The sequence below is a fragment of the Grampus griseus genome, assembly GCF_964374135.1.
Source record: "Grampus griseus genome assembly, chromosome: 6".
Taxonomy (NCBI): Eukaryota; Metazoa; Chordata; class Mammalia; order Artiodactyla; family Delphinidae; genus Grampus; species Grampus griseus.
This window is the reverse complement of record NC_139000.1, coordinates 87,736,385-87,880,563: the sequence shown is the minus strand read 5'-3', so window position 1 is coordinate 87,880,563 and position 144,179 is coordinate 87,736,385. Positions and strand designations below refer to the sequence as shown.

Sequence of the window (144,179 nt, the reverse complement as noted above, 5' to 3'; positions counted from 1 at the left end):
GAGAAATGTTGAACAGCATTAAGTGCGCCATAGGCATAATGGAAATACCAGAGGAGAGGAGAGAGAGAAAGGAGCAGAAAAAGAAATTAGAAGAAATAATGGCTGACAACTTTTCAAACCTGATGAAAACATTTATGTACATATCAAGAGGCTCAATTAACTACTAGTAGGAGATCCACACTCAATAACATCATAGTAAAAATGTTGAAAGACAAAGACAAAAAGAAAAATTTGAATGTAGAAAAAAACAACAATAAAAACCCCACAGCTCATTATGTATAAGGGAACCTCAATAAGTTTAACTAGGTGACTTCTTATTAGAAAGTCATATATTTGAGGCCAGAACATATTCATGTATTCAAAGTTCTGTCATTAGAGGCTAGAACAAATTAACATAGTCAAAGTGTTGAAAGAAGAAAACCCTGTGAAACCAGAATTCTATAGTCAGCTAAACTATCTTTCAAATCAAGGGGAAATAAATATATTATCTACCATATGATACAGCAATCCCACTACTGGGCATATACCCTGAGAAAACCATAATTCAAAAAGAGTCATGTACCAAAATGTTCATTGCAGCACTATTTACAATAGCCAGGACATGGAAGCAATCTAAGTGTCCATAAACAGATGAATGGATAAAGAAGATATGGCACATATATACAATAGAATATTACCCAGCCATAAAAAGAAACAAAATTGAGTTATTTGTAGTGAGGTGGATGGACCTAGAGTGTGTCATACAGAGTGAAGTAAGTCAGAAAGAGAAAAACAAATGCAGTATGCTAACACATATATATGAAATCTAAGAAAGAAAGAAAAAAAGGTCATGAAGAACCTTTTTTCTTGACGGGAATAAAGACACAAACCTACTAGAGAATGGACTTGAAGCTATGGGGAGGGGGAAGGGTAAGCTGTGACAAAGTGAGAGAGTGGCATGGACATATATACACTACCAAACGTAAAATAGATAGCTAGTGGGAAGCAGCCGCATAGCACAGGGAAATCAGCTCGGTGTTTTTTGACCACCTAGAAGGGTGTGATAGGGAGAGTGGGAGGGAGGGAGACGCAAGAGGTAAGAGATATGGGAACATGTGTATATGTATAACTGATTCACTTTGTTATGAAGCAGAAACTAACATACCATTGTAAAGCAATTATACTCCAATAAAGATGTTAAAAAAAAAGAGTGGAGTGGAAATCAAAGAAATAGCAAATAGTAATAATACAAACCAACAACAAATGAAACCAAAAGTTGGTTCTTGAAAAGATCAACAAAATTGGCAAACATTTGACTAGATTGATCAAGAAAAAAAGAGAATACTCAAGTGATGAATCAAGAATAACAGAGGGGTTATTTCTACTGACCTTATGGAAATGAAAATGATTATAAGGGAATGCTATGAACAACAGTTTGTCAACAAATTAGAGGAAATCAACAAATTCTTAGACTAATACAAACTACTGAATGTGATTCAGGGTGAAATAGAAAATGTAAATAGGCCTATAATTTTTAAAAATAGATTAAATTAGTATCAAAACATTACCCACAAAGAAAAGTTGAGGCTCAGATACCTTTGATGGTGAATTCTACCAAACATTTAAGGATAAATGCATAGCAATGTTTCAAAAAGTTTTCCCAAAAATAGAAGACTAGAGAATGTTCTCAATTCATTCTATGAGACCAATATTACCCTAATACCAAAATCAGACAAAGACATCATAAGAAAACTCTGAACTAATACCTCTTATGAATATAGATGCAAATTCCTCTATAAAATACTAGCCTACTGAATCCAGCAACAGATTAAAAGGATATGTACCTCATCTAAGTTGTATTATCCCAGAAATGCAAGGTTGATTTAACATGCCAAAATCAATTAATGTAATGTACCCATATCAATAGAACAAAGGACTGAACCCACATGATTATTTCAATAGACTCAGAGAAAGCATTTGACAACATTTAACACATCTTCAAGATAAAAACATTCAATAAATTAGGAGGAGAAGGTAAATGCATCAACCTGGTAAAGGACATATATAAAAAAATGTAGCATTATAATAAATGTTCAAAGACTGAACATTTCCTTTCTTCTAAGATCAAGAACAGGATAAAAATATTCTCTTGCCACTTTTATTCAACATTTTCTTGGGGATTTTAGCGGGGAGAATTAGGCAAGAAAATAAAATAAAAGGCATCCAGATCACAAAGGAAGAATTAATGCTTTCTCTATTGTAATGACATAATCTTGAATATATAAATTCTTAAAGTACCCACGAAAATGTTAACAGAACTCATAGGTGAATTCCGTAGGTTTCAGGATATGAGATCAAGATACAAAAATCAATTTTATTTCCATAAAGTTTCAATTAACAATTCAAAAATGAAACAAAGAAAACAATTTCATTCACAAGAATAACTTTCTCAGGAACAAATTTAACAAAAAAAATGTAAATCTTATACTCTGTAAACTATAAAAAATTGTTGAAAGAAATAAAATTTAAACAGATGGAAAAATATCCCATATTCATGAATTGGAAGACTTAATGTTGTTGAGATGGCAATATTCCCCTAATATATCTACAGATTCAAATCAATTCCTATCAAAATCCCAGCTGGCTCCTTTGCAGAGATTGACAAACTGATCTAAAATAAATATAAAAATTCTACGAGCATAGAGTTACAAAGCAATCTTAAAAAGAAGAGGATTGCAAGATTCACACTTCCCTGTTTCAAAACTGACCAGAAAGCTACTGTATAAAGACAATGTTGTACTGGCATAAAGTAGGCAAATAGATCAATGTGATACCTTATTGTTGTTCTCTTGAGAACCCTGAGTAATACAGATTTTGGTGATGAAAGTGGTTCTGGAGGAAAAGAACCGTTTTCTTTTTTATTGAGTTAAAATATACATAAAAGTTTACCATCTTACTATTTTTAGTATATAGTTCAGTGTATTAAATATATTGTGCAGCCATCACCACCATTCATCCCATAACTCTTGTAAATTTGAAACTCCATACCTATTAAACAATAACTCTCCTTTCTCGCCTCCCTCAAGTCCCTTGAAACCACCATTTTTTACTTTCTGTCTTTCTGATTTTGACTACCCCTAAGTACTTCACATAAGTGGAATCATATAGTATTTTTCTATTTGTGACTGGCTTAGTTCTTAGCATAATGTCCTCAAGGTTCATTCATGTTGTACTGCATTGCAATTTTCCTTCCTCTTTAAGGCTAGGTAATATTTCATTGTACGTATTTACCACCTTTTGCTTATATATTCATCAGCTGATGGATAATTGTATTGCTTCTATGTTTTACCTATTGTGAATAATGCTATGAACATTGGTGAACAAATACCTGCTCAAGACACTGCTTTCATTTCTTTTGGATATATACTCAGAATTGGAATTGCTGGGTCATATGGTAATTCTGTATTTAATTTTTTTGCAACTTCCATAATGTTTTCCACAGTGCCTGTACCATTTACATTCCTATCAATGGTGCACAAAAGTTCCAATTTCTCCAAATCCTTGCCAGCACTTGTTTCCTGGTTTTTTGATAGTAGCCATCCTAATGGATATGAGGTGGTGTCTCATTGTAGCTTTGATAAGCATTTCCCTAATGATTAGTGATGTTGAGCATCTTTTCATGGGCTTATCGGCTATTCACATATCTTCTTTGGAGAAATGTCTATTCAAGTCCCATTTCCTTTTTTTTTTTTTTTTTTTTTTTTTTTTTTGTGGTACGTGGGCCTCTCACTGTTGTGGCCTCTCCCCTTGCAGAGCACAGGCTCCAGACGCACAGACTCAGAGGCCATGGCTCACGGGCCCAGCTGCTCCGCGGCATGTGGGATCTTCCCGGATCGGGGCACGAACCCGTGTCCCCTGCATCGGCAGGTGGACTCTAAACCACTGCGCCACCAGGGAAGCCCCTTTTTCCATTTTTGAATCAGGTTTTTTGTTGTTGTTGCATTTCAGGGGTTCTCTATATATCCTGGATATTAATCTCTAATCAAATATATTATTTGCAAATACTTTCTCCTATACTCTGGGTTGTCTTTTTCCTATGTCTCTCAATGTACAAATTGTTTAATTTTTCATGAAGCCCAATTTGATTTTTCTTTCACTGTCTATGCTTTTGGTGTTATATCCAAGAAATTATTAAATCCAATGTCATGAAGCTTTTGTCCTATGTTTTCTTCTAAGAGTTTTTATTGTTTTAGGTCTTATATTGAAGTCCTTGATGCATTTTGAGTTAATTTTTGTATATGGTGTTAGGTAAGGCTTCAACTTCATTCTTTTGCATGTGGGTATCCAGTTTTCTCAGCACCATTTGTTGAAAGACTGTCCTTTTCCCATTGAATGGCAACCTTGTCATAAATCATTTGACTGTATATGCAACAGTTTATTCTTGGGCTCTCTATTCTGTTCTACTGGTCTATATGTCTGTCTTTATGCCAATACCACACTATTTTGATTACTGTAGCTTTGTAGTAGGCTTGCAAATTATGAAGTGTGAATCCTCCAGTTTTTTCTAATTTTTCAAGATTATTTTGGTTATTCCAGGTCCCTCAAGATTCCATTTGAATTTTAGGATGAGTTTTCTAGTTCTGCAAAAAATGTCTTTGGGATTTTGATATGAACTGCATTGAATCTGTAGATCAGTTCGGGTAATACTGACATTTAAAAAATATTAAGTCTTCCAATCTATAAACATGGTATGATTTCTATTTACTTATGTCATTTCTTTCAGCAATATTTTGTAGTTTTCATTGTTCAAGATTTTCACCTCCTTGGTTTAGTTAATTCCTACATATTTTATTCTTTTTGGTGCTATTGTAAATGGATTGTTTTTGTAGTTTCCTTTTCAGATTGTTCATTGTTTGTGTACAAAAATGCAATGGATTTTTGTGTGTTGACTTTGTATTCTGCTACTTTGCTGAATTCAGTTATTAGTTCTAACAGCTCTTTTGTGGAGTCTTTAGAATTTTTTACATATGAGATATTTGCAAACAGAAACAATTTTACTTCTTCCTTTCCAATTTTTTTAAAAAGAGTTATTTATTATTTATCTATTTAATTTATTTATTTTTGGCTGCATTGGGTCTTGCAGCACATGAGATCTTTGTTGAAGCATGCAGGATCTTTCGTTGTGGTGCTTGGGCTTCTCTCTAGTTGTGGTGTGTGGGTTTTCTCTTCTCTAGTTGTGGTGCTCAGGCTCCAGGGCACGTGTGCTCTGTAGTTGTGGCATGTGGGCTCCAGAGCACATGGGCTCTGTAGTTTGCAGCACACGGGCTCTCTCATTGAGACATGTGAGCTCAGTAGTTGTGGTGCATGGGCTTAGTTGTCCCACGGCATGTGGAATCTTAGTTCCCTGACCAGGGATTGAACCTGTGTCCCCTGTATCATAAGGCAGATTCTTTACCACTGGACCACCAGGGAAGTCCCTTCCTTTCCAATTTGTATGACTTTTGTATCTTTTTCTTGCCTAATTGCTCTGGCTTAAATTTCCAGTACTATGTTAAATAGAAGTGGTAAAAGTGGTCATCCTTGCCTTGTTTGTGATCTTAGAGGAAAAGTTCTTAGTCTTTTACCATTTGGTATTATGTTTGCTGTGGGGTTTTCATATATGGCTTCTATTATGTGGAAGTGGTTTCCTTCTATTCCTATTTTGTTTAGTGTTTTCATCATGAAGGGGTGTTGAATTTTGTAAAATGCCTGTTCTGCATCAATTGAGATAATCATGTTTTTTTTCTTTTCACTTCATGTTGTTGATATGGATGGTACATTAATTGATTTTCATATGTTGAGCCAAACTTGCATATCAGAAATAAATTCTACTTTGTTATGGTATGTAATTTTTTAAAAATATGATGCTGAATTCTGTTTGTTAGTATTTTGTTGGCAATTTGCACATCAATGTTCATACGAAATATTGATCTGTAGTTTTCTTTTCTTGTAGTGTCTTTGCCTGGGTTTGGTATCAGGGTTATGATGGCCTTGTAAAATGAATTTGGAAGTGTTCCTTCTTCTTCAATTTTTTGGAAAAGCTTGAGAAGAATTGGTAGTAGTTCTTTAAATGTTTGATAGAATTCACCAGTGAAGCGATCAGATACAGAGCTTTAATTTGTTAGGAGATATATATTATTCATTCAATCTCCTTATTAGTTATAAGTCTATTCAGATTGTCTATTTTTTTCATGATTTAGTCTTGGGAGGTTTTGTGTTTCTAGGAATTTCATCCAAATTATCCAATTTTTTGGCATACAATTTTTCACAGTACTCTCTTATCCTTTTTATTTATGTAAAATTGATAGTAATGTCCCTACTTTTATTTCTGATTTTAGTACTCTGAGTCTTCTCTCTTTTTTTCTTAATCCATAGAGCTATAAAGTTTTGTCAATTTTGTTGATCTTTTCAAAAAATCAGCTTTTGGTCTCATTGATTATCTCTTGTTTTTTCTAGTCTCTATTTTATTTATCTATGCTCTAATCTTTATTATTTCCTTCCTTCTGCTAGCTCTGGACTTTTAGTTTTTCTTTTTTTAGCTCCTTAAGTTGTAAAGTTAGGTTGTTGATTTGAGATCTTTATTATTTTTTAATGTAAGTATTTATAGCTATACATTTCCCACTTAACACTGCTTTTGCTGCGTCCCATACGTTTTGCTATATTGTGTTTTCATTTTCATTCTTCTGTAAGTATTTTGCAATTTCCTTTGTGATTTCTTCTTTGATCCATTGATTGCTTAAAAGTGTGTTTAATTTCTGGGGAGATCAGCCAAGATGGCAGAGTAGAAAGACCCTGAGCTCACCTCCTCTCGCAGGAACATCAAAATTACAACTATTTACAGAACACCTATCAATGAAAAAGACTATAACTTACCAGAAAAGATCTACAACTGAAGATATAAAGATTGAAACACAATGAGGTGGTAGGAGAGGCAGAGCCACAATATAGTCAAGACCCCTACACTTGGGTGGGCAACTCACAAATGGTAGAATAATTACAATTGCAGAGGTTCCCCCCAAGGAGTGAGAGGTCTCAGTCCTACATTGGGCTCCCCAACCTGAGGGTCCTGCACTGAGATGAGCCCCTAGAATGTTTGTCTTTTAAGTCCAGTGGAGCTTACATTTGGGAGCACAAGAGAGCTGTGGGAAATAAAGACTCCCTTTAAGAGTGGACCTTGGACACTGCAGCCAGCTGTGTCAGGAAGTGGCCCCACCCACCATGGTCCAACAACAGCTCTTGGACCTCAAGACATGACTCTGCCTGTCAGTGGGCCAGCACTTGCCCCAGCACCTGCCTTAACACACTTGTTGGTGAGCACCAGCACCAGGATCACCTGGACCCTGACTCAAACCACCAGTGAATCAGCACTAGACCTAGGGCACCCCAGGATTCTGCAGCTAGCCTCCTCATGACCTGGCCCCACTGAGAAGCAGCCAGCAACCTCTGCACAAGGCAGGGCCTGGCAACCAATCAGACCAGGGACCAGCCAAGCTTAAGAGACTGCTGAGAGTAGTCAGCTCACCACAACAGAAGGAAACAAGCATCCCACATAGGGGGAATCCCTAGCGCCTCTAGTGACCAGAGGGGAGTGTGCTGCTGGGACTCATAGGATGTCTCCTATGAAAGGGCATTTCTCCAAGGTCAGGAAACATAACAACCTACCAGATACTTAGAAATAATAACAACAAATTAAGCAAAATGAGGCAAAGGAGGAACATGTTCCAAATGAAGGAACAAGATAAAACCCCAGAAGAAAAACTAAATGAAGTGGAGCTAGCCAACCTACCCAAGAAAGAGTTCAATGTAATAGTTGTAAAGATGATCATAGAATTCAGGAGAAGAATGGACGAACACAGTGAGAAGTTAGAAGTTTTTACAGAGTTAGAAAATATAAAGAACAGCCAAACAGAAATGAAGACTACAATAACTGTAATGAAAAATACATTAGAAGGAATCAACAGTAAACTAAATGATACAGAAGAATGGATCAATGAGTTGGAAGACAGAGTTGTGGAAATCACTGAGGATGAACAGAAAAAAGAAAAAAAAAGAAATGAGTACAGTTTCAGATCTCTGACAGCATTAAACATACTAACATTCACATTTTAGGGGTCTCAGAAGGAGAAGGGAGAGAGAAAGGTGCAGGGTACATATCTGAAGACATAACAGCTGAAAACTTCCCTACCTGGGAAACGAAACAGATATTCAAGTCCAGGGATCACAGAGAGTCCCAAACAGGATCAACCTAAAGAGGACCACACCAAAAACATTGTAATTAAGTGGCAAAAATTAAAGATAAAGAGGAAATATTAAAAGCAGCAAGGGAAAAACAAGTTATGCACAAGAGAACTCTCATAAGGCTATCAGCTGACTTTTCAGCAGAAACTCTGCATGCCAAAAAGGAGTGGCATGATACATTTAAAGTGATGAAAGGGAAAATCTGCAACCAAGAATACTCAACATGGCCAAGTTCTCATTCAGATTTGATGGAGAAATCAAAAGTTGTACAGACAAACAAAACCTAACAGAGCTCAGCACCACCAACCAGCTTTACAAGAAATGTTAAAGGGACTACTCTAAGTGAAAAAGGAAAGGCCACAACTAGAAATGAAAATCATGAAAGGAAAATGCTTATTGGTAAAGGCAAATATAGTAGAGGTAATAAATCAACCATGTACAAAGCTAGTAGAAGGGTTAAAAGACAAAAGTAGTAAAATCATCTACATCCACAATAAGCAGTTAAGGGATACACAAGAAAATTATATGTACAATATGATGTCAAAATCAGTAATCATGAAGTGAGGAGAGTAAAAATGCAGGGTTGTTAAAATGCATTTGAAATTAAGAGATTATCAACTTAAAATAATCATATATGTATTATATATATTATATATATAAAATTTTGCTATATATAAATTTCACTGTAACCACAAACCAAAAATATATAATAGATACACACAAAAAAGAAAAAGGAATCCAAACATAGCACTAAAGATAGTCATCAAATCACAAGGGAAGAGAAGAAAAGTAGAAGAAAAGTACAAAAAAGACCTACAAAACAACTCGAAAATAATTAACAAAATGGCATAAATACATATATATCGATAATTACTTTATTTTTATTTATTATTTTTAAACATCTTTATGGAGTATAATTGCTTTACAATGGTGTGTTAGTTTCTGCTTTATAACATAGTGAATCAGCTATACATATACATATATCCCCATATCTCTTCCCTCTTGTGTCTCCCTCCCTCCTACACTCCCTATCTCACCATTCTAGGTTGTCACAAAGACCAGAGCTAATCTCCCTGAGCTTTGTGGCTGTTTCCCACTAGCTATTGGTTTAACACTTGGTAGTGTATATATGTCGATGCCACTGTCACTTTGTCACAGCTTACTTTTCCCCTCCCCGTGTCCTCAAGTCCATTCTCTAGTAGGTCTGTGTCATTATTCCCTTCCTGCCCCTAGGTTCTTCATTACCATTTTTTCATAGATTCCATATATATGTGTTAGTATATGGTATATTTTTTTCTTTCTGATTTACTTCACTCTGTATGACAGACTCTAGGTCCATCCACCTCACTACAAATAACTCAATTTCATTTCATTTTATGGCTGAATAATATTCCATTGTATATATGTGCCAATTCTTTTTTTTTTTTAACATCTGTATTGGAGTATAATTGCTTTACAATGGTGTGTTAGGTTCTGCTTTACAACAAAATGAATCAGTTATATATATACATATGTTCCCATATCTCTTCCCTCTTGTGTCTCCCTCCCTCCCACCCTCCCTATCCCACCCTTCCAGGCGGTCACAAAGCACCGAGCTGATCTCCCTGTCCTATGCGGCTGCTGCCCACTAGCTATCTACTTTACGTTTGGTAGTGTATATATGTCCATGTCTCTCTCTCGCCCTGTCACAGCTCACCCTCCCCCCTCCCCATGTCTTCAAGTCTGTTCTCCATTAGGTCTGTGTCTTTATTCCTGTCTTACCCTTAGGTTCTTCATAACATTTTTTTCCTTAAATTCCATATATATGTGTTAGCATACAGTATTTGTCTTTCTCTTTCTGACATACTTACTCTATAAGACACACTCTATGTCCATCCACTTCATTACAAATAGCTCAATTTCGTTTTTTTTATGGCTGAGTAATATTCCATTGTATATATGTGCCACATCTTCTTTATCCATTCATCCGATGATGGGCACTTAGGTTGTTTCCATCTCCAGGCTATTGTAAATAGAGCTGCAATGAACATTTTGGTACATGACTCTTTTTGAATTTTGGTTTTCTCAGGGTATATGCCCAGTAGTGGGATTGCTAGGTCATATGGTAGTTCTATTTGTAATTTTTTAAGAAACCTCCATACTGTTCTCCATACGGGCTGAACCAATTCACTTTCCCACCAGGCGTGCAAGAGTGTTCCCTTTTCACCACACCCTCTCCAGCATTTATTGTTTCTAGATTTTTTGATGATGGCCATTCTGACTGGTGTGAGATGATATCTCATTGTAGTTTTGATTTGCATTTCTCTAATGATTAATGATGTTGAGCATTCTTGCATGTGTTTGTTGGCAGTCTGTATATCTTCTTTGGAGAAATGTCTATTTAGGTCTTCTGCCCATTTTTGGATTGGGTTGTTTGTTTTTTTGTTATTGAGCTACATGAGCTGCTTGTAAAGTTTGCAGATTAATCCTTTGTCTGTTGCTTCATTTGCAAATATTTTCTCCCATTCTGAGAATTGTCTTTTGGTCTTGTTTATGGTTTCCTTTGCTGTGTATAAGCTTTTAAGTTTCATTAGGTCCCATTTGTTTATTTTTATTTTTATTTACATTTCTCTAGGAGGTGGGTCAAAAAGGATCTTGCTGTGATTTATGTCATAGAGTGTTCTGCCTATGTTTTCCTCTAAGAATTTGATAGTTTCTTGCCTTACATTTAGGTCTTTAATCCATTTTGAGCTTAGTTTGTGTATGGTGTTAGGGAGTGATCTAATCTCATACTTTTACATGTACCTGTCCAGTTTTCCCAGCACCACTTATTGAAGAGGCTGTCCTTTCTCCACTGTACATTCCTGCCTCCTTATCAAAGATAAGGTGACCTTATGAGTGTGGGTTTATCTCTGGGATTTCTATCCTGTTTCATTGATCTATCTTTCTGTTTTTGTGCCAGTACCATACTGTCTTGATTACTGTAGCTTTGTAGTATAGTCTGAAGTCAGGGAGCCTGATTCCTCCAGCTCCGTTTTTCATTCTCAATATTGCTTCGGCTATTTGAGGTCTTTTTTATTTCCATACAAATTGTGAAAGTTTCTGTTCTAGTTCTGTGAAAAATGCCAGTGGTAGTTTGATAGGGATTGCATTGAATCTGTAGATTGCTTTGGGTAGTAGAGTCATTTTCACAATGTTGATTCTACCAATCCAAGAACATGGTATATCTCTCCATCTATTTGTATCATCTTTAATTTCTTTCATCAGTGTCTTCTAATTTTCTGCATACAGGTCTTTTGTCTCCTTAGGTAGGTTTATTCCTTGATATTTCATTCTTTTTGTTGCAATGGTAAATGGGAGTGTTTCCTTGATTTCACTTTCAGATTTTTCATCATTAGTGTATAGGAATGCCAGAGATTTCTGTGCATTAATTTTGTATCCTGTTACTTTACCAAATTCATTGATTAGCTCTAGTAGTTTTCTGGTAGCATCTTTAGGATTCTCTATGTATAGTATCATGTCATCTGCAACCAGTGACAGCTTTACTTCTTCTTTTCTGATTTGTATTCTTTAATTTCCTTTTCTTCTCTGATTGCTGTGGCTAAAACTTACAAATCTATGTTCAATAAGAGTGGTTGGAGTGGCCAACCTTGTCTGGTTCCTGATCTTAGTGGAAATGCTTTCAGTTTTTCACCATTGAGGATGATGTTGGCTGTGGGTTTGACATATATGGCCTTTATTATGTTGAGGAAAGTTCCCTCTATGCCTATTTTCTGCGGAGTTTTTAACATAAATGGGTGTTGAATTTTGTCAAAAGCTTTCACTGCATCTATTGAGATGATCATATGGTTCTTCTCCTTCAATTTGTTAATATGGTGTATCACATTGATTGATTTGCATATATTGAAGAGTCCTTGCATTCCTGGAATAAACCCCACTTGATCATGGTGTATGATCCATTTAACGTGCTGTTGTTTTCTGTTTGCTAGTATTTTGTTGAGGATTTTTGCATCTATGTTCATCAGTGATATTGGCCTGTACTTTTCTTTCTTTGTGACATCCTTGTCTGTTTTGGGTATCAGGGTGATGGTGGCCTCATAGAATGAGTTTGGGAGTGTTCTTCCCTCTGCTATATTTTTGGGGAGTTTGAGGATAGGTGTTAGCTCTTCTCTAAATGTTTGATAGAATTCGCCTGTGAAGACATCTGGTCCTGGGCTTCTGTTTGTTGGAAGATTTTTAATCACAGTTTCAATTTCAGTGCTTGTGATTGGTCTGCTCATATTTTCTATTTCTTCCTGATTCAGTCTTGGCAGTTTGTGCATTTCTAAGAATTTGTCCATTTCTTCCAGGTTGTCCATTTTATTGGCATAGAGTTGCTTGTAGTAATCTCTCATGATCTTTTGTATTTCTGCAGTGTCAGTTGTTACTTCTCCTTTTCCATTTCTAATTCTATTGATTTGTATCTTCTCCCTTTTTTTCTTGATGAGTCTGGCTAATGGTTTATCAATTTTGTTTATCTTCTCAAAGAACCAGCTTTATTTTTATTGATCTTTGTCATCATTTCCTTCATTTCTTTTTCATTTATTTCTCATCTGATCTTTATGATTTCTTTCCTTCTGCTAACTTTGGGGTTTTTTTGTTCTTCTTGCTCTAATTGCTTTAGGTGCAAGGTTAAGTTGTTTATTCGAGATGTTTCCTGTTTCTTAAGGTAGGACTCTATTTTTATAAACTTCCCTCTTAGAACTGCTTTTGCTGCATCCCATAGGTTTTGGGTCGTCATGTCTCCATTGTCGTTTGTTTCTAGGTATTTTTTGATTTCCTCTTTGATTTCTTCAGTGATCACCTCGTTAGTAAGTAGTGTATTGTTTAGCCTCCATGTGTTTGTATTTTTTACAGATCTTTTCCTGTAATTGATATCTAGTCTCATAACACTGTGGTCGGAAAAGATACTTGATACGCTTTCAATTTTCTTAAATTTACCAAAGCTTGATTTGTGGCCCAAGATATGATCTATCCTGGATAATGTTCCATGTGCACTCGAGAAAAATATGTATTCTGTTGTTTTTGGATGGAATGTCCTATAAATATCAATTAAGTCCACCTGGTTTAAGGTATCATTTAAAACTTGTGTTTTCTTATTTATTTTCATTTTGGATGATCTGTCCATTGGTGAAAGTGGGGTGTTAAAGTCCCCTACTGTGAATGTGTTACTGTCGATTTCCCCTTTTATGGCTGTTAGTATTTGCCTTATGTATTGAGGTGCTTCTATGTTGGGTGCATAAATATTTACAATTGTTATATCTTCTTCATGGATCGATCCCTTGATCATTATGTAGTGTCCTTCTTTGTCTCTTCTAATAGTCTTTATTTTAAAGTCCATTTTGTCTGATATGAGAATTGCTACTCCAGCTTTCTTTTGGTTTCCATTTGCATGGAATATCTTTTTCCATCCCCTTACTTTCAGTCTGTATGTGTCTCTAGATCTGAAGTGGGTCTCTTGTAGACAGAATACATGTGGGTGTTTTTTTTGTATCCATTCAGCCAGTCTGTGTCTTTTGGTGGGAGCATTTAATCCATTTCCAGTTAAGGTAATTATTGATAGGTATGTTCCTATTCCCAATTTCTTAATTCTTTTGGGTTTGTTATTGTAGGTCTTTTTTTTCTCTTATGTTTCCTGCATAGAGAAGTTCCTGTAGCATTTGTTGTAGAGCTGGTTTGGTGGTGCTGAATTCTCTTAGCTTTTGCTTATCTGTAAAGCTTTTAATTTCTCCATCGTATTTGAATGAGATCCTTGCTGGGTAAAGTAACCTTGGTTGTAGGTTTTTACCTTTCCTCACTTTAAATATGTCTTGTCACTCCCGTCTGGCTTACTGAGTTCCTGCTGAAAGATCAGGTGTTAACCTTATGGGGATTCCTTTATATGTTATTTGTTGTTTCTCCCTTGCTACTTTTAATATTTTTTCTTTGTATTTAATTTTTGAGAGTTAATATGTGTGTCTTGGCATGTTTCTCCTTGGATTTATCCTGTGTGGGACTCTCTGAGCTTCCTCGACTTGATTGACTATTTGTTTTCCCATATTAGGGAAGTTTTCAACTATAATCTCTTCAAATATTTTCTCAGTCCATTTCTTTTTCTCTTCTTCTTCTGGAACCCCTGTAATTCAAATGTTGGTGCGTTTAATGTTGTCCCAGAGTTGTCTCAGACTGTCCTCAATTCTTTTGAATGCTTTTATGTTTATTCTGCTCTCCAGTAATTTTTTCAACTATTTTATCTTCCAGGCCACTTATGCGTTCTTCTGCCTCAGTTATCATGCTATTGATTCTTCTAGAGAATTTTTTATTTCATTTATTGTGATGTTGATCATTGTTTGTTTCCTCTTTAGTTCTTCTAGGTCCTTGTTAAACGTTTCTTTTATTTTCTTCATTCTATCTCCAAGATTTTGGATCATGTTTACTATCATTACTCTGAATTATTTTTCAGGAAAACTGCCTATTTCCTCTTCATTTGTTTGGTCTGGTGGGTTTTTACCTTGCTCCTTTATCTGCTGTGTGTTTCGCTGTCTTCTCGTTTTGCTTAACTTACTGTGTTTGGGGTTTCCTTTTCGCAGGCTGCAAGTTTGTTGTTCCTGTTGTTTTTGGTGTTTGCCCCATTGGCTAAGGTTGGTTCAGTGGGTTGTGTAAGCTTCCTGGTGGAGGGGACTAGTGTCTGTGTTCTGGTGGATGAGGCTGGATCTTGTCTTTCTGGTGGGCAGGACCATGTCTGGTGGTGTGTGTTAGGTTGTCTGTGATCTTATTTTGATTTTAGACAGCCTCTCTGCTAATGAGTGGGGTTGTGTTCCTGTGTTGCTAGTTGTTAGGCATAGGGTGTCCAGCACTGTAGCTTGCTCATTGTTAAGTGGAGCTGGGTCTTAGCGTTGAAGTGGAAATCTCTGGGAGAGCTTTTGTCATTTGATATTATGTGGAGCAGGAAGTCTCTGGTGGACCAATGTCCTGAACTCAGCTCTTCCATCTCAGAGGCACAAGCCTGACACCTGGCTTGAGCACCAAGACCCTGTCAGCCACACAGCTCAGAACAAAAGGGAGAAAAAAGAAAGAAGGAAAGAAATGAAATGAAATAAAAAGAAGTAAAGTTATTAAAATAAAAAAATTTTTAAATAAAAACATTTAAAAGTAATAAAAAGAAAAAAAGAAGAGAGCAACCAATCCAAAAAAACAAATCCACCAATGATAACAAGCTCTAAAAAGTATACTAAAAAAAAAAAAAAAGAAAACCCAAAAACGGACAGACAGAACCCTAGGACAAATGGTAAAAGCAAAGCTATACAGACAAAATCACACAGAAGCATAGACATACTCACTGAGAAAAAGGAAAAAATATATATATCTATATATAAAAAGAAAAGGAAGAGAGCAACCAAATCAATAAAGAAAGCTACTAATGATAATAAAGTCTAAATACTAAACTAAGATAAACATAAAACCAGAAACCAGTCTGTCTCATACAGTAAACTCCAAGTCTACAGTTGCTCCCAAAGTACACCACCTCAATTTTGGAATGATTTGTTGTCTCTTCAGGTATTCCACAGATGCAGGGTACATCAAGTTGATTGTGGAGATTTAATCCGCTGCTCCTGAGGCTGCTGGGAGAAATTTCCCTTTGTTCGCACAGCTCCTGGGGTTCAGCTTTGGATTTGGCCCTCCCTCTGCATGTAGGTCACTGAGGGCGTCTGTTCTTGCCCAGACAGGACAGGGTTAAAGGAGCAGCTGATTAGGGTGCTCTGGCTCACTCAGGCTGAGGGGGAGGGAGGGGTTCGGAATGCGGGGCGAACCTGCAGCGGCAGAGGCTGGTGTGATGTTGCAACAGTGTGAGGCGTGCCATGTGTTCTCCTGGGGAAGTTGTCCCTGGTTCATGGGACCCTGGCAGTGGTGGGCTGCACAGGCTCTCGGGAGGGGAGGTGTGGATAGTGACCTGTGCTTGCACATGTTTCTTGGTGGCTGCAGCAGCAGCCTTACCATTTCATGCCCGTTTCTGGTGTCCACGCTGATAGCCGTGGCTCACACCCATCTCTGGAGCTCGTTTAGGTGGTGCTCTGAATCCCCTCTCCTCGTGCAACCCGAAACAATGGTCTCTTGCCTCTTAGGCGGGTCCAGACTTTTCCCCAGACTCCCTCCAAGCTAGCTGTGGTGCACTAGCCCCCTTCAGGCTGTGTTCCCAGGGAGAGATCTGACCTCCGAAGCCTGAGCCTCAGCTCCCAGCCCCCACCCGTCCTGGCAGGTGAGTAGAGAAGCCTCTCGGGCTGGTGAGTGCTGGTCGGCACTGATCATCTGTGTGGGAGTCTCTATGCTTTGCCCTCTGCAGCCCTGTTGCTGCACTCTCCTCCATGGCTCCAAAGCTTCCCCCCTGCCCACCTCTGTCTCTGCAAGTGAAGGGGCTTCCTGTGTGTGGAAACTTTTCCTCCTTCACAGCTCCCTCTCCAAGGTGCAGGTCCTGTCCCTATTCTTTTGTCTCTGTTTTTTCTTTTTTCTTTTACCCTACCCAGTACGTGGGGAGTTTCTTGCATTTTGGGAGGTTTGAGTTCTTCTGCCAGTGTTCAGTAGGTGTTCTGTAGGGGTTGTTCCACATGTAGATGTATTTCTGATGTATTTGTGGAGAGGGAGGTGATCTCCACGTCTTAGTCCTCTGCCATCTTGAAGGTCTCTCCCCCAATCTCTGGCTTTTGATTGAAGAGTTTAATCCACTTACAATTTAAAGTAATTACTAGTACTGAGGAACTTATTTCTGTCATTGTGTTATTTGTTTTCTATATGTTCTATAGCTTTTTTCCCCTCATTTCCTGCATTGCTGTCTTCTTTTGTGTTTACTTGATTTTTTTGTAGTGAGAGGTTTAAATTCCTTCTCAATTTCCTTTTGTGTATGTTCCATAGCTATTTTCTTTGTGGTTACCAGGAGAGGTTACACTTAACATCCTGAAGTTACAGTCTTCTAACTTGAATTTATAGCAGCTTAACTTCAATAACACACAAAATTCTGCTTCTTCACAGCACCATCACCATCCCTTTTAGTTGTCACAGAATTACATCTTTATATATTTTGTGCCCCCAAACCTAAACTAATAATTATTTTTAGTGTATTAGTCTCCTAAACTATGCAAAAAACTAGATTTGGAGTTCCAAACCAAAGTTATGTAATACTATCTTTTACATTAATAACAGTTTTTTCCTTTAAATGTAGTAGTCTCTTAAATCATAAAGAAAACTAAAAGTATAGTTACAAACCATTGTTACAATAATACTAGTTTTTATAACTGTATGTGTATTTACCTTTACTGATATCTTTTTTTCTCCCTATGGCTTTGAGTTACTGTCTAGTGTCCTTTTGTTTCACCTTGCTGGATTTCCTTGAGCATTTCTTGCAGGGCAGGTTCAATGGTCACAAACGCTCTCAGTTTTTGTTTATCTGGGAATGTCTTGATTTCTCCCTCACTTTTGAAGGACAGTTTTGGCAGATATAGGATTCTTTGTTGACAGTTTTTTTTCTTTAAGCACTCTGAATATAATGACTCGCTATCTTCTGACCTCCAAAACTTTTGATGAGAACTTTGCAGATAATATCATTGAATAGCCCTTGTATGTTGATGATTCACTTCTCTCTTGATCCTCTCAGGATTTGCTCTTTTTCTTTGGCTTTTGAAAGTTTGATTTAATGTGCCTCATGGTGGGTCTCTTTGACTTCGTCTTACATGGAGTTTGTTGAGCTTCTTGGATGTTTATATTCATGTCTTCAGCCAAATTTGGGGAGTTTTCAGCCATTATCTCTTCAAATATTCTCTCTGTCTCTTTCTCTCTGTCTCTTTCTCCTGGGGTTCCCACAATATATACATTGGTGCTTTTGGTGGATGGTGTCCATAAGTATCTTAGGCTCTGTACTCTTCTTCAATCTTTTTTCTTTTGCTCCTCAGCCTTGATAATTTCCCCTGTCATATCTTCAAGTTCACTGATTTTTCTTCTGCCTGCTCAAATATGCCTTTGAGTCCTTCTAGTGTATTTTTCATTTCAGTTATTGTAGTTTCAGAAATTCTTTGCGGTTTCTCTTCAGGTTTTATATCTCTTTAGTGATATTTTCAGTTTGTTAATATGTCATTTTCTTTATTCACATCTTCCTTTAGTTTTTTGACTATTCTTAAGACTGTTATTTTAAATTATTTGTCTTATATATTCCATTAAATCTTTTTCAGGACAGACTGGGTTTAATTACTTTTTTTTCCTTTGAATGGGCCATACTTTTCTGTTTCTTTCTATGCCTTAAGATTTTCTGTTCAACACTGGACATTTGAATCTAATAATGTTGTAGCTCTGGAAATCAGATTCTTTCCCTTCTCCAGGGTTTGCTCTTTTTTGTTATTATTTTTTAAATTGTTGTAGTCTCTCTTTACTGATCAACAGCCTAAGGCATCTTCTTACGTGTTTTCTGACCCTTTCATTGTGCATGCACAGTCACTTTCTAATTTTCCTCATATATGCAGTTGTTTTTGAATAGTCTAGTCTTTAATGTCTGGATCCCAAAGGAGAAAAGCAAAAAATGAAAGGGAAAAAATGGATTCTGGCCCTTTAACTCTTCTGGAAGTCACTTAACCCTTAAGGAGGAGGGGCTTCCAACAATGTGGGGGAGGTGCATCAACAACGGTTGCTTGCCTTTTTGTGTGCATCTCTGTGCTCTGTAGTGATCAGAGCACAGATCCCCAGTATTTGGGGGTCAGAATTTTATTTGCCCATGCTTGCTTACTCCCACAGGCTGTGTGCAAACTGCCCCAGGACCATGTGCACAGCTGTATGCCATGTGGCCAGTGGTGGGGGATAGGTAGCTGCTACTGTGCTGAGAGCTGAAATTGATGAAGTTGACTGCAATCTACCATTCAGGCCTTCCACTGGACTTTGCAAGCCTTCAACAGACTCCAGAGTTCCAAAGTAGTTACACTAGTTAGATTTTGCCAGTGCAATTTTTGTCTAGGTGGGGAGACAGATTTTTGGTGCTTCCTACTCCACCATCCTCCCAGAATCCTCTAGGAATAGAATCTCAAGGATGAATTTTTGGAATTTGTTCTGAAGTTTCTAGAATTGACTCTCTAAACTGATAAGATTTAAAGACACTGATGACTCTTTCTGTTAGTAAAGAGAGCATTGATAGCCCTTAGTGTGCTCTGGAAATAGAAATACATAAAATATCATCATTGAATATTTCTAATCAAACACTTATAAGAACCTAGGGTCTGAGTGACAATGTATATACTACTTTTAAACATTTTTATCAAACTAATGAGTATAATGAAATTTGCTGGTGTAACTGAACAAGTGGGCAAGTTGCTGGCTGCACAATGGAAAGACAAAATACCGAGGCAACAGTATTTTGAAGAAAGAAAAATGCTTTATTGCAGGTTGGCCAAGCAAGGAAACAGGAGGCAATGCTCAGATCTGTCTCCCTGGTCAGATTTTGGGCAGGATATTTATCTTGGATGTAGGAAGCTGAAGAGGGAGGCGGTTCAGAAATGATTAGTGGAAAGTAAGTGTAAGTTTCAATGTACATTTCAAGAGTCCTCTGTGCAGGTGCAACAATGACCCTCTTTCATGCCTCTTCATGGGTTGCATTTGCACACATATGTAACATGCAGTGGATTTTCAGCCTGTGATGTCTAAAGTTCACTATCAGTCATCCTAATCCCTCAATGCATCTGCATGCACTCTGCAAGATGCTCAGTGGAAGGGGCTATCAGCAACTTGTTTCTGTATCTGTGATTTCCCTGGTACTCTACAAAACAAGCTTGGTGTTCTCAGTGTATCATTTTGTTTCCATCTTGTTTCTATCTTAAGGGCCTTGAACATGTAAGATAAAGGATATGGTTTCACTGGTTGCTCCCAATGTCATGGACAAAGTAAGGAAAGAAAAGGATGAACTCAGGGATTTGAATTCCCAGCTCAAGTGCCACATAAGTGATCAGAAAACTTCTATGCCTGTCCTGAAAGAGAATCTTATGTCCTGTAGCCACCAGGCTAAGATTGCTGAAAATCAAACTGAGAATCTTATTTTGCAAGACTTACAGGGCAAACTGAATTTCCATCTTTGCAGGATGTCTATTGTTAAAGTAAGGGCATTGATTGGGAAGGAATGGAATCCTGAAAGTTGGAAAGGGGATGCATTGAAAGACTTTGAGGAAACGCCTAAATTCTGATGAATCTTCTTTGCCAATGGAAGCAGCTTCTCTACCCCAGTCTGAGATTAGCCCTGCCTTCCTTCAGGAAACGTTAACAGCCTCCCCTGGGGCAGTTGCCTTGCAAGACAATGCCAGTTCTCCTCAGAATCCACCCCCCACCACTCTTCTTTGCTTCTAGACCTATGGTATTGGCTAGTCGATTGCCAGTTTCCTAGAAATAGATAGAAAGCCTACTAAATTTTTACTTGACTTTATAAGCAGAAAAGTTCTAAGTCAAGTGAAAAAATGTCAAACTTGATTCATAAAACAGAGTCATAGCCCCTGAATCAATTCCCAGACTTAAGCCAGTTTACAATCCAGAACTCCTTGAATGAAGGGGAGGCTTGAGGAAGGACCCTGGTCTATTGCCAAAACTTTAATATGTTAATCATTCTCCCAGCCTTTCCCAAAGGGACCTATAGCCTATACCAAGGTTTATGTGCACTGGGGAAAATTGAATAATCAAACCTTTTGGGTACTACTGGACATTGTCTCTGAACTAACTCAGGAGACTCAAAATGTCACTGTGGTCCACCAGAGTAAGGGCTTATGGAGGTCACATGATGAATGAAGATTTAGCTCAGGTCCAGTGGGTACCAAAACCCATCCTCTGGTTATTTCCCCTGTTCTAGAATGCATAATTGGAATAGATTTACTCAATAACTGGAAGAATTCTCACACTGATTCCCTGACCTATGGAATAAGGGCTACCATCATGGGAAAGACCAAGTAGAAGCCAATTACAGCTGCCTCAACCTAGAAAAATAGTAAAGTAAAAGTAGTACTGTAAGCAAATAGGGTAGGGGTCCCCAGAGAAAGAGAACAGGCATGGCTTTCTTGACATAAGGGAAGCCATTTTTGGCCTAAGACATTTTGTGATCTAAGCAAGCTTAGACCACAATGCTTGCCCTTGAACAGGTCTCAGTAATTAATACTCTTAAAGGAACAAAAGAATGAAGGAACATTATGTTATCAGGAAGAGAATAGCAATAGCAAAGATAATATATCAGTTGTAAAGACTCCCAGTTGTGTTTCAATGGTAAACTTAGCCTGAAGCACTCAAACACCAGATCAAATGGAACCGAAGGGATGATGATGTTGATTTTTTCTGACCCTCATGACTTCAATCAACTAAAGCTTGGACTCTGCCTACTGCCTAAGCCCCTTCATGAATATACATATACCCTCAGCTTAAAACTTCCCTAGTTTTGCTGTTCAGGAACACACCACTTTGGGAAAGATCCCTGGTGTTCTCCTTACTTGCTGCAAGTAATAAATCTTTCCTTCTCCTGATCTTCAGTTTGGTGTGTCTTTTGGCTTAACATCCAACAAGAAGTGAATCCAGTTTTGGGGTAACAGTGCTACGTTCCTGGAGGGATTGGAGAGGTTAGTGCAACCATGAAGGACTGGAAAGATGCAGCGGTGGTGCTTCACACCAAATCCCCATTCAAGTGGCAAAACCTTATAGCAGTGAGACAAGGTTCTCCAGGAAGCTGTATATGCTCTGAATCAGTAACCAATATATGGTGCTGTTTCTTCCATTGTCAGGATTCATAGGTCCAGGAATTGGGTGGAATCGGGAGTGGCAGCACTCACTATTACCCCTAGCGACCCACTGTTCCCACAACCTTATTCTCTGCTGGCTTAGAGGTCTTTGTTCCAAAGGAATAAATGATTCCACCAGGAGACAGTGAAATTAAGACAGCCATTTGGCCATTTTGGACTCCTCATGCCTCTGAATCAAGAGACAAAGAAGGGAGTTACTATGCTGGCTGGCGTGATTGATCTTGACTGTCAAAAGAAATTGAACTGCTACTCCACAATGGAGGTAAGTGAGTATGTCTGGAATATAGGAGATTCCTTAGGGTCTCTTAGTATTGCCATGCCCTGTGATTAATGTCAATGGAAAACTACAACAACATCATCTAGGCAGCAGTACTACTGGCCAAACCCTCCAGGAATGAAGTTTTGGGTCACTCTACCAGGTAAAGAACCATGACCAGCTGAGGTGCTTGTGGAGAGGAAAGGGAATATGGAGTGGGTAGTGGAAGAAGGTAGTTATAAATACCAGTTGCAACCATGTGACCAGTTACAGAAACATAATTGACATGGTTATTTCTTCCTTATTTGTTATGAATATGTTGGTGTGGGGTGTGTGTGAAACAACTGATGGAGGTAAACGGAGTAGACTAATGCACAATTATTGTTGGATGCTTCACATCTATCTCTCAGCAATTGACATACAGAAAATCATCAACCAACAAGGCCTAATCATCATTTACAGAACATTCTATCCAACAGCCGAAGAATACATAAGGTAAGTCCCCTACATATGAACCTCCATGTTGTGAACTTTCAAAGATACAAACATGCATGCCATTAACGTCGGGTGTGAGTGAAATTGCAGCTTGCCCTCCGTCTCCTATTGCTGATGATCCTTCTGTTCTACCATCTCCCACCTCCTTTCCATCCTCCAGTCATTAAATCTTCTTGCCTGTTCACTTGATGCCAGCCCCTTTATGCCAGCTGTTATTACTACTGTACTTTTAATCTTACTATACTGTAAGATTTTAAATGTTTTATTTTTTGTGTTTGTTTTTTATGTATTATTTGTGTGAAAAGTATTATAAACCTATTACAGTACAGTAATATGTAGCCAGTTGTGTTAGTTGGGTACCTAGGCTAACTTTGTTGGACTTATGAATAAATTGGACTTACGAATGCACTCTCGGAATGGAACTCATTTATATGAAGGGGACTTACTGTACTTAAAAAAAGTACTCACAGAAATATACCAAGGTAGATAATATTCTAGCAAATTCAAAATAATTGAAATACAGAGTAAGTTTTCTGACTACAACTCAATCAAACTCTAAATCAATAACATAAAATAGATAATATGAACATAGTCAAATTCTTGTAAATTTCTTTAAATACTTTCTAGTCAGACTCTCTTTGGGAATTTTAATACATGAATATGAAAAAGTTCTTTTGTTTTCTTGCAGTTTCCTGAGACTGTTCTTTGCTTTAGTCTATTTTCTTCCCATTGCTCACATTGGGTAAATTCTGTTGATCTGCCCTCTATTTCACTGATTCTATCCTCTTTTACCTCTACCAGTTCTATCACTTATTTCATAACAGCTTTATGGGGCTATAATCCATATACCATACTGTATTAGTCAGGGTTCTCCAGAGAAACAGAATCAATAGGAGAGGAATCTATGTATGTATGTATGTATGTATGTATCTACCTATCTATTGAGGGAGGGGGAAAGGGAGAGGGAAATAGAGAGGGAGGAAAGGGAGAGGCGGAGGGAGGGAGGGAGGGAGAGCTATTGAGATTTATCATGAGAAATTGGCTCATGCAATTATGGAAGCTGGAAAGTCCAAAATCTGCAGTGGGAGCCAGCAGGATTAAGACCCAGGAGAGCTGATGGTGCAGATGAAGACTCTAGCAAGCTCATTCAGTCAAACATTTTCTTGTGTGTGCGTGTATTGGTTATTATATTTTTCAGTTATATAATTTTCATTTGCTTTTTAAAAATAAATTATCGCATAACTTAGATTTTCTATTTTTTCTTTTTTTTCAAAAGACTTTGTACTTGCTTGTTAAAGCATTTTTATAATCTCTGCTTTAAAATTCTTGTCATAAATTCCATTATCTGATTCATTCTGGGGTTTGGTTATCTTGCCATTTTGGGTGATTGATATTAGATTAGAGACTCTGGATACTACCTTCTTTTTCTTTTAGAAGTTGGGGTTTAGAATGAGGACCAGCTGAGTGTAGCTGTTCAGCTTCCCACTGGACCCCAGAAACACTACCCTGGTGAAAATGGAGCACTTACATTGTGCCATTGCAATGGATAGGTAAAAGTTCAGCTCCCCCTTTTCGCTGCTGACACCTTTCTAGCCAAAGGGGGTCACCAACTCATATCTACTTATTGCCTCTGAGTGAAAGTGTTAGCTCAGCTCTTGGCTGGCACCACTGACACCTGGAGAAAGGGGGGCAAGCAAAGTGCTAGTTAGTCCCACCACCTACCACCTTACTTTACTTCATTAATCCCAGGGTAAGGGAAACTCACCTTCCCACTTGGCCCCCTGGTACCAGGAGAGAAGTGAAGCAGAGTGATGACCACCTCCCCAGCACCACCTTGTTCTGCCTTAATAATGCCACCTAGGGTGATGGCTTCAGTTCCCAAGGGGTCTTCTTCATGGGAGGTTAGGGTGAGTGAATTGCTTACTAGCTGTGCTTCATTCTGCCTGTTCAATCTCATTGCTGGCAGGTGGGGGTGGAGGTTTAGCTCCCTCTTGGGCTCTGCTGACACCAGGTGGGGGTGGAGTAGAGTGGAATGCTCACTGGGCCAGAATTGCATTGCGTTGTTCAGTCTGGATGCTGGATATGGGTGTGGGCCTTGCTGATTGGGTGGAGGGTTGTTGTTGGTGGTGGTATTAGTGTAGTGTGACTAGCCTCATATTGCATCTTCTCATTAAGTTTTGTTACTGCCAGGTGGGGAGGAGGTTCAAATTTCTGTAGGACTCCACTGACACTACTCTAGGGGTAAGCGTAAGAAAGTGGGGGAAATTGGAGCATTGAGTGTTTCCACCTAGTGGAGGTTGGAAGATCAACTCTCCATCAGCCTACTGACACCACTTGGACTTGGAGGGCTACTTGCACAGTGGGAGATAATAAGGTGGAAGATCAGCTCTCTGCTTGGCTCTATGAAACTATGGAGCAGGATGAGGTTTTTTTCACTGGTGTTTGGGTAGAGTAGGGTGGGTATTGCGGAAAAGGTTATCTGATGGTAACTAAATCTTTTCCTGGTCCTTTGGCTAGGGAGAACAAAATTTTCTTGCTCTTGGAGGGTTTTTTTATCCATGCCTGTTGGGCTGTTCCTGGTTGGAGGCTTCTTCAGCACCCTGTCCAGTATATACAAGAGGCAGCAGAAACATAGAGAATCCACTACTGTATGGATCCTCAAATCCCATGGCCCATTGACAGTCTTCCTTCTTCCTTCCACATTCAGATTCTGCCTATGTTTTTTTGTTGTGTTATGTCCAGAGTTTTTTCGTGGTAAGAGGAAGAACCTGGGAGGAAGGGGGCTAATTCTATTTTGGCTGGAATTCAAGAGGCATTTTTTCATTTATTTTATTAAATCATAAATGTACAATAGCTTCCTAACTCTACATATGTATTTAAATTTTTGTTGTTGTTGTTGTTTTTTGTTTTTTGTGGTACGTGGGCCTCTCACTGCTGTGACCTCTCCCATTGTAGAGCACAGGCTCCGGACGCACAGGTTCAGTGGCCATGGCTCACGGGCCCAGCCACTCCGCGGCATGTGGGATCTTCCCGGACCGGGGCACGAACCCATGTCCCCTGCATCGGCAGGCGGACTCTCAACCACTGCACCACCAGGGAAGCCCTGTATTTAAATTTTTAAAAAGGAAAACGTGATCCTGGCTAGTAGCTTTTCAATATTTTCAGAAAATTGTTTTAACAGGTTTCACATGAAACCTAAAATTTACACATTTAACACTACCAACGAAGGAATGTTTCTATACTCTTACAAAGGCCACTAGAAAGAAACAACAATTAGGGACTTCCCGAGTGGTCCAGTGGTAAAGAATCCACCTTCCAATGCAGGGGAGGCAGGTTTGATCCCTGGTTGGAAAACTAAGATCCCACATCCTGCAACTAAGCCCATGCACCACATCTACAGAGACTGTGTGCCACAACTACAGAGCCCACGTGCTCTGGAGCCTGCACATCACAACCAGAGAGAGAAAACCCGCATGCCACAACTAGAGAGAAGCCCACGTGCCACAACTAAGACCTGATACAGAAAAAAAAGAATTAAAAAGGTAAGAAACTATCTTAGGAATGCTGAGAGACCTTCAGGAAGGTGGAGGAATAAGATGTATTCCTCCCCACAAATACATCAAAAATACATCTACATGTGGAACAACTCCTACGGAACACCTACTGAACGCTGGAAGAAGACTTCAGACTTCCCAAAAGGCAAGAAAATCCCCATGTACCTGAGTAGGGAAAAAGAAAAAAGAATAAACAGAGACAAAAGAATAGGGATGGGACCTGCACCTCTGGGATGGAGCTGTGAAGGAGGAAAAGTTTCCACACACTGTGGAGCCCCTTCACTGGCAGGGATGGGGGTTGGATGGGGGGGCGATGATTCGGAGCCATGGAGGAGAGTGCAGCAACAGGGGTGCAGAGGACAAAGCGGAGAGATTCTGGCACAGAGGATCAATGCTGACCAGCACTAACCAACCTGAGACACTTGTCTGCTCACCCGCTGGGGTGGGTGGGGGCTGGGAACTGAGGCTTGCACCTTAAGAGGTCAGACCCCAAGGAGAGGACTAGATTGGCTGTGTGAAAACAACCTGAAGGAGGCTAGCCAGGAGGGAGTCCAGAAAAAAGTCTGGACCTGCCAGAGAGGCAAGAGACCATTGTTTTGGGGTGCGTGAGGAGAGGGGATTCCTGTTTGGTGTGCCCACAGAAGACACAGCACTGCCTAAGTGAACTCCAGAGATGGGCATGATCCAGGGACAACTTCCCTGGGAAAACATACAGAGCACCTCAGGCTGTTGCAATGTCATGCCAGCCTCTGCTGCTGCAGGCTCACCCTGCATTCCAATTATGACTACCATACCCCTCCCTCTTCCCGGCCTGAGTGAGCAAGAGAGCCCTAATCAGCTGCTGCTTTAACCCCCTCCTGTCTGGGTGGGGAAAAGATGCCTGAGGGCAGCCTACACCCAGAGGCAGGGCTAAAACCAAAGCTGAACCCCAGGAGCTGTGCAAACAAAGAAGAGGAAGGGAAATTTCTTCCAGCAGCCTCAGGAGCAGCAGATTAAATCGCCACAATCAACTTGATAAACCCTGCATCTGCGCAATACTTGAATAGACAACGAATGTTCCCAAAATTGAGGTGGTAGACTTTGGGAGCAACTGTAGACTTGGGGTTTGCTTTCTGCATCTGATTTGTTTTTGGTTTTATGTTTATTTTAGTTTAGTGTTTAGTGCTTGTTATCACTGGTGGGTTTGTTTATTCGTTTGGTTGCTCTCTTCCTTATTTATTTATTTTAAAATTATTATTATTATGTTTTCCCCTTTTTCTCTTTTTGTGAGTGTGTATGTGTACGTTTCTTTGTGTGACTTTGTCTGTTTAGGTTTGCTTTTACCATTTGTCCTAGGGTTCTGTCTGGGTTTTTCTTTGTTTGTTTGTTTTTTTCTCTTTTTATGAGTGTGTTTGTGTGTTTCTTTGTGTGATTTTTGTCTGTTTAGTTTTGCTTTTACCATTTTGTTTGGGATTATACCTGTTTGTTATTTTCTTTCTTTCCTTCATTTTTCTGAGCCATGTGGCTGGCAAGGTCGTCTTGGTCCTCTGGCCAGGTGTCAGGCCTCAGCCTCTGAGGCGGGAGAGCCGAGTCCAGAACACTGGACCACCAGAGATCTCCTAGCCCCATGTAATATCAATCAGTGAGAGCTCTCACAGAGATCTCTATCTCAACACTAAGACCCAGCTCCACTCAACAGCCAGCAAGCTCTAGTGCTGTATAGCCCATGCCAAACAACTAGCAACACAGGAATACAACTTCACCTATTATCAGAGAGGCTGCTGGAAGTCATACTAAGTTCACAGACACCCCAAAACACACCACCAGACGCAGCCTTAACCACCAGAAGGACAAGATTCAGCCCAACACAACAGAGCACAGGCACCAGTCCCCTCCACCAGGAAGCCTACACAAGCCAATGAACAAACCTCACTCACTGGGGTAGACACCAAAAAAAAAAAAAAAAAAAAAAAGGGAACTATAAACTTACAGCCTTTGAAAAGGGGAACCAAACACAGCAAGTCAAACAAAATGAGAAGACAGAGAAATATGCAGCAGATGAAGGAGAAAGGTAAAAACCCACCAGACCAAACAAACGAAGAAGAAATAAGCAGTCTACCTGAAAAAGAATTCACAGTAATGATAGTAAACATGATCCAAAATCACGGAAGTAGAATGAAGAAAACTATAAGAAATGTTTAATAAGAATGTAGAAGAACTAAAGAGCAAACAAACAATGATGAACAACAGAATAAATGAAATTAAAAATTCTCTAGAAGGAATCAATAGCAGAATAACTGAGGCAGAAGAATGGATAAGTGACCTGGAAGGTAAAATAGTGAAAATAACTGCCACAGAGCAGAATAAAGGAAAAAGAATGAAAAGAATTGAGGACAGCCTCAGAGATGTCAGGGACAATATTAAATGCACCAACATTTGAATTATAGGGGTCCCGGAAGAAGAAGAGAAAAAGGAAGGGACTGAGGAATTATTTGAAGAGATTATAGTTGAAAACTTTCCTAATATGGGAAACGAAAGTTAATCAAGTCCAGGAAGCACAGAGAGTCCCATACAGGATAAATAAAAGGAGAAACACGCCAAGACACATATTAATCAAACTATCAAAACTTAAACACAAAGAAAAAATATTACAAGCAGCAAGGGAAAAGCAACAAACAACATACAAGGGAATCCCCATAAGGTTAACAGCTGACCTATCAGCAGAAACTGCAAGCCAGAGGGAGTGGCAGGCCGTATTCAAAGTCATGAAAGGGAAAAACCTACAGCCAAAATTACTCTACCCAGCAAGGATCTCATTCAGATTCGATGGAGAAGTTAAAATATTTACAGACAAGCAAACGTTAAGAGAATTCAGCACCAACAAACCAGCTTTACAACAAATGCTAAAGGAACTTCTCTAAGCAAGAAACACAAGAGAAGGAAAAGACGTACAAAAACAAAGCCAAAACAATTAAGAAAATGGTAATAGAACATACATATTGATAATTACTTTAAATGTAAATGGATTAAATGCTCCAATCAAAAGACACAGACTGGCTGAATGGATACAAAAACAAGACTTGTATATATGCTGTCTACAAGAGACCCACTTCAGACCTATGGACACATACAGACTGAAAGTGACAGGATGGAAAAACATATTCCATGCAAATGGAAATCAAAAGAAACTTGGAGTAGCAATACTCATAACAGACAAAATAGACTTTAAAATAAAGACTATAACAAGAGAGGAAGATGGCAGAAGAATGAGACGCGGAGATCACCTTCCTTCCCAAAGATACATCAGAAATACATCTACACGTGGAACTGCTCCTATAGAACATCCACTGAACTCTGGCAGAAGACCTCAGACCTCCCAAAAGGCAAGAAACTCCTCACGTACCTGGGTAGGGCAAAATAAAAAAGAAAAAACAGAGACAAAAGAATAGGGACGGGACCTGCACCAGTGGGTGGGAGCTGTGAAGGAGGAAAGGTTTCCACACACTAGGAAGCACTTTCGCGGGCGGAGACTGCGGGTGGCGGAGGGGGGATGTTTCGGAGCTGCGGAGGACAGCACAGCAACAGGGGTGTAGAGGGCAAATGAAGAGATTACTGCACGGAGGATCGGTGCCGACCTGCACTCACCAGCCCGAGAGGTTGTCTGCTCACCCACCGGGGTGGGCAGGGGCTGGAAGCTGAGGCTCGGGCTTTGGTTGGAGCACAGGGAGAGGACTGGGGTTGGTGGCGTGAACACAGCCTGAAGGGGTTAGCGCACCACAGCTAGCTGGCAGGGAGTCTGGGGAAAAGTCTGGACCTGCCGAAGAGACAAGAGAATTTTTCTTCCCTCTTTGTTTTCTGGTGCGTGAGGAGAGGGGACTAAGAGCGCTGCTTAAAGTAGCTCCAGAAATGGGCGCGACCCGCGGCTATCAGCGTGGACCCCAAAGATGGGCATGAGATGCTAAGCAAGCTGCTGCCACTACCAAGAAGCCTGTGTGCAAGCACAGGTCACTATCCTCACCTCCCCTAATGGGAGCCTGTGCAGCTCGCCACTGCCAGGGTCCCGTAATCCAGGGACAACTTCCTTGGGAGAATGCAAGGCGTGCCTCAGGGTGCTGCAACATCACACCGGCCTCTGCCGCCACAGGCTCGCCCCACATCCGTACCCCTCCTTCCCCCAGGCCTGAGAGAGCCAGAGCCCCCGAATCAGCTGCTTCTTTACCCCTGTCCTCTCTGAGCGAAGAACAGACGCCCTCAGGTGACCTACACACAGAGGTGGGGCCAAATCCAAAGGTGAACACCAGGAGCTGTGCAAACAAAGAAGGGAAAGGGAAATCCCTTCCAGCAGCCTCAGAAGCAGGGGATTAAATCTCCACAATCAACTTGATGTACCATGCATCTGCAGAATACCTGAATAGACAACGAATCATCCCAAATTGACGAGGTGGACATTGGGAGCAAGATAAATATATTTTTTCCTCTTTTTGTGAGTCTGTATGTGTATGCTTCTGTGTGAGATTTTGTCCGTATGGCTCTGCTTTCACCATTTCTCCGAGGATTCAGTCCATCTGTTTTTTTTTTTACTTTTTTAAAAAATTTCTTCTTAAAAATTATTTTTATTTTAAAAACTTTATTTTATCTTACTTTATTTTATTTCATTTTATCCTCTTTCACTCTTTCTATTTTTTCTCCCTTTTATTCTGAGCTGTGTGGATGAAAGGCTCTTGGTGCTACAGCCAGGAGTCAGTGCTGTGCCTCTGAGGTGGGAGAGCCAACTTCAGGTCACTGGTCCACAAGAGACCTCCCAGCTCCACGTAATATCAAATGGTGAAAATCCGCAAGAGATCTCCATCTCAACACCAACACCCAGATTCACTCAATGACCAGCATGCTACAGTGCTGGACACCCTATGCCAAACAACTAGCAAGATGGGAACACAGCCCCATCCATTAGTAGAAAGGTTGCCTAAAATCATAATAAGTCCACAGACACACCAAAACACACCACCAGACGTGGACTTGCCCACCAGAAGACAAGATCCAGCCTCCTCCACCGGAACACAGGCATTAGTCCCCTCCACCATGAAGCCTACACAACCCACTGAACCAACCTTAGCCACTGGGGACAGACACCAAAAACAATGGGAACTACGAACCTGCAGCCTGTTAAAAGGAGACCACAAACACAGTAAGATAAGCAAAATGAGAAGACAGAAAAACACACAGCAGATGCCGGAGCAAGGTAAAAACACACCAGACCTAACAAATGAAGAGGAAATAGGCAGTCTACCTGAAAAAGAATTCAGAATGATAGGAAAGATGATCCAAAATCTTAGAAACAGAGTAGAGAAAATACAAAAAACATTTAACAAGGACCTAGAAGAACTAAAGAGGAAACAAGCAACGATGAACAACACAATAAATGAAATTAAAAATACTCTAGAAGGGATCAGTAGCAGAATAACTGAGGCTGAAGAACAGATAAGTGACCTGGAAGATAAAATAGTGGAAATAACTACTACAGAGCAGAATAAAGAAAAAAGAATGAAAAGAACTGAGGACAGTCTCAGAGACCTCTGGGACAACATTAAAAAGACTGACATTCGAATTATAGGGGTCCTAGAAGAGGAAGAGAAAAGAAAAAGGGACTGAGACAATATTTTAAGAGATTATAGTCGAAAACTTCCCTAATATGGGAAAGGAAAGTTAATCAAGTGCAGGAAGCACAGAGAGTCCCATACAGGATACATCCAAGGAGAAACATGCCAACACACATATAAGTCAACTAATGAAAATTAAATACAAAGAAAACATATTAAAAGCAGCAAAGGAAAAACAACAAATAACACACAAAGGAATCCCCATAAGGTTAACATATGGTCCTTCAGCAGAAACTGCAAGCCAGAAAGGAGTGGAAGGACATATTTAAAGTGATGAAGGAGAAAAATCTACAACCAAGATTACTCTACCCAGCAAGGATCTCATTCAGATTTGATGGAGAAATTAAAACCTTCACAGACAAGCAAAGCCTGAGAAAGTTCAGCACCACCAAACCAGCTTTACAAAAACTGCTAAAGGAACTTCTCTAGGCAAGAAACAAAAGAGAAGGAAAAGACCTACAATAATAAACCCCAAACAATTAGAAAATGGGAATAGGAACATACATATGGATAACTACCTTAAATGTAAATGCATTAAAGGCTCCCACAAAAAGACACAGATTGGCTGAATGGATACAAAAACAAGACCCGTATATATGCTGTCTACAACAGACCCACTTCAGACCTAGGGACATACAGACTGAAAGTGAGGGGATGGAAAAAGATATTCCATGCAAATGGAAATCAAAAGAAACCAGGAGTAGCAATTCTCATTTCAGACAAAATAGACTTTAAAATAAAGACAATTACAAAACAAAGAAGGACACTACAGAATGATCAAGTGATCTATCCAAGAAGAAGATATAACAATTGTAAATATTTGTGCACCCAACATATGAGCAACTCAGTACATAAGGCAAATACTAACAACCATAAAAGGGGAAATCTAGAGTAACACAATCATAGTATGGGACATTAACAAGCCACTTTCACCAATGGACAGATCATCCAAAATGGAAGTAAATAAGGAAACACAAGCTTCAAATGATACATTAAACAAGATGGACTTAATTGAAATGTATAGGACATTCCATGCAAAAACAACAGAATACACATTTTTCTCAAGTGCTCATGGAACATTCTCCAGGATAGATCATATCTTGGGTCACAAATCAAGCCTTGGTAAATTTAAGAAAATTGAAATGGTATAAAGTATCTTTTCCAACCACAACACTATGAGACTAGATATCAATTACAGGAAAAAATCTGTAAAAAATACAAACACATGGAAGCTAAAAAATACACTACTTAATAACCAAGTGATCAGTGAAGAAATCGAAGAGGAAATAAAAAAATACCTAGAAACAAATGACAATGGAGACACGATGAGCCAAAACCTATGGGATGCAGCAAAAGCAGTTCTAAGAGGGAAGTTTATAGCAATACAATCCTACCTTAAGAAACAGGAAACATCTGAAAAAAACAACCTAACCTTGCACCTAAAGCAATTAGAGAAAGAAAAACAAAAAAAACCCAAAGTTGGCAGAAGGAAAGAAATAATAATGAACAGATCAGAAATAAGCAAAAAAGAAATAAAGGAAACAATAGCACCAATCAATAAAAATAAAAGCTGGTTCTTTGAGAAGATAAACAAAATTGATAAACCATTAGCCAGACTCATCAAGAAAAAAAGGGAGAAGATTCAAATCAATAGAATTAGAAATGGAAAAGGAGAAGTAACAACTGACACTGCAGAAATACAAAAGATCATGAGAGATTACTACAAGCAACTCTGTGCCAATAAAATGGACAACCTGGAAGAAATGGACAAATTCTTAGATATGTACAAACTGCCAAGACTGAATCAGGAAGAAATAGAAAATATGAACAGACCAATTACAAGCACTGAAATTGAAACTGTGATTAAAAATCGTCCAACAAACAGAAGCCCAGGACCAGATGGCTTCACAGGCGAATTCTATCAAACATTTAGAGAAGAGCTAACACCTATCCTTCTCAAACTCTTCCAATATATAGCAGAGGGAGGAACACTCCCAAACTCATTTTACGAGGCCATCATCACCTTGATACCAAAACCAGACAAGGATGTCACAAAGAAAGAAAAGTACAGGCCAATATCACTGATGAACATAGATGCAAAAATCCTCAACAAAATACTAGCAAACAGAATCCAACAGCAGAGTAAAAGGATCATACACCATGATCAAGTGGGGTTTATTCCAGGAATGCAAGGATTCTTCAATATACATAAATCAATCAATGTGATATACCATATTAACTAATTGAAGGAGAAAAACCATATGATCATCTCAATAGATGCAGAGAAAGCTTTCGACAAAATTCAACACCCATTTATGATAAAAACCCTGCAGAAAGTAGGGCTAGAGGCAATTTTCCTCAACATAATAAAGGCCGTATATGACAAACCCACAGCCAACATCGGCATCAATGGTGAAAAACTGAAACCATTTCCACTAAGATCAGGAACAAGACAAGGTTGCCCACTCTGACCACTCTTATTCAACACAGTTTTGGAATTGTTAGCCACAGCAATCAGAGAAGAAAAGGAAATAAAAGGAATCCAAATCGGAAAAGAAGAAGTAAAGCTGTCACTGTTTGCAGATGACATGATACTATACATAGAGAATCCTAAAGATGCCACCAGAAAACTACTAGAGCTAATCAATGAATTTGGTAAAGTAGCAGGATACAAAATTAATGCACAGAAATCTCTGACATTCCTATACACTAGTGATGAAAAATCTGAAAGTGAAATCAAGGAAACATTCCCATTTACCATTGCAACAAAATGAATAAAATATCTAGGAATAAACCTACCTAAGGAGACAAAAGACCTGTATGCAGAGAATTATAAGACACTGATGAAAGAAATTAAAGATGATACAAATAGATGGAGAGATATACCATGTTCTTGGATTGGAAGAATCAACATTGTGAAAACGACTCTACTACCCAAAGCAATCTACAGATTCAATGCAATCCCTATCAAACTACCAATGGCATTTTTCACAGAACTAGAACAAAAAAGTTCACCATTTGTATGGAAACACAAAGACCCCAAATAACCAAATCAATCTTGAGAATGAAAAACGGAGCTGGAGGAATCAGGCTCCCTGACTTCAGACTATACTACAAAGCTACAGTAATCAAGACAGTATGGTACTCGCAGAGAAACAGAAAGATAGATCAATGGAACAGTATAGAAAGCACAGAGATAAACCCATGCACATATGGTCATCTTATCTTTGATAAAGGAGGCAGGAACGTACAGTGGAAAAAGGACAGCCTCTTCAATAAGTGGTGCTGGGAGAACTGGACAGGTACATGTGAAAGTATGAGATTAGATCACTCCCTAACACCATACCAAAAAATAAGCTCAAAATGGATTAAAGACCTAAATGTAAGGCCAGAAACTATCAAACTCTTAGAGGAAAACAGAGGCAGAACACTCTGTGACATAAATCACAGCAAGATCTTTTTTGACCCACCTCCTAGAGAAACGGAAATAAAAACAAACAAATGGGACCTAATGAAACTTAAAAGCTTTTGCACAGCAAAGGAAACCATAAAAAAGAACAAAAGACAACCCTCAGAATGGGAGAAATATTTGCAAATGAAGCTACTGACAGAGGATTAATTTCCATATTTTATAAGCAGCTCATGCAGCTCAATAACAAAAAAATAAAGAACCCAATCCTTAATTGTGCAGAAGACCTAAATAGACATTTCTCCAAAGAAGATATACAGACTGCCAACAAACACGTGAAAGAATGCTCAACATCATTAATCATTAGAGAAATGCAAATCAAAAGTACAATGAGATATCATCTCCCACCAGTCAGAATGGCCATCATCAAAAAAATCTAGTAACAATAAATGCTGGAGAGGGTGTGGTGAAAAGGGAACACTCTTGCACTGCTGGTGGGAATGTGAATTGGTACAGCCACTATGCAGAACAGTATGGAGGTTCCTTAAAAAACTACAAATAGAACTACCATATGACCCAGCAATCCCACTACTGGGCATATAACCTGAGAAAACCATAATTCAAATATAGTCATGTACCAAAATGTACATTGCAGGTCTATTTACAATTGTCCGGAGATGGAAACAACCTAAGTATCCATCATCGGATGAATGGATAAAGAAGATGTGGCTCATATATACAATGGAATATTACTCAGCCATAAAAAGAAACGAAATTGAGCTATTTGTAATGAGGTAGATGGACCTAGAGTGTGTCATACAGAGTGAAGTATGTCAGAAAGAGAAAGACAAATACCATATGCTAACACATATATATGGAATTTAGGGGAAAAAATGTCATGAAGAACCTAGGGGTAAGACAGGAATAAAGACACAGACTTACTAGAGAATGGACTTGAGGATATGGGGAGGGGGAAGGGTAAGCTGTGACAAAGCGAGAGAGTGGCATGGACATATATACACTATCAAACGTAAAATAGGTAGCTAGTGGGAAGCAGCCACATAGCACAGGGAGATTAGCTCGGTGCTTTGTGACCACCTAGAGGGGTGGGATAGGGAGGGTGGAGGGAGGGAGACGCAAGAGGTAAGAGATATGGGAACATATGTATATGTATAACTGATTCACTTTGTTATAAAGCAGAAACTAACACAATACTGTAAAGCAATTATACTCCAATAAAGATGTTAAAGAAAAAAAAAGCTAAAAACAGAACTACCCTATGACCCAGCAATCCCACTACCGGGCACATACCCTGAGAAAACTGTAATTCAAAAAGAGACATGTACCACAATGTTCATTGCAGCACTATTTAGAATAGCCAGGACATGGAAGCAACCTAAGTGTCCACCGACAGATGAATGCATAAAGAAGATGTGGCACATATACACAATGGAATATTACTCAGGTATAAAAAAGAAAGGAAATTGAGTTATTTGTGAGAGGTGGATGGACCTAGAGTCTGTCATACAGAGTGAAGGATGCCAGAAAGAGAAAAACAAATATTGTATGCTAACACATATATATGGAGTCCAGAAAAAAAAAATCGCTTGAATGAATTTACAGCCAGAACCAGAATAATAACACAGACATAGATAATGGACTTGAGGACACGGGGTGGGAAGGGTACGCTGGGACAAAATGAGAGAGTAGCACTGATATAGATACACTACCAAATGTAAAACAGCTAGCTAGTGGGAAGCTGTTGCACAGCACAGGGAGTCCAGCCTAGTGCTTTGTTATCCCCTAGAGGGGTGGGATAGGGAGGGTGGGAGGGAGGCGCAAGAGGGAGGGGATATGGGGATATATATATATATACACACACATACAGCTGATTCACTTTTTTATACACCAGAAACTAACCCAACATTGTAAAACAATTATACTCCCATAAATGTTTAAAAGAAACAAAAAGAAACTATCTCAAAGGCATTTTTTTACAGTCCTTCCTTTATAGTAAGGTAATGCTATTAAATAATCCAGTCCATCCACAAACAGCTCCCCGTATCTGCTGTAGTGTCTTCTACCATATCATTCTATATTTATGCATGTGTGAGATAATAAGTGTTCTAAACATTCTTATTTTGATAACCTGAACCTGTTGTTACTTCTGGGCTCTTGTCCTCTCCAAGTTACACAGTAAAGCCCAGGGCAAATGGGAAGAAGTTGAGTGTTGGTTCCTGCCTCATATCCCTTACTGTGCCACTGCCTCTTGGACCATAGTTTCCTCCACCGTAAGTTTCTCTTATGTTCCTACTGCCACCAAAATTTCCAGTCTTCACTGGACCATAGATATAAGGTTGCTAATTATAATTTCTAAAAACATTCTAATTTCTACTTCCATAAATTTTTCCTGCATAGTTGTCATAATCACCTCTGTAGCCTCCCCACTACTCGCCTCCGGCTGCCAGATCCAGGTTCTCCACTAGTATATCTTCATCTTCCTTCTTCATAACCTGTGCTACCTCTAAAATTGCCACCTCCAGATCTTCCTCCATACCCATTATAGCTATCCCCAAATCCATGTCCTCTTCCATATCCATCAGATCCTACTCTACACTTGCCTCATGATCCTGGTCCCAAAATTCACTGCCTCTGCACGAATCCCTCAAAGTCTCCTCTGCCACTCCTAGAACTTTGGACTTCCTGTGTTTCTTGTCTAGATAAAGCCTTTCTTACTTCTGACCACCAATGGTATGGTATTGCTGCAGTACAGTTTAATCCACATGATCATGGTTATCAAAAGTAGTAAACCCAGAACTTCCCTTGTGGTCAAGTGGTTAAGGCTCTGCCCTTTCAAAGCGGGGGATGTGGGTTCAATCCCTGATGAGGGATCCCATGTGCTGCACAGCGCAGCCAAAAAAAAAAAGTAATAAACCCAATGCTTCTTTTCTTTCCAGACTGTCAATGCCTCCTTTCTTTCCACACTGACTATCAGTAATCATCTCAAATGACATCAGCTTTTCCATAGTCCTTGCAGTAATCTCTAAGCTGATGTTCTTTGGTATCTTCTTTAGTTCCACCAACAAACAGCTTTTCAGTTACATGAGTGCCAGGTTGTCCAGATTCCTCTCTGGCACATTTTGGCTCAATCATTCTTCCATCAATTGAAAGAGATTTTGCAGCCATGGCAGCATCAACCTTATCTATGGATGGAAAAGTTACAAAACCAAATACTCTTTTGAGTTTTGCTTGCAGGATCTCTCATTACCAGCGTCTGTAAGTTTTCCCCATGGCTCATAGTAGTCCCTCAAGCTTTCTTCTGTGGTTTCAAAGCTTAAGCCACCAATAATGTTTATAGAAATGTCCCTTTTCTCTCTCAATAGCAGACTCAGTCACTTCAGCTGGATTTCAACCCAGACAGATGAGAGAGAGATCCACCAATGAGCATGAGCATACTTGTCCTGACACTGTTCTCTTGAGGCATTCTTTTCTTGATGGTCTCTGCTTCAGTGTAATGCATGCAGAGACCTTCCGTACCACAAGATGGTTTTCAAAATCACTTATATTTCATGTTAGGTCTCTGATTTCTCTTTTTATATTTGTTTTGTGAGCTAGCTTAATTTCCCCAAATAACTATTTTTTCTCACTTTCCAAACTGAAGTTTTCCATCTTTCTCAATTTTCCTCCCTCTCTCCCTTCCATTGTATTGACTTTCCCTTTAGTTCCTTTCAGCTGACTTGCATTACTGTCACACTGATTATTATAGTTTTATATTAAAATGCTAATAATAGAGCAAACTGGGTTTTATTATTTATCACCATTTTTTGATAATATCATCAATATAGTCATCCAGATATATATTAGAATTACTTTGTGGTGTTGAAATATATGCAAATGCTATTTTAAGTGAATTTTATTAAATTTACTGCTCATTTTATGGGAAATCTTGAACCTAGTTTGTTCAAAATGTTTTTATATAATATGTATATTTCTGCATACACGATTCATATAAAAATGGAAGTGACTTTTAAGATTTCTGAAACATATTTGACACACTTCTCCCCTAAATTTAACATAAAGATTCTCTCAATCAGGCATTTAGGCCTAATTTTGCCCCTGTCATTGAGGCAAAATTCTTGTGAGAATTCTTTACTCCACACCATGTGAATTATGAAGATTTCCACTGTCTGGCAGGAGCAGGCACTATTCCTGGCCCTATGTGAGCTCACGGTATTTCTCTCTTTTTCAGTTTCTTTCTTGGGGGGTTGCACATGTGCACATTGGTTGGCACTCAACTGACACTTGAGGAAGAGGACCCTCCACTTGGATTTCCCTTCTCTGTCCTGTGGCCTGAAATTTCTCTCCATCTAGTGATGTTCAAAGTCTCATCTGGTTTCTTACCTCTTTCTCAGGGTTCATTGCTCTTCATTGTCTTATGTCCGATGTCTTCAAACCTGTCATTTCATATATTTTGTTTTGTTAAAGTTGATTTAGGCAAGAGGTTAAATCTGGTTCTCATTACTTCATTTTGAGTAAATAGGAAGTAATTTGAAAACACTTTCATCAAATTCCTAGAAAAAGAGTATGTCTGCTTATTAATACGTTTTTAATATAAATTATTATTTTTTATTTTGGCTGCGTTGGGTCTTCGTTGCTGCACGCAGGCTTTCTCTAGTTGTGGCAAGCGGGAGATACTCTGCTGTGCATGGGCTTCTCATTGTGGTGGAGAATGGGCTCTAGGCACACGGGCTTCAGTAGCTGTGGCACGTGGGCTCAGTAGTTGTGGCACACGGGCCCTAGAGCACAGGTTCAGTAGTTGTGGCACACAGGTTTAGTTGCTCTGTGGCATGTAGGATCTTCCCAGACCAGGGTTTGAACCTGTGTCCCCTGCATTGGCAGACAGATTCTTAACCACTGCACCACCAGGGAAGCCCTGTTTATTAATACTTTGAAATGTTTCTAAGCTTCCTATTCTGTTACATCTAATCAGCGATTTTTGTATTAGTAAAATAATTTTAATTTTAGTTACTGTAGCTTTAAATGTCTTCATGCTTAGTTTTTCCTCATTTTTTCTTCTGATTGTTATTATTTTTAATAAACTTCAGAATTTTTCCTCTTTGAAAAAGAAAAATAGGGTTTCCCTGGTGGCGCAGTGGTTGAGAGTCCGCCTGCCAATGCAGGGGACACGGGTTCGTGCCCCGCTCCGGGAAGATCCCACGTGCCGCGGAGCGGCTGGGCCCGTGAGCCATGGCCGCTGGGCCTGTGCGTCTGGAGCCTGTGCTCCGCAACGGGAGAGGCCACAACAGTGAGAGGCCCGCGTACCGCAAAAAAAAAAAAAAAAAAAAAGAGAAAGAAAATATGCCAGGACCTTTGGCATATTTTAGAAGTTCATTCATTACGCGCTGTTATTTAAATATAAAAACACTAGGGTGAATCTGCAGTATGGAGAACAAGTACACACCCAGGTGACTAAAAACTAAGGGGACCCCACAAGTTAAAAAGGAAAGATTTTAGTGCTCACCTGAACCACCCTTCTAATGCACCTGAAAGTCACTTTACTAGACTTTACTTATCTAATTTTCCACAATTTCTCCCAGAGCCCAAGTGGCTGTAATTATGTATCTTGAGCGCGGGTTCCAGCGGAGCAGAAGGGAGGCGTACTGGAGCTCAACAACTGGGTCCAGTGGGGAAATGTGCCCGCGCCCCCGGCGCATTGTGGGTAATGTAGTCCCGCGCCCACCGGTGATCTGGCGAGTACGATCTTGAGCTTCGGCGCCCTCTGAGCATTTTGGGTATTGTAGTCCCTCCCAGAGGTATTGTGGGTATCGCACTTCCGCTTCGCGCTGTTGTATTTCTGGACATTGTGACCATCTTTTAAAGCTCATGGTGAGCAAGCCCGACCATGGCCGCTGAGTCCCGGGGATAGAGGGTTGGGAAACCTTGGCGAGGGCAGGCGGGGTTGGTCTGCCTTGTCCGCGGGTTCCTTGAGGTTTGATTGTTTTCCGGACGGGGTCGGACGCAGTCCGCCTAGTAGGGGTTGTGGGCTGGGTCTCGGGTCTCGTGCTGTCCGGCGGTGCTGGGGAGCCAGCGTCCTGTCCTGGAGGGGTCTGGACTGGTGCAGGTGATTTGGAGGACATAAGTACCCCTCGCCCGGAGCAGACGTCTCCACTGCTGGGGCGCGCGGCTCGGGCATCCTTCCTGGGTCTTAATTGGGGAGCGCGGCTAGGTGGTGCCAACCATGGTGATGGAGGCGCCGCTTGGCCTCGATGTCCCGGATTTTGGGGGAAGGACTGGCCTGGGCAAACACCCAGACTTGCCTTGATTGGGGTGGGGAGGACGACTTGGGTCAGCGGCATCGGGGCCCGCAGGCTCCTGGGGGAGTTGGAAGGGCCTGGTGGGAGTCAGACATCCCCGGGTTTGTGTGGGGCGTCCTTGTGCCCAGATCTACGACTCCAGAAGTTGTCTGGCTCCTGCGGCGCTGGGGCTGTTCCAGGAGCTTGGGGTGGAGCAAGTGGAGTGCAGCCCACGGGGCAGGGAACTTTCCTCAACCCCCAGGGGACTGGTGGCTGACTCCCTGAATTACTGGGGATGGAAGAGAGGAGTGGGTGGTAAGACGTCCAGACTTAAGTTTTATTTTAAATTTTGCATTATGAAAACGTTGTAAATATACACAGAAGTAGCCGTGAGGTCTCCTGGATTCATCGCTCAGATTCACCACTTACGAATGAGAGCCCTATCTTTCTCTTCCAAATCTGCAACCTCAGGTGTGCATCTCTTTGGGCATTGCCTTTCCCTCGGGGCCTATCCCAGGCCTGCTGTGGGAGCCCCGCCCTCCATAGAGAGAGTTCAAATCCAGGTCTGCCTCTTTCTCATAGTCACTTTAAGCAAGGTACTGAACCTCCTGGGGCTGTTGGGAGTGTGGAAAGGGGAAAACGGGTGTCTGGTACATGCTAATATGACGTTCATTTCAATAGGGTTCAATAACCCCCATAGGCACATAGAAGATTAATGTCATGCTGGACATCCGCATGACATGAGAGAAGGCTTATTCTAAAACCCATACCCTGATTCTGTCCCGCGTATTGTCCTTCCCTTCCATACCTGGTTCTGATACCTTACTTTAGTGAAGCCATCTGCAGGCTTGGGGGTTTCCAGCCTGCTCTCTGTGCTGGGAGAGAATCCTGAGGCCAGAACCACTTATGTTGTACCAGGTTTGCCCTGGAGCACTCTGCTCCCTCACATCCAGAGGGGACTGCCCGTTAGGGAGGAGGGAACTCCTAGGGGCCTGGCAGCCCTGCCTCAGATGGGTACCACTTCCTTGTTGTGTTCTTGTCTTTGGTCATAATGGAGGGTGTGTCCTTGATATCCTATGCCAAAGTCATAATCCCTTTGCGGCACAGCTGCAGGTGGTCTCCCAGGAAGCCAGGCTTGTTCTTGAAGGGGCACATTCCTGTGCCCTCATTCAGGGCTTTCTATCTTCTCCGGAGTTGCTCCTGCATTGTCCTGCATTGTTTCTCTCCATATACATTCACACTGTTGTATTCTCAGGGCCTTAGAGTGCTGCCAAAACAACGATGGTGAAAAGTACTGTTTTGTTAGCAGTAGACCTGTGTTGGCAGTGTGCTTTCTATTCACTGCCATATTTTATTTTCTCAGTCACCTTGCACATTAGGTAGTTGAATTCTCATTTTCTAGAGAGGGAAATGGTGTAGTAGAGGATTAAGTAACTTTTACTTTGGAGCTATTAAAACTTTCAAAGTTTTAATGAAAATTTAAAAGGAGCTGCTCTATTTTTCACATTTGTCTCATACATCTAATGCTGATAAAGATAAAATATATGTTCATTTTCTCCTGATCATTGGTCTCAGCCCCTAACAGTAATGGTGACATTAATGACACCAGCAGAAGGCTGGAATCAGACCAGTGTTTGAAGTCCACATACCACCCACCCCTACCCCCACCCCCATAAAGTTTTTTCTCCTTTCCTTTTTTGGGGGTATAGAAGGAGATGGAGTTATCACACTTAAAGTTTATTATGAAAATTTTACAAATGCAGCCAAAAGTAGTGAGAATACTGATAGAGCATCTTTGTACCTCTCACTCAGCTTCAGCAGTTGTTAACATTCTGCTCTTCTCTTTCTTTTAGTTTTCTCTGTTGTAGTATTTTGCAGCAAATCCCAGGTATTTTACCTGTAACTACTTCAGTGTGCATCGTTTTTGAATAAGGACTTTATAGAAAATAACCTTTATACCAAATGGCACACCCAACAAAATTAACCATAATTCCTTAATGTCATCTAATATTCAGCCTGTGTTCATTTACCCCATTTGTCTCAAAATGCCTTTCTACAGTTTAAATCCTACTCTCTTAACCCAGTTAAGAGGCATGAACAGGGAAATATCTGGAATTCTGTCTTCTGAATCCCCCCTTCCCCTTTCTTTATACCCACTCTTGCCTTGCTGATCTTTGTTAATAGCAGGAGTCCACCTCTGGGCACTTGCTCCTTGACCTCAGCGTTCTTCTTGCCTCCTTGTGTTTCACAGATTTTCTCACTAATCTGATGAGCTGTTAAATCCTGTCAATTCTTCCCTTTCTCCTCTCCCCTCACCTTTGTGTTAGCTCAGCATAATTTGTCTTTCCCCATGTTCTAGTTTGTCTGTTAAAAAAGGACCCGCCCTTTGGGCTCTGAAGCTGGACTCTTAGCCTCCACCACCTATTGACTCTGTGACCTTGGATATTGCTTCTGTTCTATGTGCCTCCTTTTTCCTTATCTGTAAAATGGGGTTGATAGCAATGTCAGGGTTGTTGTGAGGTGGAAGTGCGCCTGTGCTTCTGAAGTGGTTAGGGTGCCTGGCGCACAGTGAGTGCTCAGGGAAAAGTGAGTTGTGGTGATGATTATCAATTCTGAATTGCCCCCCCAACCCACCTTTCCAGAATTATCCTTTACTCTTCACACTGATTGGACTCTGTCTTACAGTCATATGGGAATATATTCTATTCCATGCAGTTGTATTCCTTCATGCCTTTATTTTTGAATTTTATTTTATTTATTTTTTTATATAACAGGTTCTTAGTAGTTATCAATTTTAAACATATTAGTGTATATATGTCAATCCCAATCTCCCAATTCATACCACTACCACCCCCACCCCCACCACTTTCCCCCCTTGGTGTCCATACGTTTGTTCTCTACATCTGTGTCTCAATTTCTGCCCTGCTAACTGGTTCATCTGTACCATTTTTCTAGGTTCCACATATATGTGTTACTATACGATATTTGTTTTTCTCTTTCTGACTTACTTCACTCTGTATGACAGTCTCTAGATCCATCCACGTCTCTACAAATGACCCAATTTCATTCCTTTTTATGGCTGAGTAATATTCCATTGTATATATGTACTGCATATTCTTTATCCATTCGTCTGTCGATGGGCATTTAGGTTGCTTCCATGACCTGGCTATCGTAAATAGTGCTGCAATGAACATTGTGGTGCGTGTGTCTTTTTGAATTATGGTTTTCTCTGGGTATATGCCCAGTAGTGAGATTGCTGGGTCATATGGTAATTCTATTTTTAGTTTTTTAAGGAAGCTCCATACTGTTCTCCATAGTGGCTGTATCAGTTTACATTCCCGCCAACAGTGCAGGAGGGCTCCCTTTTCTCCACACCCTCTCCAGCATTTGCTATTTGTAGATTTTCTGATGATGCCCATTCTAACTGGTGTGAGGTGATACCTCACTATAGTTTTGATTTGCATTTCTCTAATAAGTGATGTTGAGCAGCTTTTCATGTGCTTCTTGGCCATCTGTATGTCTTCCTTGGAGAAATGTCTATTTAGGTCTTCTGCCCATTTTTGGATTGGGTTATTTGTTTTTTTAATATTGAGCTGCATGAGCTGTTTATATGTTTTGGAGATTAATCCTTTGTCCGTTGATTCATTTGCAAATACTTTTTCCCATTCTGAGGGTTGTCTTTTCATCTTGTTTGTAGTTTCTTTTGCTTTGAAAAAGCTTTTAAGTTTCATTAGGTCCCATTTGTTTATTTTTGTTTTTATTTCCATTACTCTAGGAGGTGGATCAAAAAATATCTTGCTGTGATTTATGTCAAAGAGTGTTCTTCCTATGTTTTCCTCTAAGAGTTTTATAGTGTCCGGTCTTACATTTAGGTCTTTAATCCATTTTGAGTTTATTTTTGTGTATGGTGTTAGGGAGTGTCCTAATTTCATTCTTTTACATGTAGCTGTCCAGTTTTCCCAGCACCACTTATTGAAGAGACTGTCTTTTCTCCATTGTATATCCTTGCCTCCTTTTTCATAGATCAGTTGGCCATAGGTGCATAAGTTTATCTCTGGGCTTTCTATCCTGTTCCATTGATCTGTATTTCTGTTTTTGTGCCAGTACCATATTGTCTTGATGACTGTAGCTTTGTAGTATAGTCTGAAGTCAGGGAGTCTGATTCCTCCAGTTCTGTTTTATTTCCCTCAAGACTGCTTTGGCTATTCGGGGTCTTTTGTGTCTCCATACAAATTTTAATATTTTTTGTTCCAGTTCTGTAAAAAATGCCATTGGTAATTTGATAGGGATTGCATTGATTCTGTAGATTGCTTTGGGTAGTAGAGTCATTTTCACAATATTGATTCTTCCAATCCAAGAACATGGTATATCTCTCCATGTGTTTGTATCGTCTTTATTTTCTTTCATCAGTGTCTTATAGTTTTCTGCATACAGGTCTTTTGTCTCCCTAGGTAGGTTTATTCCTAGGTATTTTATTCTTTTTGTTGCAGTGGCAAATGAGAGTGTTTCCTTAATTTCTCTTTAAGATTTTTCATCATTAGTGTATAGGAATGCAAGAGATTTCTGTGCATTAATTTTGTATCCTGCAACTTTACCAAATTCATTGATTAGCTCTAGTAGTTTTCTGGTAGCATCTTGAGGATTCTCTATGTATAGTATCATGTCATCTGCAAACAGTGACAGTTTTACTCCTTCTTTTCCAATTTGTATTCCTTTTATTTCCTTTTCTTCTCTGATTGCCATGGCTAGGACTTCCAAAACTATGTTGAATAATAGTGGTGACAGTGGACATCCTTGTCTTGTTCCTGATATTAGAAGAAATGCTTTCAGTTTTTCACCATTGAGAATGGTGTTTGCTGTGGGTTTGTCATATATGGGCTTTATTATGTTGAGGTAGGTTCCCTCTATGCCCACTTTCTGGAGAGTTTTTATCATAAATGGGTGTTGAATTTTGTCATAAGCTTTTTCTGAATCTATTGAGATAATCATACGGTGTTTCTTCTTCAATTTGTTAATATGGTATATCACATTGATTGATTTGCATATATTGAAGAATCCTTGCATCCCTGGGATAAATCCCACTTGATCATGGTGTATGATCCTTTTAATGTGTTGTTGGATTCTGTTTGCTAGTATTTTGTTGAGGATTTTTGCATCTATATTCATCAGTGATATTGGTCTGTAATTTTCTTTTTTTGTAGTGTCTTTGTCTCTTTTTGGTGTCACGGTGATGGTGGCCTCATAGGATGAGTTTGGGAATGTTCCTTCCTCTGCAATTTTTTTGGAAGAGTTTGAGAAGGATGGGTGTTAGCTCTTCTCTAAATGTTTGATAGAATTCACCTGTGAAGCCATCTGGTCCTGCATTTTGTTTGTTGGAAGATTTTTAATGACAGTTTCAATTTCATTACTTGTGATTGGTCTGTTCATATTTTCTAATTCTTCCTGGTTCAGTCTTGGAAGGTTGTGCTTTTTTAAGAATTTGTCCATTTCTTCCGGGTTGTCTATTTCACTGGCAGAGAGTTGCTTGTAGTAGTCTCTTAGGATGCTTTGTATTTCTGTGGTATCTGTTGTAACTTCTCCTTTTTCTTTTCTAATTTTATTGATTTGAGTCCTCTCCCTCTTTTTCTTGAAGAGTCTGGCCAATGGTTTATCAATTTTGTTTCTCTTCTCAAAGAACCAGCTTTTAGTTTTATTGATCTTTGCTATTGTTTTCTTTGTTTCTATTTATTTCTGCTCTGACCTTTATGATTTCTTCCCTTCTACTAACTTTGGGTTTTGTTTGTTCTTTCTCTAGTTCCTTTAGGTGTAAGTTTAGAACGTTTGTTGAGATTTTTCTTGTTTCTTGAGGTAGGCTTGTATCACTAAAAACTTACCTGTTAGAACTGCTTTTGCTACATCCCATAGGTTTTGGATCGTCGTGTTTTCATTGTCATTTGTCTATAGGTATTTTTTGATTTCCTCTTTGATTTCTTCAGTGATCTCTTGGTTATTTTGTAACGTATTGTTTAGCCTCCATGTATTTGTGTTTTTTACGTTTTTTTCCCTGTAACTGATTTCTAATCTCATAGTGTTGTGGTCAGAAAAGATACTTGATATGATTTCAGTTTTCTTAAATTTACTGAGGTGTGATTTGTGACCCAAGATGTGATCTGTCCTGGAGAATGTTTCGTGTGCACTTGAGAAGAAAGTGTAATCTGCAGTTTTTGGATGGAATGTCCTATAAATATTAATTAAATCTTCACTCTCATTATTCTGAATTCTTTTTCTGGATGGTTGCCTATCTCCACTTCATTCAGTTGTTTTTCTGGGGTTTTATCTTGTTCCTTCATCTGGTACATAGCCCTCTGCCTTTTCATCTTGTCTGTCTTTCTGTGAATATGGTTTTTGTTCCACAGGCTGCAGGATTGTAGTTCTTCTTGCTTCTGCTGTCTGCCCTCTGGTGGATGAGGCTATCTAAGAGGCTTGTGAAGGTTTCCTGATGGGAGGGACTGGTGGTGGGTAGAGCTGGCTGTTGCTCTGGTGGGTAGAGCTCAGTAAAACTTTAATCCACTTGTCTGCTGATGGGTGGGTCTGGGTTCCCTCCCTGTTGGTTGTTTGGCCTGAGTCAACCCAACACTGGAGCCTACCTGGGCTCTTTGGTGGGGCTAATGGCGGACTCTGGGAGGGCTCATGCCAAGCAGTACTTCCGAGAACTTCTGCTGCCAGTGTCCTTGTCCTCATGGTGAGACACAGCCACTGCCTGCCTCTGCAGGAGGCCCTCTAACACTAGCAGGTAGGTCTGGTTCATTCTCCTATGGGGTCACTGCTCCTTCCCCTGGGTCCCAATGAGCACACTGCTTTGTGTGTGCCCTGTAAGAGTGGAGTTTCTGTTTCCCCCAGCCTTGTCGAAGTCCTGCAATCAAATCCCGCTAGCCTTCAAAGTCTGATTCTCTAGGAATTCCTCCTCCTGTTGCTGGACCCCCAGCTTGGGAAACCTGACTTGGGGCTCAGAACCTTCACTCCAGTGGGTGGACTTCTGTGGCATAAGTGTTCTCCAGTTTGTGAGTTACCCACCCAGCAGTTATGGGATTTGATTTTTTTGTGATTGCGCCTCTCCTACCGTCTCATTGTGGCTTCTCCTTGTCTTTGGATGTGGGGTATCTTTTTTGGTGAGTCCCAGTGTCTTCCTGTCAATGATTGTTCAGCAGTTAGTTGTGATTCCAGTGCTCTCACAAGAGGGAGCAAGAGCATGTCCTTCTACTCTGCCATCTTGAACCAATCTCTTCCTTCATGCCTTTATGCTTCACAAATTCACTCTTGTTATCTAAGTAGCTCAGATGTTTCTCCAGTGCAAAGATTTCTGAATGTTCTCTGGCAGAATTACTCCTATTGTTCCCTTTAGCCCCAGAGCACCTTATACATGAGGACTCCAGGGCTTGCATGGTATATCCTGTTTGTCCCACTGGTTTTGAGATGGTGCTTTGAGGGACGGGCACCTTGTCTGCTCCTCATGGGTCACTGATTGGCACCCAACTGTGAGGATATGAGGGTTTGTCCTTTCTGCCTGGAAAGGTTTGTAGGAGGACTGATGGAAACTCAAGTAGAAAAGAGGGTTAGGCTATTATTGGGGTAGACCGTGGGTGCCAAGATAATAGGTGTGGACCTTTTTGTGTGGTCATTGGGACCCACTGCAGGGTTTTGAGCAGAGAAGGCTTATCATTTCCTCCTTCAGTTATTACTTCATCTCTGTGTTCTCCTTTAGAATGGAAATCATCAAGAGAGTTTTCTATGTTTGATAGTCCAGTTTTTTTCTGCCCAATCTCTAATTAATTTCCAGCTATTTGGGATTTTTTTAGATAATTTATTGTTACTGATTTCTTATTCAATTCCATTCAAGTCAAAGAACCTTCATAGTGTTTTCCACAGTGTCTATACAGTGCACTAGGGTTTCAGTTTCTCCACATCCTTGCCAAAACTTGTTATTTTGTCTGTGTGTGTGTGTTGTGTTTTTAAATAATGGCCATTTTAATGGGTAGAGGTGCTATCTCATTGTGGTATTGATTTGTATTTCCCTGATAATTTGTAATGCTTAGTGTCTTTTCATATGCTGTTGGCCATATGCTGTTTATTTAAGTCCTTAGTCCACTTTTTAATCTGGATATATGTTTTTTGTTAGTGAGCTGGAGTTCTTTATATATTCGGGATATTAACCCTTTATCTGATACATGGTTTGCATCGATTTTCTCTCATTCCATAAATTGCCTTTTCACTTTGTTGTTTGTTCCCCTTGCTGCACAGAAGTTTTTAAGTTTAATGTAGTCTCATTTGTTTATTTTTGCTTTTGTTGCTTGTGCTTTTCGTGTTATATCCAAGAAATTATTGCCTATTCCAATGTCATGAAGCTTCTCCCTTATGTTTCCTTCTAGGAGTTTTATAGTTTCAGGCCTGGGGTTTAGCAATTTTAATATTTGCAAATAATCAACCTTTGGCTTTTTAATTTTCTTTGGAGTTTCATTTATATTTCATTGATATTTTTTCCTCTTTATTATTTTCTATTTTTTTTTCCTTTTCATTTCCTAGCGTCTTAAGGTGGGAGCTGGAGTTGTTTCTTTAAATTAAAACTTTTCTGGTGTATTCATTTAAAGCTATAAGTTTCCCTTTAAGAACTGCCTTAGCTGCTGTGTTTATTGCTAGAATTGCCATAATAATGCACCACAGACTGGGTGGCTTAAACGACAGAGATTGATTTTCTCTCAATTCTGGAGGCTAGAAGTTAAAGATCAAGGTGTTGGCAGTGTTGGTTTCTTCTGAGGCCCTTCTTTGGCTTGTAGCTGGCTGTCTTCTCCCTGTTTACATGGGCTTCCCTCTGGACCTGTCTGTGTTCAAATTTCCTCTTATAAGGACACCAGTTATATTGGATTAGGGCCCACCCTAATAATGCCATTTTAACCTAATTACCTCTTTGAAGACCTATCTAAAAATACAATCACATTCTAAGGCACTGGAGGTTATGAATTCACATATGAATTTCATAGGGGACACAATACACCTGTAATAGATCTATATCACAAATTTGGTTAGTTGTCATATGTTTCGATATGTTGTGTTTATTAGAATCATTCAGTTAAAAGTATTTCTAAATGTCCCATGGAATTTTTTCTTTCATCCGTATCTCCTTTAGACCAGCGTTGCTTTACTGATTCCTACTTTAATTCCATCTTGGGCAAAGAACATACTCTTTTTAAGTTTCAGTCCTTTGAAATTGGTGACTTGTTTTATATGCCTTGGAATTTCATTTTCCTTGGTTAATATTCTTTGTGCCCCTTTTACACTTGCAGGGTTTAGCATTCTATAAATGTCAATTTGATCAATACTGCCTGATAGTATTTTTTAAACCTTCTGTTTTTCTTCTTTACTGTTAGTTTGCTTTTTCATTTACTGAGAGGTGTATCAAGTTTTTTTTAACTGTGATTATGATTGTTTTCTTTTCCACTCTGTCATTTTTTTCCTTCATGTATTTTTTCCAGTCTATGACTTGACTTTTTATTTTCTTGCCAGTATCTTTTGCGGAACAGAAGTCTTTTAATCCTAACAGAATCCACCTTATCAATATTTTTCTTTCATTGGTTGTATTTTTGGTGTTATATCTGAAGAGACACTGCCAAGTCCCTGGTCACCTAAATTTTCTCCCATGTTATTTTCTAGGAGTTTTATAGTTTCATATTTTACCTTTAGCTCTGCTATCCATTTTTAAAAAATCAATCAATTAATTAATTAATTAATGGCTGTGTTGGGTCTTCGTTGCAGTATGCAGGCTTCTTATGGTAGTGGCTTCTCTTGTTCTGGAGCACAGGCTCTAGGCACACAGGCTTCAGTAGTTGTGGCACGCAGGCTCAGTAGTTGTGGCTTGCGGGCTCTGGAGCGCAGACTCAGTAGTTGTGGTGCACGGGCTTAGTTGCTCCGCAGCATGTGGGATCTTCCTAGACCAGGGCTCAAACCTGTGTCTCCTGCATTGGCAGGAGGATTCTTAACCACTGCTCCACGAGGGAAGTCCCTACTATCCATTTTGAGTTAATTTTTGTGGAAGGTATAAGGTCTGTGTATGTGGATGTTCAATTGTTCCAGTACTGCCATTTATTGAAAAGATAGTCCTTTCTCCATTAAATTTTCCTTGCTCAGTTGACTTTATTTATGTGAGTATATTTCTATGCTCTCTATTCTGTTCCATTGATCCATTTGTCTATTTTTTAAATTTATTTTTTGCCAATACCACACTTTCTTAATTCCTGTAGCTTTATAGTAAGTTGCAAAATCTGGTCACGTCAGTCTTCTGACTTTGTTGTTCTTCAGTATTGTGTTGGCTCTTCTGGGCCCTTGCCTTTCTGTATAAACTTTAGAACCAGCTTGTTGATATCTTCAAAGTAACTTGCTGGGATTTTAATGGATTGAATGTATAGATCAAGTTGGGAAGAACTGACATCTTAACAATATCAGGTCTCCCTATCCATAATATGGACTATCCATTTTATTAGATCTTTGATTTTTTTTCAGCAGAGTTTTGTAGTTTTCCTCATATAGATCTTATATGAAAAATTTAAAAAGATTTATACCTAAGTATTTCATTTTTCTGGTTGCTAATGTTGTTGATTTCAAAATCCATCTGTTCATGGCTGGTATAGGAAAGCAGCTGATTTTTACCTTGTATCCTGCAGCTTTGATATATCACTTGCTCTCGAAATTTCTTGTTGATTCTTTGGGATTTTCTGCATAGACAATCAGGTCATCTGCGGACAAAGACAGTTTTATTTCTTCCTTCCCAATCAGTATACCTTTTATTTCCCTTTCTTATCGTCTTACATTAGCTTGGAATTCCAGCATGGTGTTGAATAGGAGTGGTGAAAGGTGACATTCTTGCCTTGTTTTTGATCTTAGTGGATAGCATCTAGTTTCTCAGCATTAAATACGATGTTAGTTGTAGATTTTGCACTTTTTATTATATAGCCACAATTATTTGCAGAGAGTATCAGCACAGCCCATTTTTAGCCTAATCCTAACAAAATTAATACTGATTCTTTAATGTCATCTAATATCTTATCAGTGTTCATATAACAAGGTTCACACATTGTATTTGATTGCTGTGTCACTTAAGTCTTCCTTTTATTCCATAAGACCTCCCTCTTTTTATGCTATTAACTTGTTGAAACCTTCATATTTTTTAAAAATTACAAATTATGTCAGTTCGCCCTCAGTACTTCAGCATCATTTCTAATTGTGACTTGTTTTTCTCTATATCCAGAATATCATGATCCTACCTAACAATATTCACAATAATTATCTAACATCATCTAATACCCAGTTCATTTGAATTGGCCTTCATAGTCCCCAGAATGTTCTTCAGTTCATTTGTGCAGACTAGTCAGTCAAGGCTAATAGATGACATCTGAAGAATGGTTTATCTCTTAAGTGGATTTGCATTAAGGACAATCTCTCCTCTTAAAAATTTTGTCATGGGGGCTTCCCTGGTGGTGCAGTGGTTGAGAGTCCGCCTGCCGATGCAGGGGACACGGGTTCGTGCCCCGGTCTGGGAAGATCCCACATGCCGCGGAGCGGCTGGGCCCGTGGGCCATGGCCACTGAGCCTGCGTGTCCGGAGCCTGTGCTCCGCAACGAGAGAGGCCACAACAGTGAGAGGCCTGCATACCGCAAAAAAAAAAAAAAAAAAAAAAAAATTTGTCATGAAATTGACTTGTTGAAGACCTAAGGTATTTTATGACCGCCCATTCTTAAATTTCAAGTCACATTTCAAATCTTAGGTATATATGTGAAGGGGAAGGTACAGCCAGGTTATGGCTTCTTCCGTGCTTCAAGTCTCCCTGTCCCCCAAATCTACATTCTGTCCTGAGCTGTAGTGGTCTTTCTGTTTTGAATTTCCTAGGCCTTGTCCTTTGGCCTCAGGGCTGATGTGGATGGGGAGCTTCTATTTTCACTATGATAGGTCACTTTATTTCTCAATGTGAATGCTTATCTGTGGGCACTATGAGGCCCTTTCCTCTTAATAGAGTCCACACAGTGACTTAATAGAGTCTCATCCAGCTGCTGGGGCTGTGGACTTCATTTCCCAGCTGGAGATTGGGACTAAACCTGTTGCTGGCCCAGCTCTGGGAGCCTTACTTACAGGACACTGGTTAAGAATGGATGGCTCTGATGCCCTCTGCAACCTGCCTTCCTTACCTCCTTCTTGCCTATGCTGAACTTGGAGGCTGGATAGAAGGGTACTTCTCCCAAGCACCCCCTCACTTCTCTTCTCTTTCCCCAGCTCTGCCTCTGCAACTTGACTCTTGTCTAGGAAGAGCACTCAGCAGACCAAGAATATGGCCCCAGGGCTCCTGACAACCAGGGATGAGGTAAGTCCTGAAATTTCTTCCTAGCTCTTGCAGGATGGACCCATTGCCTTTTCTTGTCTTGGAGCTGCCTTGTTGGTACCTAGCCCTGATCTTGGAGGTGTGGTTCATCTTACCTGGAGCCTTTTCTCAGACTCCTCTGCTCCATTCATGACCTATGCATTCATCAAGTAGTAAAGTGTTATCAATACAGTTAAAACACAATCATGCTTATGTGCCCAGTGACTCCCAAGGCCTAAAAAAGTGAAGGAAGGCTTTCAAGGAAGAAGCTACCTGAGCTGCCCCTGACAGATTTGGCAAGTTGAAGAGCTGAGGGAATGCATTCTTGTGGGAATGTGGCTGGAAGCCTAGCACGTCTCAGAGAGCAGGTGACCTGCAGACTGTCCCTCATCATATGGGAAGCTTGGAGCAGTCAGTGGCCTTTCGTCACATCATTTTTCTCTGTTTAGAGGTGAGGATGCTGATCTGCTGTCTGCTGGTGATTCGTGGGTAGATTTAGTTTGCTGACCCCATGCTTTATATTTTCCACACTTAAAAACTGGAAGATTACACCTAAGTCCTGAGTCCACACTCCTGGTGTGTATGACAAGTAGCTGGAGCCAAATGGCGTCTCCATGGTGTAGTCACACCCCCTTGTGCCCCTTAACCCCATGGCTGAGGTGCCTGATTCATTCATTACTTGCCTTGCCCCTGAAGGCTTTGCTTTCACCCCCTCTGAGCCTGGATGGAAGTAGTTCAGCCAGAATCCTGAAAGCCAGGCTGAGGAGTGTGGACTTGAGCCTGGAACAAGTTCGGTTTTGAAGGATTCTGAGAAGGAATTTGCCATAAATGGTAATCGAATGAATGTATGTCCTGAAGGGAAGATTTTCTAATCCCTGAGACTAGGCATATTGTGAACATGACGTAATCAAATGGAGTTAACATTTACTGACCACCTAAACAGATGCCAGGTGGGATGCTTATGATGATTATATCAATTACCAAAAATAGTGTCAGTTGGGCTAATTAAGTTTTGCTTTGCCTGTCCTAAAAATATGACAAGTGTAGAATTTTTTTGTAAGATCTGAACTTGATCTTAATACTGAGCTCATATAGTGGATATTTGTCTGTTACTGTATCAGTTAAAAATGATTGGTTTTGATGTTATCAGATATCGTTGAGGGTTGTATGTCCCTCAGTTGTCAAATCTTTTATACCTTTGAGAGAAAATGTTTTATGTAGTGCATGCAATTCAGAATGTTCCCGGGGTGGGGGTGGGGGGCTTTTCTTTTGTATGTTTCACTTTACCATTTCTGATGTTAATAGAGAAGCATTCTTGGCCAAAATGGAACATTACTTTTCCTGTCCCTATTCTGCCACTTCCTGTGGGATCCTTAGCACACCCTGAACCTTATCCTATCTATGACCAACATTTCTCAGTATACATTTTTTCTTTTATTCATTCATGAAAAATTGATTCCAGGGCATGAGCATCTGAGTAGGTTTGTTTTTTAAGATGAAGTTTCCGTACCTGCAAATGTAAGACACTTACAACATAGCTGTTTCATAAATGGACCCTATCTTAACTTACTTTGAAAGTACAAAAGAACAAAGGGGTTTGTTTGTTTTTATGTTTGTTATTTGAGGCATAGAAATTATATATTTTAGGGTTCTTTAAATTGCATTTTCAGGTACTTTGTTATGTGTCAGTTCTGAATTATATAGAATTTTCTGACCTATATATACATCATGACATTTAGGCATTTTTTCCTAAGGGCTTTTACCTGAGAGGAGAAATTGGAATATGCATTAGAGTTGTGACATAGAAGGGGGTTGTACCTAGAGGCTATTAACTAGTAGGAAATTAGCACTCTTTTATTTAATCTCAAAAAATTTTTTTGAATGTCTGCTGTGTGCAGGAGCCTTTGATGGTTTACAGTGTTACCTGTAGCACAGCCTCCATTCTTATAAGACTTCCAGCTTTTTTAGGGGTTTACCAATCACTGGAATTAAATATTTTGAAAAGTTTTCATTGACATATAATTCATTTCCAATAAAATTTGCCCTTTTAAAGAGTACAATTCAGTAGATTTTAATATATTCACAAAGTTGTGCAACATTCACCACTATCTAATTCCATAATGTTTTCAGACCCACCCCCACCCCAAAGAAACCCTGCCAGCATTAGGAGTCACTCCCCATTCTCCCCTCCCCCAGCTCTTTACAACCACTTATCTATTTTTATAGATTTGGTTGTTCTGGATGTTTCAAATAATTGGACTCATATAATATGTGGTCTTTTGTGTCTGTTTTCTTTCACTTAGCGTAATATTTTCAAGATTCATCCACATTGTAGCCCAAATCAGTAATATTTCATTCTGCTTTAAGGTTGAATAGTATTCCATTGTATGGCTATGAGACATTTTGTTTATTCATTTATCTATTGATAGACATTTCAATTATTCCTATCACTTGAATTTAATTAATATTTTTGGTCTGTGTGCATCTGATTTTAATGATAAAATTGTAGTGTATTAAAACTAGTGACTACCCCACTGTCATACCTTTAAAGTGAAGAAACCACAAACATTCATATTGAAATCAATGACTCTACAGGTTAAAATTATTCACAGATTTTCACTATTCCATCCCACTGTTTCTCAGTCATTGGAAATTTAACCTGTTCTCAATGTTTGAGAACCTATTTCTGTAGGAAATTTTGTTCATGAAATGAATTTTGGACTTACCACAAAATATGGCCAAGTGAAGAGACATGAGTGTTTTAAATCATATGAGCTACAACTCTATAGTAGAGTATCTGTGTTCTTTTGTCTGCTTTCAAAACCATCCACAAGATGCTCTAACACCTCTGCTCTCTGTTCTACCACTAGCTTACCTTTCCCTCCTGCCAGATGTTTTACCCTACCCATATCATAGGCTTTCTCCCTCTCCTGCTCATGGCATCTGTGTTCCCTTCCTCCCTACATGCCTCATCTTGATTCTTAGCCCTCTGCTTTTTCCTCAACTATTCTGAATCTTACTCATCTTTTAAATTTTAATTTTTTCTGATATATAGTTTACATACCATAATTCACCCTGTGGATGAAATTATCAGACAAGGACTTTAAAGTGTCTACATTAACTATGCCCAATGAGGAAAGGAAAACATAGCACTCACTATCAGCTATCAGATAAAATCAACTTCAAGACAGAGGGAAAGAAGACCATTTCGGAATGATAAAGGAGTCACTTCATCAGGAGGACATAAGAGTTATGTGTGTATATAACTGTTCAAAATAACAAAGCTTCAAAATAATTGTCAGAATTAAAGGGAGAAAAAGGCCCCCTTTTGAGTAATTGATAGAACAACTAGGTAAAAAATTAGTAAAGACATAGATGATCTGAAGAAAACTAGCAACTGTGTTATCCTGGTTGATAATTATAGAACACTGCACCCTACAACTGTAGAATACACATTCTTTTCAAGTACATTTGGTGTGCTCACCAAGACAGACTACATGAGGGGTCTATAAAGGAAGTCTTAATAAATTTAAAAAGATTTAAAGAATACAAAGTATATTCTATGACTCAAGAGAATTGTATTAGAAGTCAACAATAATATAAATTTAAAATATTGGAAATTAAACAACACACTGTTTACTAATCCTTACATCAAAGAAGAAATTGTAAGAGAAATTAGAACAGAGTGATGATGGAAATACAACATATCAAAGCTTGTGGGAGGCTAACCTGGGTAGTTCTCCCTTGCCAGCCCTCTAGCAGTGCCCTCCACCACTTCTGGGGCTAGGGTCTCTGTGCTAGCCCCACCTCTGACATCCAACTTGGAGACCCATGCAGTGTCCCCAGAGGGACTGAGAGGAAGACAGAGTATTGCTGATTGGGCCCCCATATTCTCTCTCTCACTTGACTTTCTGTTCCTTGTTGGGGAAGCTCATGGTCTGTGATTTGCTGATGAGGTTACAAGGATTAGCAGTTGGGAAGTGACTGGAATGAACACCCCAGAGCCATCACCTGCTTGCTTTCTTAGACTGGGATAGAGGCAGCTACATGTGGCCACAGTGCTAGCTCGCCAATTGGCTGATGAGCCACTCTGGACTTTATCTGAATTACTTTGGTATCAGGCACATTGCGCCCAAAAGCAAGATCTCCTTTGCCTAATCAGAAAGAACTTCAGGACAGAAACATCATAGGCTCTGCCTTCAGTGGACTAATGTTGAATAGGAGAAAATTCATGTATACAACCTAAATCAAAACAGGCAATTCTGCAATAAAGATGGAGATAAATCATCTTATTTTGTGAGAGAAGAAATCTCAGATAATGGTTCCTTCTTGGTACTGGGGATGGTCTTGAGGCATGGTCCTTGGGAGCCTGGTTTGGGGAAAGCTTGTAACATTGGCTCAGGTTAGATTCCTTCAAGACCCTCCCTGAGGAATTCTCTTGTATTTCTGGCAAGTGACCATGCCTCCCCAAATTCTGCAGGAACAAGAACCAAGGGATTTGATGAGTGTAGGAGCAACGTCAGTCTAAACTCAGACTTTCCTACACGGAGAGTGATACTTCAGGAAGAAGAACCCACAATTGTGTCATTTATGGCAGAGGCTTCAGATTCAATTATGAACTCGGGCAACATCAGAAAATTCATTTTGTTGAGAAACCCTATGTGTGTGATAATGGAAGTAAATGCTTCATTGAAAGCTCAAAACTTACTATCAGAGGATTCATACTGGAGAGAAACATTACAAGTATACTGAATATTTGAAAAGCTTCAGTCAAAATTCTAATCTTCAGCATTAGAGATTTCACACTGGAGAGAAACCCTATGGATGTAACAGTGTAGGAAAAGAAAGGATTTAAATCCATCTCAAATCTCTTTCAGCACCAGAGCATCCATTTGGGAGAGAAACTTAAAAATCTGTTAAGTGTGAGATAGACAGCCTTTAGTTAGAACTCATACCTTGTTCCACATAGGCAAACTTACAAACTCATAGGGAGAAGCCCTATGAGTGTAAGGTGTGTGGGAAATCCTTTATCTATAGCTTATATCTAACCCAACACCAAAGAATCTACTTCAGAGAGAAGCCCTACAGATGTGATAAATGTGGGAGGGGCTTCTGTTTGAACTCACAACTTGGCCAGCACCAAAGAAGTTACAGCATGGGAAAAAAGCCATACAAATGTAGTACTATAGGGAGTGCTTCAGCCAGAGCTTCTACCATCATTACCACCACAGAATCCCCACTGGTGAGAAACTCTATGGATGTGATAAGTGTGGGAAAGCCTTTTGTCAAATTGCAAATCTTATTCAGCATCAGGAAGTTTATACTGGAGAGAAACTCTCTGTATTACACTGCTAGGGCTGCCATAAAAGAGTATCACACACTAGGTGACCTAAACAACAGAAATTTTATTTTATCACAGTTCTGGGGGCTGGAAAATGTAAGATCCAGGTGCAGCCAATTCAGTTCCTGGTGAGGATTATTCCTGGCTTGTAGATGGCTGGCTTCTTGCTGTGTGTTCATATGGCAGAGACAGAGTTCTGGTATCTCTTCCTCTTATGAGGCACCATTCCTATTGGATCAGGGCCCCACCCTTATGACCTCACTTAGCCTCAATACTTCCTTAGAGGCCCCATCTCTAAATACAATCAAATTGGGGTTAAGGCTTCAACATAATTTTGTGGGACATCATTCACTCCATGGCATTCCACACCTGGCCCTTCAAAATTCATGTCCTTCTGACATGAACATACAGTATTTCATCTTAACAGCCCCCTAGATCTTAACTCATACCAGTATCAACTTTAAAGCCCAAAGTCTCATCTAAATATCTAAATCAGATACAGGTGAGACATGAGTAAAGGTACCATTTCCCTAAGGTAAAATTCCTCTCCAGTTGTGAACCTGTGAAACCAGGCAAGTTATGTACTTGCAAAATAAAATGATGGACAGGAGTAGGATACACATTCCCATTCTAAAAGGGAGAAATCAGAAGGAAGATAGGGTGAAGGATTCTAAATAAGTCCAAACCTAGCAAGGTAAATTGTATTAGATCCTAAGGCTGGAGAATAACCCTCTGGTTTGATGTTCTACTCTCCAGGCCCACTGGATTGGCAGTACCCCTTTGGCCCAGAGGGGTGACCCTGCCTCTGTGGCTTTCTGAGAGGGCCCTGCTGTAAGCAAGGAGTGGCAGCCTTGCCCTCTGGGCCTGTGGTGGGATTAGCAGCCCTGACAACTTACGACTAGCCTCTCTTTCCTTGAAGGATAATGCATATTCACACTCTTCCTGTTTCATCCCATTTTCTGTGCCTACTTTAGTGCCAGCTGCAGTGTTTTTGTGGGTATATGTCCATCTCTTCCTGGCTTCTGCTGAGATGGCTGATTAAATTCATGGTTCACACCCATACTAATTACCTTATCAAATTGTTCAGACATGCCCTCAGTGTTCTCCTCAGAACAAGTTTTCTCTCTCTTTTTTTACAATGTAGATAAGTTAAGAATTTTCCAGTCTTCAGTATGGGTTCATTTTTACTTAACAATTCCTTCTTCACTTCATCTCTCTTCTTTTACATTTTACCATAAGTAGTCAGGAGGAACCAAGCCACTCCTTAACACTGCTTTGAAATCTCGGTTAAATATCCAGTCTCATTACTCACAAGTTCAACCTTCCATAGAACACTAGAACACAGTTCACTCGAGTTCTTTGCCACTTTATAGCAAGGATCACCTTTCCTCCAGTTTCCAGTAACCTGTTCCTCATTTCCATCTGAGACATCACCAAATGTCCTTTAACATCTATATTTCTGCCGTCATTTTTTTCATGATTATTTATGTATTCTCTAAGAAGGTGGAACTTTTCTTTTCAGCTCTTCTCTTTCTGAGCCCTCATAAAAATCACCTTTAATGTCTGTATTTCTACCAACAGTCCCTTCACGTCAATCTCAGATTTTTCTAGCATGCACCACAAAATTCTTCCAATCTCTACCCATCATACAGTTTCAAAGCCATGTCCACAGTTTTAGGAATTTGTTACGGCAGCACCCCACTGTCAGTACCAAAATCTGTATTAGTCTGCTAGGGCTCCCATAACAAAATACCATCGACTGGTGACTTAAACAACAGAAATTTATTTCTCACAGTTTTCAAAGCTGGGAAGTTAAAATTAGGGTACTGGCTGATTTGGTTCCTGGTGAGGGCTCTCTTCCTGGCTTTCATACTGCTGCCTTCTTGCTGTGTGCTCACACAGCAGCATCAGAAAGAGAGTAAGCTCTGGTCTCGTCTTATAAAGTACCAACCCTATCAGGGCCCTACCTTTCTGACCTCATTTAAACTTATCCCTTGCATGCCATATCTCCACATATAGACACATTGAGAATAAGGGGTCAACATGAATTTTGAGAGGACACAGTTTAGTCCATTGCACCCCACAAATGTTATGAGTGTGGAAAAACCTTTAGTCAAAATTCACAAGCATCAGAGAGTACACAAGTAAAAATTCACAGGGGTGGAGAGAACCCTTAAATACAGTGAATGTGAAACTCTGGATTTGTTCAGTGTCAAGAAGACTGATAGAGGGAGAAAGGCCATAGATACAAGTGACATGTAGGAAGCTTCAATGTGCTAAGCCCATATGGAGCCTGACTCCACATCAGAGTGTTGACACCAGGAAGTGTAAGGAACATGAGGAAGATTCTGATGATATTCAGTGTATGTAAGATCATGAGAGCCCTGTGAATAATCTCTTTCCAATTTGTTGAAAGTATTGGTCTGGGCCATCTACTAGGATGTGGAAAGTGCCCTTGGAAACACATCTCCTCAAAAGTGACTTTAAAATTTTTTGTTGATGTGAAATTCACATAACATAAAGTTAGCCGTTTTTTTTTGTTTTGTTTTGTTTTTGTTTTTGTTTGCATTATGCAGGCCTCTCACTGTTGTGGCCTCTCCCGTTGCGGAGCAGAGGCTCCGGACGTGCAGGCTCAGCGGCCATGGCTCACGGGCCCCGCCGCTCCACGGCATGTGGGATCTTCCTGGACAGGGGCACGAACCCATGTCCCCTGCATCAGCGGGTGGACTCTCAACCACTGCACCACCAGGGAAGCCCAGTTAGCCGTTTTAATATGTACAATTCAGTGACATTTAGTACATTCACAGTGTTGTGCAACCATCACCTCTATCTAGTTCCAGCATTTTTATCATTAAGCAATCACTCCCTATTTGCTCCTCTTCCCAGATACTGACAACCACTAACCCTCTTGTGTCTCTGTGGTTTTAACTGTTGTGGATATTTCATATAAATGGAATCATACAATTAACAAAAAAACTTTGTGATATGAAAAATGACAGAGTAAGGGAAATCCATGATCGTACCTGCTCAAAAGCAACTAATGGGCTGCCAGAAACTGTCAGAATTAACTTTTGTAAAACTTTGGAATCTAGTCAAAACTGGAAGATTTGGTGAAGAAAGAAGCTCCTTAGTTTGTGGCAGGAGAGTACTGTGGCATTTTAAACTGCCTGCCTACCAACTATCCATGAGGAAGCCCCAGCACAAAGACTTTAAATCAACTATCTTAAATATGCATAAAGAGCTAAAGAAAACCATGGACATGGAACGAAAGGAACTAGGTCAACAAATATGTCAACAATGTTTGAACCAATAGAGATTATCAATAAAGAGAAATTATAGAAGGGAACCATATAGGAATCTTGGAGCTGCAAAGTACAATAACTGAAGGGAAAAATTCATTAAAGGGGTTCAACAGCATATTTAAACAGGTAAAATTAAATCTGTACACTTGGAAATATTTCAACTGAGGTTACCCATTGTGAGGAACAGAAAGAAAAGATTAGCTTGAAAAACCTGTGTGACACCATCAGGTTTACTTACATACACATAATGGGAATTGCAGAAGGAAAGGGGAGAGAGAAAATTTCAAGAAATAATATCCAGAAACTTCCCAAATTTGATAAAAGAACAAATCTATATATCCCTGACACTCAACAGACTCCAAGTAGGATAAACTCAAAAAGATCCACACCAAATTGTCAAAACCCAAAGACAGAATTTTGAAAGCAGCAAGTGAGAAGTTGTTTGTTACCTACAAGGGACCCTCAGATAGATTAACAGCCAATTTCTCACCAGAAACCATGGAGGCCACCAGTCAGAGACATAACACACTTTAAGTCTTAGAAGAAAAACTGTCAACTAAGAATTCTATATCTGGCAAATTATTCTTGAAGAATGAGGGAGAAATTAAGATGTTACCAGATAAAATCTGAGAGAGCTCATTAACAGTAGATCTGCTCTACAAAAACCCCAAAACCAAACCAAACCAAACCAAAACGTTCAAGCTGATTTGAAAAGGACACTAGATAGTAACTCTAAACCATAAGAAAGAAAAGTGAACACTAGTACAGAGGCTTGTATAAAAGCCAGTATTATTGTGCTTTTTGTTTGGTTTATAACTTCTGCTTTTTCTGTATGATTTCAGGCAAACACAAAAAATATACATCTATGTTAATGGGCATACACTGTATAAAGATGTAATCTTGGACAATTACAAAATAAGGGGAGAGGGATGGAAAAGTATAGGAGCAGAGTGTTTGTATACTATTGAAACTAAGTTAGTAGATTTTTACAAGCTTAACATGTTAACATGGTAACCACTAAGAAAATACTTAAAAATATACAGAAAATGAAAGAAATGATAAAAGTGAAAAAAATACAAGAAAAAAATCAATAAATATTTTAAAAGGCAGTAATGGAGGAACTGGGGGACAAAAGATATACACAGAAAACAAAAGGCTAAATGGCAAAAGTAGATCCTTCCTTTTCAGTAATCACATTAAATATAAATTGAATAAACTCCCCAATCAAAAGGCCTAGGTTAGCAGTTTGGATTAAAAAAAAAACCCAAGATCTATACATATACTGCCTACAAGAGACTCACTTTAGATAATATGGACATAAAGAGGTTGAAAGTAAAAGGATGGAAAAATACATTTCATACAAATAGTAATCAAAAGAGAGTTGGGATGGCTGTATCATGAGACAAAACAGATTTTAAATTAGGAAAAGATAATAAAAGAAGAAAGACATATTTATAAAAGATTCACTACAGAAATAATATATAGCAATTATAAATATAAACATAACCTAGCAATATAGTCCAAAAATATATGGAGTAAAAATGGACAGAATTGAGAGAAAAATAGGTCTGCAATAATGGTTGGTGACTTCAATACTCAGCTTTCTATACTGCATAGGGCAGCCAGACAGGAAATCAACAAGGAAATATAGAACTTGAACTACACTGTAAATCAGTTTCACCTAACATATGTACAGAACACACCACCCAACAACAGCAAAATATATATTCCACTCAAGCGCACATGGAATGTTCTCCAGGATAGACCATATGTTAGGCCACAGGTAAGTCTTCAGTTTGAAATGATTGAAATCTTACAAAGTAACTTTTCTGTTCACAATGGAATGAAACTAGAAATGAATAACAGAACTTTGGAAAATTCACAAATATGTGGAAACTAAGTAGGACACTCTTAAACAACTAATGTGTCAAGAAGAAAAATCACAAAGTAGAAAATACTTTAGGAGACATGGAAATGAAAACATGACATACCAAAACTTATGGAATATGGTGAAAACAGTGCTTAGAGGGAAATTTATAGCTGTAAATACATGTATTAAGGGAAAACTCAAATTAATAACCTAACTGTATAACCTATGTAACTAGAAAAAGAAGCACCAACTAAACTCAAGCTAGCAGAAGGCAGGAAATAATAAAAGAGCAAAGACAAAATAGAGAATAGAAAAATGATAGAGAAATCAACAAAACCTAAAGTTGGTTCCTTAAAAAGATTAACAAAATTGACAAACCTTTATCTAAATTGACTAACCAAAAAAGACTCAAGTTACTAAAATCAGAAATGAAATTGGAAACTTTATTATCAATTTTTTAAAAATATAGAGAATTATAAGGGAATACTATTAACAGCTGTATGCCAACAAATTTGCTACCCAAGGTGAAATGGACAAATTTTGAGACATGCACAGTTTATCTCAACTGACTCAGGAAAGAATAGAAATTATGGATAGATCTGTAACTAGTGAGGATATTGGAGCAGTCATTAAAAAAACCTCCCAACAGAGAAAAGCTCACAATGAGATGGCTTCACTCGTTAATTCTACTAAATATATAAAGAAGAGTTAACACAAATCTTTCTCAAACTATTCCAAAATACTGGAGAGGACACTTTCTGTCTCATTCTGTGACACATCGCTCTGACTACAGAGGTCTCAGACAAAGACACTACAAGAAAAGAAAACTACAGGCTAATATCCCTTATGAATATAGGGGCAAAAATCCTCACCAAAATGCTGTAACTCATGACCAAGTGAGATTTACAATGATGTTTCAAAATATTAAAATCCTATAATATACTTCATTCAGAGAATGAAGGATAAAAACTGCATGATCATTTCAATTGATGATGAAAAAGCACTTGACAAAATTCAGTACCCTTTCATGGTAAAAACATTCAGTAAACTAGGAATAGATGAAAACTTCTTCAACGTGATAAAGGCCTTATATGAAAAATCCACACTAATGTTGTTCTTTATGGTGAAAGACTGAAAGCTTTTCCCTGAAAAACAGTACAAGATAAGGATGTCAGCTTTTGCCACTTCTGTTCAACATAGTACTGGCAGTTCTAGCCAGAATAATTAGGCAGAAAAAGAAACAGCATCCACATTCAAACAGAAGTAAAATTATTTCTTTCCTCCAGACATTATCTCAAATCTATACAACCCTAGAATCCACAAAAAAAATTGTTAGAGCTAAAAATGAATTCAGCGAAGTTTCAGGACACAAAATCAACACACAAAAGTCAGTTGTATTTATGTACGTTTTCAAAGAACTATTCAAACAGCAAATATTTTTTAAAATCCCACTTACAATAGCATCAAAAATAATAAAATATTCAGTAATAAACCAAGCAGGCAAAAGCCTTGTTCACTGAAAAGTGCAAAACATTGCTGAAATTAAAGGAGACCTAAATAAATGGAAAGACTTCCCATGCTATGGATTGGAAGACAATATTGCTAAGATGACAGTAATATCCAAAGTGATCTATGGATTCAATACAGTCCCTATCAAAGTACCATTCATGTTTTACATAAATAGAAGAACCTATCCTAAAATTCATTTGGAATCTTATAGGACCCTGAATAGTCAAAACAATCTTGAAAAAGGAAAAGAAAGTTGGAGGACTCACTTTGCTTGATTTCAATACTTAGCTCCAAGCTACAAACAGCGGCAAAACAGTGTTATACTGCCATAAGTATATACATATAGATCATTGGAATAGAACTGAGAGCCCAGAAAAATATTCCTCTTACATATGATCAATTGATTTTTGACAAGGATGCCAAAACTATTCAATTGAAAAAGAACGGTCTATACAAGTGGTGCTTGGACAACTGGATATCCAGAACTAAAAGAACACACTTGAGAAAAATGAAAAATTAGAAAGCCTCTGCAAAGAAATAGAAGATGTAATGAATAAGCATATGGAAATTTCAGAACTGAGAAATATGTACCTGAAAGAAAAAGTTCAGAAGATGGGCTTAAGAGCAGATTGGAGTTAACAGAGAAATTATTGGACTATAAGATGGAATAATAGAAATTACCCAATCTGTGCAACAGGAAGAAAATATATGGGGAAAAAGACGAACAGAGTCTCAAGAATTGTGAGAGTATAACAAAATATCTAACATTTGTGTTACTGCAGTTCTGGAAGAAGAAGCAAAGAAGGGCAGGGTTGAAAAAGTATTAGAATAATTAATTGCTGAAAAGTTCCTAAATTTGGCAAGAGATGTAAACCTACAGATTCAAAAAGCTGAGTGTATCCCAAACATGATAAGCCCACTGAAATCCACACCAGGATACATTATAATGAAACTCCTGAACACTAAAAATGAAGAAAACATCTTGAAATCAGCTAAAAAAAATAACACATTTCTTACAGAGGAAGAAAACTATTAGAATGGTAGTGAATTTCTCATCAGAAATGAGAGGCTAGATGGAAAGTGGTGTGATGTTTTTCAGGCACTGAAGTAAAAGAATTGTAAACGCCAAATCCTGTATGAAATGAAAATATTTTTCACAAATGAAGAGGAATCATAAAAAAGAGATACATCATGCAGACATTAATCAAAGGAAAGCAAGAGTGGCTATATTAATATCAGGTAAGATAGACTTCAAAGAAAATTACCAGATACAGAGGGTGATAAATTGGTCAATTCATCAGCAAGATAGGATCCTTAATGTGTATGCATCAAATAACTGAGCTTCAAAAGATGTGAAGAGAAAACTGAAAGGAGAAATAGACAAATCAACAATTAGAGACTTCAACACCCTTCTCTCAATGTTATATAGAATAATTAGACCCCAAATCAGTAGGAGCTCAACAACGCCATCAACCAACAGAATCTAATCAACATTTACAGAACGTTCCACCTAACGATAGCAAAATGCATATTCTTACAGTCAGCCCTCCATATCCATGGGTTCCACATCTGCAGATTCAACCAACTGCAGATCAAAAATTAAAAAAAAAATTTTTTCCTGAAAGTTCCAAAAAGCAAAATTTGAATTTGCTGTGTGCCAGCAACTATTTACATAGCATTTACATTATATTTACAACTATTTACATGGCATTACATTGTATTAGGCATTATAAGTAATCTAGAGATGACTTAAAGTATACAGGAGGATGTATGAGGTTATATACAAATACCATGCCATTTAATATACAGGACTTGAGCATCTGTGGATTTTGGTATCTGAGGCGGGGTTCTGGAACCAGTCCTCTGTGGATACTGAGGGATGACTGTATGAAGATAGATGTATTCTGGGCCACAAAACAACACGTGAAACAAAAAAATTTGTTTACCTTAGTGAATTAAAAAAATTTAAATCATGCAAAGTATGTTGTCTGACCACAATGGAATCAAACTTGACATCAATAAGAGAAAGTTAACAGAAAAATCTCTAAGCACTTAGAAAATAACACACTGCTAAATAATCTGGGCATCAAAAATGACATCTCAAGGGAAATAAAAAAACCTGCATGAAAGTGAATGAAAAGGAAACTATGAGATATCAAAGTATGTGGGATGCAGTTAAAGCAGTCTTGAGAGAAAAACCTGTAGCACTAAATGTATATGTTAGAAAACAGGAAGTCTCAAGTCAATAATCCAGGCTTCTGCCTCAAGAACCTAGAAAAATAAGAGCAAAGTAAACTCAGAAGAACAAAATGGAAGGAAATAATAGTGATAAAGGCAAAAATCAATGAAATTGAAAATAAAAAGAATAGAGAAAATCAGTGAAATAGCTGATTCTTTGAAAACAATAAAATTGACTAAACTTTAGCAAGACTAAGAAAAAAAGGGTAGACACAAATTACCAGTATCAGGAATGAAACAAGGGGTATTACTACATACTCTGTAGCCATCAACAGAATATCCACCCATAAATTTGACAACTTAGATGAAACAGGACTGGTTTCCTTGAAAAACAAACTGTTGTACTTTAACTTGACCAATATGGAGTAGATAATTTGAACAGGGCTATAACTATTAGGAAAATCCAATTTATAATTTAAAAACTCCACAAAAGAAATTTATAGGCCCAGGTGATTTTACTGTGGAATTCTGCCAAATTTTTACAGGAGACTTAAACACCAATGCTACATGATTTTTGTTTCGGAAAATAGGAGGGAACACTTTCTAATTCACTTTATGGATATTACGCTGGTAATAAAACCAGACAAGGATAATAGGAAAAATGAAAACTACAGTTCAACCTCTCTCATGAATATAGACATGAAAATCCTTAAATTATTAGCAGATTGAATTCAACAATATATAAAAATAACTGTACACCATTATCAAGTGTGATTTATTCCAGGGACACAAGACTGGTTTCATATTTGAAACTCAATCAGTGTAATCCCCCATATTAACAGGCTAAAGAAGAAAGACCACATGATTATATTAATATCAGTTTATTCAGTACAAGTATTTGGCAGAATTCAATAACCATTTGTGGAGGAAAAAAACACCTTAGAACAATAGAAACAGGGGAACTCCTCTACTTGATTAGGGACATCTACAAAAACATCTATAAGTAGCATAATTCTTTTTTTTTAAAATATAAAATATACATAACAAAATTTTCACCATTTTAAAATGTCCAGTTCATTGGCATTAAGTTCATTCACACCATTGTGCAGTCATCACTTTTCTTCATTTCCAAAACTTTTTCATCTTCCTAGACTGAAACTCTATCCATTATATAATAACTCCCCATTCTCCACTCCCCCCCCAGCTCCTGGTAACCTTTATTTTACTTTGTCTCTATGAATTTGCCTATTCCAGGTACCTGCTATAAGTGGAATCAAACAATATTTGTCCTTTGTGACTGGCTTATTTCACTTAGCATAATGTTTTCAAGGCTAATCTCTGATGTAGCATGTATCAGAATTTCCTTCCTTTTTAAGGCTGAATAATGTACAGTTTTTTGTATATATGTACTACATTTTCTTATCTATTTATCTGTTGATGGACATTTGGGTTGTTGCCACCTTTGAGCTATTGTGCATAATGCCGTTATGGGCATTGGTGTATGAGTATCTGAGTCCTTGCTTTTGATTCTTTGGGGTATATATACTGAGGATTAAAATTGCTGGATCATATGGTAAATTGTATGTTTAACTTTTTTTTTTTGTATGTTTAACTTTTTGAGGAGCTGCTGAACTCTTTTCCACAGAAACCATACCATTTTACTTTTTCCACAACAGTGCACAAAGGTTCCAGTTTCTTCACTGCCTCCCAAAACCTGTTTTTTTCTGTTTCTTTGGTAATAGCTATCCTAATGGGTGTGATGTGGTATCTTTGTGGAACAGTATTCTTAATGCTTTGAGACATTATGTTTTCCTCCCCATATGAAGAACAAGGAAAGGATGTCTGCTCCCACCACTCTTTTTTTTTTTTCTGCGGTACACGGGCCTCTCACTGTTGTGGCCTCTCCCGTTGAGGAGCACAGGCTCCGGACGCGCAGGCTCAGCGGCCATGGCTCACGGGCCCAGCCACTCCGCGGCATGTGGGATCTTCCCGGACCGGGGCACGAACCCGTGTCCCCTGCATCGGCAGGCAGACTCTCAACCACTGCGCCACCAGGGAAGCCCCCACCACTCTTATTCACTTTTGTGCTAGAAATTCTATAGTAAGGCAAGACAGGAAATAAAATACATATAAAATACATATAGATTATAAGGAAAGAAATAAATCTGTCCCTATATGCAAATACCATGATTGTCTATATAGGAAATCTTAAGGAATCTAGGAGAAGAAAAACTCCTAGAGTTAATAAGTGAGTTCAGCCATGTTGCAGGATTCAAGATAAGCATACAATTTATTTCTATATCATAGCAATGAACAAAATCTATATCATTTTTAACTGAACTAAAAATATAATACCATTAAAATCACTAAAAAAAAGAAAAATGAAGGAATTTTTAGGGATCAGTTTTTAAACAAAACCTACTTAGGATTTGTATGCTGAAAACCACAACATGCTGATGAAAAACATCAAAGAACATCTCAGTAAATGGAGAGACATCTCATGTTCATAGATTTGAAGAGTCAACATGGTAAAGATGTCATTTCTTCCTAAATTGATATACAGGTTTAATGCAAATCTTGTCAAAATTCCAGCAGGGTTTTTTGGTAGATATAGATGAGATTATTCTAAAATTTATATGGAAAGGCACATGCCTTAGAATAGGTAAGATATCTTTAAAATGAAGAATAAAGGGGGAGGAAACACTCTACCTGATTTCAAGACCTACAGGATATCTACAGTAATCAAAACTGATTTTCACAGCATCATAGACATAAAGATCAACAGAATAGAGAACCCCTGAATAGAGCCACCAGCAATGTGGGAGAAGGATTAGTAGTCTTGAACACATGGCAAAAGGGTTCAGGTTGAAAGCAGGATCTATCTATCTATCTCACCCGCGTGCCCCACGCTAGCCTTACTGCTGCCATGGCTCTGGTTAGTGGCTTAGGTTAAGTTGACTAGTGGGCATGGGTGGCTTCTGGGTGAGCAGGGATGTGTTTGTGTTACAGGCATTAATGGCCTTCAAGGATGTGGCTGTGGCCTTCACCCAGAAGGAGTGGAAGCTACTGAGTCCTGCTCAGAGGACCCTGTATCGGGATGTAATGCTGGAGAACTACAGCCATATGGTGTCGCTGGGTAAGGTTGGCCTGTCTCATGTCTCAGACTGCCTGTGGGCATCTTAAGATTTTGTGGAGCAGCCACCATTCTTTGGGCTTAGAAAGAAACATATTTTCCCTACACCCAGAGAGTATCTGGATTCTATAGAGTTGGAAATAGTGAAGTTTTGTGTGTGTGTGTTGCTGGGGGGTTATGATGTTGCATTTCCAGGCCTCTTCCAAGGCTGGGCCCTCCTCCAAAGTGATCTTGCTTCAAATGGGTAAATATTTGTATTTACTCAAGCACAGGGGAGAATCATATACTGCCTTTAGATCCAGGATTCCTCCCTCCCCTTAGTCATCTTTTCTCAGCATTCAGAGAAACTTTGTCCCCCTCCACCCGCCCTGGCATGCTTCCCTACCCTCTTAGTCATTGCATTCCCCAGCTGAGTCCAAGTTCTGTGATAGCCTCTTAAGTCACTAACCCAAGATCACCTTGTTTTTTTTCCCCTGTGAGTAGGAATTGCCTTTCCTAAACCAAAACTCATCATACAACTGGAGCAAGGGGACGAGCCCTGGAGAGAGGAGAGTGAAAGTCTTCTGGACCTTTGTCCAGGTAAGTAGGAAACACCAGGCATACAAGGAGACAAGGCAGTGAGGCGCTTAGCAGGTGAGGAAAGAGGAGCATCTGTGAGCTTCTGGGGAGAAAGCTCTTCTGCAGGCCTCCCTTCTATGCTATCCCACTCAGCCCAGAGAGGGCTTCCCTGGCAACCCCCTCTTTCCTCCCCCATAGAGCCACACTCCGCTCATTTGGTGTCCCTTGTCCAGCACTTCTAGGATCTCTCCATTCTTGAACTTTTGTTGGTTGGCCTGACCTTTAACATAGCACTTATCCTCTGAGACTAAGTCATCTACCCTGCTAGATTTCTGTCCAGTAACCTGGTAACGTTTTTGTGCATTGGTTCTACCCCATTACTTTGTTTCTTCAGTGATGGGTTATTTAAGATTACAACAGGGTATGAAGAATTATACGAGTGCCAATCTGCCTTCCCTGCAGCCTAAGAAATAGACCATTATAAGACCAGGTGACACCCCCTGGTTATGTCCCACTCCTCCTGCCCCTGAGAATCCGACTTCTGCATTAGCATGCCCATGATTGCCTTTAGCCTTTTAACCATTCAGCAGGTCTTTCAACCATATAGAGAGTTGTTTTGCATGTCTGTAAACTTCTCTGCACGTAGTATCATATTGTATACCTCCTTCTGGAACATGCCTTTTTTCACCAGTTTTATGTGAGATTCATATTAAAATGTGTAGGTTTAGTTTATACTTTTAAAAATGGTTATATATGATTCTATTATATGAATATTTTAATGCAAATGAATTATCTTGTCCCTTCTTTTGGACATTTGAGTTACCTCCAGTTTTTGGCTATGAAATAACGTTGCTGTATATTCTTGCTACCTCCTTGGAAACACATGCGAGAGTTTCTCTCAAGATGCATACCTAGGAGCACAGTGGCTGGTTCATGGGCATGGGTAGCCTCAACTTGATTAGATTGCCACATTGTGTTCTGAAGCTGTTCAACACCATTTTATACTCCCAGCAGCAGTGATGAGTTCTTGTTCCACATCCTCACATTTTTCACCCATCTGTTAGGTTTGTGGTGAAATCTCATATGGGTTTTGCTTTCCAGTGAGCAAGAGCATCTCTTCCTGTGTTGATTGGCCATCGGTGTTTCCTTTTCTGTGATTTGACTGTTCAGGGTATTTCCCTACTTTTGATTTGGGCCATTTCTGTCATTGACTTGTAGAAATTCCATACACATTCTGGGAACATTTAGGTCTTTAATCCAAGTGGAATTAGTTTTATGTGAATGTTGGGAGGTAAGGATAAATTTCTGCCCTTTTTTTTCATTCTTTTATTTTCAACATTCCTGGCATTTTATTTTTGTTCTGTTATTTATTTATTTATTTGCTTCTAAGTACAACCATATATCTGTACTTGTACTTTACAGCAAACTCAGTGCTTTTTTCTTTTTTAAAAAAGAACTATTATATAAACTATAATTATAATAGAAAAACGTTATTATGGTATAATAGTTAAGGGATAATTATAAGGTATATTATCAAAGTGTAATAAACTACATATATTTAAAGTGTATAATTTGGTAAGTTTTGACATCTACACAGCCATGAAACCATTGTCATGATCGATATCCTGAGCATACCTTTCACCCCAAAGTTTCCTTGTGCCTCACTGTAATCTCTATCTCCTGCCTCTCCCAGTCCTCCCCTTCCTCCCATACCCAGGCAACCACTGATCTGCTTTCCGTCATAGATTTGTTTGCATTTTTAGAATTCATATAAATTGAATCATGTAGAATACATACTGGATTCTTTCACTTAACATAATTATTTTGAATTTTATCCATAATGTTGCATGTATCAATAGTTCATTTCTTTTTATTGCTGAGTAGTAATATAGATATCACAATTATTTAGCCACTCACCTGTTAAAAGAAATTTGAGTAGTCTCCAGTTTTGATGAATACAAATAAAGCCTGTATGAACACTCATGAAAAGTCTTTGTGTGAACATACGCTTTTATTTCTTTTGGATAAATACCTGGGACTGGAGTGGCTGGGGTTGGATGATACAGGGTATATTTAACTTTATGAAACTCACAAAGTGGCTGCACTATTTCACATTTCCACCAGCAGTATATGAGAATTCTGGATGCTCCACATATTTGTCAACGCTTAGGTATTATGATTTCAATTTTAAGCATTTTCATAGCCATGTAGTGGCATCTTATGTGGTTTTACTTGACATTTTTCTAATGACTAGTGATGTTGAGAACCTTTTCAAGTGCTTATTTGCTATCTGTGTATCTTCTTTGGTGAAATGTCTTCTCAAATCTTTGGCCCATTTGAAAAGTTGGTTTCTTATGTTTTTATTATTGAATTTTGCAAGTTTTTCATATATTCTGTATAGAACTCCAGTATCAGATATTTGATTTACAAGTATTTTCTCTGTGGCTTGCTTTTTATTCTCTTAATAGTGTCTTTCAATGAGAATTTCTTAATTTTGGTGAAGTCCAAAGTTTCAATTTTTTCTTTCATGAATTTCACTTTTGGTGACATATTTAAGAAATCTTTCCCAAAATGAAGGCCAAAAAGAGTTTCATATATTTTTTCTTCTAAAAGTTTTATAATTTTTACTTTACATTTAGGTCTATATCTTGAATAAATTTTTATACTTGGTACCAGGTCTGGATTTAAGTACAATTTTTCTTTCTTTCTTTTCTTTTGTATACAAATATCCAATTTTCCAGCACCATTTATTGAAAAGACAACCCTTTCTTTACTGAATTTCCTGTGAACCTTTGTGGTAAATCAGTTGTGTATGGGTCTATGTCCAGACTCTTTTTCACTCCTTTCTTTATCTATCTTGATGTCAATACCACATAGTCTTTTTAATTAATTAATTAATTAGTTTTAATTAATTTTATTTTATTAGGTTTTTTTTGGCCATATTGGGTCTTCATTGCTGTGTGTGGGCTTTCTCTAGTTGCGGTGCGCAGGCTTTCTCTAGTTGCAGCGAGTGGGGGCTACTCTTCATTGTGGTGTGCAGGCTTCTCATTACGGTGGCTTCTCTTGTTGCAGAGCATGGGCTCTAGGGCACGCGGGCTTCAGTAGTTGTGGCTCACGGGCTCTAGAGCACAGGCTCAGTAGTTGTGGTGCACGGGCTTAGTGGCTTCACAGCATGTGGGATCTTCCTGGACCAGGGCTCACACCCATCTTCCCTGCATTGGCAGGCAGATTTTTAACCACTGTGCCACCAGGGAAGTCCCAATACTATGTAGTCTTGATTACTGAAGCTTTATAGTAAGTCTGGAACTTAGTATAAATCCTTTAACATTTTTTCTTTTTTCAAGTTGTGCTAGATTCTTTGCATTTCCACATGAATTTTAGACTCAGCTTGGCAATTTTCACAAAAAAAAGGCCTGCTGGGATTTTAATTGGGACTGAGTTGAATGTACATCAATTTGAGGAGAATTTACATGTAAATAATACTCTGTCATCCAGTATATGAACACAGTCGATCTCTATTTTTATGGGACTTCTTAATTTTTGTCAGCATTGTTTTGTAGTTTTTCATACACAGGTCTTATGCATCTTGTCAGATTTATCCCTCTGTGTTTCATATTTTTGGTGCTATTTAAGGTACTTTAAAATTTCAGTTTTCAATTGTTTGTTGATAGTATATAGAAATACAATTAATTTATGTATAATGATCTTGTATCTGGTAAATTTTCAAAACTTACTTCTCAGTCCTAGCAGGTTTTGTAGATTGTATAGGATTTTCTAAATAGATGATTAAGTTATTTGTAAGTAAGTATAGTTTACTTCTTTCCATTCTTTATGTCTTTAATTTCTTTTTCTTGCCTCATTGCATGGTGAGAAAATCAGTGCAATGATGAATTTAAATGGTGAGAGTAGACATCCTTTCCTTCTTCCTGATCTTATGGGGAATACTGTCCTCCAAGTGGAAGTTTTATAGCTGCCCTTCAGCAGCTTGACAAACTTCCCTTCTATTCCTTGTTTGATGAGTTTTTATTGGGAATGAATGCTGGATTTTGTCCACTTTTTTTTGGCATCTTTAGAGATGATCATGTGTGTTTTTCTTTTTTAGTCTTTTAATTTGGTAAATTACAGGGGTTTTTTTCCTTCTTAAACCAGCCTTGTATTTCTGTAATGCAATGCACTGACCTTATTCAGATTTTACCAGTTTGACCTTCACTTTTGTGTATGTGTATGTTTATTTAGTTCTATGAAATTTTATACATGTACATTCATGTAACTACCACTATATTCAAAGATACAGGACAGTTCCATCACGAGGATCCATTCTGCTACCCTTTTATAGTCACAGCCAACTCCCTCACTCCTCCCCTTCTCTTCTTCTGGCAACCACTAATCTGTTCTTTGTCTCTATAACTTTGTCACTTCAAGAATGTTATATGGAAGAAGTCATATCATATGTTACCTTTGGGGATTGCTTTTTTTCACTCAGCATAATTTTCTTTTGAGATCCATCCAAATTGTTGCATGTATCAGTATTCCATTCCTTTTATTGCTGAGTAGTAGTCCAATGTATGAAGGTACCACAGTTTGTTAAACCATTCATCCATTGAAGGACATCTGGGTTCTGTATAGTTTTTGGCTATTATGAATAGAGCTGCTATGGACATTTGTGTATAGGTTTTTGTGTGAACGTAAGGTTTTCATTTCTGGCATAAATGCCCAAAAGTGCAAGTTTCTGGCTTGTATAAATATATCAATATGTTTAGTTTTGTAATAAAGTGCCATACTCATTTCCAGAATGGCTAAACCATTTTACATTCCCACCAGCAGTGTTTGAGTGATCCAGTTTGTCTGCATTCTTGCCAGGATTTGGTGTTAGCACTATTTTAAAAAAAAAACATTTATTTATTTATTTGGTTGCACCGGGTCTTAATTGCAGCAGGTGGGCTCCTTAGTTGTGGCTCACGGGCTCCTTAGTTGCAGCATGCGAACTCTTAATTGTGGCATGCATGTGGGATCTGGTTCCCTGAGCAGGGGTCGAACCCGGGCCCCTTGCATTGGGAGTGCGGAGCCTTAACCACTGTGCCACCAGGGAAGTCCCAGCACTATTTTTTATTTTAGCCATTCTAATAGATTTCTAGCAGTATCTCCTTAGTTGGTAAGAGTAAGTAGTTTAGTGCAAGCAGTTCCTCTCTGGAGAGAGCTGAGTAGCTGAGCATATCTGAGTTAAGTGCACTGTATCAAGGCTTTACTCTTCTTAGAAAGAGACTTGTGTTCTCCCATGGGTAGGTAAAAAGCATGAGTCCCTGTTTATGGGTGGCTATTGCTGTCATTTTGTGAGGTCTTCATGGCATGTCCTTAGCATCTACTCATTCTGCTCAGACGATCTTTATCCCCAGGTGGCTGGCAGATATAAGTGTGTCTTAAGATCTGATCTGAACAGCAAATCGTTCTGGCAAAGACAATCTAACAAGTGCTGAGAGGAAAGGCAGAGTCTACTCCTGGGTTAGCTCATGTGAGTGGTTGGCAGGAAGGGACCCATGGACTCAGTTCCAGGGTGTCCACTTGAGCATCTCCAGACACTGCAGTTTTAAAAGGGCCAACTTCTGGCAGCTCATCTCAGCTTAGTGGGCCCCATGAAAGGTGGTTGGCCCCAGGAGTAATGGGTAGCATGCATATGATTACCTAGAGTTGTTTATTTGTTTAAGGTGGAAATAACTTAAAAGGAAATGTGAATTTTTTTTTTTTTTACATCTTCATTGGAGTATAATTGCTTTACAATGGTGTGTTAGTTTCGGCTGTATAACAAAGTGAATCAGTTATACATATACATATGTTCCCATATCTCTCCCTCTTGTGTCTCCCTCCCTCCCGCCCTCCCTATCCCACCCCTCTAGGTGGTCACAAAGCACCGAGCTGATCTCCCTGTGCTATGCGGCTGCTTCCCACTAGCTGTTTTACATTTGGTAGTGTATATAAGTCCATGCCACTCTCTCACTTTGTCACAGCTTACCCTTCCCCCTCCCCATATCCTCAAGTCCATTCTCTAGTAGATCTGTGTCTTTATTCCTGTCTTACCCCTAGGTTCTTCATGACATTTATTTTTTTCTTAGATTCTGTATATATGTGTTAGCATACGGTATTTGTCTTTCTCTTTCTGACTTACTTCACTCTGTATGACAGACTCTAGGTCCATCCACCTCACTACAAATAACTCAATTTTGTTTCTTTTTATGGCTGAGTAATATTCCATTGTATATATGTGCCACATCTTCTTTATCCATTCATCCGATGATGGACACTTAGGTTGTTTCCATCTCCTGGCTATTGTAAATAGAGCTGCAATGAACATTCGGGTACATGACTCTTTTTGAATTATGGTTTCCTCAGGGTATATGCCCAGTAGTGGGATTGCTGGGTCCTATGGTAGTTCTATTTGTAGTTTTTTATGGAACCTCCATACTGTTCTCCATAGTGGCTGTACCAATTCACATTCCCACCAGCAGTGCAAGAGTGTTCCCTTTCTTCCACACCCTCTCCAGCATTATTGTTTCTAGATTTTTTGATGATGGCCATTCTGACTGGTGTGAGATGATATCTCATTGTACTTTTGATTTGCATTACTCTAATGATTAATGATGTTGAGCATTCTTTCATGTGTTTGTTCAAACTCTGTATATCTTCTTTGGAGAAATGTCTATTTAGGTCTTTTGCCCATTCTTGGATTGCGTTGTTTGTTTTTTTGTTATTGAGCTGCATGAGCTGCTTGTAAATTTTGGAGATTAATCCTTTGTCAGTTGCTTCATTTGCCAACATTTTCTCCCATTCTGAGATTTGTCTTTTGGTCTTGTTTATGCTTTCCTTTACTGTGCAAAAGCTTTTAAGTTTCAATAGGTCCCATTTGGTTATTGTTCTTTTTATTTCCATTTCTCTAGGAGGTGGGTCACAAAGGATCTTGCTGTCATTTATGTCATAGAGTGTTGTGCCTATGTTTTCCTTTAAGACTTTGATAGTTTCTGGCCTTACATTTAGGTCTTTAATCCATTTTGAGCTTATTTTTGTGTATGGTGTTAGAGAGTGTTCTAATCTCATACTTTTACATGTACCTGTCCACTTTACCCAGCACCACTTATTGAATAGGCTGTTCTTTCTCCACTGTACATTCCTGCATCCTTTGTCAAACATAAGTGACCATATGTGCGTGGGTTTAACTCTGGGCTTTCTATCCTGTTCCATTGATCTATATTTCTGTTTTTGTGCCAGTACCATACTGTCTTGATTACGGTAGCTTTGTAGTATAGTCTGAAGTCCGGGAGCCTGATTCCTCCAGCTCCGTTTTTTGTTCTCAAGCTTGCTTTGCCTATTCGGAATCTTTTGTGTCTCCGTTACAAATTGTGAAACTTTTGTTCTAATTCTGTGAAAAATGCCAGTGGTAGTTTGATAGGGATTGCATTGAATCTGTAGATTGCTTTGGGTAGTAGAGTCATTTTCACAATGTTGATTCTACCAATCCAAGAACATGGTATATCTCTCCATCTATTTGTATCATCTTTAATTTCTTTCATCAGTGTCTTATAATTTTCTTCATACATGTCTTTTGTCTCCTTAGGTAGGTTTATTCCTAGATATTTTATTCTTTTTGTTGCATTGGTAAATGTGAGTGTTTTCTTGATTTCACTTTCAGATTTTTCATCCTTAGTATATAAGAATGCCAGAGATTTCTGTGCATTAATTTTGTATCCTGCTACTTTACCAAATTCATTGGTTAGCTCTAGTAGTTTTCTGGTAGCATCTTTAGGATTCTCTGTGTATAGTATCATGTCTTCTGCAACCAGTGACAGCTTTATTTCTTCTTTTCCGATTTGGATCCCTTTTATTTCCTTTTCTTCTCTGATTGCTGTGGCTAAAACTTCCAGAACTATGTTGAATAATAGTGGTGAGAGTGGGCAGCCTTGTCTTGTTCCTGATCTTAGTGGAAATGCTTTCAGTTTTTCACCGTTCAGGACGATGTTGGCTGTGGGTTTGTCATATATGTCTTTTATTATGTTGAGGAAAGTTCTCTCTATGCCTACTTTCTGCAGGGTTTTTATCATACATGGGTGTTGAACTTTGTCGAAAGCTTTCTCTGCATCCATTGAGATGACCATATGGTTTTTCTCCTTCAATTTGTTAATATGGTGTATCACATTGATTGATTTGCGTATATTGAAGAATCCTTGCATTCCTGGAATAAACCCCACTTGATCATGGTGTATGATCCTCTTAATGTGCTGTTGGATTATGTTTGCTAGTTTTTATTGAGGATTTTTGCATCTATGTTCATCAATGATATTGGCCTGTAGTTTTCTTTCTTTGTGATATCCTTGTCTGGTTTTGATATCAGGGTGATGGTGGCCTCGTAGAATGAGTTTGGGAGTGTTCCTCCCTCTGCTATATTTTGGAAGAGTTTGAGAAGGATAGGTGTTAGCTCTTCTCTGAATGTTTGATAGAATTCGCCTGTGAAGCCATCCAGTCCTGGGCTTTTGTTTGTTGGAAGATTTTTAATCACAGTTTCAATTTCAGTGCTTGTGATTGGTCTGTTCATATTTTCTACTTCTTCCTGATTCAGTCTTGGCAGGTTGTGCATTTCTAAGAATTTGTCCATTTTTTCCAGGTTGTCCATTTTATTGGCATAGAGTTGCTTGTAGTAATCTCTCATGATCTTTTGTATTTCTGCACTGTCAGTTATTACTTCTCCTTTTTCATTTCTAATTCTATTGATTTGAGTCTTCTCCCTTTTTTTCTTGATGAGTCTGGCTAATGGTTTATCAATTTTTTTATCTTCTCAAAGAACCAGCTTTTAGTTTTATTGATCTTTACTATCATTTCCTTCATTTCTTTTTCATTTATTTCTTTTTTTTTTTAAATTAATTTATTTATTTATGGCTGTGTTGGGCCTTCCCTGCGGCATGCGGGCTTTCTCTAGCTGTGGCGAGCAGAAGCCACTGTTCGTTGCCAGGGCATGTGGGATCTTCCCAGGCCAGGGCTTGAACCCGTGTCCCCTGTGTTGGCAGGCAGATTCCCAACCACCACGCCACCAGGGAAGTCCCTTCATTTATTTCTGATCTGATTTTTATGATTTCTTTCCTTCTGCTAACTTTGGGTTTTTTTGTTCTTCTTTCTCTAATTGCTTTAGGTGCAAGTTTAGGTTGTTTATTCAAGATGTTTCCTGTTTCTTAAGGTAGGATTGTATTGCTATACACTTCGCTCTTAGAACTGCTTTTGCTGCATCCCATCAGTTTTGGGTTGTCGTGTCTCCATTGTCATTTGTTTCTAGATATCTTTTGATTTCCTCTTTGATTTCTTCAGTGATCACCTCGTTATTAAGTAGTGTATTGTTTAGCCTCCATGTGTTTGTATTTTTTACAGATCTTTTCCTGTAATTGATATCTAGTCTCATAGCATTGTGGTCGGAAAAGATACTTGATAAAATTTTAATTTTCTTAAATTTACCAAGGCTTGATTTGTGATCCAAGATATGATCTATCCTGGAGAATGTTCCATGAGGACTTGAGAAAAATGTGTATTCTGTTGTTTTTGGATGGAATGTCCTATACGTATCAATTAAGTCCATCTTGTTTAATGTATCATTTAAAGCTTGTGTTTCCTTATTTATTTTCATTTTGGATGATCTGTCCATTGGTGAAAGTGGGGTGTTAAAGTCCCCTACTATGAATGTGTTACTGCTGATTTCCCATTTTATGGCTGTTAGTATTTGACTTATGTATTGAGGTGCTCCTATGTTGGGTGCACAAATATTTACAATTGTTATATGTTCTTCTTGGATCGATCCCTTGATCATTATGTAGTGTCCTTCCTTGTCTCTTGTAATAGTCTTTATTTTAAAGTCTATTTTGTCTGATATGTGTATTGCTACTCCAGCTTTGTTTTGATTTCCATTTGCATGTAATATCTTTTTCCATCCACTCACTTTCAGTATGTATGTGTCTCTAGGTCTGAAGTGGGTCTCTTGTAGACAGCATTTATATGGGTCTTGTTTTTGTATCCATTCAGCCAGTCTGTGTCTTCTGGTCGGAGCTTTTAATCCATTTACATTTAAGGTAATTATCGATATGTATGTTCCTATTCCCATTTTCTTAATTGCTTTGGGTTTGTTATTGTAGGTCTTTTCTTTCTCTTGTGTTTCTTGCCTAGAAAAGGTTCTTTACCATTTGTTGAAAAGCTGGTTTGGTGGTGCTGAACTCTCTCAGCTTTTGCTTGTCTGTAAAGGTTTTAATTTCTCCATCAAATGTGAATGAGATCCTTGCTGGGTAGAGTAATCTTGGTTGTAGGTTTTTCTCCTTCATCACTTTAAATATATCCTGCCAGTCCCTTCTGGCTTGCAGAGTTTCTGCTGAAAGATCAGCTGTTAACCTTATGGGGATTCCCTTGTGTGTTATTTGTTGTTTTTCCCTTGCTGCTTTTAATCTGTTTTCTTTGTATTTAATTTTTGATAGTTTGATTAATATGTGTCTTCGTGTGTTTCTCCTTGGATTTACTCTGTATGGGACTCTCTGTGCTTCCTGGACTTGATTAACTATTTCCCTTCCCATATTAGGGAAGTTTTCAACTATAATCTCTTCAAATATTTTCTCAGTCACTTTCTTTTTCTCTTCTTCTTCTGGAACCCCTATGATTCGACTGTTGGTGCATTTAATGTTGTCCCAGAGGTCTCTGAGACTGTCCTCAGTTCTTTTCATTCTTTTTTCTTTATTCTGCTCGGCAGTAGTTATTTCCACTATTTTATCTTCTAGGTCAATTATCCGTTCTTCTGCCTCAGTTATTCTGCTATTGGTCCCTTCTAGAGTATTTTTAATTTCATTTATTGTGTTGTTCATCGTTGCTTGTTTCCTCTTTAGTTCTTCTAGGTCCTTGTTAAATGTTTCTTGATTTTGTCTATTCTATTTCCAAGATTTTGGATCATCTTTACTATCATTATTCTGAATTCTTTTTCAAGTAGACTGCCTATTTCCTCTTCATTGTTAGGTCTGGTGGGTTTTTATCTTGCTCCTTCATCTGCTGTGTGTTTTTCTGTCTTCTCATTTTGCTTATCTTACTGTGTTTGGGGTCTCCTTACTGCAGGCTGCAGGTTCATAGTTCCCGTTGTTTTTGGTATCTGTCCCCAGTGGCTAATGTTGTTAACGTGGGTTGTGTAGGCTTACTGGCGGAGGGGACTCGTGCCTGTGTTCTGGTGGATGAGGCTGGATCCTGTCTTTCTGGTGGGCAGGTCCATGTCTGGTGGTGTGTTTTGGCATGTCTGTGGACTTATTATGATTTTAGGCAGCCTCTCTGCTAATGGGTGGGGTTGTGTTCCTGTCTTGCTAGTTGTTTGGCATAGGGTGTCCAGCACTGTAGCTTGCTTGTCGTTGAGTGAAGCTGGGTGTTGGTATTGAGATGGAGATCGCTGGGAGATTTTTGCTGTTTGATATTACGTGCACCTGGGAGGTCTCTTGTGGACCAGTGTCCTGAAGTTGGCTCTCCCACCTCAGCGGCACAGCAATGACTCCTGGCTGCAGCACCAAGAGCGTTTCATCCACACGGCTCAGAATAAAAGGGAGAAAATATAGAAGGAAAGAAAGAGGATGAAAGAAAATAAAATAAAGAAAGATAAAATAAAGTTATTAAAATAAAAAATAATTATTAAGAAAAAAGTGTTTTTAGAAAGTAAAACAAAAAAACTGGACAGATAGAACCCTAGGACAAATGGTGAAAGCAAAGCTATACAGAGTAAAGCTCACACAGAAGCATACACATACACACTCAGAAAAAGAGCAAAAGGGGAAAAAATAATAAATGTTGCTTTCAACATCCACCTCCTCAATTTGGGATGATTCATTGTCTATTCAGGTATTCCACAGATGCTGGGTGTATCTAGTTGACTGGAGATTTAATCCGCTGCTCCTGAGGCTGCTGGGAGAGATTTCCCTTTGTCTTCTTTGTTCTCACAGCTCCCTGGGTTCAGCTTTGGATTTGGCCCCGCCTCTGCATGTAGGTCGCTGGAGGGCATCTGTTCGTCGCTCAGACAGGACAGGTTAAAGAAGCCACTGATTCGGGGGCTCTGGCTTACACAGGCTGTGGAGAGGGAGGGGCACGATGCGGGGCGAGCCTGCGGCGACAGAGGCTGGCATGATGTTGCACCAGCCTGAGGTGCACTGTGCGTTCTCCCGGGGAAGTTGTCCCTGGATCCCAGGACCCTGGCTGTGGCAGGCTCCACAGGCTACCCGGAAGGGAGGTGTGGATAGTGACCTGTGCTCGCACACAGGCTTCTTGGTGGCGGCAGCAGCAGCCTTAGCGTCTCATACCCGTCTCTGGGGTCCGCGCTGGTGGCCGCGGCTTGCGCCCGTCTCTGGAGCTCCTTTAAGCAGCGCTCTTAATCCCCTCTCCTCGTGCACCAGGAAACAAAAAGGGAAGAAAAAGTCTCTTGCCTCTTCAGCAGGTCCAAACTTTTTCCCGGACTCCCTCCTGGTTAGCCGTCGTGCACTAACCCCTTCAGGGTGTGTTCACGCCGCCAGTCCTCTCCCTGCGCTCCAACCAAAGCCCGAGCCTCAGCTCCCATCCCCGCCCACCCCGGCGGGTGAGCAGAGAAGCCTCTCAGGCTAATGAGTGCTGGTTGGCACTGATCCTCTGTGCAGGAATCTCTCCGCTTTGCCCTCTGCACCCCTGTTGCTATGCTCTCCTCCGCGGCCTCGAATCTTCTCCCCTCCGCCAACTGCAGTCTCCGCCCGGGAAGGGGCTTCCTAGTGTGTGGAAACCTTTCCTCCTTCATAGCTCCCTCCCACTGGTGCAGGTCCCATCCCTATTCTTTTGTCTCTGTTTATTCTTGTTTCTTTTGCCGTACGCAGTTATGTGGGGAGTTTCTTGCCTTTTGGAAGGTCTTAGGTCTTCTGCCAGCATTCAGTAGGTGTTCTGTAGGAGTTGTTACACATGTAGATGTATTTCTGATGTATCTGTGGGAAGGAAGGTGATCTCTGCGTCTTACTCTTCCGCCGTCTTCCTGAAAATACCCGCGAAATCTTAAGTGTACTGGTCTGTGAGTTCAAACGATGCATATACCTCCAAAACCCAAACTTTATCAAAATACGGATCATTACTGTTATCCACATAGTTCCCTTGCGGCCCATCCCAGTAAACCCCTGCTCCTACCCCTCAGAGGTACCACTGTTCTGATTTTATTTCACCATTGATTAGTTTGGCCCACCATACAATTTTGCATTAATGGAATCATTTAATATGTTGTTTGTTTAAGGCTTCTTTCACTCAGTAGTTTGTTTTTTGTTTTTGTTTTTGTTTTTCTTGTGGTATGCGGGCCTCTCACTGCTGTGGCCTCTCCCGTTGTGGAGCACAGGCTCCAGATGCGCAGGCTCAGCAGCCATGGCTCACGGGCCTAGCCGCTCCGTGGCATGTGGGATATTCCCGGGCTGAGGCATGAACCTGTGTCCCCTGCATCGGCAGGCGGACTCCCAACTACTGCACCACCAGGGAAGCCCGACTCGGTATAGTTTTTAAACTTCATCCATGTTGTTGCATACATCAGTAGTCTGTTCTTTTTTTTTAACATCAAATAGCATTCAATTATATGAATATATGACTGTTTATTCATTCTCCTTAATAGACACCTTGATGGCTTCCAGTTTTTAGTCATTTTAAAAAAGTTGCTATTGGGCTTCCCTGGTGGTGCAGTGGTTGAGAGTCCGCCTGCCGATGCAGGGGACACGGGTTCATGCCCTGGTCCGGGAAGATCCCACATGCTGCAGAGCGGCTGGGCCCGTGAGCCATGGCAGCTGAGCCTGCGCGTTCGGAGCCTATGCTCCACAACGGGAGAGGCCACAACAGGGAGAGGCCCGCGTACCGCAAAAAGAAAAAAAAAAAAGTTGCTATTAACATTCTTCTGCTGAGAATTTTTTGTTTGTTTTTGGTAAACCTTTGTTTTCATTTCCTTTGGATAAATACCTAGGGTATATTAGTTTTCTAGGGTTGCTGTAATAAATTACCACAAACTTAGAGGCTTAAAACAAAGAAATTTATTCTTTCACAGTTCAGCATCAACATACTGGAGGGGCTGGTTCCTTCTGGAGGTTTTGAAATGGAGTCTGTTCTTTGTCTCCCTTAGGTTCTGGTGGTTGCTTACCATCCCTAGTATTCCTTGGCTTGTAGCCGTATCACTCTAATCTCTGCCTCTGTGGTTACATAGGCTGCTTCCTTCTATATGTATCTGTATCCAAATCACCCTCTCCTTGTGAGGATTCCAGTCATTGAATTAAAGCTCATTCTAATCCAGTATAACCTCATCTTAACTTGATTACATCTGCAAAGACTCTATTTCAAAAGAAGGCCACATTCACATGTTCCAGGTTGATATTAATTTTGGTGGGATAATATTCATTCAACTCAGTACACTGAGTCATAGGGTAACTGTATGTGTAGTTTTATAAGAAACGACTAGAACTTTTCCAGAGTGGTTGTACAATTTCTCACTTCCATGAACAACAAACACATGAGAGTTCCTGTCACTTCACATCTTCCCCGACAGTTTTCATTTTATTTCTGGTGATGGATGTGTAGAGTTATCTCATGGGGGTTTCCATTTTGCTGACACTTAATGACAGTGAAACCTTCTGTATGCTTTTTGATCATTAATATGCATCATATACCTTACTTTGTGAGGTATACATTCAAATCTTTTTCCAATTTTTCTGCATTGTTTTTATTATTGAGTTCTATGAGTTCTTTATTAATCCTGGATACCAGTCCATTGTCATTTGTACATTTTGCAAACATCCTCTCAGTCTGAAACTTTTCTGTTCATTTTCTTAACAATAACTTCTGATGAGCAGATATTTAATATTGAGGAAGTCTAATTTTCCTCTGTCATGGCAACCTGTGACCAGCAAAGTTAATACATAAAATTAACCATCACATATGCTAATATTTCTTTTATATTTTCTTAAAATCACAGAGATGGCATATTATGAAAGTTGTCCAATTTCCAGGGATTAATTCTGATTAATATTGAACATGTTCCCTTTCTACATTTGTGGACCAAGTCTTAAAATTCTTTAAATTGTTTAAAAGCAGTGAATGCACAGCATTCCTTCTTCTGCTGTAATCCAGTGTCTATGGTCATTTGTTTAACTCACTGCTATACTTTCCTTTCTCACAACTGCAGCTGCAGAAGGCAAAATTTCTTTAAGGAGCCATTAGACATGGATTTTTTTTTCCTTTGGAACGTTTAAGTTCATGTACAATTACTGAAGTAGTTACTGGTCTGAAAAATCAATTGGCATGAGAGCAGCTGTAGATTATAAAAGAATTTATAAACTGATTAACTTTTTTCTACATCATGGAAATTTTTGTGACTAAGTGAAAAGCATTACCTTGGTAACATTTTGTTTTTTATTTCTCCTTCTATTGAGGAACTTCTGGATGTTTAAAACCAAAGTGAACTTTGTAATTCTTAATCACTTTTAGCTAAAATTTGCCACATTACTAGATAGGCACAAAAATGATGAATGAGTAGTCATATTAGAGGCTATAGTTCCGATAAGGGCAGCGTTAACTATTTAAATCAGTCACCGTATTTTATACAGAAGACACTGAACGGCACACCTGTAATGATGTGCCATTTACCACTGGCCTTAGACTTTATGCCTAGGCAGGAGAATAAACAGGCCAAAGAGAAGGCAGGGGCTGCTTTTCTCTCCCCATCACAGACAAGGAGACAGTAGTGCAATACTGAAAGCTCAGCTGTCAGAACTTTAGAATTACAACAAAGTATTTCTTGGAAACTGCAGGCCAGAAACGTACATACATGCCACGAATTTCGAAAATGTGGACAGCCTAGCTTAACAAAATAAACTGACTGATAGTTCAATGAGCTGAACTAGAGACCAACCATGGTGGGACCCCTGACTGAAAGGATGTTCACTTTCACAGTGAAAGTCCAGCAGGGTCAGCACTTGTGATTATCAAGGCCATTTCACAGGAGCTTCTAGGTCTAGCAACACACACACACACACACACACACAGAACTAAATTTACTGAATTGTTTGCTGAGGGGCTTTTAAGTGTTAGGAAGGGGTTTCATGGTAGCTCTTCTTATTAGTATTGAAAACTAGCCTCTTAGACCAGATGGAATGAGTAGTTTTCTGTAAAAGGGTCAGGTCGTAAATATTTTAGTCTTTGTAGCCTTTATGTTCTGTGTTGCAACTACTCACCTTTGTTGTTGTATGTGAAAGCTTCCATAGACACAACATGAAGACAGAGTGTGGCTGTGGTCTAATAGACCTTTATTTACAAAACACCTAGTTGGCTGTAGTTTGCTGCCCAGTATTATAGATGGTTCATAAAATACTTTTGATTGATGAAGAAAGAATCAGGTAGGTCTGCAAAGGCTTCTGGCAGATAGAAGCAGAGTAATGGAGCAAGGCATACAAATTTGATATCTGTTAGAGCTATTTTAGGTGGAAATTTTTCCATTTACAACAGTTAAAAAAAAAAAACAACACTGCGAAAAGCAGGTCTTGGTGGAGTCAAAATCCTTTAATGGGTTGCAGGCCTAGACTATGTTTTTGTGTTTTACTGCTGAATTCACACTCCCAGATAGAGAACCCACTGCATAATGCTCTAGGAAATACTTGTTTAGGATGGGGGAAACACCTTCCAGTTCATTTCCCACATGGGTCTCTGACCTGTCCTCTCTATTGCCTCCACCATGGGGCCTCTAGGTGGAGTGACTCCCTTTTTTGACTCCATCCTTTCTTGTAGGAAATGTCCCTAAAGAAATTTGTAATAAGTTATGTAGTTTAACTCTCAGTAAAAGCATATATTTGCAGATATTATTTACATCAGTGTTAATGACTGCGGCTTGTAAGATAATTGTATTGGGGGCAGATGTACAACTCTAATGGCAGCAATTTATAGGGCTAGAGCTGCCTGTGATGCTTTCTTAAAACTATTTAAGCTGGGCTGATATTTAGAGCTGGCTCATTGTGTGGGTTTTATGTGTTGTAAAAGGATATACATTAATGTGTCACCCTGGGATGAAAGGTAGGTCTGTGAAGGAAATCTTTGCTGTGGGAACATCTGAGGAATGACTGCTGGACAAGTGTTACCATCCACAAGGTACCTGTGGTGATTCTGACCGACACTTTCTCTCCAGCAGAACCAAGAACAGAATTCCAGCCCCATCTCTCCTGCCCAGTGAGTTTTTCCAGTCCACAGTTCCTCCATCAGTATGTGCTCTGCGGTCACTTCCCTCAGATCTTCCCAGGTTCATCTGCAGGAAGCCACTTCCTACTAGAAGCTCCAAGCTGCTCGAGTAACAAAGCAGAAGATGGAGAGAGAGAAGGCTCTTGCACTGTGTTTGGGAGGCCGCGGCTGAGCGGGACTTCAAGGGCATTCTTCAGCCCATCTCAAGGTCAGCCAGTAGACCAGGAAGGCAACAGTGGTGGAGGAATAGATCAGGGGGTGATCCCTGAGGAGACAGATGCAATGTTGACAGGGGCAGACATCTCAGAATCTGGAGCAGTCATATGTGAAAAATACAGACTAGGACTTAGCACAAAGTCAAGCCTCTTTAGCCTCCAGAAGCTTCATGTGTGCCCTGAATGTGGCAGAAGCTTCTACCAGAGGTCAGACCTCATCAAGCACCAGAGGACACACACGGGGGAGAAGCCCTATAGTTGTAGGGAGTGTGGGCGAGGCTTTGGCCGGAAGTCCTCCCTCACCATACACCAGAGGAAACACTCAGGGGAGAAGCCCTACATGTGTAGGGAGTGTGGGCGACACTTCAGGTATACATCCTCCCTAACTAACCATAAGAGGATACACTCTGGGGAGAGACCCTTTGTATGTCAGGAGTGTGGGCGAGGCTTTCGCCAGAAGATTGCCCTCATCCTGCACCAGAGGACACACTTGGAGGAGAAGCCTTTTGTGTGTCCAGAGTGTGGAAGAGGCTTTTGCCAGAAGGCATCACTCCTCCAACACCGTAGCTCACATTCGGCTGAGAGGCCCTTCTTGTGCCTTGAGTGTGGGCGTGGCTTCAGGCAGCAGTCGCTGCTCCTCAGTCATCAAGTCACACACTCAGGGGAGAAGCCTTATGTTTGTGCCGAGTGTGGGCACAGCTTTCGCCAAAAGGTCACTCTCATCAGACACCAGAGAACACACACAGGGGAGAAGCCTTACATGTGCTCTGAGTGTGGGCGTGGCTTTAGCCAGAAAGTCTCCCTCATGGGCCACCAGAGGACACACACGGGTGAGAAGCCTTATGTGTGCCCTGAGTGTGGGCGTGGTTTTGGTCAGAAGGTCACCCTCATCAGACACCAGAGGACGCATACTGGGGAGAAGCCTTATCTGTGCTCTGAGTGTGGACGTACCTTTGGCTTCAAGTCACTCCTCACCAGACACCAGAGGACACATTCAGGGGAGGAGGCTGATGTGTACGGAGTATGTGAGCAAAGACTTGGTCAGAAGACCCACCTCACCTCTGACCAGAGGACATACTCAGGAGAAAAGCCATGTGTGTGTGATGAGTGTGGGCGTGGCTTTGGCTTCAAGTCAGCCCTCATCAGACATCAGCGGACCCATTCAGGAGAGAAGCCATATGTGTGCAGGGAGTGCGGTCGTGGCTTTAGCCAGAAGTCTCACCTCCACAGACATAAGAGGACCAAGTCTGGCCATCACCTCCTGCCACAAGAGCTGTTCTCTTGACGTTTCCTTTCTTTTCCCCATGAGTGTGTAGATGGCAGAAATCACTAGGAAATGTTCCACTTTCCTTAAATTCAGTCGAGGAAAAAAATGTTGCATTCTTTCAGTGATCTTAAGATAGTTGATTTATGGTTTACTTCTTGCACTAGCATTGTGTTTTAATTTGCTAGGGCTGCCATAACAAAATACCACAGACGTGGTGGCTTAAAGAACAGAAGTTTGTTTTTTCAAAGTTCTTGAGACTGGAAGTCTAAGATCAATGTGTAGGCAGTTTGGTTTTTACTGAAGTCTCGCCCCTTGGCTTGCAGATGATTGCATTCTTGCTGAGTCCTGAATGGCCTTTTTTCTGTGTGTGTGCTTCCCTGGTATCTCTCTTCTTCTGAGGACACCAGCCATAGTGGGTTAGGGCTCCACCCTATAACCTCATAATATTTACCTTTAAAAGTCACATTGTAGGTTATGGCTTCAATGTATGAATTTGGGGGAACAATTCAGTCTTAACAACTCAGCCCTCTGGACCCCCCAGATTCATATTCTTCACATACAAAATACATTCACCCCATCTTAAAAGCTGCAAACATCTTAACCCATTCCAGTATCAACTCTAAATTCAAAATCTCACCTAAATCTCTTCTAAATTGAGTGTGGATGAGAGTAGAGGTATGTTTCATCCTTTGGCACAATTTCTTTCCAGCTGTGAACCTGTGAACCAGACAAGTTATTCGCTTCCAAAATACAATGATAGGATAATCAGAGAATTCACATTTCCATTCTAAAAGTGGAAAGAAGGATTGCTGGGTCCCAAGCAAGTTTAAAACCTTGCAAGGCAAATTATGTTAGTTGTTAAGGCTTGAGAATAATCTTTAGCTATGTATCCTGCCCTCTGGTCCCACTGGGGTGGCAGCCCCACCTTCTGGTCTCACTGGGAAGGCAGCGGTGATACCTGGCCCACTGAAACCATGGAAGAACCATACGGCTCCTCAGACATTTATTCTCTGGGCCTGTTTTGGAAATGGCAGACCTGCTGGTCTCTCTTTCACCTTTGGGGTCATTCTTACCTTTTCTTGATGGATAATGTGTTTGTAGTCAGATAGATAGCTCTATTTTCCCTTCTTGTAGAATCTCAGAAATCTGACAGCCTGCCTTCATTCTGTCCCATCTAGGTCACCTTTAGTTCTACTAAGATGGTTGACTGGTTCCAAACTTACCTCTCTGTCTTATTTATTTATTTATTTTATTTATTTATTTTTGGCTGTGTTGGGTCTTCTTTGTTGCGTACGCACTTTCTCAAGTTGCGGCGAGTGGGGGCTACTCTTCGTTGTGTTGCGCGTGCTTCTCATTGAGGTGGCTTCTCTTGTTGTGGAGCATGGGCTCTAGGCACGTAGGCTTCAGTAGTTGTGGCATGTGGGCTTCAGTAGTTGTGGCAAAAGGGCTCAGTAGTTGTGCCTTATAGGCTCTAGAGTGCAAGCTCTGTACTTGTGGCACACAGGCTTAGTTGCTCCACGGCATGTGGGATCTTTCTGGACCAGGGCTTGAACCCGTGTTCCCTGCACTGGCAGGCAGATTCTTTTTTTTTTTTTTTTTTAAATCCTTATTGGAGTATAATTGCTTTACAATGGTGTGTTAGTTTCTGCTTTATAACAAAATGAATCAGTTATACATATACATATGTTCCCATATCTCTTCCCTCTTGCGTCTCCCTCCCTCCCGCCCTCCCTATCCCACCCCTCTAGGTGGTCACAAAGCACCGAGTTGATCTCCCTGTGCTATGCGGCTGCTTCCCACTAGCTGTTTTACAATTGGTAGTGTATATATGTCCATGCCACTCTCTCACTTTGTCGCAGCTTATTTTCTCCCATTCTGAGTGTTGTCTTTTAGTCTTCTTTATGGTTTCCGTTGCTGTGCAAAAGCTTTTAAATTCAATAGGTCCCATTTGTTTATTTTTGTTTTTATTTCCATTTCTCTAGCAGGTGGGTCAAAAAGGATCTTGCTGTGATTTATGTCATAGAGTGTTCTGCCTATGTTTTCCTCTAAGAGTTTGATAGTTTTTGGCCTTACATTTAGGTCTTTACTCCATTTCGAGCTTATTTTTGTGTATGGTGTTAGGGAGTGTTCTAATCTCATACTTTTACATGTAGCTGTCCAGTTTTCCCAGCACCACTTATTGAAGAGGCTGTCCTTTCTCCACCGTACATTCCTGCATCCTTTGTCAAAGATAAGGTGACCATATGTGCATGGGTTTATCTCTGGGCTTTCTATCCTGTTCCATTGATCTATATTTCTCTTTTTGTGCCAGTACCATACTGTCTTGATTACTGTACCTTTGTAATATAGTCTGAAGTCAGGGAGCCTGATTCCTCCAGCTCCGTTTTTCGTTCTCAAGATTGCTTTGGCTATTCGGGGTCTTTTGTGTTTTCATACAAATTGTGAAATTTTTTGTTCTAGTTCTGTGAAAAATGCCAGTGGTAGTTTGATAGGGATTGCATTGAATCTGTAGATTGCTTTGGGTAGTAGTCATTTTCACAATGTTGATTCTTCCAATCCAAGAACATGGTATATCTCTCCATCTATTTGTATCATCTTTAATTTTTTTCTTCATTCTCTTACAATTTTCTGCATACAGTTCTTTTGTCTCCTTAGGTAGGTTCCTTCCTAGATATTTTATTCTTTTTGTTGCAATGGTAAATGGGAGTGTTTTCTTGATTTCACTTTCAGATTTTTCATCATTAGTGTATAGGAATGCCAGAGATTTCTGTGCGTTAATTTTATATACTGCTACTTTTCCAAATTCATTGATTAGCTCTAGTAGTTTTCTGGTAGCATCTTTAGGATTCTCTATGTATAGTATCATGTCATCTGCAAACAGTGACAGCTTTACTCCTTCTTTTCCGATTTGGATTCCTTTTATTTCCTTTTCTTCTCTGATTGCCATGGCTAAAACTTCCAAAACTATGTTGAATAATAGTGGTGAGAGTGGGCAACCTTGTCTTGTTCCTGATCTTAGTGGAAATGGTTTCAGTTTTTCACCATTGAGGATGATCTTGGCTGTGGGTTTGTCGTAAATGGCCTTTATTATGTTGAGGAAAGTTCCCTCTATGCCTACTTTCTGCAGGGTTTTTATCATAAATGGGTGTTGAATTTTGTCAAAAGCTTTCTCTGCATCTATTGAGATGATCATATGGTTTTTCTCCTTCAGTTTGTTAATATGGTGTATCACATTGATTGATTTGCGTATATTGAAGAATCCTTGCATTCCTGGAATAAACCCCACTTGATCATGGTGTATGATCCTTTTACTGTGCTGTTGGATTCTGTGTGCTAGTATTTTGTTGAGGATTTTTGTATCTATATTCATCAGTGATATTGGCCTGTAGTTTTCTTTCTTTGTGACATCCTTGTCTGGTTTTGGTATCAGGATGATGGTGGCCTCGTAGAATGAGTTTGGGAGTGTTCCTCCCTCTGCTATATTTTGGAAGTTTGAGAAGGATAGGTGTTAGCTCTTCTCTAAATGTTTGATAGAATTCACCTGTGAAGTCATCTGGTCCTGGGCTTTTGTTTGTTGGAAGATTTTTGTTTTGTTTTGTTTTCTTTTTGTTTTTATTTTTTGTTTGTTTGTTCTTGTTTTTTTTTTTTGCAGTACACGGGCCTCTCACTGTTGTGGCCTCTCCCACCACGGAGTAACAGGCTCCAGACACGCAGGCTTAGCAGACATGGCTCACGGGCCCAGCCGTTGCACGGCACGTGGGATCCTCCCAGACGAGGACACGAATCCGCGCCCCCTGCATTGGCAGGCGTACTCCCAAACAATGCGCCACCAGGGAAGCCTTGTTGGAAGATTTATAATCACAGTTTCAATTTCAGTGCTTGTGATTGGTCTGTTCATATTTTCTATTTCTTCCTGATTCAGTCTTGGCAGGTTGTGCATTTCTAAGAATGTGTCCATTTCTTCCAGGTTGTCCATTTTATTGGCATAGAGTTGCTTGTAGTAATCTCTCATGATCTTTGGTATTTCTGCAGTGTCAGTTGTTACTTCTCCTTTTTCATTTCTAATTCCATTTATTTGAGTCTTCTTCCTTTTTTTCCTTATGGGTCTGGCTAATGGTTTATCAATTTTGTTTATCTTCTCAAAGAACCAGCTTTTAGTTTTATTGATCTTTGCTATCGTTTCCTTCATTTCTTTTTATTTCTGATCTGATCTTTATGATTTCTTTCCTTATGCTAAGTTTTGGGGGTTTTTTTTGTTCTTCTTTGTCTTATTGCTTTAGCTGCAAGTTTAGGTTGTTTATTCAAGATGTTTCCTGTTTCTCAAGGTAGGATTGTATTGCTATAAACTTCGCTCTTAGAACTGCTTTTGCTGCATCCCATAGGTTTTGGGTTGTTTTGTATCCATTGTCATTTGTGTCTAGGTATTTTTTGATTTGCTCTTTGATTTCTTCAGTGAACACTTCGTTATTAAGTAGTGTATTGTTTAGCCTCCATGTATTTGTATTTTTTACAGATCTTTTCCTGTAATTGATATCTAGTCTCATAGCGTTGTGGTCGGAAAAGATACTTGATACGATTTCAATTTTCTTAAATTTACTAAGGCTTGATTTGTGACCCAAGATATGATCTATCCTGGAGAATGTTCCATGAGCACATGAGAAAAATATGTATTCTGCTGTTTTTGGATGGAATGTCCTATACATATCAATTAAGTTCATCTTGTTTAATGTATCATTTAAAGCTTGTGTTTCCTTATTTATTTTCATTTTGGATGATCTGTCCATTGGTGAAAGTGGGGTGTTAAAGTCCCCTACTATGAATGTGTTACTGTTGATTTCCCCTTTTATGGCTGTTAGTATTTGCCTTATGTATTGAGGTGCTCCTATGTTGGGTGCATACATATTTACAATTGTTACATCTTCTTCTTGGATTGATCCCTTGTTCAATTATGTAGCGTCCTTCTTTGTCTCTTGTAATAGTCTTTATTTTAAAATCTATTTTGTCTGATATGAGAATTGCTACTCCAGCTTTGTTTTGATTTCCATTTGCATGTAATATCTTTTTCCATCCCCTCACTTTCAGTGTGTATGTGTCCCTAGGTCTGAAGTGGGTCTCTTGTAGACAGCATATATATGGGTCTTGTTTTTGTATCCTTTCAGCCAGTCTGTGTCTTTTGGTGGGAGCATTTAATCCATTTACATTTAAGGTAATTATCGATATGTATGTTCCTATTCCCATTTTCTTAATTGCTTTTGGTTTGTTATTGTAGGTCTTTTCTTTCTCTTGTGTTTCTTGCTTAGAGAAGTTCCTTTAGCATTTGTTGTAAAGCTGGCTTGGTGGTGCTGAACTCTCTCACCTTTGCTTGTCTGTAAAGGTTTTAATTTCTCCATCAAATCTGAATGAGATCCTTGCTGGGTAGAGTAATCTTGGTTGTAGGTTTTTCTCCTTCATCACTTTAAATATGTCCAGCCACTCCCTTCTGGCTTGCAGAGTTACCGCTGAGAGATCAGCTGTTAACGTTATGGGGATTCCCTTGTGTGTTATTTGTTCTTTTTCCCTTGCTGCTTTTAATATATTTTCTTTGTATTTAATTTTTGACAGTTTGTTTAATATGTGTCTTGGTGTGTTTCTCCTTGGATTTATCATGTATGGGACTCTCTGTGCTTCCTGGACTTGATTAACTATTTCCTTTCCCATATTAGGGAAGTTTTCAACTATAATCTCTTAAAATATTCTCAGTCCCTTTCGTTTTTTCTTCTTCTTCTGGGACCCCTATAATTTGAATGTTGGTGCGTTTAATGTTGTCCCAGAGGTCTCTGAGACGGTCCTCAGTTCTTTTCATTCTTTTTTCTTTATTCTGCTCTGCAGTAGTAATTTCCACTATTTTATCTTCCAGGTCACTTATCTGTTCTTCTGCCTCAGTTATTCTGCTATTGATCCCTTCCAGAGTATTTTTAATTTCATTTTTTGTGTTGTTCATCATTCCTTTTCCCTCTTTAGTTCTTCTAGGTCCTTGTTAAATGTTTCTTGCATTTTGTCTATTCTATTTCCAAGATTTTGGATCACCTTTACTATCATTATTCTGAATTCTTTTTCAGGTAGACTGCCTATTTCCTCTTTATTTGTTAGGTCTGGTCGGTGTTTATCTTGTTTCTTCATCTGCTCTGTGTTTTTCTGTCTTCTCATTTTGCTTATGTTACTGTGTTTGGGGTCTCCTTTTTGCAGGGTGTAGGTTCGTAGTTCCCATTGTTTTTGGTGTCTGTCCCCAGTGGTTAAAGTTGGTTCAGCGGGTTGTGTAGGCTTTCTGGTGGAGGGGACTAGTTCCTGTGTTCTGGTGGATGAGGCTGGGTCTTGTCTTTCTGGTGCGTAGGTCCACGTCTGGTGGTGTGTTTTGGGGTGTTTGTGGACTTATTATGATTTTAGGCAGCCTCTCTGCTAATGGGTGTGTGTGTGTTTCTGTCTTGCTAGTTGTCTGGCATAGGGTGTCCAGCACTGTAGCTTGCTTGTTGTTGCTTGAAGCTAGGTGTTGGGTTGAGATGGAGATCTCTGGGAGATTTTCACTGTTTGATATTACGTGGAGCTGGGAGGTCTCTTGTGGATCAGTGTCCTGAAGTTGGGTCTCCCACCTCAGAGGCACAGCACTGAATCCTGGCTGCAGCACCAAGAGCCTTTTATCCACACGGCTCAGAATAAAAGGGAGAAAAGGAAGGAAGAAAGAAAGAAAGAGAGAGAGAAAGAGAGAGAGAGAGAGAAAGGGAAACAGAAAGAAAGAAAGAAAGAAAGAAAGAAAGAAAGAAAGAAAGGATAAAAGTAAATAAATTAAGATAAAATAAAATAAAGTTATTAAAATAAAAAATAATTATCAAGGAAAACAATTTTTGTTAAAGAAAAAAACAACAAAAAACCCCAAAAGAAAATGGACGGACAGAACCCTAGGACAAATGGTGAAAGCAAAACTATAGAGACAAAAATCTCTCACAGAAGCATACATATACACAGTCACAAAAAGAGGAAAAGGGGTAAAAAATAATACACCGTTGTTCCCGAAGTCCACCTCAATTTGGGATGATTCTTTGTCTATTCAGGTATTCCGCAGATGCAGGGTGTATCTAGTTGACTGTGGATATTTAATCCGCTGCTCCCGAGGCTCCTGGGAGAAATTTCTCTTTCTGTTCTTTGTCCACACAGCTTCCGGGGTTCGGCTTTGGATTTGGCCCCGCCTCTGTGTGTAGGTCACCGGAGGGCGTCTGTTCGTCACTCAGACAGGACGGGGTTAAAGGAGCAGCTGATTTGGGGGCTCTGGCTCACTCAGGCCTGGGCAAGGGTGGGGTACGGAGTGCGGGGTGAGCCTGCGGTGGCAGAGGCTGGCATGACGTTGCATCAGCCTGAGGTGCGCCGTGTGTTCTTCCGGGGAAGTTGTCCCTGGATCACGGGGCCCTGGCAGTGGTGGGCTGCACAGGCTCCCGGGAGGGGAGGTGGGGATGGTGACCTGTGCTTCCACACAGGCTTTTTGGTGGCGGCAGCAGCAGCCTTTGCGTCTCAGGCCCATCTCTGGGGTCCGCGCTGATCCCGCAGCTCACGCCTGTTTCTGGAGCTCCTTTAAGCAGCGCTCTTAATCTCCTCTCCTGGTGCACCAGGAAACAAAGAGGGAAGAAAAAGTCTCTTGCCTCTTTGGCAGGTCCAGACTTTTCCCTGGACTCCCTCCTGGCTAGCTGTGGTGCACTAACCCCACGCAGGCTGTGTTCACGCCGCCAACCCCAGTCCTCTCCCTGTGCTCCGACCGAAGCCGAGCCTCAGCTCGCAGCCCCGCCCGCCCCGGTGGGTGAGCAGACAAGCCTCTCGGGCTGGTGAGTGCTGGTCGGCACCGATCCTCTGTGTGGGAATCTCTCCGCTTTGCCCTCCGCACCCCTGTTGCCATGCTCTCCTCCTTGGCTCCGAAGCTTCCCCCTCCACCAACTGCAGTCTCCACCCACAAAGGGCCTTCCTAGTGTGTGGAAACCTTTCCTCCTTCACAGCTTCCTCCCACTACTGCAGGTCCCATCCCTATCCTTTTGTCTCTGTTTATTCTTTCTTCTTTTGCCCTACCCAGGTATGTGGGGACTTCCTTGCCTTTTGGGAGGTCTGAGGTCTTCTGCCAGCGTTCAGTAGGTGTTCTGTAGGAGTTGTTCCACATGTAGATGTATTTCTCGTGTATCTTGGGGAGGAAGGTGATCTCCGTGTCTTACTCTTCCGCCATCTTCCTACACTCTTCCCTGGCAGGCAGATTCTTAACCACTGTGCCACCAAGGAAGTCCCTAAACATTGTCTAGCCACACCACAGTATTCTTTCCAGAACATGCTTTCTCATTTTTTACAATATGGGTAGGCTGAGAAATTTCCAAATCTCTAAATTCTGGTTCTCAAAATTCTGCTTGACATTTCCTTCAAGTTATATCTGTACTCCCACATTTTACTACAAGGAGGAAGGAGAAACCAGGTTGCACCTTCAACGCCTTGCTTAGAAATCTCCTCAGCTAAATATTTGTCACTCATATCACAATTTCTACTTTCCACAAAATACTGGAACACAAGCCAGGTTCTTTACCGCTTTATAACAAGGACTGTCTTTCCTCCAGTTTCCAGTATCATGTTCCTTATTTCTATCTGAGACTGCACCATAATCACTTGTAATGTCTGTATTCCTACCAACAGTCTGTTTGAGGCAATCCAGGCTTTTTATAACAAGTGCCTCAGACCTCTTCCAGCCTCCATCTATCACCCATTTCCAAAGCCATTCCATATTTTTAGATATAACTCTCAGTACCAAAACTATTCTTTTGCTAACGCTGCCATAACAAAACCAGAAGCTGGATGGGTTAAGCAACAGAAATTTATTTTTTCAGTTTTGGAAGCTGAAGTCCAACAGCAAGGTGTCAGCAGGGTTATTTTCTATTGAAGTCTCTCTTCTTGGCCTTCTTGCTGCATCCTCACATAGGCTTTCTTTTGTACATGTGCTGGAGAGAGGGAGTGAGCTCTGGTGGCTCTTACTCTTACAAGGACACCAGCCCTATTGGATTAGGGCCCCAGCTCTATTGGATTAGGGCCCCAGCTTTATGCTACCATTTAATCCTTTTTTGTTGTTGTTGATTACACCATTTAATCTTAATTACCTCCTTATAAGCCCTACATCCAAATACTGGGGGATTAGGGCTTCAACCTGTGACTTCTGGGGGGAAGGATTCAGTTTATAACACTGCCTTCTGGATACCCCAAATTTATATCTGGCCAACAACTATGCCATAAAGGTGTGTTCTGACCTTTGCTTTTCTTTCCCCGTGAGTGTGAACGTGGCAGAAATCACTAAGAAATGTTCTGCTTTCCTGAAATGGAATGGAGGGGGAAAATGTTGCTTTCTTTCAATGTTCATTAGTTGGTCTATCACTTGCTTTCTAAGCAGCAGTCCTTCTCTATATTTTATGGCTTCGTGTTTTAATAAACTGCTTCTTTACAAAGTTGCACACCTGGTTATGTACCTTATTCACTCACCTCTCAAGAGCCTCAAGGTACTCAGCCTCTTGGGGGACATGAGAAAGTCACTGTCTATTTTGTTCTGGACTCTAGTTCTGTAGAGGGAGAGCAATATTATAATAGCCTTCATCTTTACCCTTCTTAAGTCCTCCAAAGCCATATGAGAGCTCCAAGCCATACACTCAGCACCACCCCCAACAGCTGATTGAAAGGCATCCATTAATACCCAACCCTGCAGTCCTAGGCCCATTGGCTGTGCATACATGCCACTGATTTAGCCGAAGGACACGTGGCCTTCAGTCACAGCCCTCCCTAGTCCTCCAGTCAGGGGCTAAGGAACGGGAGCACCCAGCTTTATATCCAGGCATTGACCATTGTTTCTCAATTTCTCTAATATCCAGAGTCTGAAAAATACCCAGGCTGTGACTGGCTGTGTGCCCTTGCCTTGGGCACTGAATGGTCACTACAGTGTCATTTCTCCCAGGCCCAGATGGCTTTGCTGGCTTAAAGTCCAGAGGCAATAAAAGATTAATAAAGTATAGTATACAAAAAAACAACAAAAACAAAAAAAAACCAAAAACCTTTCACATGGCAAAAAAATACTGTAAGTAACATCAAAAGACAAATGATTGGAAGAAAAGTATATCAACATATAAATCAACATCCTTCACAGTTCAAGGGTGAATATCCCCACTTTATAAGAACTTTTAAAAATCAAGAGGAAAATACCAGATGTCCTATAGAAAAATGGACACAAGACATGATCAGACAGTTTACCAAAAGAGGTATAAAGAAATGAAAAGATGTTCAACTTCACTCATGATAAGAGAAATGCAGATTATAACTACACTGAGATACCATTTCTCATCAGCTTGACAAAAATTCAAAAGCTTGACAGTACTCTGCTATATGTGAGGCTGTTAGGAAATAGACATTTTACTACATTGTTGGTGGGAATGCAGAATGGTAGAAGCCTTTTAGAGGGGAACTGGCCAATATTTAAACTGTATATACATACATACCTATTGACACAGCAAGCACACTTCTAAGAATCTAAAGAGTCACTTGCAATTTTATGAATATACACAGGCACACAGTTCTTTTTCACAGCATTATTTACAGTTGCAAAATATTGAAAATTGCTTGAATGTTTAAGCATAGGAGGCTCTATCAACTGTAGCATATACACAATGGAGTAAAATGCATGTGAGAAAAAGTCTGAGAAAGAAGATATTAATGAAATATTATGGAGGAAATGTTATTAAGTGAAAAGAACACAGGGAAAAAAGCATATATAGTTTTTTACCTCTTGTGTCAGAAAGAAGGAAAAATAATGAACATAGTATTTGACTATATATCCTCAGTCTTGGGCAGTTTATTTTTATATGTGTGTTAGAATTACAAAGAACTCTTTCACTCTTTAGTAGGTTTGGTTCTTATAGCAGTATGGTGAAGCAGTTTTGAAACTATTTTGGATGCATTATAGGATTCAGCAAATGAGTACCTATGTCTATGTTCTTGGGAGACTGGGTTCTCACTGTGGAAGAGAAGTCATACAAATATGGAATGGGACAAAGCAGGGAAGAATCCCATGAGGATGAGCAGGAATTGGAAGTACTGGTGTGAACTTAACATTTGGTAAGATCTGTATACGTGTGTCTGTACATGCTTATGTGCCCATGCATATTTGTATGCATATATATTTGTATATGTGTGTATACACCCATGTATTTTCTACGTCCACTGATAAGTGCAAGAAGAATGCTCCAGTAGCAGTGAGCACATCTAGCATCCAGATCTTAGTCTCTAACACCATTTTCCATTAGTGGAAACCCTGGCTTCTTGGCTTACTGGCTGCTTCCAGGGTTAGGATAGGGTAAGTACAAGATGATTCTGGATCCAGAAAGTAAAAAAGTGATTAAAAAAAAAAAAAAACATGTTGGAGGATGACACTAGGACTGGGGAGCCAGTTTGAAGGGATTCCCACCCACTGGTCAAATCTGGGATGATTTGAGCACCAAACTACTTGAGTACACTTATAAACCACTGGGAAGAAAAAGAGAAACTTACAAGTCTATAACAATAAATATATAAGTCAATGAAGTCTATTGCTTACAGTAGAATGCCAGTGGCAACTGGTAACTTCACTTTTTCCTCCTAATATAAACAGCTTATATAATCATAGTACATTTATTAAAGCTAAGAAAGTAACATTGGGACATCACTATTAGGAGCTGCACACTGTATTCAGATTTTCCACTATTGTCCTTTTTATGATCTAGGATCCAGTCTAGGATCTGACACTGCATTTAGTCATCATGTCTCTTTAGTCTCCTCAAATCTCTGACAGTTTCACTGTTTCTGTCTTTCATGACCTTGACACTTGAAAAGAGGTAGTCAGCTATTTTATTGAATGCCCCTCAGTTTGGGATTTTCTGAAGTTTTCTCCTTAGACTTGCATCATGGACTTTTTGCAAGAATACCACAGAAGTGAAGTGTACCATATCAAGGGGTACATGATGCCAACATGATTAATCCTGGTGATGTTAACCTTGATCACTTGATAAAGTAGTGTAGGACAGGTTTCTCCACTACAAAATCAACCATTTTTCTCTTTGCATACCCTGTTCGTTAAAAGTAATTACTAAGTGCAGCTCATACTCCTGGGGTGGGGGGGAATAAGCTCTACTTCCTGGAGAATGGACCTTGTGACTAGAATAACAACATAGTGACAGTGCTTCTTACACTCCCCCACCCTATAGAAGAAAGTGGCCCAGTATTTCCTGGATCCAAAACTAGCAAAAGACAGCCCAAATAGGCTCATTTATCCCTGGGTAGAACGGAAGTCCTGCTGACAACACCAGGTGAGCCCAGCAGCACCTGCAGGTGGTATCAATTAGGACCACTGATAACAGTAAATGGAGAAGAGAGGTGCTCTCTTTTCTCACAGGACTGACACTCCCCTCCCCTCACCTAGAGACACTAGGTAGTTGGCTGGTAGCAGGCAGGGCAATTCTGCCAAAGAAATAACCTGTCCCCCTGTCCCACAAAGTGTTCTTTATCCCCACATACCTGAGACTCCCTATCTACATGCAAGACACCTGGCAGCTAGGCAGCACCAGCAAGGACATGTCCCCTCTCCCCCACCTTAAATTGCCCAGCAGAGGAAGAGATTCTCCTCCCCTACTGACAGATACCAGATGGCCAGGAGACACTGGGAAGGGGGACCCTGATACATCGGTGGCTCAGCCAGTGAAACTTTTCCTATTTTGGGCCACAGCATCCCCTACCTAGAGACACAAAGAAGCCTGTTTTGGGAAGCTCCATCCACACTCTCCAAAAATACCAGCAGGGAAAAGTGGGAGCAACACTGTTACCAAATAAACCAAACACATTCATAGTATCACAAGAGTTTTGAAAACTGTCATTGGAACAAACACAGCCCATAGTGCTAGGCCAGGACCTGGGGGTCAAACCTAAAGACAGAGTGACTTTCTGCTAAAATGAAACATTTAAATAAGATTCAGAGTCCCTTAACATCACAGCTAAATGTTCAGGATACAATAGAAAATTACCCATCATACCAAGAACCAGGAATCGCAAATTAGAAAAGATAATCACCTGACACCAATACTGAGATGGGACAGTAAACAGACATCATAAAAATGCTTCAAGCAATTGTCAGTTCTCTTGAAACAAAGGAAAAAGTACAAAATTCCAACAAAAAGAAGGTATACAAAAAGTGAGGTGGAAATGATACAATTAAAAATTAGAAAATTTAAAACTCATTGGAGTGGGTCGATGGTAGAGTTGATATGACAGAAAATGGAATCAGAGAATTTGAGGATAGGTCAATAGAACTTAGCAAATCTGAAAAACAGAGAGTAAATAGACTGGGATAAAAAAAGAATATCTGGGACAAGAATAAAAAAGCTAACATTTATGTTATCAGAGTCCCAGAAAGAGAGAATGGGACTGATAAACTATTTAAATAAATAATGGCTGAAAACTTCCCATATTTGGCAAAAGACCTAAGTGTGCAGATTCAAGAAGCCAAGTGACTATTAAGTAAATCCTAATATATCCACACTAAGACATCATATTTAAAATTATGAAAACTAAAGCCAAAAAAAGTATTGAAAGCAGCCAGAAAGAAATGACTCATTACCCATAGGAGAGAGGGGAACACACCAATTCAGATGACAGCAGATATCATTTGAAACATTGGAGCTTACAAGGAGATGGCAAATCTTTTTCTGCAAGTGCTGAAAGAAAAGACTGTCAGCTGATGAATGTGCATCTGGCAAAACTGTTCTTTAGTAATGAAGTGCAATGAACATGTTTTTAGATGAAGGAAAACTAAAAGAATTTGTTGCTAGCAGACCTACCCTTAAACAATGTCTAAAGGAAGTTCTTCAAATGGAAGTAAATGACAAAAAGAAATACTGGAGTATTAGGAAGAAAAAATGAAAACACAAATGTGAGTTTATATAATAGATCTTCCTTCTACCCACAAGATATTTAAAATCACATGTGATGACTGAAGCAAAAATTACAATACTCATACTCTAGAAAATGATATTTAAAAATGGAAAAGATAAAGGGACCTAAATGAAAGTAATGTTTTCACACTTAACTACAAGTGGTAATATACCATGAAAAGGCATGTATGTATACTGTCTAATACTCAGAGCAACCACTAAGAAAACTACAAAGAGATGCACTAAAAAACATTAAGAATGAATCCAAATGGAATCTTAAATAATAATCAAATAACCCACAGAAAAACAAGTAACAGAAAAATGAGAACCAGAGGAAACAAATGTAAAATAAACAATAAAAGGGCTAAACATAAGCCCAGACATATCAGCAAGTAACAGTTCTCATTACACCATTCGAAACAGAGATTGTGAGGGTGGATTAAAAATCATAATATATGCTGTTTATCAAAGTCAATGACATAGGTAGATTGAAAGCAAAAGGGCGGAAAAAGACATATCATGCAGTCAATTTTAAAAATCAGTAGGATACTAAAGTAGATTTCAGAGCAAAGAAATTTATTAGAGACAGAGGGACATTACTTAATAATCATGAATCAATCCACCAGGAAGATGCAACGTTCCTATATGTATATGAATCAAATGAGGGAATGCATGAAGCAAAACCTGATAGAGCAGAAAGAGAAATTGAGAAAATTCATTACTATTGACAATTGTTGGTATTCTATCAACTACAGAACTACTGGAACAAAAATCAACAAGGATGGGCTTCCCTAGTGACGGAGTGGTTGAGAGTCCGCCTGCCGATGCAAGGGACACGGGTTCGTGCCCCAGTCCGGGAAGATCCTACACGCCGCAGAGTGGTTGGGCCCGTGGGCCATGGCTGCTGAGCCTGTGCGTCCGGAGCCTGTGCTCCACAACAGGAGAGGCCATAACAGTGAGAGGCCCGTGTACCGCAAAAAAACAAAAAAACTACTGAAATCATACAATGAGTCTTTTGCTATCACAATGGAATAAAACTAGAACTCAGTAACAGAAGGGAAATGAAAATTCACAAATATGTGGAAATTAAACAGCACGCTTTTAAACAACCAATGGGTCGAGGAAGAAATTACAAGAGAAACTACAAAATACCTTGAGACTAATGAAAAGAAACACGGGATGCAGCACAAGAAGTGATGAGAGGGAAATTTATAGCTGTAAAGGCTTACATTAAAAAAGAATAAAGATCTCATATCAACAATCTAACTTTTTGCCTTAAGGAAGTAGAAAAACCTTAACCCAAGGCCAGCAGATGGGAAAATAAATATTACACCATATATAAACAAAACAGAAAAACAAATGGAAAGTTGATGAAACCAAGAGTCGGTTATTAGAAAAGATCAACAGGTACCTCAAGATGGTCACACAAGAGACTCCTGAATTTTCCTCCTTCCATGGATGCACTGAATATACAGCTACACACAGATCAATTCCCTCTGAAAGATATCAAGAAACTACTTTAGTGACTCCTACACATTGGGAAACAGAAAATACCCACTCAGAAATGTATAGGAAAGGATGAGACACACTCTTACTATAAACCCCACCCAAGAACACTGCCTTATAATCTTTTTGAAACCACCAACTCCAGCCTCTTCCCAATTAGTGCAGTGTTTGGACCATATTTCTAATGCCCCAACTTTTAAGGCTGCCACCTGAGGGACAGCCCCCCAAATCATCTAGCTCTGAGAGCCAAAAGGGCTTCCCTTCACAAGTCCCATAGTATTATAGCAAACAAATAAGCAGTTTTTACAAGGTGCTTGAGCACTCCCTCTGGCTATCTCCACAAGCTCAGAGCAGAGGGAACACACACAAACGCTTATCTCCCAATTTCTTCCTGGAGGGTGTTGGACTACATACTTTCCCACCTACTGTCTGAAGGTCCAGCTTCTAATCAGCTTTCATTTCAGCTGACTGGAATCCTGCCCAGAGCCCAAAAGAGCCAGTGGGTACTTACTCTGCCCTCTCCCCCAGCTTCCTTCAACAATAAAGCCAAGTCTCCTGCATGGCCCTGGAGGGAGCTTGTCTACACATTTAGAACCCTGACTTTAAAAACTGCCACCTGAGGGATGGACCCCAAAATAACCTACCTCTGAAAGTCAATTGGGCTTGCATTCCTGAGTCCCACAGTACTACAGCAAACAAAGAAAGAGTTTTTAAATGGATGAGGACTACCCATATCTATACACCCAGAGCCAGCATGGAGGGAGAGGACAAAAAAATGCCCATTTCCCAGTTTCTGCCTGGAAGGAAGCTGTATATTTTCCTAGCTGCTGCCTGTGGTTCTGGCTTCCAGTTAGTCTGCATGTGGAAGCTCACTGGGATCCTTTTGTGAGCCTGGTAAAGCTGGTGGGCATGTCCCCTGCTATCTCCCCCAGCTCCAAGTAAGACCAATTTTTTATCTTCTCTCCTGGAAGGAGCTTGTCCACACACATAGCACCCTAGTTTTCAACTGCCACCTAAGGGACTAATCCCCAAATCACCTAACTCTGGGAGCTGAAAGGGTTCGGCATTCATAAGTCCCTGGGACCACTAAAAACAAAGGCTGTTTTACTTGGACACAGAAGCATTCAGAGCAACTATTTCCCTTGCCTCAGCACAGAGTGAGGAAGCAGAAACATCCAGCTCCTGGATTCTTCTTGATAGGGGCTAGACTACATATGTCATATTCTGACTTTTCCAGCTCCTGCCTGATAATTGGGCTTCCAATTTACCTGCATCAGGGAGTTAAAGCAGCAGGCAACTAGCAGTTGTCCAGGAGCCTAAACAGGCATATGAGCATTAACCACATCTTTGAGGACACTGATGGGTCTTAGAACACCCTCAACTATGGAAGCCACTAAGAACAAAGACAATGATTTCAACCACCAGCCCAGGCTGATTAAGGAGGTTCATATCCTACACAAGGCCAATCTGTCAAAACTGGGAAAAGTGGCTGCTTTATACAAAAAACAACAGAGCGTCAAGGAAAGTAAAGAAACAGGGATGTTTCAAACAAATAAAAAGATCTATAGGAGCTAACCTTAACGAAGTGGAAATAGGTGAATTACCAAACAGAAAGTTCAAAATAACGGTAATGAAGATGCTTACTGAGGTCAGAAGAATAAAGCCTGAACAAAGTGTGAGTTTCAACAAAGAGACAAAATATTAAAAAGTACCAAACAGAAATCATAGATTTGAAGAATAAGTGAACTGAAAAATTCAATACAGGGCTTCACAAGCAGACTAGACCAAATGGAAAAAAGAATCAGACAAGGCAGTGGAAGTCATCCAATCAAAAGAGCAAAAAGAAAGAAGAATAGAAAAAAGTGAAGATCACTTACGGGACACCATTAAGTGGACCAATATATGCATTACAGTTCTTCAAGAAAGAGAAGGAAAGAAAGGGCAGAAAGCATATTCAAAGAAATAATGCCTAAAAACATCTGTAATAAGGGGAAAGAAAGAGATATGCAGATTGAGGAAGCCCAAAAACCTCCAAAGAAGCTTAATCTAAAGAGATCTACACAGAGACACACTATAATGAAATTATCAGAAGTTAAAGACAGAATCGTAAAAGCAACAAGAGAAAAGCAACTTGTTTATATGTGGGAATCCCCATAAGATTAACAGATTTTTCAGCAAAAATGTTGCAGGCCATAAGGGATTGGGAAGATATATTCAAAGTGTGGAAAAAAAAAAAAACTGCCAAGAATACTCTATCCAGCAAACTTGTCCTGTAGAATTGGAGAGACAGAGTTTTCATAGACAAACAAAAGCTGAAGGAGTTTATACAGAAGTTGTTCAAAGGAGTTCTTCCATCTGAAATGAAAGCATGTTAATTAGGAACATGAAAACACATGAAAGTATAAAATTCATGGGCCAAAATACAGTTAAATTCAGAATACTCTAATATTGTGATGGTGATGGGTAAATCTCTTATAACTTTAGTATAAAAGTTAAAAGACAAAAATAACTATAACTGCAATAATTTTTAATGGATTCACAATATAAAAAGATGTGAATTGTGATTTCAAAGCATAAAATGACATGGTAAAATTGTAGCCCTTTTGTATTCCAAGTTAAGTTATCATCTTAAAATAGTCTGTCATAACTCTAAGATGTTGTATGAAAGCTTCATGATAACAAAGAATCAAAAACCTTTAGTACTTAACCAAAAGACAGAGATAAGAATCAAAGCATACCACAACAAAATTATCAATTCACAAAGAAAGACAGCAAGAAAAGAAGAAAGGAATAAAAGCATGACAAAAAAGCCAGGAAACAAGTAATATGATAGAATTAGTAAGTCCTTACCTGTCAGTGATTCCTCTATATGCAAATGAATTAAATTCTCCCATTAAAAGACATAGAGTGGTTTTATGAATTAAAAGAAAAGACCCAACTGTCTGCTGATAACAAGAGTCTCATTTCACCTTTAATGACACACTTAGACTGAAAGTAAAGGGATGGAAAAAGATATTCTATTCAAATGGAAACCAAAAGAGAGCAGTGGTAGCTATACTTATATAAATTTGAAATCAAATACTGTAACAAGGGACAAAGAAGGTCATTATATAAAGAGTAAACTTGTTTATAAAGAAGACATACAATTATAAATTCTTATTCCTCCAACATCAGAGCACCCTAATATATAAAGCAAACAGTAACTGACCTGAAGGCAGGAAGAGGCACCAAATCAGTATTTCGGAACTTCAATACCCCATTTTCAACAATGGATAGATAATCATCCAAAAAGAAAATCAATAAGGAAACATTGGACTTAAACCACACATAATACCAGATGGACCAAACAGACATGCAGAAGAGACGAATACACATTCTTCCCAAGCATACATGGAATACTCTCCATGATAGAACATGTCTTAGGTCATAGTATACCTGAAATCACTGTATCTTTTCCGACTACAATGGTATGACACTAAAATCCGTTATAGAAGGAAAACCAGAAATACCACAAATATGTGGAGGTTAAACAACAGGCTCCTGAACAAAAGGGTTGAAGAAGAAATCAAATGGCAATTGACAAGATATTTTGAGACAAATGAAAATGAAACACAACATACTAAAACTTATGAGGTGCAGCAAAAACAGTTCTAAGAGGGAAGTTTATAATGATAAAGTCTACATTAATAAAAAAGAAAGGTTTCAAATAAACAACCTAACAAAAATAACAACTAAAAAACCTCAAAGAACTAAACAACATACTAAGCCTAATGTTATCTGAGGGAAGGAAATAAAAATTAGGGCAGACATAAATGAAACAGGGACTAGAAATACAAGAGACGATCACTGAAACTAAGAGCTGTTTTTTTAAAGATTAGAAAAATAAAAAGATGTGCAAGCCTTTAGCTAGACTAACTAGGCAAAAAAGAGAAGACTCAATATTATCAGAAGTGAAAGGGGATACATTACCACTGATAACACAAAGATAAAGAATCATAAGAAATTACTATGAGCAATTTTATGCCAACAAATTAGATAACCTAGAAGAAATGGATAAATTCCTACAAACATACAACCTACCAAGACTGAATCATAAACAAATAAAAAATATGAACAAATTACTAGTAAGGAGATTGAATCAGTTAAATAAAAAACCTCTCAACCAAAAATAGTTCCAAGACCAGATGGCTTCACTGGTAAATTCTACCAACACTTTAAAGAAATTAACCATTCTATCTCAAACTCTTCCAAAGAACTGAACAGGAGGGAAAACTTCCAAACTCATTTTACAAGGCCATTATTACCCTGTTACCAAAACCAGGCAAGCACACTACAAGAAAAGAAAATTAACGTTCAACATCCTTGATGAACACAGATGCCAAAATCCTCAACAAAACATTAGCAAAGAAACTTCAACAGCACTTCGAAAGAATCATACACCATGAGGAAGCAGGTTTATTCCTGGGATGCAAAGATAGTTCATCACATGAAAATCAATAAATGTGATATAGCACATTAATAAAATGAGGGATAAGATCATATGATCATCTCAATGGATGTAGAAAAAGCTTTTGATAAAATTCAACATTATTTCATGATAAAAACTCAGCAAATTATGTATAGCTGTAATGTAATTTATTATAATAAGGGCCATATATGACAAGACTACAGCTAACAACAAACGCAACACTGAGAAGCTGAAACAAGGAACAGGATCCTCTAAGATCAGGAACAAGAAAGGATGCAACTCTCACCACTTTCATTCAACATATGACTTTAAGTCCTAGCCAGGGCAATTAGGCAAGAAAAATGAATAAAAGGCATCCAAATTGTAAAGTTATAAGTAAAATAATTCTGTTTGCAGATGACATGATATTATATGTGGAAAACCCTAAAGACACCACAAAAAGAAAAAACAAACCTGTTAGAACTAATAACTGAATTCTGTAAAGTTTCAGGATCAATATACAAAAATCAGCTGCATTTGTATAACAATGAATATCAACTAACAATGAGTTATCAGAAAGAAAAATTAAGAAAATAATCTCACAATAGCATCAAAAAGAGTAAAATACTTAGGAATAAATTTATCTAATGGGATGAAAGATCTATACACTGAAAACGATAAAACACTGATGTAAGAAATTGAAGAACACACAAACAAATGGAAAGATATTCTGTGTTCATGGATTGGAAGGATTAATATTGTGAAAATGCCCATACAATCCAAAATGATCTACAGATTCAATGCACTCTCTATCAAAATTCCAATGCATTTTCTAGAGTACTAGAAAAAAAAAATCCTAAAACTCATATGAAAGCACAGAAGACTCCAAATAGCCAAAGCAATCTTGAGAAAGAACAACAAAATGAGATATCACACTTCCTGATTTCAAACTGAAATACAAAAGCTATAGTAATCAATTAAGTACTGTATTGGCATAAAACAGATCAACAAAAAAGAATAGAGAGCTTAAAAATAAACCCATGCATATATAGTCAATTCATTTTCAGCAAGAAAGTCAAGAATAAACACTGGGAAAAGGAGAGTCTCTTCAATAAATGGTTTTTGGGGAAACTGCATAGCCTCATGCAAAAGCCACATTATGCCAGACATAAAAATAAACTCAAAATTAATTAAAGACATGAACATAGGACCTGAATCCTTAAAATTCTTAATAGAAAATATAGGGAGTAAGCTCCTTGACACTAATCTCATCAATGTTCTTTTGGATTTGATACCGAAAGCAAAGGCAACAAAAGCAAAAATGTACAAGTGGGACTACATCACACTAAAAAGGTTCTGAACAGAAAAGGTAACCATTAACAACAACAAAAAAGCAACCCATGGAATGTGAGAAAGTATCTGCAAATCACGTATCTAAAAAGAAGTTAATATCCAAAGTATACAAGGAGCTCATAAAACTCAGTAGCGAAAACACCAGATAACCCAATTTAAAAATTGGTAAAGGACCTAAAAAGACATTTTTCCAAAGATGACAAACATTTGGGCAACAGGTATATGAAGAGGTGATTGACATCACCAATCATCAGGGAAATGCAAATCAAAACCACAATGAGATATCACCTCACACCTGTTAGTATGTGTATTATGAAAAGGACAAGAGATAAATGCTGGTGAGGATGTGGAGAAAAGGAAATCTGTGTGTACTGTTGTTGGGAATGTAAATTGGTACAACCAGTACTGAAAACAGTATGGAGATTCCTCAAGAAAATAAAATTAGAATACCATGTGATCCAGCAATTCCACTTCTGGTCATATAGCAAAAAGAAACAATATTTTGTAGGAATTCCCTGGCTATCCAGTGGTTAGGACTTCATGCTCTCACTGCTAAGGGGAGGGCCCGGGTTCAATCCGTGGTTGGGGAACTAAGATCCTACAAGCCATGTGGTACGGGAAAAAAACAAAAACAAAAAAAAACTCTGAAATATTATTCACACTAATGGTATGGAAAGAACCTGTCTCTCATAGATGAATGGATAAACAAATTCTGATACACACACACACACACACACACACACACACACACACACAAATATACACACATAACATACACAGTGGGATATTATTCAGCCTTAAAGTAAATCTTGACACTTGCAAGAACGTGAATGAGCCTGGAGAACATTATGCTAAGTGAAATAAGCCTGATGGAGAACAGACAAATACTGCATAGTATCACTTATGTGTGGAATCTAAAAAATAAAGGTGGAATCATAGAAACAGAGAGTAGAAATTATTGCCTGCAGTTGGGCATGGGGGGAAATGGGAACACATTGGTAAATGGTTACAAATTTTCAGTTATAAGATGAGGGATAAAATTAAGGAATAAGGTCTGAGGAGCTAATGTATAATATGGTGACTAACTGATGATGCTGTTATTCCGTAACCGAAAATTTCTGAGAGAGTAGAATTTGTGTCCTCACACACAAAAAGTAAATATATGACAGGTGATGGGTATATTAATTAAATTGATTGTGAGAATCCTTTTATAATATATACGTATATCAAATAATCATGTTATACATTTTAGATATATTACAGTTATGCCTCAAAATAGCTGTAAAAAGAGGAAAACGATCAACAAAATTGACAAAACCAGTTAGATTGACTATTAAAAAAAGAGATAAGAGCAAAATATGTAAAATCAGAAGTGAAGAAAGGGGCATTACTACCAATTTTATAGAGGTAAAAAGGCTTAAAATAGAGTACTATTAACAGTTGTATACCAACTAATTTGATAACTTAGATAAAATGAACACATTCCTAGAAACACACATCCTACCAAGAAATACAAAATCTGAACAGATTTAGAAGTTAAGATGTTGAATCAGTTATCAAAAATCTCCCAACAGCTGAACGCCCAGCACCAGGTATCTTCATGGTGAATTCTACCAACTATTTAAAGAAGAATTAACACCAATCCTTCTCAAGTTTTTCCAAACAATGTAAGAGGAGAGAATGTACCCTCACTCATTCTATGAGGTTAACATTACATCAATTACAAAGCCAAAGACACTACAAGAAATGTACACTACAGACCAATATCCCTTATGAATACTGATGCAAAAATCCTTTAAAAAATAATAAGAGACAAAACAGCCCATTAAAAGGATTATACGTCATGACCAAATGGGATTTATTCTTGCAATGTAAGGTTGGTTCAACATATGAAAATCAATCAATGTAGTATAGCACGTAAACAGATTGAAGGGACTAAACTCCATGTGAAAATATTAATTGATGCAGAAAAAACATTTGACAAAATTCAATGCCATTTTATTATTAAAATAAAAAACTCAACAAACCAGGAATAAAAGTTGATGACTTCAACATAATAAAGGTCACAGATGGAAAACCCACAGCTATTATAATCAGTGGGGAAATCTTTCTCCCTAAGATCAGGAACAAAGGAAGGATGCCTGTTTTCACCAGTTCTATTCAGCACAGTACTGGAATTCCTAGCCAAATAAGGCAAGATAAAAAATAAAAGGCATCTAAATTGGAAAAGAAGAAATAAAACTATATTTGTTCACAGACACACATGCACCAAAAAAATCCTGTTAGAATTAATAAATGAATTTAGAAAAGTTGCCAGATACAAAATCAACACTCAAAAATCAGTTGTGTCTCTATACACTAACAATGAAAAGTTTGAAAAGGAAAGTAAAAAAAAAATACCATTTGAAGTATCATGAAATATAGTAAAATACTAGGAATAAGTTAACCAGGGGGACAAAAGACATGTACATTGAAACTAGAAAACGTTGCTGAAAGAAATTAATGAAGACGCCAATAAATGTAAAGGCATCTTGTGTTCACAGATTGAAAGACTTAATGTTGTTAATATGTCAATACAACTTAAAGTGATGTACAGATTAAATGCAATCTCTTTAAACATCAGAGTGGGGTTTTTTAAGACATAGAAAAATTCATCCTAAAGTTCATATGGAATTTAAAAGGCCTGAATGGTCAAAATAATGTGTAAAAAGAACAAAATTTGAAGTTTCAAATTTTTTGATTTCAAAACTTACTACAAAATCACAGTAATCAAAACAGTACCAGCATAAACACACATATAGGAAGGAGAATAGGCCAGCGGAATAAAATAGAAACCCAGAAGTAAACCCATATATACATCACCAAATGATTTTCAACAAGAGTGCCAAGACCACTCAATGGGGAAAGAATAGCGATTTCAATAAATGGTACTGGAAAAACAATATCCACATTCAAAAGAATGAAGGTAGACTCTTACCTTACACCACATACAGAAATTAACTCAGTGAATCAAAGACCTAAATGTGAGGCCTCAAACTATAAAACTCTTAGAAGAAAGTGTTGGGAAGGAAACCATGACATGAAATTTGGTAAAGAGTTCTTGAATATGGCACCAAAAGTGGAAGTAATAAAAGAAATAGATAAACTTGCCTATTCAAAAATTTAAAATACTTCTTTTATCAAAGGATAAAACCAACCTGCTGAATGGGAGAAAATATTTGTAAATCCCATAGCTGATAAGGTTAATATACAGTATATATAAATAATGGCTTCATCTCAACAATATTAAAAAAAAGTATATTTAAAACTTTGGCTAAGGAGTTCAACAGATGTTTCTCTAAAGAAGGTATATTAAATGGTGAATAAGCACATGGAAAGATTCTCAACATTAGTAGTTATTAGGAAAATGTAACTCAAAACCACAAACAGAAACCACCTCACACCCACTGGCTACTATTAAAAAACAAACAAACAAATAAAAACAGAAAATACCAAGCATTGGCAAAAACACTTGTACACTGCTGGTGGGTATGTAAAATGGTGCACACAGAAAGGAAAACAGTATGGTGGTTCCTCACAACATTAAAAATAGAATTACCATATGATGCCATAATTTGAGTTCCTATTAAATACCCAAAAAGAATTGAAATTATGAACTCGAAGAGTTATGTGTTAACCCATTTTCATAGCAGAATTATTCACTATAGGCAAAAACTGAAAAAACTCAAGGGTCCATTGAGGGATGAATGGATATACAAAATGTGGTATATACAAACAATAAATTAATATTCAGTCTTAAAAAGGAAGGGAATTCTGACAAATGCTACAACATGGATCAACCTTCAGGCATTATGCTACATAAAATAAGCCAGTCACAAAAGGACAAATACTGTATGATTACACTTATATGAGGTACATAGAGTAATCAAATTCACAGAGACAGAAAGTACAATGGTGGTTTCCAGGAGTGTGAGGGCAAGGGAAATGGAGAGTTGTTGTTTAATGAGTACAGACAATTATAGTTTTGCAAGATGAAAAGTTCTGTGGATGGATGATGGTAATGATAGCACAGCAGTGTAAATATATTTCATGCCTCTGGCCTGCACTCTTAAATTGTTAAGATGATCAATTTTATGTTATGTATATTTTACCAGAATTTTTTTAAATAAAGGAAAATTAGGACATTCATATAAAGAAACACTGAAGAAGTTCATTACTAGTAGATCTGCTCAATAAGAACTGTTAAAGGAATCCTTCAGGCTGAAATGAAATGTAACTTGAAACCATATGAAGAATTAAAGAACAATGGTAAAGGTAACCACACTAAGTTTAAAAGGCCAACACATTTGCATTTAGGGTTTGTAATGCCTCATTTCAAAAGGTGATTTAAAAGACAAATATATAAAATAGTTATTATAAGGCTATTAATGGGCACACAATACATAAGGATGTAATTTGTGACAAGTGCAGTGTAAACAAGGATGCGGGATGTAAATAAGCAGAATTTTTGTTCTTATTAAATGAAAATGTTATTAATTCAAATCTGTTTTTTCATAAAATTAAGATGTTTACTTCAACCCCTAGAATAAGCACTAAGAAAAATACCTCAAAAATATACAGAAAAGAAATAAGAAGAGAATCAGAATGGTAAACTAGGAAAAATGTCAATCAGAAAAGAATGTAATAATGAAGGAACTGAAGAACAAAAAGGATATAAGATATCTAGAAAATAATTAGTGTAGCAGTAGAAGTAAGTTCAAAGGACTCAACATAGAATCAACACATAGAAGACTACACCCAATCACATTATAATCAAATTGTTAAATGTGAAGTACAAAGAGAGAGTATTGAAAGGAACAAGAGAAAAGTGACTTGGCACATATGAGGGAACTCCCAGAAAACAATTTTTGAATTTCTCAGCAGAATCCTTACAAGCCAGGAGAGAGTTGGATGATAATATTCAAAGTACTGAAAAAACAAAAAAAGCTGTGAGCAAAAATGACCATACCTAGCAAAATTATGCTTTAAAAATAAAGGAGAAATACAGTCAACAAAATCTAAGAGAGTTCATCACTACCAGACCTGCCTTATAAGAATGCTTAAGGGAGATCACTTTGAAATGAAAACATGTTAACAGAAATGCAAAAGCAAACAAAAACATAAATTTCACTGGTAAACTCATACACACACACACACACACAAATATAGCATAATTACAAAGTAATGGTGGTGTATAAAGTAGTTTAACCCTGGTATAAAAGTTAAAAATTTTAACAATATAAAAAGAAGGGAACTGACTATAAGGACACACAATTTGGGTGAGAGTAAAAGAATAGATGTTTAGAACTACAAGATTTCTTGTAGTGAAATCTTTATCACTACAAGAAAAAGATTAGCCTTGAGCTAACCACAAAGAAAAGGCCTATTATAAATAAACAAAAGATAAAGAGAAAAGGACCAAAGTAAATCACTCCAAAAAGTAATCAAACAACAATGAAATAAAGCTAGAGAGAAAGAGGACAAAACAGCTGCAAAACAGACATAAGACGATTAACAAAATAGCAATAGTAAGTCCTAACTGATGGATAATTAGTTTAATATAAATGGATTAATCTTCCCAATCAAAAGGCATAGAGTGGCTGAATGGATAAAAAAAACAATATCCAACCCTATGCTGTCTACAAGAGACTCATTTTAGATTTAAAGATACATATAGGCTCAAAGTGAAGGGATGGAAAAAGATACTCCATGCAAATGGCAACCAAAACAAAGTGAGAGTTCTTATATGCATAACAGACAAGATAGACATTAAGTCAAAAATTGTCTGTATAGACAAAGAAGGTTTCTATATGATAATAAAAGAGTCAACTCAACAGGAGGATATAACAATAATATATGCATCCACCATCAGAGCACCTAAAGGTCTAAAGCAAATATCGAAATTAAATGGAGAGATTGACTGCAGCACAAGAATAGTAAGGGACTTCAATAACCCACTTACAATAATGGATAGAACACCCTGAGAGAAAATTAGTAAACAAACATGACTTGAACAACACTATGGACCATATGATCCTTACAGACATATACAAAACATTTCTTCCAACAGCACCACATACACATTCATCTCAAGTACACACACAATATTCTCCAGGATAGATAATATGTTAGTCCAAAATCAAGTCTTAACAAATTTTAAAAGTCTGAAATAATTTCAAGTATCTTATCTGACCAAAATGGTATGAAACTTGAAATGCCATAATAGTAACAAAACAGGAAAATGTGGACTTCCCTGGTGGCACAGTGGTTAAGAATCCGCCTTCCAATGCAGGTGATATGGGTTCAATCCCTGATCTGCGAAGATCTCACATGATGCAGAGCAACTAAGCCCGTGCACCACAACTACTGAGCCTGCACTCTAGGGCCCACATGCTGCAACTACTGAACCCGAGTGCTGCAACTACTGAAGCTTGCGCACCTAAAGCCTGTGCTCCGCAACAAGAGAAGCCACAGCAATGAGAAGCCCGCGTACCACAGAAAAGAGTAGCCCCTGCTCACGACAACTAGAGAAAGCCCGCAGGCAGCAATGAAAACCCAACGCAGCCAAAAAATAAAATTAAAAAAAAATTTTTAAAAAGAAAAAGAGAAAATTTACTAATATGTGGAAACTACACAATATACTCTTTTTCCCCCTTCCAGTTTTATTGAGATATAACTGCATAGAGCCCTGCATAAGTTTAAGGTGTATAGCATAAAGATTTGACTTATGTACATCAAGAAATGATGACCAAAGTAAGTTTAGTGAACATCATCTCATATGGGCAGAAAATAAAAGAAAAAGAAAAAATGTTTTCCTTGTGATGAGAACTCTTAGGATTTACTCTCTTAACTTTCATATATAACAAACAACAATGTTAATTATATTTGTCATGTTGAATAATACCGTCTTGAGCAACCATTGGGTCAAAGCGAAAATCAAAGGGGAATTTAAAAAGAATCTTGACACAAACTAAAATGAAACACAACACACCAAGACTTGCAGGATGCAGCAAAAGCAGTACTACAAGAGAAATTTATAGTGATAAATGCATACATTAAAGGAGAAGTAAAACCTCAAATAAACAATCTAACTTTATGCCTCAAGCAACTAGAAAAAGAAGAAAAAAGTAATCTCAAATTTAGCAGAAGGAAGGAAATTGTAAAGATTAGAGCAGAAATAAATCAAATAGAGAATAGAAAAACAATAGAAAATAGAAACAAAACTAAGTGGCGTTTTCTCAAAAGATTAATTTGAAAGACTCTTGGCTAGACGAATTAAGAAAAAAATACAGAAGATAACTCAATAAAATCAGAAATGAAAGAGGAGACAATACAAGTGATGTCTCAGAAATAAAGGAATCATAAGGGACCATTATCAATTATGCCATCAAATGGGATAATCTAGAAGAAATGGATAAATTCCTAGAAACATACAACTTACCAACACTGAATCAAGATAACATAGAAAGTCTGAACAGTCCAATAACAACTAAGGAGATTTAATCAATAATTAAAAAAAAAACAAACAAAATAGAAAATCCAGGACCAGATGGCTTCCCTGGCGAATTCTGCCAAATATTTGAAGAAGAATTAATACCAATCCTTTTCAAACTCATCCAAAAAATTGGATAGGATGGAACACTTTCAAACTAATTTTAAAAGGCTAGCATTACCCTGATACCAAAGCTAGACACGGACACTACAAGAAAAGAAAATTACAGCCAATATCTTTGATAGACCTAGATGCAAAAATCCTCGACAAAATATTAGCAAACCAATTTCAACAATAAATTAAAATTATCATACCCCATGCTCAAGTCAGATTTATTCCTGGGATGCAAGGATGGTTGAACATACACAAATCAACCAGTGTGATACACCACATTAACAAAATGAAGGAAAAATCATATGATCATCTCAATAGAGGCAGAAAAGGATTTGACAAAATTCAACATCCTTTCATGATAAAAACTCTAAACAAATTAGGTGTAGAAGGAATGTACCTCAACAAATAAAAGCATATGAAAAAGAAAAGACCACAGCAAACATCTTACTCAACAGTGAAAAACTGAAAGCTGTCCCTCTAATATCAGGAAGAGTGCAAGAATGTCCACACTTACCACTTCTATTCAACATACCACTGGAAGACTGAGGAATTAGGCAAGAAAAAGAAATAAAATGCATCTAAAGCAGAAAGGAAGAAGTAAAATTACCTCTGTTTTCAGATGACATGATCATACATGTAGAAAATCCTAAAGATTCAACAACAGCAATAAAAACTGTGAGAACTCATAAATGAGTTTAGTAAAGTTGCAGGATATAAAATCAGCACATAAAAGTCATTATACAAGAGGAATGACCTACCCAAAAAAGGAAATTAAGGAAACAACCCCATTCTTAATTTCAGTACAAAGAATAAAATACTTAAGAATAAATTTAGCCAAAGAGGTGAAAGATCTATACATTGAAAAGTATAAAAAATTGATGAGGAAAATTAAAGAAGACACTGATAATATGGAAAGACATCCCATGTTCATGAACTGGAGGATTTACTATCATTAAAATATCCACACTACCCCAAGTGATCCACAGATTCAATGCAATCCCTATTAAAATCCCAATGGGGGACTACCCTGGTGGTGTAGTGGCTAAGATTCTGCCTGCCAATGCAGGGAACACAGGTTTGAACCCTGGTTTGGGAAGATCCCACATGCTGTGCAGCAACTAAGCCCACACACCACAACTACTGAGCCTGCGCTCTAGAGCCTGGGATCCACAATACCTGAAGCCCACGCACCTAGAGACCGTGCTCTGCAATGAGAGAAGCCACTACAATGAGAAGCCCATGCACCACAACAGAGTAGCCCCCACTCGTCTCAACTAGAGAAAGCCCACGATCAGCAACAAAGACACAATGCAGCCAAAAATAAATAAATAAATAAAATAAATTTATTTAAAAAAATGGGCAAAGGACTTGAATAGACATTTCTCCAAAGGAGGCATATAAATGCCCAACAGATGTATGAAAAGGTTCTCAACATCACTAACTGTCAGAGAAATGCAAGTCAAGCCACAATGAGAAATCACCTCACACTTGTTTGAATGGTGATTATCAAAAAGACAAAAGATAACAAGTGTTGATGAGGATGTAGAGAAAAAGGAACCCTCAGCACTTTTGTTGGGTATTTAAATTGATACAGCCACTAAGGAAAACAGTATTGAAGTTCCTCAAAAAATTAAAAATACAACTACCTTATAATTCAGCAATCCCACTTCTGGGTATACAGCAAAAGGAAATGAAACTGGTATCGTGAATAGACATATGCACTTCCATGCTTACTTTTCACAGTAGCCAAGATATTGGATCAACCTAAGTGTCTGTAGATTCATGAATGGATAGAGTGTGGTATATAAACAGGCATATCTCGTTTTATTGTGCTTTGCAGATACTACGTTGTCTACAGATTGAAGGTTTGTGGCAATCCTGCATTGAGTAAGTCCATTGGTGCAATTTTCCCAATTAGCATTACTTTAAAATTAAGGTATGTACATTGGTTTTTTAGACATAATGCTATCGTACATTAACAGACTGTAATATAGTATACACATAACTTTTATATGCACTAGTAAACAAAAAAATTCATGTGGCTTGTTTTGTTCTAATATTTGCTTTATTTTGGTGGTCTGGAACCAAACCTGCAATATCTCCAAGGTATGCCTGTATACAATGGAATATTATGCAGCCTTTAAAATGAAGGAAATGCTGCTATTTGTGACAACATGGATGAACCTGAAAGAGATTATGCTAAGTGAAATAAGCCAGATACAGAAAGACAGCTACAAACACTTCATGATACTACTTTTATGTAGAATCTAAAATAGTCATAGATGTGGGGTACAGAACAGTGGTTGACAGGAGATGAGGGGATGGAAAAATTGGCAGCTATTGATCAAGAAATACAAAGTTTCAGTTATGCAAGGTGAATAATTTCTGGAAATCTAGTGTACAACAATGTGTGTATAGTTAACAATGCTGTATTGTGTACTTGTAATTTGCTAAGAGGGTAAATCTGAAGTGTTCTCACCATAAAGAAAGAAAAAAGTAAATGTTAAGTATATGAGGTGATGGGTATGTTAATTGGCTTGATCGTGGCAATTATTTCAAACATGTATATGTATATGAAAACATCAAGTTGTATGTCTTAAATATAGTTTTATTTCTCTACTATACCTCATTAAAGATGGGAAGAAAAAAGAAATGACGTAATGATCCATACTACAACATGGGTGAACCTTGAAAATTATGCTATGTGAAAGAAGCCAGACATAAGTGGTCACATACTGTATAATTTACACTTATATGAAATATCCAAATAGATACATCTATAGAGACAGAAAGCAGACTGGTGACTGCCCAGGGGTTAGGTAGAAGAAGGTATAGGTAGGGTTTCCCTTTAAAGCAATAAAAATATTTTTGAACCACATAGAAGTAAGGGTTGCACAACATTGTGAATGTACTAAATGCTATTGAATTGTACGAGTTAAAATGGTTAATTTTATCTCAGTAAAAAATAAAACTTCTCCCCGTTACTTTTAGTTAATTTACTGTGTCCTGACAAGTTTTAATATGAATCACATCTTAAAGAAAAAACAGTCTCAATTCACACCAAATAAACATTCAGCTTAGCAAGGTATCTGTTTTCTAATGGTTTTTTTAATAGCCTAATTTTAGCATACTACCCCATCCTATTGTTGTAGTAGAGCAAATGGCATGAAACAGAGGTGGAAAGGCTGGATGTAGCAGAACCTAAATCAGACCTTAGAACTCTAACTGAATTTTTGAGACAATGCAACTGGGGGGTTTATGTGTTTTTGCTTCAGCATGTTTGTACCTACAATTTCTTATCTTGTTCTACCTGACTTTTTAAAATATTTAATTCATTTATCTTAAAATGTATAAATTGTTTATAAAAAGCAAGTAAATATATATGTATTGCTAGAAAAGAGATAATTTAATGATGAGCTTTCTTTATTAGTCATATTTTATACTGTTAGAAGAATGAGGCTATCAACTGAATTCTGTCCCCACAAAATTCATATATTCAAGCTCTAACAAAGTGATGGTATTTGGAGATGGGGCCTTTGGCAGGTAATTAGATTAAATGATCTCATGATGAGTAGGCTCTATTAGTGCCCCTATAAGAAGATACCAGAGAAGTTTTTCTGTCTCTCTCCACCATGTGAGGACACAATGAAAAGACAGTTGTCTGCAAGCCAGGAAGAGAGCCCTCACCAGGCACTGAATTGGCCAGCACCGTGATCTTAGACTTCCAAGCCTCTAGAACTGTGACTTGTTAAAGTCTCCAAGCTTATAGTATTATGTTATGGCAGCTTGAGCTATAAGAGTACTAAATGGAAGAGACATGGAGGAACCCTAAACGCATACTGCTAAATGAAAGATGCCAAACTGAAATGGATACATACTGTATGATTTCAGCTATATGACATCCTGGAAAAGGTAGGGCACTTAAACTATTCTGTATGATACTGTAATGGTCAATGCTTGTCATTCATTCCTCAAAACCCATAGGATATACAACAGAGTAAACTGTAATGTAAACTATGGATATTAGTTAATAATAATGTATGAACATTGGCTCATCAATTGTAAAAAATGCCCCACACTAATGCAAGACGTTAATAATAGGGGAAACTTTGGTTTGGGGAATAGATGTGAGGGGGTGTATGGGAACTCTATACTCTGCTCAAATTCTCTTTAAACTTAAAACTACTCTAAATATAGTCTACCAATTTATTTAAACAAAATACATCTAAGTTGCCTCATCATATTGTGAGGTTATTACCATCTTACACCTTTTCTATTGGACCTACTTCTTTAATGTTCATTTCTAACTTATTTTATCCTTGTAAAAAATATATCAAATGTTTTGTATTATTTCACCTCCCAGCCTTATCTTTTTAGCTATGTCTTTCACAAACCTTCATTGGAAACTACATTAGATATCCTTGACTTATTACACTCTATGCCCATTACTATTTTTACCACCTCCCTCGTAATGCTTGAACCTTGGCTATGACCCATTGTCACCTCTGGACAAATAGTTTCTGCTCTATTTTCTGACTTCTGTCCTTCTGGGCCACTTCTATCTACTATCATTACCCAAAGAACTGACTTTACAGATTCTATATGCCAGTGTGTAACACTTGCAGTGTTTTAGGAAGTATCCCAACTTCATGATGATGATTTGGGGTCATTACCAAAGCACTCGGGATCATACATATTATTTTAAGGTAGTTTTACAGGACAATGCACATTGGTATTTTTCTCCTATTAACAGAGTAGGAAACTGTGGGTTGATTTGCAGTTATTTCGATTAAGAAAGCAGGATATGAACACTGCTTCTTTGCTGGGGTACTTGGCACTGCTCCTTCTCGTGCTGGGACGTGTTTTGCGCCTTTACAGCCTGGCATCTAGGCGTACTGATCAGACTAATGCTTGGCTTTATTGGATACGTTGACCAGTCTGATTGATATTCTGGTACATACAGGGTACTTGGTCATGGCTGCTCACCTCTGAACCTCAGCTTCATCACCTGCAAAGTGCAACTAATGGCATATCCGCTTTGTGGGGTTCTTATGGATTTGGCAAGCGTCATAGTGCCTGGCACATGCTAGAGACTCAGGTGATGCAGTAATTACTCAAATTTGCATTTTCAGTGGATCCTTCCCACCTGCACAGGGTGACTCACAGCCTTCGGGGAGGAAGAGCAGGACAAACAGCAAGGGCAGCATGGGCCAAGGGAAGGAGGTGAGAACTGAAATGCAGGGGGTCTCTTGCTGGTATCACCAGAGGGCCCATAGTGAGCCAGGATGTGGGAAGAGACTGGCTGCTCAGTAAGACCAGGCCAAGAAAGGCCGTGTGAGGGGGACTTAGCTTTTATCTTGTGGTAGAGGCCATCCAAAGGAGAAAGTGAAAGATGGGTAGGTATAGACTTCTCCCTTGGAATTGTCCTCGGGCTCTGTTTATCTCCTGGCAGGGTGTGTTCAATGAGTTGGCCCCTCCAGCACGTTCTAGAGACGACTGGCCATGTCTGACCTTCTGGAGATACAGCCCTGACCTCCTGGCCACCTCACTGAGGAGAGGGCTCATGGACGAATCATCCTCAGGCTGCACCTGTCCGCCAGTCCTGCACCCTGGACCACTCACTTGCAAGAGGCACATCCAGCTGCCAGAGGAAGTGACATTTCCTGACTCATCTGACTAAGAAAGAGCAGAGTATCGCTGACCATTCCAGGGGAGTAGCTGCCACAGAAGATCAGGATGCGTACGAGCCATAGAAGATCAGAAGGAACAAAGGTCAGTCCACGTGGGAGTTCACATGGGCGCCTCACAGTCCCCAACATGCCCTCGAGTTTCCCTCCCAGCCCAACACACACTCCACCTGCCCACAGTCACCTGTGCCACCATCACACAGCCCCACAGAGCTCCAAACATCCTCAGACACACAAACTCCCTACCTATAAGCAGATGCCTGACTGTGTGCCCAGAACCCTCCTGCTCCAATATACATGCACTACAAACCCCAATAAAATCACAGCCACAGTCTTGAATACAAAAACACACCCCCAACGGCCCCTGATAATCAAACACCTAAATCTTCATATCCCACAAAAATCCACCCAACCCCATATAACCCCTCAATGCAAACCCACAAACCCTTCAACAATAGCCAAATACATTCAAATCAAACTCACATACTTCTTCATATAAGACACAACCTCCACATCCAAATATAACACATACAGTCCCCCCACAGCTGTCAACATCCACGTATGTGCAATGCCTCAGAAGCTCAGACAAACACAAAATACCATCAGAGAGACACAATGTTTCCAACCTTTTCCTAAATACTCCCCGTAGAACACATGATGACCTCACAACCCCAATACAAACATACACCCATCTCCCTCTTGAGATACTATAAACAGCCTCTGTCACATCCCCTGATTATACACACACAGCTAGCCACCCCAATTTACACTGAGAACCCCAATCTCTGCAAATTCCTCCACACCAAAAATACACTCCCTGAACTCTTACCCCACAGGATGAGCATGTGTATAACCCCTGCACTCTGAATACACACAGACCCAACACACCAAGCATTAAAATGCATACCCCTACCTCTTCTCAAACGCCTGCACACATAGCCTCAAAACACCCAGAAGCAGCCCACCACCCAGCCACACCATGCTACACCAACCATACACCCACAAAGGCACTCATGCCCCTCGTCCTTCCCCAGATGACACATACACAGTCTCTACACAGCTTTATTATTACCCCAAACCATCCTATACCCTAAACATACATCCAAGAGTTCCCCACACAGCCCTAACCCATGATAGAGGCAGCTCTACCAGGGGCATCATGGCACCCCAAACGGGCAAATGCCGCTGAGGTAAGTGCCTCCTGTGTTGCTGCATTTCTTGCTGCTGTTGCAAATCATCCCTTGACCCCACCGAGGCTGACTGGGACACCCTAAACAGGAAGTGGCAGCATATGAGTCAGGGAAGAGGAAAACTCCATTCCAGGTGTTCCCTGTCACCATCCATTGCACCGAAACATCGGATGACCAGCATGAACAAGAAACAGAGACATGTAACTATACCATGATCGAAATGCAAATTTTGCTAGAAAAAATTTGTCCAAGGGAAGGGGAGAAGGGTGTTCCCCCTAATTATAAAGCCATGCTGTTACAATTCAAAGAAACATCAGATACAGTACAACAGGCATGGGACTGCATCCATGTTGTAGCTAGATATGAAAAAGATAATTTTTCTGAAGTCCCAAATCTCGCTTGCCAGTAAAGGCACATGGGCCCCGCTGCCCCATTGGCCAGAAACCCAAGAGAGGACCCTTAAGGGGTATAGGGACTTCTGGGACCCTTACTGGTCTCCACCAAGGGGTGGTGCCTTCACACAGCTTCATCCTTCATGAGATGACTAACAGACCTCCCTGTATTGGCAGCTCTGGAGATCGGGGGTCCCTGATGACGTAACCTTGGGAAAGCCCAAGCACAAGTTAGAAATTTTTGCTCAGGCACTATAGACTCTTCAGGAGACCGGAGTGATGGGCAGCTGTCACCTCTCAAAAGAGAGATATTAACTAATTAGTTTGACTTGGTATGCTGAATTACACGGGAAGTGTTGTCAAATAAGCAATAAATCTTCTTAGGTTATATTGTATGCCGAATGATACAGGTATTCTACAGATTAGATGGAGTTCCTAAAATTTGGTATGGTCTTGTAAAATGTTACCAGTCAGAATTCTCTTTATTATCTGAAAGTGTCGCATGTCACCGCAGTAACTGCATTATTTGTCAATTGCACTGTAATCAGATTTAAACGTGCCTTCTTAAGTCTTTCGCCATTGTACACAGTTATGGTTTCACTCTGATGCCTTTGCAAAAATGCTTCCTCTTCAAGATTTATAGAAAGGACATTTGGATAAATACAAGTTTCTGTTTTTCAAACCATAAAGGTGAACTGGGTAAGAACTTGAAGAATTCTAATGGGAAACCTGATGGCTTCATAAAGCTGTTAACAAAAACGATTATTTGCATATGACTGGGTAAACTGGTGACTATGGTTATAACTTTTATGGTTTCTACCTGAAAAATGACTGCTTTAAATCTGTGTTTTCCAGGTGTAAGCAAAACCCTCCCCTGCATGTCTAAGCCCTGCATGTCTATGTACGCACTGCTGGTACACTGAAAGAGCGGATGGCTCACTAAATCAGTTATGGTACCTCTGGTCGCTCGCTATTGCAATTGGATTACAAGTAGTTATACTGATCATTGTTCTTTGTTTCCAGATTGTTTGTTCTTGTGTCTCCCTGCTGCACTGTGTTTTTGTCCATGTTACTAGCTGCATTACTTATATCCTATCTATTTGATAAGACTGGTATCTCTTACACTACCCAGTATGTAACCAGGCCTCCAACAGTACTTCTATGGCTAAACATCTTGAGGAAACAGACCACATTTATAACATGAAATAACTGTAATAGTGTGATTCTATGTATGGGAGGAAGCAACAAGGGAAAATGTCTCCTGGATCATAATTAGATAGAGGATCCAGAGGCTCTTTAATTATCAATAGAGCCTAATCCAAAAACTAGCACCTGGAGTGGCATATCAAGAATTCTCCCCTGACCTGGGATGAGCCTCCCAGCGCTGTGGGACAAAATTTGATCCTGAAATGTCTCCCAAATATTGGTCAAAATCCTGAGCAAGAGGAGAGGATCTGAGAAATAGAATATTTCCTGACACATCAGTCATTAGCGACCGCAGCCCTCCAACGTGAGCCGGTGAGCCCTGACGAAACTCAGGATACGAGAATATAGGATACAGGCCCCGGATAGCTGAGGTACATATCAAATGAATGATTTCACTGAGCCCAGACTCTTGCATCTTCCCATACATAGAAAAGTGCTAAATTCCTTAGCTTGAGATGCTGCCTCCCAGGCTTGAAGCCCTCAAAATTCCCGTCAAATAGATCATAACTCCCAACTTTTAGGCTGAGAATATTTTTTTAAGGCTACAGGTGTAAAGGAGACACTTTCCAGAGAGGAACAAAAAAAAACAATGTTTGGAACACTGGCACCCATGGTGGACACTTCCGGAAAGATCCATCTGACGAAGCAATTAGAAGGGCCGTCACCCCTTTTTCCACAAGACTGTGGAATGGACATTGACAGTAGGGAATTGTAACAGGGAAGAGCCAAATCTGACTACACGTTGGATCTGTTTCTTTTACTTTAACCTTTGCCTTCAGCTGCTTTTGTTCACTAAAAGGATACTGTCTGTACATAATGGCCTGCCTTGGGGAACCCTGTCCCTCTGCCTGAATGTTAAACCAAAGTGCCTTTGTTCATGGACACATATGGACCCTGTCCACCTGTGGACGGCTGCAAAAAAGAAGAAATTAACACATCTCCTCCCTGAGGCTGGCCATTCCAGAGGCTATTCGCAAAACTTATGGCCTTCTTACTTTACCTTACTTTACCTTCTTACTTTACTCATCTCCTCCCTACCTCTGTGCTATAAAAGAAACTGGCATCCAAACCCCGATAAGATGGTTATTTTGAGACTTTAGTCCGTCATCTTTTCGGTCGGCCAGCTTTCCGAATAAAGTCAGATTCCTTGCCTCAACACCTCATCTCCGATTTATTGGCCTGTCGTGTGACAAGCAGAGCAAGCTTGGACTTGGTAACATCTTTACTCAGGACACGGTGTCACAAAATGGGACGTTGTTTTCTGTTTGTTTGTTTTATTTTTGTTTTTTGTATTTGTTTTGGGCTGCGCCACGTGGCTTGTGGGATCTTAGTTCCTCGACCAGAGATCGAACCCGCGCTCCCTGCAGTGGAAGCTCGGAGTCCTAACCAATGGACTACCAGGGTATTCCCATGGGACACTGTTACCTTGCAGTCATGACCCTCACCTTTGTGAGATAGAGGTAGTAGTGTAGCAGGACTGAGAACATTGTAAAGTTTAAGATAAAGATTAGGTGGTGAAAGCAGGATTTCACAGGAAGTTAATCTAGTGATACTTGCAGTGAAATGTTGCCAATTCAGCCTTAAGAAGACTGTGGACAATGAGTGGAGTTTGCAAATAAACTTCATTTTCTAGAGTCAAATCTGCCAAGACTTCCACTAACTTTGCATTTGTGACTGTAACCTTAAGACAACTGAGATAGGCAAAAGAAACTGAATCAAGTTGCATGCTATAACAGGCAACAGGCCTATGTTTACTACCATGCTCACACAGTTCTGCGCGACCTGATTATGCCTTTCATGCACAGATAAAGTAAAAGGTTTTGAATAACCTAAAGTTAATCTATTAGGTAGAGATCTCTTTGCTAACTTAAAAGGGCTAATATATTTTGCCTCCAGTGGAGAGCTCACCTTAAAGTTTCCGGATCAACCTGAATCTGATCATTTGGGTAACCCTAAGGCAGGCAGCTCTTGCAGTGCTTGTTTTAGCCTCATAAAAGCCTGCTTATGTTTATCTTCCCATGCAAAGGATTCAGGAACTACATCTTTAATAAGTTCATAGAGTGGAAGAGGTAACAGAAAAATTTGGAACCCAGAGCTTGCAATAACCAGCTAAACCTAGAAATCCACAATGCTAGCACTTAGTTGTGAGTCTAGGAAGTTCCTGTATCAGCCTAATTCTCTCTGGACATAGCTGAATTCCTTCAGTGCTTAGATTATGTCCTAGGTAATGAACAGCATCTAGAGATAATTGTAATTTTTCCTTTGTGTTCGTTCTCAGCTAACTGTTGCAGCAAATAAATGGAATCTTTTATGAATGCCTTATGGAATCTTTACAGTAGCTGAGTACAGCAGGAGGTTATCTCCATATGGTAAAATGGTTGATTTCTCAGGGAACTAGAGGGTACTTAAATCTTGGAGAAGTACTTGGGAGAAAAAAGAATGGGTCCCAGTGAACCCTTGAGGCATAAAAGTGCAGGTATATTGTTGACTGTTCCAAGTAAAGTCATATAGATATTGGCTGTTGAGTCTCCGGGATGCTGAAGAAAGGTGAACAAAGGTCTCCAACACTAAACCATTTCAAGCTGAAGCTTGAAGCTTGTGACAGAAGGGTGGCTAGCTTTGGAACAACAGGAAAACAGGGAAAAACTATTTTGATTAACAGCTCCCAAGCCCTGGACAAATCGCCCTCCTGCCAGGTTTCCAACCAGGCAAGATTGGCATGCTGCAGGGACGAGTACAGGAATGATTACCTCCTGGGCAATTAAGTCTTCTACAATAGGTATGAGACCTTGTATGACCGCAGGCTTTAATAGTTGCTGAGGTAACCTAGGGAGAGGTTTAGCTACATCTATCTGAATCTTTATAGGTTTGCATTTTTTTATTTTCCTGATGTTAACACTGTCAGAAGTAGCCCCCAAATTTGCAGGCATCTCCATTCAATTAGGGAACTTTTGTTGAACTTCCTCTTTTATGTCCAGGACAGATTTTCAGGAACATAAATGATCAGGTTCAGGTTGATCAGGAAATTTTAAGGTGAGATCTCCACTGGAGGCAAAATGTACTGGCCCTTTTAAGTTAGAAAAGAGATCTCTACGGAACAGATTAACTGGGGCTATATTGCATAGCAAAAAGGAATCTTGGTGGAGATAAAAATTCTCTCTGAACTGTATTAGGTACTCCCACTATGGAAACATCCTCTTTACTCAGAGGGACCTGTTGTTCTTTGAGGGTGGGATTTAGAGTAGAAAGCACAGCTCTGGTTACGGCTAGGGGTAGGGTGTTAAAGGGTTAGGTAATTCTGTTTACAGTTAGGGTTAGGGTTTAATGTAGATTTCAAAGTGAAGTAAGAGAGTGGGGTTTAAAGTAGAAAGCATAGCTCCAGTATCAACTAAAATTTGGCAGTTTTTCATTAATTTTCATTATATTTTCCTCTGGGCTGTTTAAGGTAATTGCTGGTAATAGTTTACCAGAGAAACTCTGGAGTTCTGCCAACTATGGGAGGGGGTCATGGGAGGCCCTCCCTTTCAGGTAGATATAAGAGCATTTGTGAAGAGTTTGCACAGGACCTTTGAGGACATCTTTTTTTCCAGTGTCCTCACTGATTACAAATGAAACATCAACTTTGGGTCATCGAATTGATCATGGACCCCTAGGAGGTTTTAATGGGGGAGGCCCAGGTGTTATTTTGTGTCTCTTGCCTTAGAGCTGTTGTAACTGTAAGGCTATGAGCTTGGTGGATTTCTGTTTGTGATCTTGCTCCAAGGTCCTATCAAAATGCTCAGCTATAGTCATGAGTTCAGTCAGGCCTACAGCCTCCCACCCTCTTTTCTGCCCTTTTATCAATCCACTAATCTCAGAAGATAATCCATTTACAAAAAGGGCAGTTAAAGCAGGCTGAGTGGCCTTTTTGTTCCTTGGAACACCAACTGCTGTAAAAAGAGAGCTTCCAAACTGGCTCTAAAGTCTTCCACAGATTCACCCCTCTTTTGTTTGTATGAGTGAATAATAGACCAATCATTATCAGGCCAATTAATAATAGACCAAGTGTGAGCAGGGAAGATTTTAGGAATAGCTTATAAAAGGTCAGTTGTTATTCTGCAAGCCTTTTCAGGTTGAGGATCTTGAAGATCATCCTAGGGATTATGTCATTTTGCTTCCCGCATCCATTCTGGGGCTTCCCCCAGTCCTACCAACACGGGTACAAGCGGATAAAGATCTAGCAGTTTGGGGACATACACCCTGACAGTGACTCTAAATTCTTCAATAACTGTTGGAGGTTCCTCCCTAGGTTTAGAGAATTCTTTGACTATAGCTCTCAGCTCAGTCTTTGACCAAGGGGTAAAGGACACCTGAGGGGGCTCACCTGCAACCTCAGGTAGTTTTACTTTAAATGGCAATTGTTAAGTATTCTCTTTGGAATAGAAAAGTATTGCAGACAGAAAATGAGTAAAACAAGAGTACTCAGGTGAAAAAGGAAGGGGGACGGTAGGAGTTAAATCTGCAGTCACATCTGTCCTATGGTCTTTTGTTTCAGGTACCTTTTGTCTCTTTAATTTTTCATTAGCTTTTTGTTCTAAGTCTCTAAATGAAGCTATTTTGGAATCTTGAAACCTTCTGTAAACTTCTACATACCAATTAAAACAGGCATCTCATTCTCCCTGTCCAATTTGGGATCCCTTGCTCACCAGTGTTTTCCTTAAATGAACAATCTTACCTAACTGAAACATTACCCACAATGACCATTGTAATTCTAGATCAATATTAGTATAATTTTGCCATCTTTCTAAATATCTACAGCCTCCAGGACCATAGTTATTAACTATAAAATAAGCAGGTGTGCCAGAGCTGGCATTCTCAACTCTTTGGCGATAAAGGATCTCATTTCCTTAGCTAGGCTTTGTCAACCCAAAAGAACACACAAAAAAAACTGTGCCTTAATATATCAGCAATAACAAAGAGATGTTACTATGTCCTGGACTAAAGAAGGCCTGGTATGCACCACCACCAATCACCAGGGATCCTTGGACTGAGGAAAAAGATCCAACCAGCAAATCCCAAGGAATGGGGACTGCAAACTGATTCCAAACAAAATGAAGAACTATAGCCGCCACCAACAGTTCCCAGCATGGAAACTGGGGGCTGATTCCAAACAGATGGGCAAGTGCAGACTACACTGTCAGCAGTGCCCAATCTGGAATCCAGGGAAGAAAATTACGGGCTAGGGTTTACCGCTCAAAAATATACTGGCAATAACCAAGAGATGTTACTGTGTCCTGGGAATTTCCATATGAAAGGCTAGGGCTTTGGTCTCAGGGAGAATCCTCTACCAGCCCAAACTGTCCTGCCCTGTAAAGGAAAGCCAGTTAGATTGGGAGCACAAACGCAAAGAGAATGGAGCTCAAACCAAGAGGAGCTTACCAACAACCTTCAGGAATGGCAAGAAAGACAGGGAACTCAAAGGACTTGTGGGCACCACACCTGTTCCTCCTTGTCCCAAATGCTATCAGAAATTTGCTTCAGATCCCATCACTGCCACCAATATATTTATCTTTTTCTTTTTAAAATGATAAGCACTTAATCATAAAATCATCCTGTTAGCAGTAGCAATCATAAGAGTGGATTTTAGAAAAGTGCACACACATATTTTTATACAGAACATTTCTGGAGGGATACATATTAAACTGTTAGTGGCCACCTCTGAATGCCACCAGTGTATTAAAAAACAAAATTTAACTGAGTAAATTTGAAGATTTACTTTGAATTTTGAATAAATTGGCTTTATTAAACGATTCATGAAACAGGCAGCATCTCATCTGATAGAAAGGGAGATACTCCAACGGGTTACACAACATGGAAGGCTCTTTTTTTGGGCCACGCCGCATGGCACGTGGGAATCTTAGTTCCCTGACCAGGGATCTAGCCCATGCCCCCTGCAGTGGAAGCGCGGAGTCTTAGCCACTGGACCACCAGGGAAGTCCCAGAAGGCTTTTATAGTAAGGAGGGTGGGACAAGGAAAGAAAGTCATCATCAAGGGAAAAAAATGAAAGTTCACTGGAGGAAAGTGAAACTTCAGGTGACAATGGCTTCTCACTGGCTAAACTGCTGAATTTGCTATTAGCTATTTCTATTTTCTATTTCTTGTTGCTGGCCAGGAAGGAAGTCTTCCCTCCTCCAGCTGGGGTAGTAAAGTGGTTGCACTTCCTGTTTGGGGTCAGTAAATAACCTCTTCCTCTTGGGGTAATCGATGATGAGTGACACGGCCTGAGAGCTCCCTCTACTTTCACAGCATGTTTTATTGGCAGGAGGATTCAGAATGAGGAAGAAAAGGCCACAAGACTCACCATAAAGAAGGCTCAGAAATTCTTGGGTGGGTCCAAGGGAGGCACAAAGTGGCTGTGGGGTCAGCTGGTGGCTACAATGATCACATGGTTCCCTCTGATGGGTTTGCAGCTCGACCTGGAATAGTGAATAAAAGGGTCAGTTCATCCTATCAGAGAAACATGAAACTGAGATAAGCTTCCCACTGCTAAAAGCATCTTGAGCCTTCAGAAAAGAACAGAGAACATGTCTAAAGGGTTTGGGAACATCAGAGCCATATCTCCTCAGAGTGGGACTCCCGAGGCTCTCCAGGTCTCAGTCCCCGACTCTCCCTCAGTGACAAAGCCTCCCCACCTCTGTCCTCGTCAGCTCACTGATCCCTAGAGGGATCAGTGGTGGGGAGGAGGACAGAGGTGGGGAGCCCCTGCCTATCCCTCAGGACTTAGGTTTCCATGGAGACAGGTTGGTTGACACCTAGTGATACAATTGACCAGCCTGATACGCAACAGTTCCCACCACCCTGGGACAGCTGGGCTGAGGGACCCCATGTAGATGCTGTCCTGGCACATCAGCTGTGCCACAGAAGAGCCAATAACACCTGTAGCTGTCCTCCTGATTCTCAGAGGCTTTTCCTTGGAGAGCCCTTGGTCATCTGACCTCCTATCCAGGAAGCCCCATGACTTTCTGACTGCTGCCTGTCACGCCAACAACACACCTGTGAAGGTTCTGCTCTGCATGGCCATCTGTCCACCAGCCCCCCCCCCCTTCTAGGGACCCAGATGCTAGGACCACACAAATGCTGAAGTAGTGTCCACCTGCCGAAGGTACAGACACCTCTGTAGCCATCTGCATGATTTCTACTGGGAATCAACAACATTTATGGGGATTCTCTGGCCCTAAAGAACAGGATAGGAGCAATGCAATGATTCACAATTACCAGGGTCAACGCACATATACAAGGGCCCATAGCCCCAGATGCCCCACTCACAATTCACATGAGTGTCCCATACAAAACCACCGATGCCCAAATATTCTTGCTTCATACATACATACATCCAAACACGCACATCAGTAGTACGCTGGTAAGTGCTTGATAAAAAGCTCTCTGAGAAAGGTGGGAAAGACTTCATTTATGGTATCTACATGGTATAAATATTCCCAGCATGACCAATTTAAAGCTACCCACCTGACATCACTGAACACAGAGCTGGGAAGAGATATGCACCATTGACTATCCCAAGCTAGTATGAACTAGTTCCAGCACATCCCATACCTTTTCCTATGAATATGTGCACACAGTCCACTTACACTCCAAGTAGAACCCTCAGCTCCCACTACAGTTATGTAACCAAAAGGATACCACATATACATATGTGTTTGTACATATACATGTATAAATATATATCCTGAACACACACGTACATTTCTACCCTCACCCTGAATAAATAAACAGACCACCTCTTACTACCTAAACTTTTACAGAAAAAACCTTACTCACCCTGAATATTCACATTCCACCCTCACAACTATATATACACACACAACATGGGCCTGAAAACAAACATGTGCAAGCAATATGCCATCCAGATGTACACACTGAGTACCTAAACACACAGGCTCACCAAGTCCACAACTGTCTCATGTGCAATCCCAAAAAAGACCCATATGCAATCCCACAGCCCTAGAATACATATACTCCAGGATTCCTGCACACACACGTAACCTACACAGTCTACTGGTTTCCAAACACACAAACTAAACTCTCACATCCCCCAGAATACATACCACAAAAGCCCCAGGAACTCAAAAACACACACAGACACAAATAACCTATACTTATCAAATACAGCTGACCCTTGAACAGCTTGGGGGTTAGGGCCAACCCTCCATGCAGTGGCTCTGTGTCCATGGATCCTGTAGTAGTCCTGTAGTATTTACTGAAAAAGAAATCCACTATAAGTAGACCCGTGGGGTTCAAACCCGTGTTGTTCAAGGGTCAACTATACATTTAAGTCCAGCTCACTAATACTGACAACACACATACAAGCAACACCACTAAATTCTTCGGGCATTACATTTTGAAATAGACACATAGAGGACTCTAAGCCTCCTGATATACTCACAAATCACAAATACACACACCCACAAACTCCTCACGAGTATACACCCCAAATGCTCAGACACACTCAAAACAGAAAAACACCGACAACTTCTGCAGTCTTACTAATACACATACACAATTCTCACACACCTATGGACACACACATGCAAATATTCCTAACCCCTGAACATATGGATCCCCTCCCAAACACTATACATTATGCTACCTCTCCAGAATACAAGCTCCCCACCACTACCCCAACATATAAACTGTATATGTGTGTGTGTGTGTGTATATATTTCTACCCTCACCCTGAATATATAGACAGACCACCTCTTATGCCTACCAAACACATGTATAAACACCCTAGCATTCTCCAAAGAAATACACTTTGAATACTCCTAACAACTCCATACCTTATGAACAGACTTTGATAATGCATGCACCTGATGATGGACACACACACGGATTAGAATACACAAGTAAGATACATGGAAATATCTCCAGCAAACCATTTAGGAAACAACTTCCATATATCAACTTATCCCTAGCTATCAGGAGCCAGCTCACACATATACAAGTACTAACAAATACCGGTACCACATATTTCTAATACATATAAATGCAATTGTCCATCTTCCCTGTAGAAACATAGAACCCCACCTCTCTATCAGATACATATATACTCACTTCCCAAAATACATAAGCCTAAGAGGCTCCTACTGAAAATTACAAGTGCACAGCCTCAGCAAATATTCCTCCAAGTGGCCATGCCCCTTGAATACACACACAAACTCATTTAACACACAACTCTCCACAAGTCCCAAATAGCACCACAATTACCCAGTACACTACAAATATGCGATAATATCACCCTATACGCCCTTTCTTCCAAATACACATACAGTACCACACTACTGGCATATACATAACCCCACATTCCCAACCTCTCACACAGAATTAACTCTGCCATCTTGCAGAATACAGAATCATACAAACACAACATACCTACATATACAACATCCACCAGTCCCATAAAATAGTCACAGACTTGCCCTCTACACATACAAATATACATAGACAGTTCCTGAAAATGCACACACACAAACACCCCATAACCATACAACATGCCCTGAATACACAAATGATCAGCCTACATTCCCCAAATATACAAAATAAACAGACTGGACACCCAAAGTAATATACACCACTACTTTTCCTGACTTTGCCCTTATGCATAGGCAGATAATCCTTCCAAACGCACCATTAGACACACACAAATCCCCAAATTCATGGGAGAAAAGAACACATGTAAACATATTCCCCAAACACCAAATTACAAACACCTAACCACCAACTCCTTGAGTATGCCTGCGTCACATCTCAACACCCTCCAAATACAGCACTCACTCTTACACACTCTCACAAAAACACAGGCATGACCTCCCTTCAAAGACAAATATGCACAGACAAAACCAACCCGCACATTTGACTACATATCAGATTGCCACCAACCAATTAAATATGTACAGATCCCATCTATGCTTGCAAATCAATCATGATTTGACATCAGACTACAAATACATGTTTATGAGCACATTCAGCAAAGCTGCTCCCATCACTGACAAAAGAATGCAGTTTGAACATGTGTTGATTGATGTTTTTATGATAAGAAGGAAGACACTAGTGAAACTATGAGTGTGTTCCCTCGATCTTCACTCATTTTCCAATCACCTGAGCTACACCTCTGGAAGCAGATGAGGGTTTTCAACTCGCAAGAACTTCCCTCTAGCTTTTGTACTCTTCACAACGCGCAGACTAGAACGGCAGCTGTTTAATAGCTCGCACACACGATTTACCCCCCACTGTAGGCCCCGCAGTCACTGAACCCTTCATGCAGCCGGCTCCCCAGTGGTGCCAATAACCCTGGGGTAAACACCTCAAGGGAATCGAGCGCTATGGGGGCGTGAATCCACATTGTGGCGAGTCTCCTTACACGGACAAGGGCACAAATAACCCACAGGGTGAACAACAGCGCAGAGCGGTGACACCTGAAGGGTGAAAAGTCCCCGTACCCCTTACCTCAGGATTTCTATAATTGATTCTAGAGGCCGCCATGAAAGGCACCGGCCCCGCCGGACTGCCTTTGGGGCCCCACCGTCCGCGCTTGCGCATGCGTTCCTGTGTTCCGGAGCAGACTGCCCGAACAGATGCCTGGAGCCATTAGAGGACGGCGTTCCACGTCCCCGAGAGTCCCGCGCCCAGTGGGCGTGCGCAGGCGTGCAGGCGCGGGGCGCGCGAGCATCTGCTCCAGGAGGTCTCTGCAGGAGAGGAGAGAAATGGAGGGTCGGGCACGCTGCGGAACTTGACTGGCGACGCTCCTCGCCGGGAACTTTCGTGACGGTCTCTTCTTCAAACTAGCTCTTGTGAGATGTGCACTCGTGATTTTTATATTGCACACGTGAAACCCATGCACTTAGCTACAAAGAGTTCTGGAGAGCTCCACTGTAAGCACAGTAGCCTCAAATTGGGGCAAGTGCTTTCATGCCCTTTGGACTGCAGTTCCTTGGTTCTTGTTTATGCCTTTCAAAAAACAATAGGTCCTTTTTCCTAGCAAGCCTGAAGTTTCTGTTAAAGAACAATTCTAGGAAAGAATTTCAGACCACGGAAACGCTCTTAAGATACTGTCTCCTGACTCCGTTCCTAGAGTTTCTCCAACGCATTTACTCTTCTAGAATATTTTTTCTCAGTGTATTTAATACATGGAGGTTGTTCAATAAATGTTGATTCACAGGTGTTTCCTTTGTAGGGTTTTGGGTTTTTTTTAAAAATAAATTTGAGAAAGAGTTGACCATCTGGGCCAATTTCAACACAGCAGGTAGTATGGGAAAAATTTTAATTTCCCTCCCACCTTTTTTATAATATCTTGCAGAATTTCAGTTGACAATAAAAACAACAACAAAAATAGTAGCAGGATCAACTTACTGACCTGACTTTGTAATACTTCCCAAAGAAACTTCAATCATCAGATCCTGTTTTTTGTCAGTTGCAAGATTAGAGCATTTCTCACTCAACAGGATGCCTCTGAAGACCCCTCACATCTAACAGCACTTAGCGCCTCCAAGTGCAGAGACTTGAAAACTCCACAAGACACAAACATGGTATCTCTTCGTTTCTTTAATGTTTCGTGATTGAGTGGAAGATGAACTGTCTTCTGAGGCTTGTGATGCATGTCCAGAGATGTTTTTTCTCAGTAGTCAATGCCTACCCCCAACCTCTGTGCAGGAATAGTCAGAGATCATGATCCAAAGGACTTTTAGATACTCCCTTCTGTGACTGGTCTTCCCAAATTACATTTGGGCTAATTTGATTATCTCTGTCTCTGGGGTGTAGGATTTTGAAGTATTACAAAAGTGATTGCAGAATTGGAACTGGCTAATTTTTGCACAGTGCAATTTTTGTATCAGTGGCCTTGAGAAGACTCCTTCAAATGCTGTATCAGAATTATGAGTGAGAATCTTGTAAATAATTGGTTCAATGACTGAACAAGGGGAGGAAGCAACAAGGAAGCCTGCCTTTCTCGAGTGCCTGGGTACAATATTTTGCCTCGCCATCCCTCTAGTATGAAGTTATTGGTTGAAAATCATTTAATTTTTCCTTCATTATAAAAGCTCCAGTACTGAGCGATATTCACAAATTGTTTATTTTTTTCAGTCCCCAACAGGAGTTTCTTTAGATATAAAGTTCACCATGACGTTGCTTGAAATATTCTCACCTTATCTTCTCATCTTCTTCTGAGTCAGTTTTCCTGACAAGGGGCAAGGAACTTCTTAAGAACCAACAGGAGTCTTTTTCACACTGTGGAACAGTCCTTCTAAAACTGTTTCCCTCCCCAACACCCCACAATCAGTAGGAGTTCTACTGCTGCTACAGCACTCAGTGAATCTCGTCTCCCAAGAGATTTGGTTGCCATCCTCTGAGGTTTTCGCCCTTCATCTCCCTTGACAAGTTTCCTAACAGTCCTCTCTTCTCACAACACAAAACATGCATACTCTTTCATATCATTTTGATAGTGGTAAACTGACTGACATGGATTCTCAATATGAAAATAATAATCAAACAAATTTTTTAAAAGGAATGCTACCATGGTTACCATGCAGATGGGACCATATGCAATGATGAGCCTAGATTCTAAAGAGCAAGCATATGTAACGCAGACAGGAAATTAACAAACTTGTAAGCAGGGCTTGCAGGCTAGGATTTAGATGGAAGTGGGTTTGTATGAATGGGGATTGGACACTGGTGGATAAACTCTTGGCATTGTGTCAAGGTGCACATCCATCTCATGGGTAGTGGATTTTTAACACCTAGAAAAACCAGGGCTCTAGGATGTTTAGTCCCTTTAACATAAGGAAAGAGAAGAAGATTTTCTGCCTTCTTGTTCCTTACTTCTGTCCTTACCCCTACTACGCCAAGACGTTCAGTGCTATATGATGGCTCTTCGAAATCCATTTCATCCAAAGAGCCTGCAGATTTTGTGTATGTTTACAATTGTGTTTTGTGTTGGAGCCAAGATGCACACTTGAGTCTCTTCACTCCAAGTTCTCTTTCTCATAAGGATGAGTAACTAATAATAGCTTAGTATGTTCTAATTTTTTGGTAGTGTTGCCAGATAAAATACAGATTTCAAGTTAAATGTAAATTTCAGATAAACAGGGAAAGAATTTGCAGTAAAACTATGTCCAAAATACTGCATGGGACACAGTGGTACTAAAAACGAATTCATTGTTTATGTGAAATTCAAAAACCAAATTCAGTTAGGCATTTGTTACTTTTCTTTGCCAGATTGAGCCACCCTATTCTTTCAGGTGCTTTGAAATTTAAGAGACTGTAGAAATTCTTGTTCTAGGAATCTAGTGCAGAAACAGAGGAGCCAAAATACCCATACGAAGACAATCATTGGAAATATCCTCAGATATATTGGAACATATATGAATTTTCAACTAGAAAAAAAATGAAGGCATTTTTAAAAATGAAAATAGATTGCATTCGTTTTTAGTTGCGTGACGTATCTCTGGGAAGATTTTAATGAAAAGGATAACACTGGTTTCCTCCAGGAAAGAGGATTGGGTTGACAGGGGAAAGAGGTGGGAGGAAGATCCGCCACTGCATATTCCATTTTGCACAATTTAAATTTGAACCATGAGAAGGTGTTGCTCGCTTAAAATATTATACTAAAATCATTTAAAAGGTAAAAAACTAAATCTTTAACAACCATGGAATACTATGAGAAAGACATTTAGTGAATTCTGGTCTTGGACATGGGGACTGCATGACAGTTTTTTGCTGGACGGGGGCTTTCCAGCACAAAGCGTCATTAGTAAGGCTGGTCCTGCTGGATGTTGGTTGGAGCACAAGGACCACTTCCTTAGGAGTGATGTACATACAGCAGTCAAAGACACTGCATCTGCTGAGACAATCCTAATTTCAATTACTCAGTTCCATGTGGCCATAAATACCCAAGTATTTATCAGACTAACACTTGGGTATTTTGTTCAGAAAGTCTAGTCTCTGTTGAAGTAAGTCAAGAGCCAGGTAGGAAGCAGAGTGTGTTGAGGGACACAAAACTAGGTTGATGGAAAAAGAAGTAAAAGTAAGGGACCGTCATGTCCAAACTCTGTGCCGAGAATCAAAGAAACAGTTTATAAACTGCCTAAAGAGGCACACGCCAATTGTGTTGTCACTGTGGGAGATGGAAGGAACTTCCAGTTCTTGCCTACCTGCCAGAGCCCTCCTGGAATGTCTCCCCACCCCACCCTACCCAGAACCCCCTGGCCTCTGCCCCTCCCCCACTGCAGAATGTTTCAGCCCACATTCTACTGTTTAGATTCAAACTTGTCCCTCCTTTACTTGGATCCTGACCATCTGAGGAAGCAGGTCACTCTCTGGGTCCTGGTCTTGATTTTTCTCATTGATGCTACCAGACAGCAGTAGTCCGTGCCCAAGCCTGCAGGGTGGCTTCGGAAGGAGGTAAGCCTATAGGTTGGAGGTGTGTTCTCAGAGACCCTGCCATCTCTCACATCCTTCGGGTTCACACGTGACACTTCACTGTGAGCACATAGTTGGACTGAAGTAGAGGGAGAAGAGAGCACTGGACACACAAGGACATTTCACCTGGGGAGACTGGGGAGCCCGAAGAAACCTGAGACTGCACTGGTGAGGAGGGGTCATTGGAGGTGGATCAAGAGGAATTGCCCTGGCTATGGAGAAAGGATGGCAGCAGACAGGTTGATTCTTTCTAGAGAGGAGACAAGCCACTCTGAAATGTGTGTAAGGATGTGTGTGATGTCCTGGTGGTGACACAGGGAGGGTCATGAGAAAAGCCTAGACCTGTACTATGTTCCTGAGGTACCTGAAGCTTGCCTCACCATATCTTTCAAAGGGATTTGAACAGGAGCCTACTGTATCTCAGGGGGCCCTGGGGAGAGATGGTCTTGGTGAGAAAACTATTCAATGGGGCTGTGTGTGGCCACACCTGCAGTGAAGTGTCCTCTCTGAGAGCGAGGCAGGAGGTTACTCTAACTGCCGCAGCCCACACCTCGTCCACTCCGCCCAGCCCAGAGCTCACTTCTCAGTTCAGGTAACTGTTGCCTTGGATTCAACAGGGGATGGGCAACCGTGTAACTTCAGCCAAGAGAGGGCTCAGGTTCCTGAGTTGCTCTGAATTGTTCTTCCTTTTGTGGAATCGCAGTACTTCAGACCTACTTCATCTTGTCCAGTATCTCATGGTGGACCCTCAGGCTGCCTTGAGAGGAAGAGTTTGTTCATATTTCATGTCACTCCTTCATGGACAGGGAACAGATGTGGAGTGGGGTTGTTTCGGGTGGAATGTCTATGAAGGCTGCTTCCTCATTTAAAGGGGGAAGGAGTGTAGCCCAGGGTCAGGAACACAATCTGTGTTATTACTAAACGTCCTATGACACCTGTTCTGGTTAATTAGGTGCACCGTGGTGTGTACCTCGTTCTCCTGAACAGACATGCGTTCCAGAGAACTTGATCGCCATGGCAACTGGCTTATGCCTGCTTCTCAGACTGTCTTTCCATTATTGGGAGCTGGAAGGGGAAGGACCACAGGCAGTCTGTACTCTCATGACCAATGTAACATGGCAATTCCTTGGCCCTTGTTTAATGCTCTGCAGCCATCACTGGCTGTGAAATAACAGAATGTAAGGGACACGTGCCTACTTCTCAGACCCCCCCCCCCCACCTCCTAGGAACAGAACTCCTGAGTGATGACAGTGACTCTGGGCACTGGGAAGGGGGTGGCAGGACCTGGCCCAAGTTACGTACCTGCTGTGGGTTGTTCTGAGATGCAGGTGCATTCTGGGCCAGTGTTATGGGTTTGTATCAGGATTCCATTAGAGGGATATTTTCCAGCATTTTGTCTTGTTTTGTGAGGCTAGGAAAGAAAGAGGGGATTTATACTGAGCGTGAGGAAAAGGAGGACTGAGTAGGAGGTGGGGCCCTAATATTTTACACAGTGCCTTTGGGTGCCTAGAACTTACCTTGCAGAAGGTCCCTACCTGCTAGTACACCAGCTGAGGGGCATTTCCCACAGAGCGGATGTCCACACAGTTCCAGGTCTTGGGAGACAGCCTGTGAGG

General features: G+C 39.6%; 1 protein-coding gene across 1 annotated transcript; it reads left to right on the top strand.

The window, feature by feature from the left end:
• Positions 1-41,253: 41,253 nt before the first annotated feature.
• On the top strand, positions 41,254-89,313 carry LOC309824181 (zinc finger protein 169-like; the record flags this gene model as incomplete). The annotated part of the gene is made up of 5 exons (XM_082656909.1): positions 41,254-41,282; positions 53,984-54,071; positions 71,278-71,404; positions 71,885-71,980; positions 89,252-89,313. The coding sequence occupies exons 2-5, from the start codon at positions 54,039-54,041 to the stop codon at positions 89,311-89,313; spliced, it is 318 nt and encodes a 105-aa protein (XP_082513035.1). The 5' UTR covers positions 41,254-41,282; positions 53,984-54,038.
• Between the last annotated feature and the right edge of the window lie 54,866 nt (positions 89,314-144,179).